This window comes from Phyllobates terribilis, unplaced genomic scaffold (assembly GCF_046119375.1).
Source record: "Phyllobates terribilis strain yellow unplaced genomic scaffold, ASM4611937v1 Scaffold_2__4_contigs__length_985480577, whole genome shotgun sequence".
Taxonomy (NCBI): Eukaryota; Metazoa; Chordata; class Amphibia; order Anura; family Dendrobatidae; genus Phyllobates; species Phyllobates terribilis.
Window position 1 is genome coordinate 170,837,763 of NW_027362762.1, and position 144,179 is coordinate 170,981,941.

General features: G+C 45.1%; 1 protein-coding gene across 1 annotated transcript; it reads right to left on the reverse strand.

The window, feature by feature from the left end:
* Nucleotides 1–9,999: 9,999 nt before the first annotated feature.
* LOC141200227 (glycoprotein-N-acetylgalactosamine 3-beta-galactosyltransferase 1-like) lies at nt 10,000–100,264 on the reverse strand. The gene is made up of 4 exons (XM_073663274.1): nt 99,972–100,264; nt 52,596–52,746; nt 35,243–35,898; nt 10,000–10,401 (listed from the first exon to the last, which is right to left on the reverse strand). The coding sequence occupies exons 2-4, from the start codon at nt 52,738–52,740 to the stop codon at nt 10,174–10,176; spliced, it is 1,029 nt and encodes a 342-aa protein (XP_073519375.1). The 5' UTR covers nt 52,741–52,746; nt 99,972–100,264; the 3' UTR covers nt 10,000–10,173.
* Between the last annotated feature and the right edge of the window lie 43,915 nt (nt 100,265–144,179).

The window sequence follows — 144,179 nt, forward strand, 5'->3', positions numbered from 1 at the left end:
GAGCATGGAGGACGCCGTGCGCTGAACAGGAAGGTGAGAGGGACGGCGTCTCTGCCTAGCAGGAGGCAGAGACGCCGATGCTACAATTCCTATGAGAAGTAGATGAAATATATTTCTGGGCATGTGTATTTGTGATATTTCACCCATAATCCCCATACAGACCAATAGTTATACCCAAATTCCTATCAGAAGTAGATGAAATATGTTCCTGGGCATGTGCATTTGTGATATTTCACCCATAATCCCCATACAGAACAATAGTTATACACATATTCCTATGAGAAGTCGATGAAGTATGTTCCTGGGTATGTGTATTTGTGATATTTCAACCATAATCACCATACAGAACAATAGTTATAGCCATATTCCTATGAGAAGTAGATGAAGTATGTTCCTGGGCATGTGCATTTGTGATATTTCAACCATAATCACCATACAGAACAATAGTTATACCCATATTCCTATTGAATGTAGATGAAATATGTTCCTGGGCATGTGTATTTGTGATATTTCAACCATAATCACCATACAGAACAATAGTTATACCCATATTCCTATTGAATGTAGATGAAATATGTTCCTGGGCATGTGTATTTGTGATATTTCACCCATAATCCCCATACAGAACAATAGTTATACCCATATTCCAATGAGAAGTAGATGAAGTATGTTCCTGGGCATGTGCATTTGTGATATTTTAGCCATAATCCCCATACAGAACAATAGTTATACCCATATTCCTATGAGAAGTAGATGAAATATGTTCCTGGGCATGTGTATTTGTGATATTTTAGCCATAATCCCCATACAGAACAATAGTTATAGACATATTCCTATGAAAAGTAGATGAAATATGTTCCTGGGCATGTGTATTTGTGATATTTTAGCCATAATCCCCATACAGAACAATAATTATACCTATATTCCTATGAGATGTTGATGAGATATATCACCAGGCGTGTGTAACCCCGATATTCTACACATAATCCCAAATAGTTACAATCTGTTTTTCCCTGGTTCTATTATTAAACTTTAATCCAGCCGTGTGGATGTTTTGATTCATTTTAGTATTTCCATTGAATTCCCTCAAATTTCTTTCTATATTACAGGTCAAGAGTTAAAAACTGCTGCTTCTTCTAATCCAGTATCAAGGCCAGAAGTCATTTCCTGGTCTGCATTTGAAAAATGTGCTGCCATCTAGTGGTCGAGTCTAGAATTGCAGTCCATAATCCCATCATCCCATCATCCCAATATGCAGTTCAGTACGTCCCCTTTCTGCAGCCCAAAAGGGAATGTGTACCTCTCATGCTGGTGGCTGGAGTAAAAATGGATGCCAGGAAGTGAAGTAGTACACAGAGCTGCAGGACACTCCCACCTTCTAGAAAAAATGTAAAGGGAGGAGCGAGGGAGTGACACAAAGCTACAGGTCAGCAGGTGGCAGCAGACAAGTATGAACAGGTAACAATGGAACAGTAGATTGAACTATCTGAAAAAGATATTAAGGGAACAGCATATATATATATATATATATATATATATATATATATATATACACACACATACATATATATATATATATATATACATACATATATATGCATATACATATATACTGTATGTATACAGTGAAGGAAATAAGTATTTGATCCTTTGCTGTTTTTGTAAGTTTGCCCACTGGCAAAGACATTAACAGTCTATAATTTTAAGGGTAGGTTAATTTTAACAATGACAGAATATCCCAAAAAAATCAAGAAAATCGCATTGTATAAATTAGATATTTGTTTTGCATTTTGCAGTGAGAAATAAGTATTTGATTCCTCTAGCAAACAACACTTAATACTTGGTGGCAAAACCCTTATTGGCAAGCACAGCAGTCAGACGTTTTTTGTAGTTGATGATGAGGGTTGAGCACATGTCAGGAGGAATTTTGATCCACTCTTTACAGATCATCTCTAAATCATTAAGATTTTGAGGCTGTCGCTTGGCAACTCGGAGCTTCAACTCCCTCCATAAGTTTTCTATGGGGTTAAGGTCTGGAGATTGGCTAGGCAACTCCATAACCTTACTGTGCTTCTTTTTGAGCCACTCCTTTGTTGCCTTGACTGTATGTTTTGGGTCATTGTCTTGCTGAAAGACCCAGCCATGACACATCTTCAATGCTCTTACTGAGGGAAGGAGGTTGTTGGCCAAAATCTTGCGATACATTACCCCATCAATCTTCCCTTCAGTACGGTGCAGTCGTCATGTCCCCTTTGCAGAAAAGCACCCCTAAAGTATAATGTTTCCCCCACCATGCTTCACGGTTGGGACAATGTTCTTAGGGTTGTACTTATCCTTCTTCTTCCTCCAAACATAGTGAGTTCAGTTAATGCCAGAGAGCTCAATTTTTGTCTCATCTGACCACAGCACCTTCTCCCAATAACTCACAGAGTCATCCAGGTGTTCATTGGCAAACTTCAGACAGGCCTGCACATGTGCCTTCTTGAGCAGGGGGATCTTACGGGCACTGCAGAATTTTAAACCTTTAAGGCGTAATGTGTTACCAATGGTTTTCATGGTGACTATGGTCCCAGCTGCCTTGAAATCATTAATAAGTTCTCCCCATGTAGTTTTAGGCTGATCTCTCACTTTCCTCAAGATCAAGGATACTCCACGAGGTGAGATTTTGCATGGTGCCCCAGATCGTTGTCGATTGATAGTCATTTTGTATTTCTTCCGTTTTCTTACTATTGCACCAACATCTTACTTATGGTTTTGTAGCCCATTCCAGCTTTGTGTTTTTCTATGATCTTGTCCCTGACATCCTTAGAAAGCTCTTTGGTCTTGCCCATGTTGTAGAGGATAGAGTCTGACTGATTAATTGAGTCTGTGGACAGGAGTCTTTTATACGGGTGACTATGGAAGCCAGCTGTCTTTAATGCTGGTAACGAGTTGATTAGGAGCGTCTAAATGGTCTGTAGGAGCCAGAACTAATAATGGTTTGTAGGGTATCAAATACTTGTTTCTCACTGCAAAATGCAAATAAATGTATCTAATTTATCCAATGTGATTTTCTTGATTTTTTGGGGGTATTTGTGGGCATAATTACAAAAACATCAAGGGATCAAATAATTATTTCCTTAACCCCTTAAAAGCCCATGATATACTAATACGTACCTGCGCCCTGGGACTTAAGAGCCAGGTACGGAATAGTACATCATGGCGATCGCGCCCTCACACAGGCTGTGCAGGCGCGAATGCCGCCGGGTGTCAGCTGATTGTCACAGCTGACACCCAGTGCTATGTGCAGGGAGCGGTCCCGCACCACTCCCAGCACATTAACCCCCGCAATGCTGCGATCAAAGTCGATTATAGCATTGCTGTGGCAAGGGGAGGTGATCGTGATACTCATCTCTCCTGCCGATGTCGTTATGACAACATCCGGGTCACCAGATAGCAGGAAGATACTTTTGTCATGCGCAGTGCATTACCAAAGTATCTATTGCATCTGCAGCGCTGACAGCCTGTATAGCACAGGGATGGTGCTCAATCCCTATGCTATACAGGCGATCAGAATAAAAAAAAGTAAAAGTCCCTTAGTGGGACAAAGCATAAAAGTAAAAAAAAGTGTTAAAAAATGAAAAAAAAAAATTGTAAAAATATATAAAAAAATAATAAAAAAAATCCACCAAAAATAAAAATATAATGTACCCATCAATAAATATTATGAAAAAAAAACAAAAAAAAACAATAAAAGTACAGATATTTGGTATCGCCGCGTCCAGAACGACATGACCTATAAAACTGTTCCACTAGTTAACCATTTTAGTGAACACGGTAAAAAAAAAAAACGAAGCAAAAAACAATGCTTTATGATCATACCGCCAGACAAAAAATGGAATAACACGCGATCAAAAAGACGAACATAAATAAAAATGGTACCGCTGAAAACGTCATCTTGTCCCGCAAAAAACAAGCTGCCATACAGCTCCATCAGCCAAAAAATAAAAAAGTTATAGTTCTCAGAATAAAGCGATGCAAAAAATATTTTTTTCTATAAAATAGCTTTTATTGTGTAAAAGCGCCAAAACATAGAAAAACGATATAAATGTAGTACCGCTGTAAACATACTGACCCGAAGAATAAAGCTACCTTATCAATTTTACCACACGCGGAACAGAATAAAAAAAAAACAAAAAAAAACAATTCCTGAATTATTGTTTTTTGTTTATTCTGCCTCCCAAAAATCGGAATAGAAAGCGATCAAAAAATGTCACGTGCCTGAAAATGGCTCCAGTAAAAACATCAACTCATCCCGCAAAAAACAAGCCATCACATGACCCTGTCGGCCAAAATATGGAAAAATTATAGCTCTCAACACTAGATTTTACAAAAAAAGCGTCTTTTGGTGTGTGACAGCTGTCAATCATAAAAACCCGATATGAATCTGGTATCGCAGTAATTACACCGACCCGAAGAATAAAGTCGTCTAATCACTTATACCGCACTAGGAATGGAGTAAAAAATAACCTCTAGGGTTAGGGTTGTGCTAGGGTTAGGGTTGGGGATAGGGTTGGGCTAGGGTTAGGGTTGGGGTTAGGATTAGGGTTGGGCTAGGGTTAGGATTAGAGTTGGGCTAGGGTTATGGTTTGGCTGGGTTGGGCTAGGGTTAGGGTTGGGGTTAGGGTTGGGCTATGGTTAGGGTGGGGCTAGGGTTAGGGTTGGGGTTAGGATTAGGGTTGGACTAGGGTTAGGGTTGGGATTAAGTTTAGGGTTGGGCTAGGATTTAGGTTTGGCTGGGTTGGGCTGGGGTTAGGGTTGGGATAGGGTTGGGGTTGGGGCTAGGATTAGGGTTGGGCTAGGGTTAGAGTTGGGGTTAAGGTTGGGCTAGGGTTAGGGCTGGGATTTTTTTCCAAAGTAAAAAAAACAACAAAAAAAATTACGATATGACGACTAGTGTTGAGTGCAAGAGCTCGCTACTTGAGTTTGCATCGGGTGCTCGGGTGACATGCTTGAGTCTCCGCCCCATATGCTTCGCGGCCAAAAAACCCTCGCGGGGATTGCCTGCCATGCACGAGCGATCCCCGCATGTTTTTTTTTGGATGTCTAATAACCGTGAAACATGCGGGCGGGGACTCGAGCATATCACTCCAGCACGTGCGATACATGATGCATACCTGAGTACCCGATGCAAACTCAAGTAGCGAGCACTTGCGCTACAGACTAATGACAACTTATTCAATATGATGACCTAATGTTATCAAATTCTGTGTCGTACCTCTGGTTCAAAATGTTCACCATACCCCTTCATAAAATCCTTGAGGGGTGTAGTTTACAAAATGGGGTCACTTGTGGGGGGTTTCCAGTATTTAGGCACATCAGGGGCTCTCCAAACCCGACATGGCGTCTGCTCTCAATTCCAGCCAATTTTGCGTTCAAAAAGTCACACAGTGCTCCTTCCCTTCTGAACTCTGCCGTGCGCTTATACACTGTGTTTTCCCCACATATGGGGTATTGGTGAACTCAGGAAAAATTGCACAAAAGTTTTTGGGGTCCATTTTCTCCTCTTACCCTTGTTAAATAAAAAAATTGGGGCTAAAACATAATTTTTGTGGAAAAAGTTTGATTTTTTTATTTTCACGGCTCCATGTTCTAAACTTCTGTGAAGCCCCTGGAGGTTCAAGGAGCTCACCACACATCTAGATAAGTTCCCTAAGGGGTCTAGTTTCCAAAATGGTGTCACTTGTGGGGGGGTTCCACTGTTTAGGCACATCAGGGGCTCTCCAAATGCAACATGGCGTCCGCTAATTATTCAAGCAAATTTTATATTCAAAAAGTCAAATGGCGCTCCTTCTCTTCCGAGCCCTGCCGTGCACCCAAACAGTGGTTTTCCCCCACATATGGGGTATCTGCTTACTCAGGAGAAATTGCAAAACAAACTGCATGGTGCAATTTCTCCTGTTACCCTTATGAAAATGCAAAATTGGGGGCTGAAAAACATTTTTGTGGGAAAAATGTGAAAATTTTATTTTTACGGCTCAATGTTATAAACTTCTGTGAAGCACCTGGGGGTTCAAGGTGCTCACCACACATCTAGATAAGTTCCCTGAGGGGTCTAGTTTCCAAAATGGTGTCACTTGTGGGGGGGTTTCCACTGTTTAGGCACATCAGGGGCTCCCCAAACGCAGCATGGCGTTCGCTAATTATTCAAGAAAATTTTACATTCAAAAATTCAAATGGCTCTCCTTCCCTTCCGAACCCTGCCGTGCGCCCAAACTAAGTTTTTTCCCCACATATAGGGTATCTGCGTGCTCAGGGGAAATTGCACAACAAATTTTGAGGTCCATTTTTTCCTGTTACCCCTGCGAAAATAAAAAAATTGGATCTAAAGTAACATTTTTGTGCTAAAAGTTAAATGTTAATTTTTTTCTTCACATTCCAAAAATTCCTGTGAAGCACCTGAAGGGTTAATAAAGTTCTTGAATGTGGTTTTGAGCACCTTGAGGGGTGCAGTTTTTAGAATTGTGTCACTTTTGGGTATTTTCTGTCATAAAGACCCCTCAAAGTGACTTCAAATGTGATGTGGTCCGTAAAAAAAATGGTTTTGTACATTTTGTTGGAAAAATGAGAAATCGCTGGTCAACTTTTAACCCTTATAGCTCCCTAATAAAAAAATGTTGGTTCCAAAATTGTGCTGATGTAAAGTAGACATGTGGGAAATGTTATTTTTAAGTATTTTGTGTGACATATCTCTCTGATTTAAGGGCATAAAAATTCAAATTTTGAAAATTGCAAAATTTTTAAAATTTTTGCCAAATTTACGTTTTTTTCACAAATAAACGCAAGTGATATAGAAGAAATTTTACCACAATCATGAAGTACAATATGTCACGAAAAAATAATCTCAGAATCAGGGGGGTCTGTTGAAGTGTTCCAGAGTAATTACCTCATAAAGTGACAGTGGTGAGAATTGTAAAAATTGGCCTGGTCATTAACGTGCAAACCACCTTGGGGGGTAAAGGGGTTAATGTATATATATATATAAATCTTAAGCTTAATGTTTTATAAAAATTGGTGTTTTTGCAACAGCTATTTCAGTTTGATATATGTAATAACTGTTGGACACAGTAATGATTCTGCCTTGAAATGAGGTTTATTGTACTAACAGAAAATGTGCAATCTGCATTCAAATAAAATTTGACAGGTGCATAAGTATGGGCACCTCACCAGAAAAGTGACATTAATAATTAGTAAATGCTCCTTTTGCAAAAATAACAGCCTCTAGTCGCTTCCTGTAGCTTTTAATGAGTTCCTGGATCCTGGATGAAGGTATTTTTGACCATTCCTCTTTACAAAACATTTCCAGTTCAGTTAAGTTTGATGGTCGCCGAGCATGGACAGCCCTCTTCAAATGATCCCACAGATGTTCAATGATATTCAGGTCTGGGGACTGGGATGGCCATTCCAGAACATTGTAATTGTTCCTCTGCATGAATGCCTGAGTAGATTTGGAGCGGTGTTTTGGATCATTGTCTTGCTGAAAGATCCATCCCCTGCGTAACTTCAACTTTATCACTGATTCTTGAACATTATTGTCAAGAATCTGCTGATACTGAGTGGAATCCATGCATCCCTCAACTTTAACAAGATTCCTGGTGCCGGCATTGGCCACACTGCCCCAAAGCATGATGGAACCTCCACCAAATGTTACTGTGGGTAGCAAGTGTTTTTCTTGGAATGCTGTGTTTTTTTGCCGCCATGCATGACGCCTTTTTGTATGACCAAACAACTCAATCTTGGTTTCATCAGTCCAGAGGACCTTCTTCCAAAAAGAAATTGGCTTCTCCAAATGTGCTTTTGCATACCTCAGCCGACTCTGTTTGTGGTGTGCTTGCAGAAACGGCTTCTTTCGCATCACTCTCCCATACAGCTTCTCCTTTTGCAAAGTGCGTTGTATAGTTGACCGATGCACAGTGACACCATCTGCAGCAAGTTGATGCTGCAGCTCTCTGGAGGTGATCTGAGGATTATCCTTGACTGATCTCACCATTCTTCTTCTCTGCCTTTCTGATGTTTTTCTTGGCCTGCCACTTCTGGCCTTAACAAGAACTGTCCCTGTGTTCTTCCATTTCCTTACTATGTTCCCCACAGTGGAAACTGACAGGTTAAATCTCTGAGACAGCTTTTTGTACCCTTCCCCTGAACAACTATGTTGAATAATCTTTGTTTTCAGATCATTTGACAGTTGTTTTGAGGAGCCCATGATGCCACTCTTCAGAGGAGATTCAAACAGGAGAACAACTTGCAAGTGGCCACTTTAAGTAGCTTTTCTCATGATTGCATACAACTGGCTATGAAGGTCAAAGCTCAATGAGGTTACAAAACCCCAAAAAATGCTTTAGTAAGTCAGTAAAAAGTAGGTAGGAGTATTTAAAACAAGAAAATGATAAGGGTGCCCATACTTATGCACCTGTCAAATTTTGTTTGAATGCAGATTGCACATTTTCTGTTAGTACAATAAACCTCATTTCAAGGCAGAAACATTACTGTGTCCAACAGTTATTACATATATCAAACTGAAATAGCTGTTGCAAAAACACCAATTTTTATAAAACATTAAGCTTAAGATTAATAGGGGTGCCCAAACTTTTTCATATAACTGTATACAAATACACACATTATGTTATCTATCCGCAATTTGAACTATCAACAGGAACAAATAATGCCACAAGATGTAACATCCTGGTTGCCTCCTCTGAACTGGTCAGATCCTCACAATGGTTATGTGAGTAAGCCCTATCAATAGTAAAACAGAACTAAAAACTTGGTTCAGAAGTCCAGGAAAGTGATGGTATGCATTATCAATTATTACATTGCAACCATGTTCTTTTGTACTGTCTTACACCTATATTTCCAAAGATATACGGTAAAAACGTTGTCCAAAAATGCAGAAGATTCTGAAGCCTCTAGGGTACACATGTCAAACTCTGGCTTGCGGGCCAAATCTGGCATTCAGGGTGATTATATTTGGCCCTCAACATCGGGACTGTGGGGCCATTATACTGTATGGAAGACTATGAGGGGCCCATTATAATGTATGGAGGACTATGTGGGGCCCATTATACTGTATGGAGGACTATTTGGGGCACATTATACTGTATAGAGGACTATGTGGGGCCCATTATACTGTATGGAGGACTATTTGGGGCCATTATACTGTATGGAGGACTATTTGGGGCCATTATACTGTATGGAGTACTATGTGGGGCCCATTATACTGCATAGATGAGTATGTGGGGCCATTATACTGTATGGAGAACTATGTGGGGCCCATTATTCTGTGTGGATGACTTTGTGGGGCCCATTAATTTATATGGAGGACTATGTGGTGCCATTACACTATATGGAGGACTATATGGGGCCATTATACTGTACGGAGGACTATGTGGGGCCCATTATTCTGTATGGAGGACTATGTGGAGCCTATTATACTGTATGGAGAACTATGTGGGGCCCATTATTCTGTATGGAGGACTATGTGAGGCCCATTATACTGTATCTCCATGGGGCCCATTATTCTATTTGGAGGACTATTCAATTTTTTTTATCCTTTGTTATTACATATTTAAAAGATTATTATTATTATTTAAATTAGGCCATTCGGCCATATGCTTTTTACTGCTTTTACATAATATATTATATTATTCCAGTATGACCTATTTGTGATTATGTGCTAATTTTATTCTAAGATCTATAAATCAAAATGTGCTTTGCAACCCTTTAAGTTTATTTTCATATGAAAAGTTTCAGCATTATATTTGTTGATAAGGAAAAACTTTCTCAATTGTAGACTTTTTTTTAAATAAATATTAAGGTTGGCCCACGACTTTGTCAAAGTTTTTAATTTTGGCCCTCTGTGTATTTGAGTTTGACATCACTGCTCTAGGGGATCAACACTCAGTGTAGAGGATGCATAAAAGTGGAGCAATATTCAATGAAGAGACTCTGAACTTCTGTAAATGATTTTTACAGCTGTTTATTCTGTAGGCAAACATTTTTCTTGAAAATGTCAATCTTTAAAAGATCATATCCAACTGGTGGGTTGATGGTTATTTTGAATGATCACTCCCCATAAAAACAAGAAAACATCATCCAGAGCTGAGTCTGTGACTTTTTACTATTTTTAAAGTTATGTCATACTTTATTGATGGTAGACGATGACAGGTTTCTGTTAGGTTCCCATTTTGTTTGTTGGCTGTTATTTTCAAATATCAGGTGCTTGGTGAGATTTGACAACTGTGGTTGATATCTATATTGGTATCCATATGCTCTCAGGTGATAAGTGAAATACTCCAATGTGTGCATGAGTTCTGCATTAACATAGTGGAAGGATATAGCCAGGTCTGAACAGCACTGAGGACCCTGATGAGCAAAAATACAAAATGATTAATGTCATCTCGAAACGTTAAGAAAATGCATTATATATATAGAATATCATTTTTCTCTCTTCACATTACTAGAATGCTCATATTATAGTTCTACTAATGGGTGAAAAGCAAAAAGTCATGATGGCCTCATCCCTAAAGTTATACTGCATATCACAGAAACAGTTGGCCACCACTGTCTAATAGGATTGAACCATTCATAGACATAAAAGTCTTATGATATATCGGAAGAGGACAATTCCACAATGAGGAATTTCCACAATGGAATATGCTAGCTACATCAGAAGTGGGACAATACGCACCAAATAGTTTGGAAGTGTGGCTAAGTTAATCCTGGGGATTTTCTCCCTAGTTTATATGAAAGACTTTGATGGAACTGCAATATATTATTAGAACATAAACTGAACTCAGCAGGTGATATATGTCAATGCAAAATATACCATTTTATACTAGGGGAAATAATCACAAAATAATTGGTTGACATATATCTGCCGTGAATATGGAATGGCAGACCATTCGGAAGGAATATGTGCCCAAAGAAGAAAACCCGAACTTATAATCATAGAAAGAGTCAGAAACAAAGAGATAACTTAAAAAAACTTTATTTTTACACCTAGTGGTTATGTGGTGGCACTGTACAGAAAAGGGTGCACACACACTGATAAAACAAACGTGAAATATATATATATCACTCAATACAAAGATACAAAAAATCGGTGATATTATTCCGGTCCAAATACAGTATTGTAATGAGACTGTATGTGTCACAAACCCGCACAAAGAATAATAATAGTAATCAAGTAGAAAATTCAAAGTCCATATAGTCCACAAAGACCATACATGTAGTAATGGATGTATTGGAAAGGTCATGTGAGCAAATCGCCATAGAAAGGGAAGTAAAATTCCTATTCATATTGTATAGCTAAATACTGACAACATCCACTAGATGGAGTAGTGGTTCAACAATAGTGAATAGTCATGTATTAGGTATTTTCCCAGAAGTTAAACAAATATATATAAAAATCACATACCACTTCAATATGGTTAGATATAAAACAACCGTGAAATAGCCATATAGGAAAGATAGAAATATATGGTGACATACAATATGGCCAATAGGTGGATAAGAGATAAAAAAGAATATCTATAGGAAGCCCATATGTGAAAATGCCGTTATCACAGCCATATAAGAAAGATGCAGACACATGGTAAGTAACACACAGTACTTACACATAGTTTATATATGGGAGGCTCATATGGGTACAATACCTGATGGTCCGGAGAGTTGTGTGTGGCGCCCACCCCTTCCCCTACTTCCCTTTATATGGTGATCTGATAACATGAGCTTTCCAATACAACCATTACTACATGAATGGTCTTTGTGGACTATATGGACTTTGAATTTTCTACGTGATTATTATTACCATCTATCTCAATTATCTTTGTGCAGGTTTGTGACACATACAGTCTCATTACAATACTCTATTTGGTCCGGAATAATATCACTGATTTTTTGTATCTTTGTAGTGAGTGATACACATATTTGGAGTGTTTGTTTTATCAGTGTGTGTGTGAACCTTTTCTGTACAGTGCCACCACATAACCAATGGTTGGCAAAGTAAAGTGTTTTTAATTTATCTCTTTGATACTGATTCTTTCTATGACCATAAGTTCTGGTTTTCTTCTTTGGGCACATGCTGCAATATATGCAGAATGTTCTGGAGGGAAAGTCCGCTGCTTATTTAAATTATTTGCAGTCGGGAAGCACAAGACAAGTGGCCAGACAAACACCCGCTCTTACCCATTAATAATGCCCACTGAGTGCCTCCTGAGTGACCTCTTAAAACAAAACATATTATGCCCTCTTTAGACATTATTATTGACATTTAAGTGCACCTTTAAAAAGTAATGATGCCCCATAGTGCCACTGCAAAAGTAATAATAGGGCAGCACGGTGGCTCAGTGGTTAGCACTGTAGCCTTGCTGCGCTGGGGTCCTGGGTTTAAATCCCACCAAGGACAACATCTGCAAGGAGTTTGTATGTTCTCCCCGTGTTTGCGTGGGTTTCCTCTAGGTTCTCTGGTTTCCTCCCACACTCCAAAGACATACTGATAGGGAATGTAGATTGTGAGCCCCAATGGGAACAGTGGCAATAATGTCTATAAATTGTCTGAATTGTAAAGCGCTGCGGAATATGTTGGCGCTATATAAATAAAAAGATTATTATTATTATTAATAATGCCATCCTTGTGCCAACTGCCACAAAAAATAATAAAGTATATACTCACTCATTACAAGTGACTAAGCCCAAGTCTTACCGGCACAGAGAGCCTGAAGGCACAGATGGCACAATGCAGTGATGTCATTGAGATGCCCTGCGTCGGGACACTGACAATTTCTAAATATAGACCTATAGTAGCCTGCAAACCACAGAATGGTGAGTGGTGGGGTGAGAAGCTAACCATTCCCTGAGCTAACTACCACAGGATACACCTGTATCAGCGTCAGTGGCACAGATACAGCTCAAGGTGGAGCTCATATGGAGATTTGCAGCACTCCATCAAAAGTTTGGGGCATGTTCTTGCCCTTGTTCTTCAGTGGTAGTGATGTCATTGTAATTTTCTTTTGTTTTACTTTTCAAAACTTTGTCCCTGCAAACTCGGCTCAGGACAACCGCTTCTGTGGCCCCTGCATGCTGTCCTACTGTTCATTTGGACAAATCCTTAACCAGTAACATCACTTTCAGTTGACATGTGTATGTGTGTACGTACACAAGGAAAAATAAAATATTCTAATATTAAAAATATTACATCAATTTGAAATTTCCATAATCATACTGACCCACAAAATAAAGTAAAAAAAAAATTGAATTTATACAACACGATGAATGCTATAAAGAATAAATCCCCCAAAACACCCTCAGAAAAAAAAATAATAAAAAATGTATAGTATACATTGTATAGTATACAAAATGTATAGTATACATTGTATGGCTTTTGGAATGCGGAGATGAAAAAATAGATACATCTTTAAAAGAGGGGTTCTCTGAAAATTTGTTTTGTCTAGGGAGGTAATCACCATAGTACACAAAAATGGCTAAGAATACACTGATAGATACCTGTCCTAGACTTTTACAACAGGCTTGTTGCCATTGAGCATGTGTAGTACTCCAAAGTAGGGTACAACAGAATGTTCACTGTTATCTTTCTCACAAATGTCTTTATATCTCCTTTTGTTGTAGTGACGCGTGTTTGCACTAAAATGCTCAGGATAATAACAATATGTTAAACTGTTAAAGTGAGATACTGTTTTATAGCAAATTTCTGGAAATTAACTATATATGAAAATCATATCAGCTCATTACATGTACACCACCTGCTCCCTTAACAGGGTGGAGTCAATGTTTGCGTGAAGTTTTCCTGTAAGGAGCACACAGAGATGTCGAAGGCAGTACTTCGGGGGAAAATTCTGGCATATACATTTTGCCATTAAAAAAAAGTTCTTAAAAAATATAGTGAACTCTCCATTGAACTAAAACAAGCCTACACCAAATTCTTTCTCGACTCGTCCCTCATGAATAAGGAACAAATGGTCACAAAAACAAACAGAATTTAATCTCTATGCAGATTTAAGGGAAAAATTCTATCTTTCTTAGTGTTGAGCGAGTACCGTAATATTCGTAATTGCTATACTCATAACGAGTACTTTGTAATAATCGCATATTCGTTCCGAATAGCGAGTACAATCTAAGTCAATGGGAAATGCAAGTAATTTTCTGCTGGACCCTACAAAGGGGTCTGGGGACCTGAGGAAAAGGCTGAAATTGATGGGAAAGTGATGAAACAGAATGGGAAGAGCATGGAGAATGTGCCTGCATGCATTTCTGACTCACATATGGTTTCTGGGAATAAGTTTGTCGCAGTGTTACGCCACTTTTACAGACACACAAGAACAACTACCAAACCTTACCGAAATTGCATTTAAAAGGCCAAAAAGGTTAAGAAACAGTTTTTCCTGCATAATCACTTGTATATAAGGCTAAATAAACCAGAGAAACCCAAAAAATATCCCTTTTAGCGTTTGTTCACACACTGTTGTACTGTTGTGGCTTTTTTACAATCGCCTTTTACAATTGGGAGGGCCCTGACTTATACATTTTGTAGGTCCCTCTGTCATACATCATTTTTAGTTCGCTATTCCCCAGCACTTTACAGGCACAGCTAGAACGCACCAGTAGATATGTTGATCTTTGACCTGAGAGGCCTCAGGTGGCTCTGTAACGTGTTTTGGAGGGACAGCTGTTACTTAGACATTTGATCGGTCCCTCCATCATTGACACTCAGATAGTGGAATACATATTCCATAGCAGTTTACAATGTGCCCATTGTAGCGTTGGGCTTAACCCTCCTCCTCCACCACCATATGATACTACGGCCTAAATTCGAATGTTCAGAGGGCCTGCAGTAGGCAGTAAAGCTGAGTTTTGTGAGAGCCCTTGTGTGGCCCTGTAACATACATTTTGAAGTGCCCTCCTCTAGAAATTTTGGAGGTGCCTCTTGTGTACATTTGAGAGTGCCCTCACTTATTCATATTGTAGGACCCTCACTATTATTTAACTCATTTAAGGGCAGAGACTACAGAGAAAATGGCCAAGAGATATGGAGTACTAGAACGTAGCAGTGAGTGCGGCCTACGAACCTCAGGTATGGCTGAACTCTGTGAACCGGAAAAATAAAGCTGCACTAGTCAACTGGATGATGAGCTCAAATATATCACTTGTGCAAGTCAATGGACAAATGATATATGGTTCCCCCCCTCCAGGATAGGTTGGAGAAGCTTCAAGATTTTGATTGTCAATATTCCCCAGATTATATAGCATGAGCAGACTTCTTGATACTGTACTACTTGGTCCAGTGCAGAATGTGCATTGTATTTCCAAAAATTACTCCTGGGGCTGGGGGCTGTGTCATAAGTGCAGGAAGATTGCATGACAAGGGCCTCTCTTGACAAACATTATCTACGATAGAGTACTGTAGTAGTTGTGGCCCTCAATTCAAGTTTTCAGAGGGCCATCAGTCGGTCATCAACAGTCAGTGTAAATTTCTATTGAATATGTATCCCCTATCTCAATCACAGTGTGGCACAACCTGTGACAAGGGCCTCCAATGACAAATATTAGTTTGGTAGGACTACTGTACATTCCAGAATTGTCCACTGCACAATGTGCATAGGGTTTGTGAAAATTATCCCTATGGGCTGAGTCATGGTTGACGCAGGAAGCCACCATCCCAAGGGCCTCCAATCACAAATAGTAGTTAGGCTGGAGTAGGAATACTGTCCAGGTTTGTCCACTGCATAATGTGCATAGGATTTGTAAAAATTAGCCCTATGGGCTGTGTCATGGTTGTCTCACTATTTTGGCTTTGCCTGTGACAGCTAGCTTGGCTTGTGCCATCAACATCTGAAAATCTGTCAACAAAACCCAAAATGCCAAAAAAGCCTGTTGTTAAGGGACGTGGACGTGGTGTTGTCAGTGGTGCGTGAGAAAGTACTCAGTCTGTGTCAGGTCAGAAGAAGCTTTATGCATCCACTATGTTCCTGGAAAAAGTTCCCAGTCTGGAACGTAAACGTGTGTGGAAGCCAGAAGAGTGCGAGCAGATTCTGTCTTGGATAGCAGACAAGGCCTCTACGCATTTGTCAAGCAGCAACAAATCTTCCACGACCACACAGTCTACTGTGGATACACAGAAGGCTGGCCCTTCCAATCCTGAAGCTGGTTCTCCTTCTTCCCGCCATTATCAGTCACAAGAGACATATGACCTCAAACTTGGCCACTCCGAGGATGTGTTTGGTACGTATCCTTTGGTTGGCTCTGGCCTATCACCGTGCAACACTGAAGAGGGACAAGAAGAGGTGGCTTGCGTTGATGCTCAAGTATTGGAGGACCTACGGCCAGAAGAAAGCCACTTGGAGGAACGTCATTTACTGTCTCCATTGGTGGAGACTGATGATGATGAGACACAGTTGCCATCAGGTCAGCCTACAATGTCAACTGGGAAGGAGGATGAGATAGAAGGTGAGGTGGTCGATGATGAGTCCACTGATCCGACCTGGACAGCTGGCACGCATAGCCATGACAACAACACAGAGGAAGAGTGAAAACTGGGTCAACTGTTCCCAAGAGCACCCCCGCTGTGCGCCAAGTCAGGGCTAGGGGGCGTTCAGCTGCTGTGTGGAATTTTTTTTTCTGAAAGTCCTTCAGAGGAAAACATTGTTGTCTGTAGTATCTGCCATACCAAGTTGAGCAGAGGCCAGGGGAAAGGCAACCTGAGCAGCACCAGTATGAGAAACCACATGTCAGCCAAGCACCCCAGTAGGTGGGCGGAACACCAGGGTACCAAATCTGCGTCTGCGGGTCAAACCAATAATAATAATAATAATAATAATACTCTTTATTTATATAGCGCCAACCTATTCCACAGCGCTTTACAATTCAGAGGTGCATATTCAACAGTCATAAGTAACATAGCTAAAATAATTAATAATTAATGATAATTAAAGCAAAAATAATGATGACCCTGCTCATAAGAGCTTACGATCTACAATGGGGGGGGGTGACACAAAGGACAGGGGCTTATTTACAGTGATGGTCCAGCCATCTTGAGGGGATGAGGGATAGATAAAGGCTGCATGAGCTCATCACCAGCCAGTATCCGTAGTGCTTTTGGGTTCGGTGGAGACTTATGCCATGTCACCTTGGCTATGTCCTTCAGAATCTGTTGTTCAAGAATCAGTCGCTCATACCTCCTGCCCACAAGCTGCGGTTGCTCACACACAACAAACATCAACCACATCTACTTCCTTGTGCCAGCAAAGCGTCTAATTGTTTGTGCCTGAGAGCTTGGAAAGAAAGCGTAAATACCCAGGCACGCACACACAGGCACAAATACTAAACTCGCACAAAGCCAAATTGCTAGCTGTGGAGATGTTGCCGTTTAGGCTTGTGGGAGCACAGTCTTCCGTGATCTCTTGGCTTTGGCTGCCCCATGATACAATGTTCCCAGCCGCCACTATTTTGCCCCGTGTGCCGTCCCTGCGTTACACAAGCACGTGTTAAACAATCTGAACCGTGCTCTCACCCACGCCGTAACCCAGAAGGTCCACCTAACAGCAGACATCTGGACAAATTGTTGTGTACAGGGACGATACATTTCTGTCATGGCACACTGGGGGAACCTGGTGGAGGGTGGAAGAAAAAGCGCAAACTGGAACATCACATATCCCACCCACGCTAAGAATAGCAGGCCCAACTTCTGTCAGGGTTTCCACCTCTTCATATTCCACTTCCTCTCTCCCCTTCTCCTGCTCCTCATCCTCTGCTGAATTACCCTCCCCATCACTGCCAACCTGGGACCTGTGCAGCAGCTCATCGGCAAAGTGGCAAGACGCTCTGCTGAAGCTGATCTGTTTAGGTCAGAAAGCACACACTGCAACAGAGCTGTAGCGAGCTTTAAAACAACAGACCAATCAGTGGCTATCCCCGCTGCACCTCCAACCCGGTCTGGTCATCTGCGATAATGGGCGTAACCTGGTGGCAGCTTTAAAGATCGGCAAGCTGGTACACGTGCCATGCATGGCTCACATGCTGAACCTAGTTGTTTGAAAATTTTTGAAAACTTTCCGTGACTTGCGGTACCTACTTGAGAAGGTGCGCCATATTAGTGCCCACCTCCACCATTCCTCTACAGCTTTTGCTGCTTTTACAGCGCTGCAAAAGCGCTTGAATTTGACTAGTCACCGACTCATTTGCGACCTGCCCACGCGGTGGAACGCCACCTATCATATGTTGGCGAGGATTAGTGAACAGCAGAGGGCAGTAGCTGAATACCAACTTCAGCATGCCGGTCAGACTGAGAGTCAGCCACCACACATAACAACTGTCGAGTGGGTGTGGATCGCTGACATTTGTGAGGTTCTTGAGAACTTTGAGTACTGCACCAACCTTGTGAGCGGTGATCAGGCTATTATCAGCGTAACCATCCCACTGCTGTGTCTCTTGAAACAATCACTGCATAATCTCAAAGAGGAAGCTTTGAGTGCCCAGCATGTTGGTATGGAGCCAGATTTCCCAATGGGTGATACTACCCAGCCTAGCCAATATTCTGAGGCAACATTGGATGATGAGGAGGAAGATGAGGAGGGAAAGGATTTGTTTTTCTGAGCTACTGAGGGGAATCGTAATGCTACAGAGGGGACACCTAACCCAAGCTTCATGTCTGTCCAGCTGGGATGGGCTGGAGAGGAGGAGGTGGAGGAGGAAGAGGTGAGTCAACGTGAGGAGAGGATGGGTACTGTTTCTACAGTACTGTTGGGGACACAGCACATATGCCTTTTTGCAGCTTGGCCCACATGGCACCGTTCATGTGTAAGTGTCTGTGGCAAGACCTTCGCGTGATACACATTTTATCCAACAGTAATAATAATAATATTTTTTTACTTATATAGTGCCAACATATTCCGCAGCACTTTACAATTAAGTGGAGACGTACAAACAATAAATTCAGTTTAAACAGTTATATTAGGAGTGAGGTCCCTGCTCGCAAGCTTACATTCAACAAGGCAATGGGTGGACACAATAGGTGAAAAGTTCATGTTATTTCAGGTCAGGCAATTATAATAAGTAGGGATTTCATATATGACTGCATGATCCGGTTATCAGCCAGTATGTTTAAGTGCAATAATCAAGTATCAAGTGTAGTTATCGTGTGCATGGAGGGTGTGGAGACAGATGAATAGTAGGGTGCAGATTCAGAATAATATTTAGAAGGAGGGAACAAGGGAAAGTTAGTTTACTGAGTAGTTGAGGTGGTAGGCTTGTTTAAAGAGATGGGCTTTTAAAGCATGCTTGAAGACGTGGTGGCTGGGCATCAGTTGGATCGTCCGGGATAGAGCTTTCCAGAGAACTGGTGCAGCATGAGAGAAGTCTTGGAGACGGAGGTGCGAGGTTCAGATTATGGGGGATGTTAGTCTTAGGTCATTTGTAGAATGGAGGGCACGTGTACGGCGATAGACAGAGATGAGAGAGGAGATATAAGGCAGTGCAGAACTGTGGAGAGCTTTGTGGGTGAGAGTAATGAGTTTATATTGGACGCTGTAGCAAATGGGCAACCAGTGTAATGACTGGCACAAGATGGAGGCATCGGTGAAGCGACTGGACAGAAATACGACCCTGGCTGCCGCATTCAGGACGGACTGAAGTGAAGAAAGTTTGGTAAGAGGGAGGCTGATCAGAAGAGAGTTGCAGTAGTCCAGATGAGAGTGAATAAGACTGACAGTAAGAGTTTTAGCAGTTTCAAAGGTGAGAAAAGGTCGGATTATGGAGATGTTTTTAAGGTGCAGGTGACAAGAGCAACCTATACTGGTTGGCCAACTTTATCCACGGTACAAGGAGAAATTTCCTTCTCTCCTTTTGGAGTCAACAAAGAGTTTTACAGTTGAATTGTTCAAGAGGGCCGTTGTAGATTAGTTGCTGAAAACATCACCCTCAGACAATGCTGGTCGCAGAGGTTCCGACTCTTTTCAACACCAAGGGATAATGGGGAGAGACAAGAACACCAGCTCCAACAGAGGTGGGGGGAAAATGTGCACAAATTGGGCAATTTGTAATAGACTAGCACAACAGTAAAGGCTCTCTGTGCCTGTAACAATGCCAAGGATGGATAAGTTGCAGAACATGGTCAAAGGGTACTTAAGTGACCATACGTGCGTCCTTTCTAACGCTTCAGTTCCCTTTAATTATTGGATGTCTAAGCTGAGAACTTGGCCCGACCTCTCCTTATATGCCTTGGAGGTGCTGGCCTGCCCGGCTGCTAGTGTGGTGTTTGAGCGTGATTTCAGTTCCGCTGGGGCAATCATCACTGATAGGCGCACCCGCCTCTTCATGGAAAATGCAGACAGACTTACTCTGATTAAATTCAACAAGGACTGGATATCTCCACAGTTTGTAGTCCCTCCAGATGAGAGCAAGCCAACCTAAATTCACCAAAAATGCAGATTCATGCTACTGCTGTTAACATCACCCCCTTCCCATAAGAACCCATTTCCTTCCTGCGTCAACCATGACTCAGCCCATAGGGCTAATTTTTAGAAACTCTATTCACATTGTGCAGTGGACAAACCAGGACAGTATTCCTACTCCAGCCTAACTACTATTTGTGATTGGAGGCCCTTGGGATGGTGGCTTCCTGCATCAACCATGACTCAGTCCATAGGGCTAAATTTTACAAACCCTACACAGATTGTGCAGTGGACAAACCAGGACAGAATTCCTAGTCCAGCCTAACTACTATTTGTGATTGGTGGATCTTGGGATGGTGGCTTCCAAAATAGAGGTTAAAATGTCCTGGTGCTTGCTTTGTAGCAGGCATTAGGAAATGTTTGGACTACTGCTTTGTGCAAGGCAATCAAAGATTTTTTACGTAGACTAATATGGACAGAAGGCAGGCTGACACCCCAAAATAGTGGTTAAAATGGCCTGTTGATTGTTTGTAGCAGGCAGTAGGAAATGTTTGGACTACTGTTTTGTGCAGGGCAATCAAAGATTTTTTACGTAGACTAATATGGACAGAAGGCAGGCTGACACCCCAAAACAGTGGTTAAAATGGCCTGGTGCTTTTTTGTAGCAGGCAGTAGGAAATGTTTGGACTACTGTTTTGTGCAGGGCAATCCAAGACCCCTAAAACAGCAGGGAAAATAGATCTGTGCTTAAAGAAAAAAAAAGGCAGCACACAATGCTAATTCTGTGTGTGCAGGAAAAATATTGCTTTCTGACAAGAGCTGTTTTAAGATGGACACTAGAAGAATACTTTATCCTCTTCCTAGCTAATTCACAAGCTCTCCCCTGTACTCAGACTTTGTTGTCTTCAGCTCTGAAAAGAGCTATTTTTTGGTGGTATTATGGAGCTAGTGAGCGGCTCCTTTAAACACAGAACTAGTACACACTGCAGGTAGCCCTTACAAAGACTTTTGTTTGATCAAGAGGCCTAAACACTCTCCCTAGCAGCTCAGCGATCTCTCCCTATGCTTATAGAACGCAGGCTCCAGACGCAATGTGCACAAAATGGTGGCGGCAGGGCTTAAATAGACCCTATGACGCTGGGCGGCCATCCAATCACAGTAATGCCACAATCAAGATATCTGCGGCATTATTGTGACTGGTTAAGAAGCCCAGCATGTTTAGTGGCTGCAAAGGAGGCGCCAAAACTGCAGGGTGGGACATCAGAATATAGCGAGGCGAGTACACAAATACTCGCCGAATAACAATTAACCCGAATACCTTACTATTCGTGCGAATAGCGAATAGTAACGAATACACTCGCTCATCACTAATCTTTTTAAATCCGAAACCTTCTTCTATAGATTTGGAAATAAGCCAGGACGGATGCTGGCTAATTTAGATAAAGGAATGAGAAAACCACAAGGAATATTCCAGCTAAGAAACTCAAAAGGAGAGATTCACACCAACCCGACAGAGCAGGGTGCAAGATCTTGGAACAGATGAAAGGGGACCTGACAGAACTCACCCCCAGGCAAGTGGGGCAGGTAGAAGACATACTTAGTTGATACCAAGTGGTGTTTGTTCAACGTGACAACGACTTCGGGTGCACTAAGGCCATCCAACATGAGATTCTTATGGCGGGTATGGCCCCTACGCAAGAACGATACCGACAGAACCCACCTCAATTGTACGAGGGAGTAAAAAATTTCCTGTCATATATGCTATGATATGGGAGAGCCAGAGCCCCTGGGCTGCCCTAATTGTACTGGTCCAGAAGAAGGATGGGACATTCAAATTCTGTGTGGATTATCGACGATTGAATGCCTGCACCGTACGAGACTCATACCCTCTGCCAAAGATAGAATACTCCCTGTCCATCTTGGGAAAAGCCAAATACTTCTCTTCTATCGACTTGGCCAGTGATTATTGGCAGGTCCCCGTGGCTGCGAAGGACCGATAGAAGACTGCCTTCATTCTTCCAATGGGATTATTCGAGTTCAATCAGATGCCGTTCAGGTTGACTACTGCACCTGATGGAAAGATGCTTGGGGGACCTAAATTTCAAAGCAACCTTAATATATCTTACTTACATCATCATCTATTCTGCCACCTTCGAGGAACATCTCTTCAGATAAGGGCAGGTGTTGAAATGGCTTCAGAGTCACAGACTGAAAATAAAACTCCGAAGTGTCACCTGTTTCAGAGGGAGATCAAGTATCTTGGGAATACAGTCTCCAGCGCAGGGGTCTACCCCACCACAGAGAAAGTAGCTGCTGTACAGAAATGGCATATGCCCACAACACTGAGGGAGGGAAGAGCATTCCTGGGACTGTCTGAGCACTTTCAGAGGTTTATCAAGGACTTTGTCAAGAGTGCAACACCAATACATGAGTATTGAGGCAGACAGCTGGAGGGACCAAGCAATGGTGAATCCAATGGGGTCCAAGACAAGAAGAGGCTTTCAGGGCACTAAAGCTGGCAATAACTGATGCTCCCATCCTGGCGTATGCTGATTTCTCCCAACCCTTTGTGTTGTACACTTATGGAAGTCTTTATAGTCTGAGGGCAGTGTTGTGTCAAGTTCAAGAAGGGCAAGAAAAGGTGATCACATACGCTAGTTAATCACTGAAGGACTCCAAGAAAACCCCGATAATTACAGTTCATTCAAGTTGGGGTTGCTGGCGCTGGTGTGGGCCATGACCAAAAAATTTGCGGAGTACCTGTTGGGGTCTGAGGTACAGTACATGTACAGAACGACAACAATCCCCTCGCCCACTTGGAGAATGCTAAACTGGGCTTGCTGGAGCAGAGGTGGGTTACGAGAATCTCCAAATACTGCTACAAGATCTCCTATCAATTGAAAGCTGAGAATAAGCATGCAGATGCATTGTCCAGAGTCACATCTCACCACCTGTGAACTTGACCCAATCCCATCCCACCTTATCCCAAACCTTACCGCAGTCTTCATCCCAACCCTAACCCACCTCTTCAACCTGTCACTAGCAACTGGTATCTTCATCTCATGCTTCAAACATGCCTTGATCACACCCATTCTCAAAAAGTCACCCCTTGACCCTTCCTCTCTGTCAGCTATCGCCCCATATCACTTCTTTCCTATGCCTAAAAACTACTGGAACAACACATCCATCTTGAGCTGTCCTCCCACCTCTCCTCCTGCTCCCTCTTTGACTGCCTCCAATCTGGCTTCTGACCGCACCATTCTACTGAAGCTGCCCTGACTAAAGTCACCAACGATTCACTGATTGAGGATCACAAGACTCCATATATTAGAGTCCACTAAATTGCATTTTATCACTGACTTAGGTGGACTCAAAATAATATTTAAAATATAACCTTTATTATTCTTATAATTAAAATAAAATTCATAAATTCCACCGTGCTTTTAGAGCAATCTTATCCAGTCTATTCATTAATTTAATTAGACCTGGATACTAGTCTTAAAATGAAAAAATGAACTATCACTTTGTTATAGCAGAAGATGAGGCCCCTCAAATTCAAAGACCCCATCTATGCTATATAAGTCTGAAAGTTACTTTAGGTTAAAATAACACCAGCAGTGAATGTTCCTTCTTGAATCAATAATGCGTCCTTGCTAGTCATCAGAATGTATCTGATTAAATGTGTCTAATCAAATGTGTCCGATTGAATGTTTCAACACAAGCACGAGAATAGAAAGCAGTCTTTGTGTGCTAAAATTGTATAATCAAACCATATATGGTAAATCCGTTTCCTGCCTTCAGGGTGGATATAAAACCCATGCTTTGTAATAAAGTTTAGAGTTTGTTTGACACACATCCTGTCCTGTGTCTCATCTCTCCGAGCTCGTAATCCAAAGGATAGAAGACTCAGAATGCAGTGACCACAGCTGGCGCCTCGAACAGGGACCTTGAGTTAATCTACCCAAGGGTGCTCGACCGGTCCGAGACGTGGGACGAGTGAAGCTCTCTGTTGGTGATATATACAGCGCTGAGGTAAGAATAACTGTTATATTCTACCTAATTATATCACTGCAGAGAAGAGACTCCCTCACCCCCAAGCGGTCGGCTCCCCAGGTAATTCACAGATTGTTGTCTGGCTCAGGTCCCTTTGAACCAGTAGAATTCCCTCAGATAAATTGTCAATCCTGGCTTCTATCCTTTGGAAAAACTTAAGAATGAAAGTATGGATCCGATGATTGTGTTGTGGGTGTGTATCGGGATTGGTGTTTTTGGTCTGTTTTTCTGGTTGGCGTATAAGTCCTGGAAGCCTAGTAGTGGAATGGTTCAGAAACCTTTGTGGCCCATTGTCTAAGTGACCATTGTCTAAGTGACTGAGGAGTCTACTCTAAATGAGGAGAACCGAAAAAATGGGGAACCAAAATGCCAAAGAAGGCATTATAGCCAAAGACTTAGTGGTACGCAGAGAAGGGAATCAGGCACTGATTGGAATTGACAAAATATTGTGTAAAGCGGGAATGAATGAGAATGGAGAGATGAATGGAGAGAAATCGAAATCCTTCTTTAACTGCTATCATGGATGGCTGAAAGATAAGGGTCTGTTGAAGACAGTGGATGTATGGATGAATGCATGTGCTCATTTTAAAGGAAAAATTGAAGAATTAGGAGACGGACGTTACAGACTGACAAAAACCGGAATGACAGATTTTTCTCTCTGTCCGCTCCCGACGTCACCCAGCTCACCCCCACCCCAGTACCAGAATTCTCAGGAACCCAATTGTTGGGTTTGCCCCAGGTGTGAACAGCAGAACCCCTTGACAGTAGACATCTGTGTTGCATGTGGAGGACCGAGACCCCACCCAGCTAGTCTATTCCCAATGAGGACAGTAGTTGTGCCAGGAGCACTGGGAGCAGCAGCAGCAGCGGGGGAAAACGCAGTTGTTCCAGGTCAGGAAGCTCGCACAATGTTAATGTATAGACCATGGAGTCCTTCAGAGCAGTTGGCGTTGATCTCCCAGCTGCCAGATCCGTCCCAGTCCCCTATGGGTTTCGCTAGAATGATCACCACCATACAGGATACCTACCATGCCACTAGAATAGATCTGCAAGGGGTAATTAAGGGGAAATTGGCAGATGAAGCTCGGTATGACAGACTGACGGACGAAACTTATAAACAATATGACAGTAGAACGGGCCCTGATGTAGCGGAGGCTAATGATGCAGCAGCCGGGGTTCTGTACGTAAAAGCGTTGGTAAAAGCATGTAAAGACAGGCAAGCAGAAAAGCAAGTTACACTAGAAGATAGAGTGCAGGGGAAGGAGGAAGATCCTAAGGATTATTTCTATGCATTAAAGAAAACCTGGTCAGAAATGGGGTTGAACCCCGGAAATAAGACTAGTGAGAGGGTATTAGCAAGCGCTTTCATGAATGGACTAAAGAAGGAGATTGCAGAGAAGGTAAAAGCAAGTAGACCGGAATGGAGATCAGTGAAGGCAGAAGATTTAGCTAGAATAGCTCAGGGGGCACAGCATGACATAGCGCAGGCAAAAAGAGCTGCCAAAATACACATAGTAGAGACGACCCCCAGAAACAACAGAGGCAGAGGGCGGACTGAAGGAGGAGGACAGAAACTGTGTTATGGATGTCAAAAGCCCGGACATTTTAGAAAGGACTGTAGGACCAACCCGTATCCAAATGCTCAGAGTACGAGTCCTCCAGCCGACCAAACAACGCCCCCATAGGATGAGGGTAGCTTGCACATGAACCCCCTCATCTCCTTACCCCCAACTCCCAGTTGTATAGTGCAGGTGAACCTACCAGGGGGACATGAAATCGATTTCCAAGTAGACACGGGGGCCGACAATTCAGTAATTATGCAAGATGATTGGCCGTACACTGACACTGATTTTTCACATCATGTCATTGCCACCCCCTTCAATTCCCCGTCTGTCCTGCTCCCTGTCACTAAGAGAATTCCCCTGCAAATTCAAGGAGCTACTGTACATAGCCAGCTCATGGTATCGCCCCGAGGCCAATGTAATCTATTGGGAAATGATGTGTTGTCCTAATTACAAGCACATATTAAGTATCATCCCGATGGCACTGTCATCATGACCCCAGGTTTAAAACCAAGTACCCTTTGCAAAATTATGTCACTAGATATTGCCAGCATAGAAGAGAAAAATGAGTTTCCCCCGATATTGGAGCATGCTGTACCACATGATTTTTGGGCCTCAGACAAAACAGATGTTGGTAGGTTAAGAGTTCAACCAGTAATGGTAAAATTAAAACCAGGAGCAATTTTGCCTCAACAGAAGCAGTATCCCCTTAGCTTGGCTCAGGAGAATGCCATAGCCCAGCAAGTCCAAAAATTACTACACAGGGGAGTCCTAGTCAAAACCCAGTCCCCTTGCAACACTCCCCTGTTCCCAGTAAAGAAAAAGAGCGTGCCAGGACAACCAGCCGCATATAAAATGGTCCATGACCTTCGGTTGGTTAACAAAGCCACAGAACTTCTAACACCAGTTGTGCCCAACCCGCATACTCTTCTGTCACAGATACCTTCTAACTCTCTTTGTTTTTCAGTGGTCGATTTGGCAAATGCATTTTTCAGTGTACCATTACATCCTGACTGCCAGTACTTGTTTGCTTTCACATTCCAGGGTAGTCAATATACATGGACAGTGTTGCCACAGGGTGCCCAGAATTCACCCACAATGTACACTGCAAGTCTGCAGGAAATACTGGAGGGATGGTCTGAACCACATATCGTTGTTTTGCAATATGTCGATGACCTGCTCATTTGTGCCCCTTCTAGGAAACAATGTCATAGTGCAACTATATCGCTTATCTTGTTTCTCTATCACGCTGGCTGCAAGGCATCGAAAGATAAGCTTCAGTTTTGTAAATCTTCAGTCACCTTTTTGGGACATTGCATTACACCAGGAGCTCGTCATTTAACAAATGCACGCAAACAAGCAGTACAGGCATTCACCGTCCCCATTAATGTTGCAGCCCTCAGAACTTTTCTTGGACTGGTCTCCTATTGCAGACAGTGGATTCATGCCGTCTCTATTTTGATGCAGCCCCTCTATGACTGTCTTACTCCAACACCTTTTGTACTAACACCAGAGGCAATAGACTGTTTTTATTCTCTCAAAAAACGTATTTTGGCTGCTCCAGCTTTGGGTACCCCTAATTATGAGCTCCCATTTACTCTGTATCTTCATGAACAAGCCGGACATGCAGCAGGAGTTTTAACTCAAACACACGGTGATAATCAGAGACCTGTTGCCTATTTTAGTGGCAGAATAGACGCGGTAGCCCGAGGTGCGCCATCCTGCGTACGTGCTCTGCATGCTGTTGGACTATTACTCCATAAATCCGCAGACATTGTTCTTGACCACCCGCTCACCGTTCTAACACCTCATGATGTCTGCACTATATTGAACCAAGTGCAACCCGCTCACCTCTCAGCAGCACGTCATCTCAGGTTACAATGTGCACTGTTAATGCCTCCCAATGTCTCTTTACAGAGGTGTACTACCCTGAATCCAGCAACTTTGTTACCTCTCTCGGATCTAAAGGAGGGGTCAGGTACTGTGCTTTTTAAGGAAGATCCAAGAAAGGAAGTTCCTCATGACTGTGTACAAATGATGGCACAAGAAACTGCAGGTTTACCTACTGTATTTGAACATGAATTACAAAATGCAGATTTTGAATTTTTTGTAGATGGATCCCGTCATCAGGACGATTCAGATACTTTCCATACTGGATATGCAGTTGTCTCCCTCAATGCAGTAATCAAGGCAGAACCAATGCTCCCACACTCAAAAAGCTGAACTTAGGGCCCTAACCGAGGCCTGTAAACTAACAGAAGGTAGTATTGTTAACATTTACACGGATTCTTCTAGGTACGCATTCGGTATAGCGCATGATTTTGGTCCAATATGGAAGTCAAGAGGTTTCCTGACGGCAGCAGGACACCCCATTAAGAATGCTGATGCGGTCCAGCAGTTAATTGATGCACTACAACTACCCAAAAAGGTAGCTGTCATAAAGGTAAGAGCACATACCAGACGCACCGACCAGGTGAGTAAAGGAAATGCGATGGCAGATGCAGCGGCAAAAACAGCAGCCTGTAAGCCGCAACAAGGGTCAACAGTACGTCAGTTAAGTGCCCCTAAAAACCCCTTTGTGTCGGAGGACATCTTATCCCAAATGCAGGCTCAGGCTCAAAAGGAGGAGGTTGATAAGTGGTTAAAGGAAGGTGCATGCCTGAATGAAGCAAATGGGGTATGGGGGAAAGGGACACGACGATGCCTTCCAAGGGCACTGTACCTAGAAGCTGCCCAGATGCTACATGGGCCGACACACCAATCTAAAACGGCTGTGATGAGTGTGATGCAGAAACATTGGGTGGCACCAGGATTCTCCACCTGTATAGAAAACCTGGTACAAGGGTGCATGATATGTGCTACACATAATCAGGGTAGAGTAGTTAAAACACCGCCCAAACACACACTCCGGCCCCTCTATCCATTCCAGAGACTGCAAATTGATTATATTCAGCTGCCAAAGTCAGGATCATGGGAATATGTGTTGGTCTGTATTGATTTGTTCTCAGGATGGCCAGAGGCTTTCCCGATTGCCAAAGCCACGGCTGCGGCAACCGCAAAGAAACTGCTTGCGGAGGTGGTCTGCAGGTATGGGGTACCAGAGGTAATTGAGAGTGACAGAGGTACACACTTCACAGGTGAAATAATGAATGAAGTCATGTCAGCTCTAGGAATTCAACAAGCATTCCACACCCCATATCACCCGCAAAGTAGTGGTAAAGTGGAAAGACTGAATGGGACATTGAAATTAAAAATTCAGAAAGCCATGGCTGAGACAGGAAAACCATGGCCGGACTGTTTACCGCTTGCTCTGTTTTCAGTAAGATATACGCCTAATAGAAAGACTGGACTCTCTCCATATGAGATATTGTTTGGCAACGTACCCAGCCTAGGGTGTTTCTATCCGCAAGCATTAGAAATGAATAACCATGTGCTAAGTTCCTACGTGAGGGCTTTACACAAAAAGATTAAGCAAGTACATGATAATGTCTTCAGTTCTCTTCCAGATCCAGATCAAGACTCTAGCAGCCATACGCTGCAACCTGGAGACTGGGTGGTTATAAAAAGACACGTGAGGAAAAGCCTAGATCCACGGTTTGACGGACCCTTTCAAGTTCTGCTGACCACAAGCACAGCCATTAAGCTAGAGGGAAAAGAGACCTGGATCCACGCGTCCCATTGCAAAAAGATACTAGGAGAACCAGCGGACAAAGAATGAAGACATTGTTTATACTTACCTGCATCCTTGCGACCACAGGTGCATGGACTAGGTTGAGCACCACAGATGGAGACGACAATAGATTCATTAAACACCATCTTGCTCTAATCGATGGACTAAAGGAGCAAAACCAGACCATTGCTAATTGTTGGATATGTACACATACCCCTGTGACATCCACTAGCATACCCTTTCTCGCTGTCCCAGTCTCATGGGAAGAGATAAACTTTTGGGTGAACTGTTCAGATACTTGGGCCAATAATGCCACACAGAAACTGTGGAATACCACTGTTGGGATTCCCGTAGTAGGATGGACAAAATTTCCCTGGTGGCAAGGGAACCTGACGGGTCAAATAATTCCCAGGTTGTATATAGCATTTAAAGGAGGGGAGTGGGTACCTCGTAACAAAACAAAAATTACTGATCTAAGGAAAATACCTGAACAAGGATTGAAAATAAGTTTTAATGCCACTTCAGGAAGCAGTGACGCCTTTAAACCTTCCCTGTTGGAAAGATATTTACACACTTCTAATTGGGTGAATAATGTTTATTTTAAAAACAGGACAAGTGATACCTGTGCCAAAATACCTGGTAATCTACAGTGTAATGAAAGCTCAAGTTATCAGAGAGGTGCACCTACGTGTGGCAATCCTGATGCTGGCTATTGTTCCCCTATAGGTCAAGTGCCTGGGTGGTGTATGATGTCAAATGTCTCTAAGTTTGTTGATTTAGTTCACCGTCTAATACTGCAACATTCAGCATTATGGAATCTCCCCTTATCCATGTATTGGGTATGTGGAGACAAGGCTTTCAAGTGGCTCCCAGTAGGAGTAACAGGAACTTGTACTTTAGCCAGATTGACATCCGCAACTTATATTGTTACTCCAGACCAGCTAGATCCTTTGTCTATCCCAAAACATACACTGCATAAGCGATCAGCAGACAATAAAGAAAGACCAAGTGGGAGACCCCATATAGTTCAAATGGGAGGGGTAAACAAATTTTTCAGTGCATTGTTTATATACCCTATGTTGACACAAATGTGGGATAAATTAGTAGAAGCTACGAACTATCTTGATGATCAGATTTGGGATATTTTAGAAGTAGTTAACGGATCTCTTGCAGTACAGAATCAATTGATTATTGTCACGAACCAACATACCCTTGTACTAGATTATTTAACAGCAGCACAAGGAGGGATGTGCCAGATAATAGGGCCCGCATGCTGTCATTATATAGACAATTCTAGTGTATTGACGCTGAAACATAAGTTAGAGGACGTTGTAAAACTAAGGAAGCTTTATGATGAGGCCAACCTCAAGAATCAGGATTCCTGGTGGGCAAACACCTTTTCCTTTCTAAATCCTGCTAATTGGTTTAAAGGTATCGGTGGGTGGTTGGCTGGTATAGTGCAAGCTATTTTACAGGTTTTGCTAATGTGTCTTGCGGTTTATTTGGTTTTTAAGCTTTTTCTAAAGTGTATTCAGCGGTGTACTAAAAGAAAATATAGAGAAACATATTGATAAATGAAGGAACAAAAGGATGGAATGTTATAGCAGAAGATGAGGCCCCTCAAATTCAAAGACCCCATCTATGCTATATAAGTCTGAAAGTTACTTTAGGTCACCAGCAGTGAATGTTCCTTCTTGAATCAATAATGCGTCCTTGCTAGTCATCAGAATGTATCTGATTAAATGTGTCTAATCAAATGTGTCCGATTGAATGTTTCAACACAAGCACGAGAATAGAAATCAGTCTTTGTGTGCTAAAATTGTATAATCAAACCATATATGGTAAATCCGTTTCCTGTCTTCAGGGTGGATATAAAACCCATGCTTTGTAATAAAGTTTAGAGCTTGTTTGACACACATCCTGTCATGTGTCTCATCTCTCCGAGCTCGTAATCCAAAGGATAGAAGACTCAGAATGCAGTGACCACAACTTTAATTGAATTTCCTAAATATGTCCATTTGATATCCTATAGCAGCATAATCATCTGCTGGATGCTATCTATTAAACAACCTCATCTATTTTGATGTAGTCATATACTATTGCACTGTGCCCTTTATTGCTCCAATTCATAGGTTACTTTGGGACATATCTAGGAGGAGGAGGATAAACATTTTCCTAAATCACTCACTCCTCACACATATAGTGCAGTCTTGTATTGTGATTATAAACTACTCGCTCCTATTACAGTCATTTAATCCATTGTTCCCAGGTATAATTCAGCGGATGATATTAGTGACTCATGTGGTGACTAATACATCGTAAGTGAAACTACTGTCACCCTACATAAGTTTCCATCATCACTTAATAGCACCGTGATTGTATATTCATAGCTCACTGCACTCTGTTAGCCACAGCAATCATGATGCAGATGAAGAACTGTAAGGTGATGAGACCCTGGACTTCTAGCAATTTACAATGGCAGTAATAGCCGCCCAGGGGAAGAACCCCAACCCACACAGATTCTGGGACGCCCAAGGGACGAGTGGGTACAGTTACAAAACTCTGACCCTGAACTAAAAAAATTTAGGAAGTGAGTCACCCTAAGTCAGAGACCTGACAGGGTGACCAGAGCAGCTTTATCTGCCAGTGCTTTACAGATCCTAGGGCAATGGAAGAGACTCTGCTCTGATGATTGGTTCATCCCATAATGGCTATGAATACTGCCTTGTAATGGCTGACCATGTCACTAAGTTCACAGTAGTAACTCCAACCAGGGATCAGACGGATGAGACTAGGGCTATATGCCGGGATTTTATTCGTATATACAGGTGCCCAAAGAGAATATACTCGGACCAGGGGTCTGTTTCCAGGGGAGAGAGATGGAAGAAATACATTGATTCTACATCATTGATAGGTCCAGAATGACACCGTACCATCCACAGAGGAATGGGGCCTGCAAATGCTTCAATAGAACGCTGCTGTAGATGTTGTGAACATTGGAAGGAGACCGGAAGACGAGGTGGCCAGAATTTGTTTTGGAGTTAGTGTGGGTGTACAATAACAAAGTCCACTCCACCACCGGGTACACACCATAAATGTTAGTCTTTGGTCGGAATGGTCTAGAAATCACTGAATTAAAACTGGATCCCCAGGATAGCTGCATGAGGAACAGTCCAAGCATCTGGGTCTGGGAGCATAGACATCAGCTCCAAATGATGAGACGGCTGGTGGAGCAAAAGTTTCAGGAACTAGATCATCCAGATATAACCCCAGTACAGGAAGAACTGCTCCAGCTGGGGGATTGGGTGTTGGTATGAGCCAAATGGCATTTAAACAAGTTAAGGTTCCACTGGGAGGCAGTACCCCACTGAGTAACAAACAGAGTCCACCCTGACAGCCCGGTGTCGAACGTTAAACCTAAGGGCAAACAAGAGGCCCCTGGCCGGGTGTTTCACCAAAACATGCTCCGCCCCTCTCTTAGAGACGGAAGAGATTAGAAGGACTTAGTTCCTGGAGGAACGACATCAGGCCGCAACAGGAAGGGTTGTCAGCGAAGAGGATGAATGGTTTGCCGTTCCTGAAGAACCGTAGGAAACAAGGACACCATTAGTGGAACCAGAAAGTGGGCTTGAGGACGAACCTCTGCAAGAAGTGCCCGATGCTCCAAGGGCTCCTGAAATACGCTTGCAGGAAGAGTTACATAGAACTGAATGCGCCAACACTGTTGTACCCTCCGTCAGATATGCACAGGATGATTTTATCTGGCTGCACATCAGACAGAAGATTCAAGAGTGCGCTCAGCTTTTGGCAGAAATAGGATCACCTCCTAGGAATGTTCGGACATCTAGAGGTCCTTCTCCCTGGAGACTGGTGAGCTAAAAGGAGAGAGGAATGTAAGGGGGTGGGAAGTTGAAGGTGTGATTTGTCAGAGCTCTAGGGCACTTGCGATCAAATGTCGCAATCAACAGAGCAAGCTGAGTAAGGTGGAGCCGGAAGACAGAGGAATTGTTTGTGAGGGGGTGAAGTTGAAGAGAACACCAGGTCGGGTAGTGGCGCAGTTACCAAATATAAAAGGGCAGAGCGGCAAGGTGGGAAGTCAATTGGCATGAGCGATAGAGCGCAGAGGCAGAGCGCCTGAGAGGGGCCTGGGGACCGAGACCAGCGGGACATTGTGAGTCAAGCAGCCAAGCCCAGGGTATGCTGGTCAAGACCCGAAGCCCTGACTGCACTGGTCAATACTGGGAGTCCAGACTACGCTGATCAAGACCCGATGTCCAGCCACCGCAGGTCAAGCACCAAAGGCGAAAATTCAGTTGTTGAAGGGGGCCAGACGGCTGCCGTTGTGGCCAGGAGGAACCCTGGCCGTTATTTCCTTTGTAGACGCATGATATAGGGGGTGGGACATAGCCATAAAGTGTATGGGACCTGGCCTAGTCAGGGTGAGGAGCACATATAAAGTGTTGCGTAACTGGCTACTAGAGACTTGCAGCCTAGCGGGAAAAACCGGTGACCCCAGTTAAGGCCAGTATAACAACTGAAACTAATTAAAAGACTTACTGTAGTTACGGTTCTATCACTGTTAGCATCGCACGTGGAAGTAGAAACAGAAGAACATTAAAGCAACGCAAACATTGAAAGAGGGTTAGACAGAATAAGGAATAAGATATTAAGATATTGCAACTGTTAAATTATTGAAATTTCCATTATTGCATTTGCTGATATCAGTTTGTAGGTTTTCCCCGTGTTTGCCTGGGTTTCCTCCAGGTTCTCCAGTTTCCTCCCACACTCCAAAGACATACTGATAGGGAATTTAGATTGTGAGCCCCAATGGGGACAGTGCCCATTATGTCTGTAAATCGCTATGGAATTAATGGCGCTATGTAAGTGAGTAAAATAAATAAATATCATGTGAATTGTTAACCTGTATCCGAATAAATTATTATTTTCGCAATAACACTTTCACTTCTGTACTAGAAAAATAAATAGCTTAGCTGGTTACCACCACTTTATCCCTATCTGCGTGTTGCACCCTAGTAACCTATTCACACTAGGATGGCTTTCTATCAACGTAACACGATCGCGGCCTTTTTCCTAAACCAAACAAATGTAATATGCTAATTAAAGGTATTTGGGAATGTATCCATAATGACATTGTCCTTCTTTTTTCCACTCCTGGAGAACCCCTCTAGTTGTTGTCCCATAAACAGAATTAATCACCTATTCACAGGTTAGGTAATAAAAGTGTACAGTATGATCGCTTGGGGTGTGGTTGCTGAGGCCTATGAGATAATTAGTATAGATTACCGAAGCCAGGCCAGGAATTGCCATTGGAACACTTACAATAAGATTCAGTCGTGTCAATGCAAACTGGAAATCCACAATAGATTTATAAATCATCTCATATAAAGATAAAATTGTACCTCCTGCCTTAAACATCTGATTATCTAAAATATTATAAGCGAAAAACAATGAGGGCTGTGACGTACATAATGCTTTTACATTATTCTATTTCTTACCTCCACAGCAGGATAGAAACAATAGTCCATATACAATGCAGAAAATGTACTTGTTAAATGGTACTCTGGGGAGTATAGATGAAAGGTCTCTCTTTTTTCATCATCTCGCGAGTCACCAGGCACAACCCCCATGGTTTCCATACAGTGTCCGAGCTCTAGGTCCTCCACGTCAGACCTGTGAATGCATTTACCAGAACGAAATCCTTCCACAAATCGCTGAAGGGCCTCTTTGCTCAGTACATACCCAGCTCCACCACTCATATATCCCTGCTTGACAAATAGCTTGAAGCGTTTGCCAAAATAGATAGGCTGGTCAGATGTATAGTTAGAAAGCATGAGACACAAATTCTCCAACACCAAATAGGTATCATCATCTGCTTTTAAAAACCAGTCGGCCTGATCCAAGTAGTGCTTGTGTATGTAATGAAAAGCTTTGATGGTCTTCCAGTAAAGTTGACTTCTTCCTTCTTTGGTGCCCAGTCCAGTAGTAGGAAACTTTTCATTAGTGACGGAGCTCATGAACAAAGTTACATTACAGTGACGAGTCCATGAGTATTTTACATGAAGTGCTTTCTTTTTCAAGTTTTTAGGTGCTGTCATGATCCAGCACAGTACTCGAACTTTACGTTTCAGCTCCTCGCTTATACTACTGTCATCTACAACAATGAAAATACATAGAAAATGAATTGCAATCAAGGGTTTACAGCTGAACAAAAGATAACTTTTTCCATCTCTTTCAGCAAAATCATTTATGCTGATCATCATTTTTTACACATTCAAATTATAATTTTTAAACTGTAGATAAAGTGTAGAAACAGAATATCTCTGTATAAACACCTACGCACGTTGAATAGGAAAGAGGGCCTTTGTAATAGATGTAATATAGGGTATCTAGGTAGCTGGAGGTGCAGATGCCATTATATACATACAATATGGGTGACTTTTAAATATAATAACAATTTTGTTTTGAAGCCTTAAAGGGAATGTGTCACAAGGATTTTGTAACCTAAGCTCAGACCAGCATAATGTACAGACAAAGACTCTAATTCCAGCAATATGCCACTTACTGGACTACTTGCTCTAGTTATGGTAAAATCACTGTTTTGTCTGAAGGAGATTATCACTTAGAAGACTAGTAAACCTGCTGCCATCTAGTTCTCTATACTCCTGAGCTTTGTTTAGCCCAACACCCACCATTGATTGGCAGCTTTCTGTCTATGCACAGTGTGCAAAAATAGCTGCCAATCAGTGGTGTGGTTTGGGCTATACAGGGCTCAGCATTCAGAGAACTAGTAGATCCACAGCAGAGAAAACAGTAATTTTATCAAAAATACAACACACAGCCCAATAAGTGGTAACACATCACTAGAACCAGGGTCTCTGCCTTTACAACATGTTGCTCTCAAGTGGAGTAGCAAAAATCTGGTGACAGGCTGACTTTAATAAATAGTGCTAAATAAACTTGGAAACATAAAAATAATAATAGCATGACAAAATTCCCTTTGTATTGTCCTCTAAGACAGTGATTGTCGACCTGTTTATACAATAATTTGGGGCCAGTTAAAGAGATCAATTCAGTTGACTCTCTTATTGCCATCGGAGCCACAGAAGAAACGGGTGCACAGCGTAACGCAGCGTACTAATGTGGCACCCCAGGGAACCGGACACCGGAGTCCGTGGTTGTGGGGCACTGAAGGCTTAGCAGCTAAATCCGGAGGGCAGGAGACTGCAGGTCTCCTGGCCCCACCAGACGCCCGGCGCCGCCATGTGGCAGTGACACTTGAAGATGGCCCAAGCTGCCTGCCATATGGGTGAGGAAAAAGACGTTTTACTCAGCAACGAGGGCCGCAGCACAGCTTCAAGCAGCAGGGCCAAAGAGAATAGCACAGAGAGAAGGCCTACAACTCCACCTGGTGAGGTGGATCCCCAACTTACTTCTAGGCGCCCGGACCTTCACTACCAGCTAGTACCCGTGCCCCGGTCTGCTCTGACAAACCGCAAGTAAAGCTAGAGTAAACCGCCATTAATGTGTTGTTTGTTCATTACCTGCGCCCTCAGCCCTGCATGACACTGTCCCAGCCGACAACATCTACTCTTCAAATCATCTACACTGCCCTGGAGCTTAGCTCTGCCTGTGGAGAGCTGAACCAACTCTGCTGCGTCACCATCAGCTCCAGTGGATCAGCACCGCAGAGGTGGTCCCACATAGCCGCATACCACAGGTGACGTCACGAGCATTATCTCTAAAAACTTTATTCCCCTTTTACTTTCCCTTTAATTCACCACCCTGAGTCACGGACTGGGTCACTGCCACCGTGACATCCCCCAGCATCGACTGGCCCAGCTACTGAGTACCTCACGGGCCAGGGGGCGCGTCAAATTGGCGTCATGGACAGGATCTAGGAAGCCCGATATAACCAGGTACTGAGTGCCATAGACTTTGTTGAACTGTATCATCATGTCATTTGCCGTCAGCCGAGGGGAAGCAGGAGGCCCTGATCCAGAAACGCCAGGTAAGCGATCCCTCTCGCCTGCAGAGCAGCATACTGGTACGTCAGCAGAAACCCAGGACCTGGCTGAGGTTCACTAGGGGGGAGGAAGATGCCTAACATCGGAGAGGATTCAGCCGCGGGTGCGGCCGCCGCCACTGTAATGCTGTTATCAATGCCGTATATACCCGGGGCAGCGTGGTTGCCTCAGTACTCAGGGGAGTCGCACACCCTGAGCGACTTTGAGGAGAGACTGTGCAGTTTGTTCCAAGTGTACCCCCTGTCTGAGGAGCAGAAAGTCAGTATCCTTATAGGCTAGCTAATTGGTGCAGCCCAGAGGGAGGTGAAATCCTGGCCGGGCAAGGACAGAAGCACTGTTAAAGAAATACTGGCCCTGTTGAAGGATACCTTTGACACGCGCACAGCAGCAGAGATTAAAATGAAGTTTTACGGGTGCAAACAAAGGGTGCAGGGCAGTGTACGGGACTATGCTTTAAACCTGCAGGAGGTGCTGCAGGCCATTAAACAGGTAGACCCTGACAGTGTGCGAGATCAGGACAGATTGCTAACCGAACAGTTTATTGAGGGGCTCCTGTCTAACACTCACCGGACACAGCTGCGCATTATGGCTCTGAAAAACCCTGATCTGGACATTGTGCAATTTAAAGACCGGGCCAACCGGGTGCAGCAAGAATCAACCCCAAGTGGCACTGCACCCCTCCGGCGCCCAGCTATCACATACCACCAGGAGGTGGCGTCCTTTTCCCCAACACCTGTGGAGGCTGACGCGCAGACCCTAGATAATGACCCATCTGCAGACCTACGTCTTCAGGTCCAGGAGCTGACCAAAAGTGTGGCTACACTAACCAAAACCGTGCAGGGCATGCAAGTGTCTCCAAAGGAAAGCATCCAGCTGGCTTACAGTCCAGATGACATCCTGTGGCGACGGCAGAGAAGGATTCCACCGACCAGAGGGAGAAACAGCGATTGCTATGACCAGAACGGACAACCCATCTGTCGCCGCTGTCAAAAGGTGGGGCACCTCGCAAGATTCTGCAATTTTAAACGAGCAACCCCTGGGACAGAGGGCCAACACCCAGGAGTAAGACGACCAGGCCCACAGAGCTGGCGAGACAAGTACGTGGGAGGACGACTGGTCCTACCTGTCGTGCTTGATGGCATCTCACTGAACGCGTTGCTGGACACTGGTTCCCAGGTGACAACAATGCCATATATCCTTTTTAAATGATACTGGGCTGATTCAGACATTACTCACAGTCCAGATGAACATCTTAACATCTATGCCAGCAATGGTCAGCCCTTGCCTCAGGTGGGGTATAAAGAGGTGACCGAGTAGAATTGCTATCACAAAGGATGATTATTGTTGATATTGATCGCTGAGAAAGCCATCCTATGATAACCTTAGGCACTAATGTGATAGAGAATTGTCTTGGGGAAATTATTGTTTTGTTGCAACAGGTCGCAGAAACTGCCAGTTCAAGTCAGCAGCGAGTTCTGCAGAAGGAGACCAAAAGTTTGGACACACCTTCTCATTTAAAGATTTTTCTGTATTTTCATGACTGTGAAAATTGTACATTCACACTGAAGGCATCAAAATTATGAATTAACACATGTGGAATTATATACTTAACAAAAAAGCATGAAACAACTGAAAATATGTCTTATATTCTAGGTTCTTCAAAGTAGCCACCTTTTGCTTTGATGACTGCTTTGCACACTCTTGGCATTCTCTTGATGAGCTTCAAGAGGTAGTCACCAGTAGTGTTGAGCCACCCCCGTAGTGTTCGAGTTCGGTTCGGTTCGTCGAACACCCGTGTGTTCGCCGAACTGTTCGTCGAACTGTTCGTCGAACACCTTCGAACACCGTTAAAACCAATGGCAGGCAAACAAAAACACATAGAAACACATAGAAAACACCTTCAAAGGTGTCCAAAAGCTGACAAACTGCTCTGAAGACACAACTAACACATGGAAAAGTGACAAGTACATATAGTCATGCGAAAAGAAAAGAGGTGGAGGAGTAAAAGGAGGGGGAGACACAGATATAGGCATGTCATGCCCTTCTAAAATCCAAAAAGTGAGAAGCCGACACGTTCAGTCCGCTCCTGCCCGTGCCACCTCCGTGTCGCCGGGTTTGTGCCAGAGCCGCGGTGAACCCTGACGGCCAGCCCCCCTCTCCCAATACTGGTGCCTGTCCGCTGGTGGGTCGAGCGAGCCCCCCTGTGGTGGAGGCAGCTCTAAGCTTTTTAATTTAAATTGTCTCTCTAATTTGAATGAATACACTTTAAATCCATTTACAAGGATCTATTGGAGGGCAAGTCTCATGCCAGCAGCCGCGTAATTCCAGCTTCAGTAGCGTCCACTAAAGCTGCTGCAGTTAAAAAGCTTTTATAAGGATCGAGCTCGGCTGTCCACCGCAAGGCATCCTACTGCCAGTCCCAGCCCCTATGCCTTGGGGTACCTCCTGATGCTCTTCACTGAGTATCCCGTGGTCCCGAAGCATTTCCTTTGAAAAAATTAAGTGTCAAAACTACAGGTGGTGTAGCTTGCTTAACAGCCGGGATAATCCGCTGACTAGCAGACACTGCTACTAGGCACAAAGTATTTCCTGGGCTAGATGCAGTTAAAAATTTGTAATTAGATACTCTCGTTGGATGCTGAGAAAGCATTCCATAGAGTCTCCTGGCACGCCATATATGATTCTCTTAAAAAGCTTGGGGTAGGGGTCTAGGGGACCCTTTTATAGCCAAAATCACGGCCCTGTATCGCAATACGTCACCTAGGCTGAAGATAAATGGAACTGTATTACCCTGAGGGCTCGGTTGCTACAGAGGTATTGCACCTCACCCAGAGGTGTGATATCTCACTCTCAGGTAAGGATGGAGTGTGGATCAGGACCCGACACCTGCATGCATTACACCACATTGCCGTGGGGCAGGGCGACCAATATGCCCCTGAGATGGGCATGACAGTCCCTGTCCCTGGCTGGAGTGGGGGGAGGGAACACTGAGGAAGGGGAACCCTGTAGTGCAGGAGCAGGGAGGAAGCAGTTCCTGGGTGCATTGAGAAGGGAGTATAAAAGGTGGGCACCATCTTAGTTCAGTGCAGAGAAGTCTGAGCAGAAGTGGCAGGGAGCAGGGGCTCTGCATGAGCTCTGCTCCGGAGGCGGGCCTAGTAACAGAGGCCCAGGCCTGGAAGAGGGAGAAGGAAGGAAGAGGAGCGGAGAAGGCTCCAGGAACGAGGAACGAAGGGATCCCAGGGGTGCGGACGGGCGAGTCGCCACCGCACGCCCGAATCCACCTGCGTGGAGGGGTCAGGCCAAAGGGGGAGACCGGTCCCCGAAACTAGTGGAGGCAGGAAACGACCCTCAGCTAGAAACAGGAGGCTGTGACATTTTATGTGGCGCAGCCCCTCGCTACACCCGCTAGGAAGGCACCACATAGGGTCAGGGAAACTGGCGCCAAGTTTACCAAGAGGAGGCCCGAGGCAGCCGGACAGAAGGGTTGGTAAGAAAGGCCAGACAAAGGACACACAAAGGGGGTCCTGTGAAGCGCTCCAAAGTTATCTGGGAGTTGTCTGAGCCCCTCACCTGGTGAGCACAGTACGACGTGGGCAGCCGTTACCTGCAGACGTGGTCTGGATAATAAGAACTGTGAGTAAAGGCCCTGGACTGCATCACTGACTCTGTGTCGTTACTGCTGCAGCCCTGCACCATCACCCCCATCCTCCGCATACACTGCCCTGAGGCTATACTCCTCCCGTGGGGAGTTATGCTATGCTCTGCTGCACCCACAACACCAGCCTCAGCGGTCTGCCCTGGAGCGGCGGTTCACTCTGACCGCAATCCACGGGTGGCGTAGTCGGACATTTAAACATCAAAACCACATAAATAGTTCCGCCACTGGTTTGACCGCCCTGAGCCACGGAACCGGGTCGCCGCCACGGAGACTACAACCACCAGCATCCACCAAAAAGGGTCCGGCTCCGGGTGTCCCAAGGCCCAGGGGGCGCGTCAGAACATTTTCATCACCTTTCACAATCACCAATGGGACAAGGCAGGGATGTTCTCTGTCCCCTCTCTTATACATCCTAGTGACGGAGCACCTGCTCTCATCAATTCGCCATAACCCCAATATTAGGTGGATTGAGGTGGGAGGCACCGAGTACAAGTGCTCTCTATTTGCTGATGATGTCCTAGTATATATCACTCAATCACATATATCCATCCATGCTGTTATGGCTGAAATAGATCACTTTGTTACATGGTCAAATTTTAAAATCAATGCAGCGAAGTCTGAGGCCCTCGATGTCTCCCTCCCCAAATCCATATAGGATTCCATCCAGTCCAACTTTCCCTTTGCCTGGCCCTCACAGAGTATCAAATACTTAGGAATTCCTATTCATAGAGACCTCTCCCATCTATGTTATCTTAATTTTGGGCCCTTTATTGAACAACTCCATACAGACCACGGTTGGCAAGTTAGAACTGTAAGATTCACTACGTGAACCACTGGTGTTTTGTGGAAAAGCACATGTACACTGTGTTCCAAATTATTATGCAAAAAGTGTTTAGGAGTGATAAGGGAAGAATTTGTTTGTTTGTCAGTTAAACTCATTGATGGTGATGTGTGTCAGGGCTCTTTATATCACTGTAAGCAATTGCAGACACCTGTGCTAATTAGTTTGGCAGGTGTGTCCAATGAAAGGCAAGACTACTTAAGAAGGCTGTCTCACATTATTAAGCAGCCTACATTTTCTGCCAAAATGGGAAAGAAAAAGGATGTGTCGGCTGCTGAGAAGCAACAAATTGTGGAGTGTTTAGGTCAAGGCATCACAACAATCAACATTGTGCGATGATCAGGATGAAGTGTCTTGGCAATCAAGAAGTATGTAGCTGATTCACAGTACACACGTGTGCGTGCTGATAAGGGCAAATTGAGGACTCTTTCCTACAGGCAATTACGTCAGGTTAAAAGAGCAGCGGCAAAAAAGCCTTGTCATAGCAGCAGACAAGTTTTTGAAGCTGCTGGTGCCTCCAACGTCCCCCGAACAACAAGATGCAGGGTCCTTCAGAGGTTTGCAGCTGTGCATACGCCATCCTGTCGACCTCCTCTATCCATTTCACACAAGCAGAAACGGCTCCAGTGGGCCAAACATTACATGAAGACTGATTTCAAAACTGTTTTGTTCACGGATGAGTGCCGTGCAGCGCTCGATGGTCCAGATGGATGGAGTGGAGGATGGCTGGTTGATGGACACCCCACGCAAACATGGCTACAGCGCCAACAAGGAGGAGGTGGAGTAATGTTTTGGGCTGGAATCATGGAGAGAGAGATTGTCGGCCCCTTTAGGATCCCTGAAGGCGCTAAAGATGAACTCCATAATGTATGTGGATTTTCTCCAACAGCACTTCCTGCCATGGTTCAAGAAGAAGAACCGTGTATTTCACAGCAAGATCATTTTTTTGCATGATAATGCACCATCTCATGCTGCACATAAAACATCTGCATCTCTGGCTGATATGGGCATAAAAGTGGACAAACTTATGGTGTGACCCCCATGCTCCCCTGACCTCTACCCCATTCAGAACCTCTGGAGCATCATCAAAAGGAGTGTCTATGATGGCGGGAGGCAGTTCACATCTAAGCAACAGCTCTGGGAGGGTATTCTGTCCTCATGCAAAACAATTGAAGCAGAAACCATCCAAAACCTGACAAATTCAATGGACGAGAGAGTTCAGAAGCTCCTTTCGAACAAGGGGTCCTATGTGAAAATGTAACATCACCTAGAATAAAGTTTTGAGTTGAAAACTGATTTCAGTTTCTAATAACCTGCTAATGCTTATAATTTCAAAAATGACCATTTTTTTGGTCTTTATTAAAATGAAAAGGTTGATCGAAAAGTTTGGGGGATCTAAGAGTGTGGCAACCCAGTAGTCATGATTACTTCGAATTCTGACAATATGAGGGTCATGTTGCAGGTAGTGCAGCAAGAAGGCACTTATGTGTCTTGCGCATCTCGGAGCCCCAAAATTATTTTCCAGCCAAGATACAGATAAACATGATTAGTAATTTTAAATCTGGTGGAGCTTATTATAGATGGCCTAATAGAATCAGTGCTGCACACTGCTACAAAGCCCAAATTATTTTCCAGCCAAGATACAGATAAACATGATTAGTAATTTGAAAGCTTAAAACGGTTGGTAGGGTGATTTTAACCAATCATCCATCTTTTACTCTCCCCAGGATGACACAGGGGTAGAAAAGTCGTTTCGGATCCATGATTTGCTCATCTTTATGAACGTGAGTCTGTCTACATTATCAGTGGAGAGCCGCGTGCGCTTATCTGTCAGCACACCACCAGCAGCGCTGAACATACGTTCAGACAGAACGCTGGCTGCGGGGCATGACAAGATCTCCAAGGCGTAAGTGGCTAGCTCCGGCCATTTATCCAGATTGGAAGCCCAAAAAGAGCAAGGGTCCAGTGACACAGTCATGGCTTCAATGTTTACTTGGAGATACTCCTGTACCATCGTCTCTAGGCGTTGACTATGTGTCAGACTTCTTGTCTCCTGTGGCCTTGCAAAGGATGGGCTAAAAAAGTGGTGAAATGATTGCGCAAAATTGATGTTACCAGCAGATACTGTGGTTCTGTTATGGTTTGAGTGCTGAACACTTGACGGTCCCACGGTTGGCAAGTTGGAACTGTGAGATTCACTACGTGCACCACTGGTGTTTTGTGGAAAAGCACATGTAAGATTCTGCAACAGTCTCTGCTGATACTCCTGCATGCGTGCATCCCTTTCTATGGCAGGAATAATTTCTGCAAATTTACTTTTGTACCGGGGATCTAACAGTGTGGCAACCCAGTAGTCAGGATTATTTCTAATTCTCACAATTCGAGGGTCATGTTGCAGGTAGTGCAGCAAGAAGGCACTCATGTGTGTTGCGCATCCAGGAGCACCAAGTCCCTGTTGTGTTGGTGGCGAGGTAACAATCATGCTTCCTTCCTCTGTCCTCTCCCCCCAACCTCGCACAACAGAAATGTGATCAAGGTCTCCCTCATCTGATGAGTCTTCCATCAGTTCGTCCTCCACTTCTTCCTGGGCTCCTGCACCTTCCTCACTAGTTTGGCTGCTACCATGCGCCCTGGTAAAACCATCTCCCCCACCCTCACATGCCTGCCGCCTTGGTGCTGCCGACCGTCTGGACCTTGCAGATGTTAGCACTTCCGCATACAACTCCTCCTCCTCTACTTCCTCCACCTCCTTTTGTGCCACCACCTGACTCCGAATTCTGTTTAACATGTGCTCCAGCATGTAAATCACCGGAATAGTCATGCTGATAATGGCATCGTCAGCACTAAACATCTTCGTCGCCATTTCAAAACTGTGAAGAAGGGTGCATAGGTCCCTGATCTGAGACCACTCCTCCAGCGTGATTTGCCCCACGTCTGGATCTCGTTGGCCCAGGCTATACGTCAGAACGTATTGCACCAGGGCTTGTCGGTGCTGCCACAGTCGCTGCAACATGTGCAGAGTTGAATTCCACCGGGTAGGCACATCGCATTTTAGCCGGTGAAGTGGCAGGCCCAACGACTTCTGTAGAGATGTAAGTCGCTGAGCTGCGGGATGCGAACGGCGGAAGTGAGCACACAGCGACCGTGCCCTCTGCAGAAGGCCATCTAGTCTGGGATAGTGGGCTAAAAATTGCTGGACAACCAGGTTCAACACGTGAGCCATACAAGGCACGTGTGTGACATTGCCCCGGCGAAGGGCCGCACCCAGGTTTGCAGCATTGTCGCACACGGCCTTCCCTGGTTTCAGGTCCAGTGGAGACAACCATTCATGAAATTGGTTCTCCAGAGCTGACCACAACTCCTCAGCTGTGTGACTCACATTTCCCAGACATTTCAAAGTAAAAACCGCCTGATGACGTTGAGCCCTACTGCCAGCATAGTAAGGAGGTGTGCAGGATCCCTTCTGCGCAGTTAGAAAGCTTGTGGCATGACCAGACAGGCTTTGGGTGCAGGTGGAAGACCGAGAGGAGGTTGAGGAGGCAGAAGCAGTGGAGGAACTTTGACATAAAGAGGATTGACGCACAACTCGTGGGGACGGCAAGACTTGGACAGCAGCCCCTTGTCCTGCTGTCACCATAGTTACCCAGTGCCCAGTCAGCGACATGTAACGCCCCTGTCCATGCCTACTCGTCCAAGTGTCTGTGGTGAAATGCACCCTGTCACACACAGAGTTTCTCAAAGAAGCGGTGATGTTGTGTGCGACATGCTGGTGGAGCGCAGGCACACCTTTCTTTGAGAAGTAGTGCCGACTGGGCATCTGGTACTGGGGCACTGCGACGGACATAAGGTCTCGAAAATCCTCTGTGTCCACCAGGCGGAAAGGCAGCATTTCTGTAGCCAAGAGCTTGCAGATGGTGAAATTCAACCTCTTAGCTTTCTCATGGCTAGGAGGAAATGGTCTTTTACTTGTCCACATCTGAGGGACCGAGGGCTGGCTATTGTGCTTAGACGGGGTTGATAAGGGTGTCCCCGGCAAACTGCCGGTATGTGAGGAAGATGCAGGCGGACATGTTAGGTTGCCTTGATCCAAAGGTGGTGCTATCGATGTCAGACAGCGCTCAACACCAGCTGGTGTTACCACCTCCAAAGAAAATGATGACCTGCCAATCACGCTGGCTGTTGCGGGTAAAGAGGTGGCAGGTCTGCGCCCCAAAACAGGTGTGACTGCTGTCCCCCCAGTCACAGAGGATGAAGAGGCCGCGGATGCACAAGATATGGCAGACGGTGGTTGGCCCGGCCGGCTAGGCCGCATTGTAGCACACTGAGCTTCCCACTGCAACTTATGCTTCATGTCCATGTGCTGGTTCATGCATGAAGTACTCAAACTATGTATTTTTTGGCCTCTACTTAGCTTTTGCTGACAAATGTTACAGATAACAAGAGTTGGGTCATCTTTATCGATCTGAAAAAATGCCCAGGCTATGCAAGGCTTAGCACCCATGCGACCTGAAGAGCCACCACGACTTGTGGTGAGAGGCAGAGTTGTGTTTGAGGATGCAGTTGTTGACGTGCTTCCAGTACTACGTCTCTGTCCAGGAAGGCGCAACCTGACCTCGTCGTCACTAGCATCTTCCTCCACCTCCTCTGCTGACCTCATCTCTTGGCTGACTGTGGGTTGACAGTAAGTGGGATCTCCAACCTCATCATCATCACCCTGTGCGTTATCACACCCGTCGTCCTCAGAGCCAACCTGTTCCTGCCCTGACAAAAAACTAAAGTTGTCGCTCCAATCAGGTATTTGAGTCTCATCATCGTCTTCCTCATTGTCTCCACCAACAGGAGTTACAGTTTGGGAATGAGGGTCTACATTATGGTCAGAACCTTCTGCGTCTGGTCCTGGATCCGACTCATAAAGATTCTGGGCATCAGTGCAGATCATTTCCTCGTCTGGATTCACAGAAGCGCTGGAGTCGACCTCTGATTCCCAGGCTATAGTATGAGTAAACAGCTCTGCAGACTCAACCATCTGTTCTACCTCATACTCAGACGGGCAGCTGGAGATTTGGGAGCTGTGAGGAAGCAAGTGCGATTGGGGTGACACCTTTGAGGACTGGAGTATTTGTGATGTTGAAGTTGATGTGGAGGAGAGCCCACTTAAAGGAGCACTTGATATCCGTTGAAGCACCTGCTGTTTTTGTGCCTCATCTGGAATTTGTAGCGATTGGCGTGGCCGTAAGAAAGGGATCTTATCACATTGTCCGCTAAAAGAAGTAGACATTTTAGTTTGGCTGGAAGATGGTCTTTCTTCTGCAGATGTTACTGTTGCTTTAACACCTACCCCACGGACACAACCTTTTTTCCTCTTCCCAACACGCCTATTCCCCTTTCCACCAGCAGCAGGCCTTTTTCCACTCATTTTGGTGGTTAACTAATTCACAACTCTGGAGTTGTTTGCACAAAAAAACAATGGATGGGAACCGAGCAGAGCTGAGTGGCCAAACTGTGGTATTAGGCCAAAACTAATATACTGTATATTGTTTGTTCTGGACTATGCCACACGCTATCCAGAAGCGATTCCCCTGAGAAACTCCTTTGCAAAGAGTACAGCCCGCAAATTGGTCCACGTTTTTTCCCGGACAGGTTTTACCAAAGGAGCTCCTGACCGACCAGGGAACACCTTTTATGAGTAAGTGGTGAAGGAGTTATGCAAGGTCCTGCAAAATCTCCCAACTGAAGACTTCAATGTACCATCCTCAGACAGTGGGCCTTGTGGAAAGGTTTAATATAACGCTGAAGAGTATGCTGAGGATGGCCATAGAAAAGGACAGTAGAGACTGGGACTGTCTCCTACCGTATCTGCTGCTCTCTCCTTGAGGTTCCACATTCCTCTTCGGGATTCTCGCCATTTGACCTCCTGTATGGCCGACATCCGCTGGGTCTTCTTGATATAGCAAAGGAAACCTAGGAAGCTGAAGTCACACCTCACAGAAGCATAATCGAGCATGTTGCACTTATGCAGCAGAGGATTGCAAAAGCGATGCCCATCGTAAAAGGACATCTCCTCCAGGTACAAGAAGCTCAGGCCAGGGTCTACAACCGGTCAGCCAGTGAGGCAATTCAATCCGGGATACCGAGTCCTCGTGCTAATTCCTACGGTGGAGAGTAAATTCTTGGCCAAATGGCAAGGGCCGTATGAGATGGAAAATTTTGTGAAGTGAACTACAAGGTTCATCAACCAGGATGACGTAAGCCATACCAGATATACCACGTCAACCTCCTCAAGCCGTGGCAAGAGAGAGAGGCTGTGGAAGCTCCATGCTTGCTGGTCAAACCAGAAGGCGAGGTTGGAGGAGTCGCAATAGCAAAGACGCTAACGCACTAATGAAGGCCAAAAACAGCAGTGGAGTTGCTGCAGGGATCTGTTCTCAGAATTGCCGAGCTGCACAAGGGTCATAGAACACAAGGTTCTGACGGGGCCACATGTGCGGATGAACTTGAAGCCCTATCGGATACCTGAGGCCCGAAGAGAGTTGATCTCCAAAGAGGTGGCTCGTATGCTGAAACTCGGTGCCATTGAAGAATCCAAGAGCGGTTCTTCGAGCCCGATTGTCTTGGTCCCAAAGCTCGATGGTGAGTGGAGATTCTTCAACGACTATTGGAAGTTGAATGATGTCTCCAAATTCTACACATATCCCATGCCACCTGTCAATGAGCTGATCGAGAGGCTTGGGCCAGCAAGGTACATAATCAACCTTGGATTTGAGGAAGGGATATTGGCAGATCCCCATGGCACAGGGAGCCAAGGAGAAGACTGAGTTTTCTATGCCCTACGGATGCTTCCATTATATCCGGATGCCGTTTGGAATGCAGGGGGCCCCTGCAACCTTCCAGAGAGCCATGAATCGAATTCTTGCATCTCATAAGAAATACCCCGCAGCATACCTGAGCGATATTGTTATCTTCACCCCAGACTGGGAGAGTCATCTGGAAAAGGTCCATGAGGTGTTTGATCCTCTAATGAAGGCGGGGTTTTCAATAAAGCCGAAGAAATGTGCCATGTGGAAAGAAGAAGCCAAATACCTGGGATATGTAGTGGGTAGAAGTGAGATCAAACCAAAAATCAGTAAAGTGGAGGCAATCCAAATCTGGCCGAGACCGCTGTCAAAAAAACAAGTTAGAGCCTTCCTGAGGATCATGGGATACTAAAGGAGGTTCATCCTAAACTTCGCTATGATGGCCGCACCCCTGACTGACCTCCTTAAGGGGATGAAATCAGCAATAGCTAAATGGTCTGAAGAGGCAGAAATGGCCTTTCAAAAAATGAAAGGGGCTCTGTGTAAACAACCGGGCCTGGTTGCCCCTGACTTTAAGAAAGAATTTGTACTCCAAACGGACGCCTCAGAAGTCGGTTTGGGAGCAGTCCTTTCCCAGGAGATTCAAGGAGAGGAGCACCCTGTTCTCTACCTGAGTAGGAAGCTGTCCTCATGTGAGAGGAATTATTCGGTCATAGAGAAGGAGTGCTTGGCCATAAAGTGGGCGGTGGACACGTTAAGGTTCTATCTGTTAGGACGTAAGTTTAGATTGGTATCCGACTGTGCTCCACTCAGATGGATGAGGGAAACAAAGGGTAAAAATGCTAGGATCACTCACTGGTTCTTAGCCCTACAGGATTTCAACTTCCATGTAGAACACAGAGAAGGGAAGCTACATAGTAATGCCGATGCCCTCTCAAGAATCCCCTGTCTAGTGGTAGGAGGTGCCCAGCCCCACGGCTTTAGGCAGAGGGGGAGGTATATAAGATGGATAATGGTCGCATAGTCGATGGGAGGTATGTGTCTCAGAGATGACTGTCCTCTGTGTTGTAACCCGGAGTGTTTCTCTAGTGCACGTAATCACTAAGAGGATCGTTTGGTGCACCTGGGACCGGGTTATGGGTACCTAGGAGAGTTGGGTGGGTCCAGATACCCACATACCTCACTTCTGGGTGTGTTTAACAGCCTTTAAAATGGATGCCGTCATTTGGCACATGGTCTGTTTATTTGGAGGGAGAATGTATGGTTGACTCCAGACCAAGCCAGGATACTGGACACTACCCTGCCTGTGTGCAACACAGGCTTGGCTGAGCAGAGACCTGCTAAGGACACTTTACTTTGTTTTGCCCAAACTAAAGCCTGTTTGCTTCTCCTTTTGGCTTCTTGGTTTATGAAGCAATAAACTGACATGAACTTTTAAAGGAACATGCTTCCTGTTTTCCTCTCGTCACACCCAAGTGAATAAAACCCTACAGTATGTAAACTTTTGACTTTGCTGTAAGTAATAAAAATGCCTTAAAACATTCTCTCTCTCTCATTATTCTGGCATTTGTCAAATATTAAAAATTATGGTAATCCTAATTGACCTAAAACGAGAAAGGTTTATTCTGATTTCATGTTAGATATTGAGAAAAACATGCATATGTGTCTTTTTATATAGTGTATGTAAACTTCTGGCTTCAACTGTATATATGACGATCCTCACTGATTTATCATTGGGTCTGTCCGGGTTTCATCAAACACGGACAGATCAATATGCATCATTTACTGAGTACTTAAAATAAAGTTTGTAAAGCTAATATTGTGTAGTAAAGCTAAATAGGATTCAGTGAGTGATGAGTGGCACATTTTGATTTCTAAGAGAAGGATTTATCATTGTTTCTGCACTTTTTTGTATAGTAAAAACGGTTCCAATAGTTACTTATATTTTTTTTATTTTTGCCATATTTTTAAGTTAACTTTACTTGGTTTCATTTGTTTTATTGGCTCGACATTATAGGCAAATTTATAGGCAAAATCCAGATGTAACATTTTAAAGCTTATTGAAAGGAACAGGCTAATTTTTACTCTCATTAAGCACAAAGAAGCAAGTGAGCTAAAACAATAAGCATCTTTGAATATGTCCCAATTCATCAAACTTTTTGTGCTCATTCTGATGAATTTGGCAAAAAAATCTGCAGGAGCGAAAAGAAAGATAAGACCAGACAAGAAAATCATTAAAAAAAACACAACTGATTAATCATGACTTACGGTAAATATTTGACTGTTGTGCTGATTTTGTGGTGAACACCACTAGACATCTGAGACAAGTCAAGTTATGTAAAAAAGAATGCAACCCCAAAACCAAAAACCAATTATCAGCATAAATTGAGATGTGCAAACATGCACGTCACTACCTTTCATGGGTTAACTGACAACAGAACTTAATACCCCAGATATACATTATAACTTTATAAGCAAAAATAAAAATCTCCTCATCTAGCATTTACTGCCCTTATAAGCCCTAAAGGGATAATAAACGAGGTCCATAAATTGATGAATATAACGCAAGACTCAGCTAATACCTGGTGCAAAGGTCAGTAACGAAACGGATACAGAGCTCAGATGTGAATAATTACTATATACAGTATTAGATGGATGTATTTGGACACATCTCAGGTAGGTAATGACACATTCCTTTAAGACCTGATCTTGCCCCTACCTAGACCGCGGAGGTTGGCACCCTAAAGTAGACACGCCCCCACTCAACATAGTCTACCCCTATCAGGTCATATATACTCCTAGGGTAAGATCAGGATTTGACATGTATGTGTTATCTGCTGGTTTTCTAATTATGTGTAAAGCGTTCCCGCATCATTACTGAATTGTGTGACCTTGCAGGACACCTGATCATCAGTCTGCTTCATAAATTGCCCTTATTTCTGGTGTTATTCGGGCTCCTCTATCACATCTTAGGCAATGTTTTTCTAATGTACTATTGAGTGTACTGATATCTTTTGGATAACTCTGGCATGCACCTGGAAGGTTGTCAATCTGTATCGATATACTAGGGTATCTATTTTGGCTCATCATATTGCTTATCCATGTAGGAGCATATAGGACCTTATAGATGATTGATCCTCTATTTTGCTATCTATTTTTGTTAGGCGACAAGTCAATTTATGTCCAGAAAAAAGTCCTTAGAGAGCAGGGTCAGTATTCGTTTTATCAGTCTGGATCATGTCAGGGATCCATTGTGTTATTGGGGTCTGTGTTTGTCATTTTGACAAAATAAACAATGTTGTATGTTGCGGCATTCTTATTGTTAGATCTGATGGAACTGCTGACAGAGGCTCTGACAGTAGTCTGAGTGTAGCCATAATTTGCTAACATTTCTAACTGATCACTTCCTTGGATGACCTCAGCTCTAAATTTTTATCACTAGGAGATAGTTGACTTGAAAAAGTTGAGAAACACTGATCCTTGAAAGTAAATTCCCTGAAGTCTGTTAAATTATGAACCGAAGATCTTTACCTGGTTTTGGCATTTGCTTCAAGTTTTTCTGCATCCTGTTTCGTTCCTTTTCAATTTGTGCCATATATCTAAAAAGGAAGAATATGGCAAGGAATCCAGTGAGGAACCCAAAAGTGAAATTTCTCCTTGCACAACTTAACGCCATAGTGAGCTGAAAGAAATCCAATGAAAAAAAATACTTTTACTTAGAAATGAAAAATCATATATACTGTACATCAAATTATTCAACCAATGTGACTAGCAATGAACTTTTCAATTTGTATTCTTTTTGTTTTCTGTGTGTCTTTTGGCTAGGGCACATAAAAGACCCAACTCATTCACAGTCATCTATCAAGCAAATAGTGGGCATGAATGGATTTGCCCACATGATTGAAATGGAGTGGAGCAACAAAAGAAATATAACGCTATTTTGTGCTTTAAATTATGTCTTCTCTCTATTATATGGACTTTATTGCTCTGCCTTTACTTAAAGGGGAAAGTTTAGGCTATGAACAAAGGAAACGAGGTTCGGCACATCCATCCAGGTATTATAAAATAAATCTTCATCTTTATGGATAATCTATTAAAACCATAGACGTGAGGGAAAGTTAAAAAAGCCCTTGCGCCCTTAATCATAGCATATCAAGTGAATCTTGGGAGTCTCATTTTAAATATGATGGAACCAATCACCTTCAACTGAAGCTATGACGCATAACAACAAACAAGGGAAACAACACCTCTCATGCTAATGACAACAGGTAAAGAGAAAAATATATAAACTATATGTATATGGATGAAAAGGACACGAAATCAACATATAAAAAAACTCATGAAGTGGAAATGATTTTTCTGAAAGTGTCATCTTCATTTACTACAGGTAAGTATTTGAGGATAATGCACTTTATCTAATTAAACTGCAAACTGAATGCAGTAGTGAAAGTAACAGGTGCATTAGAACAGTTCAATCTTTTTTCATCTCTGTTGTTATATAACAAGATATTTCTAGGATTCGATTTAATTTTCTCTAAGGCAGTATAAACTAGATGTCTATTATATCCTCTGTCACATAGTCTATTTTTAATCACCGTACTTTCTTTAAAGAAACGTATCATCATTCGAAAATATGCGTCTTGCACGTGTGAATTCGCCATGTTGGATGTCATTGATTGTGTGCTGTGGATTACAGCTAGTTGACAGAAGGATAATATTACCTTAAATGTCCTTCCTATAGAAGGAGGTTTGCACCTTGCCCTCAATTTGATTGCCAAAACAGCTAAATGTCTAAAAAAGTAATTTTTCTCCAGAGCAATTATAAGTGAAACGTAAATTGCAGCTGTTATTGTTCAGGTATGAGACAAGTTTAGGGATATCCGACATATTGGCAGACCATACAGTTAAGAGATCATCAGCATATTGTCCGTTCCATTGTAAATCATTGACATAAGGATTCTTGAAATTATACAAGAAATGTCTTTCCTCCAAGCTATAAATAAAATGGCAAGCAAAGCTGAAAATTTAGATCTCTTCGGTGCTCACTCGATTTATAAGAAGAATTCGGAGTTAACTCTTTCGCAACCTTGGGTTTTATTATTTTTGCTTTTTCGTTTTTTGCTCCCCTTGTTCCCAGAGCCATAGCGTTTTTATTTTTTTGACAATATGGCCGTGTGAGGGCTTATTTTTTGCGGGACAAGTTGTACTTTTCAACGCCATTACTAGTTTTACCATATCGTGTATGGGAAAACGGGAGAAAAATTCCAAGTGCGGTAAAATTGCAAAAAAAGTGCAATACCACAGTTGTTTTTTATTTTTATTTTTTACCACGTTCACTGAATGCTAAAACTGACCTGCCATTCTTATTCTCCAGGTCATTGCGAGTTCGTAGACACCAAACATGTATAGGTTATTTTATATTTAAGTGGTGAAAAAAAATTCCAAAATTTGGTATAAAAAAAAAATAAATAAATAGCGCCATTTTCCAAGACCTGTAGCGTCTCTATTTTTCGTGATCTGGGGCTGGGTGAGGGCTTATTTTTTGCGCGCCGGGCTGAAGTTTTTATTGATAACATTTTGGGGTAGATCCGATGTTTTGATTGCCCGTTATTGCATTTTATTGCCATTTTGCGGCGACCAAAAACGTAATTCTGGCGTTAAGAATTTTTTTCTCATTACACCGCTTACCGATCGGATTAATTCTTTTTTTATATTGATAGATGGGGCGATTCTGAACGCGGCGATACCAAATATGTCTATGTAGATTTTTTTTTTAATATTTTATTTTGAATGGGGCGAAAGGGGGGTGATTTAAACTTTTATATTTTTTTTATATTTTTAAAAACTTTTTTTTTTTCACTTACTGCATGCTTCAATAGTCTCCATAGGCGACTAGAAGCAACAGTTGTCTGATCGGCTCTGCTACATACAGGGGACCAGCAGATCCCCCGCATGCAGCAGAAATGGTCCTGTGCTATGAGCGCCGACCACTAGGTGGCGCTCATAGCGACCAGATCATGACAACCACAGGCGTCTGCTGCAGACCCTGGGTTGTCATGCCCACCCATCGGTGACCCGCGATCACATGACGGGGTCGCCGATGGGCGGGGCTTATGACGCGCAACCCGGAAGCGCGCGTTAAATGCCGCTGTCGGAGATTGACAGCGGCATTTAACATATTAACAGCCGTGGGTGGATCGCGATTCCACCCGCGGCTGTTGCGGGCACATGTCAGCTGTAAGAATCAGCTGACATGTGCTCGGTTCAGTGCGGGCTCCCCGCCGGAGCCCTCACTGAACGGGGGGTACGCAAATGTGCGTACTAATACGGCATGGGCTGTAAAGGGGTTAAACATAAAATTATTGTGTCTGAGTAAATAGCGTAAGCTGGTAAGTGTAAGTACGAATTGTTTCAGTTAATTTGTGTAAGAACTATATCGATCAAGATGGTATTGTATGACTGTGACAGTAAGATGATGAGGAATTATGGAATAGAAATTTATGATGTCAAACAAAAAACTAGGTTTCTAACAAAATTTGTCAAATATTTTTAAAACGGATGAGCTGTCTTTTATGTACATTAGTACTCTGACTACTAAATGGCTGAAGGTGTTCATCAAGCCATTCTGTGAGTCCGTCTGTCAAGGATAACACTGGGGAGACCACGCAGATCCCACTGCTGCCACCAGTTTGTCAGGGGAATGCAACTCTTCTGCCTACAATCTTCAGGACAATTATGCAATTGACTGACGAGTGATGGACAAGGCCACTGCTGCTTCCCCTACTAGGACGGTTATTTGGGAAACTCACAGTGAGCGTATGGTATATACACCTCCAATTCCAATGCATGAAATATACATGTATACCCCGGTACAGTCATTTCCAACTCCACAATAACATAAGGGACTACTAGCTGCCAACACCAATTGTTTATACAGGCCAATAAGATACCCATTACAGGTAGAATATGGCTTCAGGGGTGTGATTTACAGAGCAAGAGGAAGGAAGCTATTACATTTTATCCCCAACTTTCAGGATATCTTCACCCCTTGAGGTCCCAGGCGGTAGATATTGTCGTCATGTTTCCTATCACAATTTTACCTTTCTATGGAGATGAAACATTGCATGGATTGCAACATCCATTGTCCCGATATTAAGTTGGAGGGGTTAGAATGGTCTTACAGTAATGTGAGTGAATGCATTATGTTCATCCCCTCGCTACTATGCTGAAAATATCTCTCCCATAAATATCGGATTGATGCAAACTCCAATATTCATCACTGACCACTGGCTCCAGAACGTCTGTGATCAGTGCTTTGAACATAGGAGGCTCTTGCCTTGAAAGTGTACTTCTCCGCCTCTGAGTAAACTAATATAAGTTTTGGTGGCTTGTTCTCAAAGCAGATCTCTGCTGTAATTACCTGTTCACGACAGGAGGTCCCTACTTCAATCAAGATTGAAGTGTCAGCTCTCTCACTTCCCCGGGTATGATTAGTTTCTCACTTTCACAGTTCTAATTAATCCCATGTGCTCAATGTGAGGGTGATAAGTCACTCTCCAGAGTTGTCTTTATGAATTTTAATTTTTCTTTATGACATCTTCTTTTAATTAATTTATTTTTTATTTTACTCACTTGTATAGCACCATTAACTGCACAGCACTTTACAGATATTATCATTGCTGTCTCCATTGGGGCTCACAATCTAGATTGCCTATCAATATGTCTTTGGAATGTGGGAAGAAACCGGAGTACCCAGAGGAAACCCACACAAACATAGGGAGAACATACACACTGCATACTTCATACACTTGAGTATTATGGTTATGAAAAGGACGAGATAGTGTTCCAGCAGGACAATGACCTGAAGCATACGTCGAGATTGGTGAAGAAATGGTTCAATGACAATGAAGTAGAGGTGCAGGATTGGCCCCCACAGTCCCCAGACCTCAACCAAATTGAACACTTGTGGCTAGAGTTGAAAAAACTCTGTATACATACCCAAGTGAGTTGACCAGTATGTAACAGCTTTGGGAACGTGTAGAAGAGACCTGGGATCAGATTTCAGTCAAGACATGTTTGAATCTGATCGAGAGTATGTCCAGAAGCATTCAGGCAGTGTTAGAAACCAAATATGGATTTACAAATTACTAACAAAATAATAAAATTAAAATTTAGATTTATAGGAGCAAAACAGTAACAATGCAGTGACATGACAAGAACCTGAATAACTAATCATATGCTAAATAGTTGCAAGTCAAATTAATATATGAGATAGCCAAGATGATTGTCTATGAAATGATAGTAGTCTCACGTTCAAAGCAGTAGTGGATGGTGAGATATGGAGCCTGAAAGTCAAAAGTTCTAAACATTGTTACCCTTTTGCTTGTCAGTGTATATAGGGGGCTGAGTGTGGACTCATACTGTATGTAGGGGCTGTGTGTAGGCTCATACAGTATGAAAGGTGCCCTCTACATATTGTATGTAGGGGGCTATGTGAGGGCTCATACTGTATATAGGAGGATGTCAGCATACTTAATCTTGCTCAATAATAAGTGATACAATTAAAAAATAATTATAATTAATATTTTAATGTTAATATTGAGCAGAATTAACAGTCACGGTCTCTCATGTGGCCCCTTGGGAAAATGAATCCTCTACCCCTGCTCTATTTTCTATAGTGCTATGTTATGTATAGTGCTGTACATACGGGAAAAAAAATGTGGCGTGCTTAGTGCGCCACTATCTCTGTCATTTTCCATCTTCAGCTTTGCACAAGAGCACCTGTGTGTTACTCACATGATCTATCAAAGGGGATCATGTGACATGTTACGTGATACATCGGGTACCTGGGGAGAGCCCATGCCTTCTAAATTGCCCAGGGCCCTGGCTACTCTTAATTCGCCCGTGAGTCTGTCTGTCAGATGCGAATACAATTGTTGTGTGCACAGCATGGCACTGGAGCAGAGGAGCTCCAATCTCCCCTGCTCCACCAGAATCTCCAGCAAGAGGCAGACCACTTCCAGCCTGTGCCTTGTTGGCAACAGTGCACGTAGGGGACGTTGGATGGCGCGATAGAGGGACATCATCTCACCATCCAGTGTCCATTGCTGCACTTCATAGAAGAGGAGACAGTGGTCGGGAGCCGGGATTAGGTGAGTACAAGCATATTTTTTTTAAATTCTTATATTACTGTGCAGGGGGCATAAAAAAAGGGGTTGTGCAGAGAGGGGGGATACAATTAGGGGAGGGGCTGTGCTGAGGGGGGATAAAATGAGCTGTGAAGGTGGGGGAAATAAAATGAGGGGCTGTGCAGAGGGGGGAATAAAATGAGGGGTTGTGCAAATGGGGAATAAAATGAGGAGCTGTGCAAAGGGGGGGATAAAATGAGGGGCTTTGCAAATGGGGGGATAAACTGAGGGTCTGTGCAGAAAAGGGGAATAAAATGAGGGGGCTGTGCAAAGGGGGGAATAAAATGAAGGGAGGGTCTGTACTGATGGGGGGATAAAATGAGGAGAGGATAGAGGCTGATGGGGGAATAAAAGAGGGTCTGTGCAAGGGGGATAAAATAAGGGACTGTGATGATGAGGTAATAAAATTAGGGGCTGTGAAGATGGGGGAATAAACTGAGGGGATTTGTAGATGGAGGGATTAAACTGAGGGGCTGAACAGATGGGGGAATAAAATGAGGGCTGTGCAAAAGGGGGAATAAAATGAGAGGCTGTGCAAAGGGGGAATAAAATGAGAGGCTGTGCAGACAGGGGGAATAAAAAGAGGGGCTATGCAGATGGGGGAATAAAATGAGGGGCTGTGCAGATGGGGAATAAAGTGAGGTACTCTGCAGATAGGGGAACAAACTGAGGGGTTGTGCAAAGGGGGATAAAATGAGAGGCTGTGCAGATGGGTGAATTAAATGAGGGGCTGTGAAGAGGGTAGAATAAAATGAGGGGAGGGGCTGTGATGATGGTGAAATAAAATGAAGGGCTGTGCAGGTGGGCAAAATAAAATTAGGGGCTGTGCAGAGAGGGAAATAAACTGAGGTGCTGTGCAGATGGGGGAATAAAATGAGGTGCTGTGCAAAGGGGGAATAAAATGAGGGGCTGTGCAAAAGGGGATAAAATGAGGGGCTGTGCTAAGGGGAGAATTAAATGAGGGACTATGAAGATGAGGTAATAAAATGAAGGGCTGTGCAAATGGGGGAATAAAATGAGGTGCTGTGCAAAGGGGGAATAAAATGAGGGCTGTTCGGTGAGGGGGAATAAAATGAGGGGCTGTGTTAAGGGGGGAATAAAATGAGGGATTATAAAGATAAGGTAATAAAATGAAGGGCTGTGAAGATGGGGGAATAAACTGAGGGGGTTTGTAGATGGAGGGAATAAACTGGGGCTGTACAAAAGGGGATAAAATGAGGAACCATACAGATTGGGAATAAACTGAGGGGCTATGCAGAGGGGGATAAAATGAGGGGCTGTGCGGATGAGGAAAAAAACTGAGGGGTTGTGCAATGGGGGGATAAAAGGAGAGGCTGTGCAGATGAGTGAATTAAATGAGCTGTGAAGCGGGTACAATAAAATGAGGGGAGGGGCTGTGATGATGGGGGAAATAAAATGAAGGGCTGTGCAGGTGGGAGGAATAAAATGAGGGGCTGTGCGGATGGGGAATAAAGTGAGGCACTGTGCTGATGAGGAAAAAAACTGAGAGGTTGTGCAATGGGAGGATAAAAGGAGAGGCTGTGCAGATGAGTGAATTAAATGAGGAGCTGTGAAGCGGGTACAATAAAATGAGGGGAGGGGCTGTGATGATGGGGGAAATAAAATGAAGGGCTGTGCAGGTGGGGGGAATAAAATTAGGGGCTGTGCAGAGGGGGAAATAAACTGAGGGGCTGTGCAGATGGGGGAATAAAATGAGGTGCTATGCAAAAGGGGAATAAAATGAGGGGCCGTGCAAAGGAGGATAACATGAGGGACTGTGCATATGGGGGAATAAACCAAGGGGCTGTGCAGAGGGGGATAATATGAGGGACTGTGCAGATGGGGGAATAAACTGAGGGGCTATGCAGAAGAGGGGGATAAAATGAGGGGCTGCGCAGAGGGGGGAATAAAATGAAGGGAGGGGATGTGCTGAAAGGGGGATAAAATGATGGGATTGGAGGGGCTGATAGGGGGAATAAAAAGAGGGGATGTGCAGGAGGGTCTGGACAGATGGGTGAATAAAATGTGGGACGCAGATGGGGGAATAAAATGAGGGGCTGTGTAAAGGGGGGAATAAAATGACGGGCTGTGCATATGGAGGAATAAAATGATGGGCTATGCAGAATGTTATGCACACGCCCGGACTGACTGGCGTGTGCGTGATTAGTGATCCCACTGTACCATGAACCAAGGAGTGCCTGGAGGGGCGTAACTAAGTATCAACCCGATCCAACCAAGGTCACATGGCGGCTCAGTCGACTAGGTGCACCAGGGAGGAACCGAGCAGAGGGACCAGGTGCTACTCCAGGTCAGACCCCGGACACGGCTGTTGACCCACACCGGGGAATGCAGGAACAGGCAGGTTAAGCTGGCATACAGACAGGTGGGTATTGGCGGGCACGGCTGGTATGCAGACAGGTGGGTACTGGCAAGCACGGCTGGTATGCAGACAGGGGGGTACAGGCAAGCACGGCTGGAGTGCAGACAGGGAGGTACTGGCAGGCACAGCTGGCATGCAGACAGGGAGGTACTAGCAGGTTGGAGCGCGGGCTGGATAGGGTCCAGTACAGACTGGGATGCAGGAACAGAGCCGCAGATGCGGTAGACAAGCAGAGCAAAGAGGAACCGCTGGAGCGGTGAGCAAGCAGAGCAGGGCGAAACCGCAGGAGCGGTGGACAAGGCAGAGCAGAGCGAAACCACCGGAGTGGTGGACAAGTCAGAGCAGAGCGAAACCGCAGATGCGGTGGACAAGGCAGAGCAGAGAGGAACCACTGGAGCGGTGGACAAGGCAGAGCAGAGAGGTTGGAGGGGTGCAGAGACTCGGGGTTAACCACCGCCTTGATGGACGTATCGCCAGATTTATTAGAGATGGAGGGTCCTTGCTTTGGGACCATCTTCAGTCTGGTTTCTGAGATGACACGTCTGTGAGGCGGGATGGTACCTGAAGCCAGATCATTGGTACAATCGTCGAAACTGTGTGGGGACATTGCCTCCGTTTCTCTTCCTTCCTCCGATGTGGTGAAGAAGAAGAAACTGCTGACTGTCCTGAAGATATGGGGACTGGACACCCCTTGTACCTTAGCAGTCCCCCAGGATACACCATGCAGGATCTCCAGACCTGAGCGGGCACTAGATCTCTCGGCTCTGGACGACCTGTGGGTAAACCAGTCAGCACCTGGAATGTGAACTTCTTCATGTGTAATGCTCCAAGCTTAATTTGTACAGACATATTTTGACTGTTTCTGAGTAGGGCTCGTCTTTCCGCTGACAATGCCCAAACCGGCTTCTGGAGTTTTCGGACGGGAATCAAACACTGACTCTTCAAGGCTTTAAGCCCGAAACTTCCGGTTAATCCGAGGCTTTTACTTGCCACGGAGACAGTCATGGTCATCTGTGGAGGGGACACACTAACGCCAAGGGCAGCCTCTCCTACAGGCCTAATGTCTTGGGATTCTCCAACCTTCGCTGGACAAAGACCGTCAGGGGGTCCCAAACAACCGCAGCGGGACCGCAATCCGATTTTGTGACTGAGTTCCGGCCTCTGCTTTGCCTGATGAACATGGTCAACCTTCATGGATTCAGTGCAGATAGCTGCCTCTACAGGCTGGGGAACAGGAGGTCTTTGGGAGGACAGAACCTGGCGTGATGGTTTGCCTCTACGCCTTGCACATCTGGACTGCCTCTTGAAGTTGGGAAGAGAAGTATTCTGTGGAGCATAGTCATCCTGTGTGGATTCTGGGTGGGCAGCAGTCTCTTCAGGCTGGAGAACTGGTGAGGTACCCACACACATTACCCATTAGGGCTGCTCCGGGATATTGGGAAGGGAAGTTTTAGCAGAGGCTTCAGGATTAGGGTCATTGAAGACGATTAGAAAGGCCACCAGGAAGGCCTGCAGGTCAGAGACAATAGGATCCCATGCTTCCCATAGGAGGGTGATCCATTTCAAGGCATCACCCGCTAGGTAGGACATCATAAATCCCACTTTAACCCGATTGGTAGGGAAATAGTGAGCATAGAACTTGAAATGCAGCATGCATTGCACCACAAATGCACAGCTTTGTTTTGGATCCCCATAGTACCGTGGCGGATCCGCAGGAACGGGTGCTGATAGCTCCATTGGGGCTGGTGCGTAAATCGCCTGGACCTCAGCTTGAGAAAAAAATTTTTCTTGATGCACGTATTCGCCAGACAAGGATTCAAATGTCTCTGAGAGCGAAGGGCCGTGGGGCTCAATGGGAACCATGGCCTGAGCAAACTGTTATGCACACGCCCTGACTGATTGGCGTGTGCGTGATTAGTGATCCCACTGTACCATGAACCGAGGGGGGTACTGGCAAGCACGGCTGGAGTGCAGACAGGGAGCTACTAGCAGGTTGGAGCGCGGGCTGGATAGGGTCCAGTACAGACTGGGATACAGGAACGGAACCGCAGATGCGGTAGACAAGCAGAGCAGAGCGAAACCGCAGGAGCGGTGGCCAAGGCAGAGTAGAGCGAAACCGCCGGAGCGGTGGACAAGGCAGAACCGCTGGTGCGGTGAGCAAGCAGAGCGAAACCGCAGGTGCGGTGGACAAGGCAGAGCAGAGAGGAACCACCGGAGCGGTGGACAAGGCAGAGCAGAGAGGAACCGCTGGAGCGGTGAGCAAGCAGAGCAGGGAGAAACCGCAGGAGCGGTGGACAAGGCAGAGCAGAGCGAAACCGCCGGAGCGGTGGACAAGGCAGAGCAGAGCGAAACCGCAGATGCGGTGGACAAGGCAGAGCAGAGAGGAACCGCCAGAGCGGTGGACAAGGCAGAGCAGAGAGGAACCGCTGGAGCGGTGGGCAAGGCAGAGCAGAGAGGAACCGCTGGAGCGGTGAGCAACCAGAGCAGGGCGAAACCGCAGGTGCGGTGGACAAGGCAGAGCAGAGCGAAACCGCCGGAGCGGTGGACAAGGCAGAGCAGAGAGGAACCGCTGGAGCGGTGAGCAAGCAGAGCAGGGCAAAACCGCAGGTGCGGTGGACAAGGCAGAGAGGACAGGGCTCTGTTCACATTGAACAGACTGGAACATACAGGAAGATGGTTAGAACACAGGAGGTAGATACGGAGGAAGGGAAAAGGGACAAGCAGAACCAGATACACACAAGGTACTTACAATGAAGTAGCGAGTGGACTCTAAACTCACAAACAGAAGTACAGAGACAACGAGTTGGAGTTAGGTGCAGGTTCAGACACTGCAGGAAAAGGGAAGGTACGGACATAGAGACAAACAGGTAACAGGCTAGGAGGCAGTTCAGACAGGAACTGACACTGCAACGAGATATAGGAAAGAGCCTGGGTATACAGCCCCCAGAATGGCGGAAACAGACAAGAAGTCACAGATAACAGGTCTGGGTATACAGCCCCCAGAGATGGCAGAAACAGGCAAGAAGTCACAGATAGCAGGTCTGGGTATACAGCCCCCAGAATGGCGGAAACAGACAAGAAGCAGAACTGGACCTGGCAACTTCAGAGTCAAGGAGCACACTGAATGTTAGTGTTGCTCAGGCACCTCCTTCTGGGTGGAGGGGGTTTAAATATCCAGTGACTCACAGCAATAGGCTGGGGACGCATTAGGAGTGCGCCCACAGCAGCTATAAGAATCAGGAAGTAACCGGGCCGCCGCCCTAAGCAATCAGACCAGAGGCATGCACACAGCATGAACAGGAGCAAGGTTTGCAGACTGGACTGAAGGGTAAGATTGCGATCTTGCATAGTGGGAGGTGGTACACTATGCAAACATGCCGCCAGGGATGTTACACAGAAGATGGGAATAAAATGAGGGGCTGCGCAAAGGGGGAATAAAATGAAAGGTGGGGCTGTGCTGAATGAGGGGATTAAATGAGGGGATGGGAGGGGTTGATGGGGGAATAAAAAGAGGGACTGTGCAGGTGCGGGGAATAAAATAAGGGGCTGTGCAGATGGGGGAATAAGCTGAGGGGTTGTGCAGATGGGGGATAAACTGAGGGGCTTGGCAAATTGGGGAATAAAATGTGGGGCTGGGCAGATGGGAGAATAAAATGAAGGGTTGTGTAGAGGGGGAATAAAATGAGGGGCTGTGCAGATGGGATTTAAGGGGGACCATGCAGATGGGGGGCTGTGGTGATGACAATATTATATATTGGTGGCTTGTTATGGATATCATACCGTATGGACGTCTATGATGACCATCATACTGTGTAGGGGGGCAGTGTGAGGAGTGGTTACAGTTTGAAGAGGTGGGTAATATGAGGGCATAGTGTGAAGAAGGGGCACAGAATGGATATGGAGAGGGGACAGCATGAAATGGAGGCACAATATGGAGATGATATGATAACATGGTAGGGGGACAGTGTCGCGATATAGAAATTGTAATGACAAATTAGAGAGAGGACAGCCATGGTATAGGCTGTGGTTCATAAGGGCGGATGGTGTGGCAGTTGTAGCTGATAATGGCAGAGAGTGTGGAGGTCATCTACCATAGGAGGCTTATTTATGTCATAATTAGTGATGAACGAGCACTAAAATGCTCGGGTACTCGTTGCAAGAGTCAAGCAAATTGGACTGCTCGAGTGCTCGGTCTGAATAACGAGCCCAATGTAAGTCTATGGGAAACGTGAGCATTTTTCCGGCGGCTCCCCCCGGCGGTCTGCAGAGGGCCTAAAAATTGCCCAAATCGATGGGAACAGTGCTCAAATGACATGGGAACAGCATGGGGAAGACCCCTGGAAGCATTTCTGACTCCCAGGGGAGGAGTCCTGAGGAGATAATTTGCATATTCCCACTGCATTTTGGGGTAAGTGAAGAGTCTCCGCGAGCTCAAAGAACACTGGATTTTGGCTGTTGGAGCTGAAAAGAAGACATCGGTAAACCAGGGGAGGAGTCCTGAGGAGATAATTTGCATATTCCCACTGCATTTTGGGGTAAGTGAAGAGTCTCCGCGAGCTCAAAGAACACTGGATTTTGGCTGTTGGAGCTGAAAAGAGGACATCGGTAAACCAGGGGAGGAGTCCTGAGGAGATAATTTGCATATTCCCACTGCATTTTGGGGTAAGTGAAGAGTCTCCGCGAGCTCAAAGAACACTGGATTTTGGCTGTTGGAGCTGAAAAGAGGACATCGGTAAACCAGGGGAGGAGTCCTGAGGAGATAATTTGCATATTCCCACTGCATTTTGGGGTAAGTGAAGAGTCTCCGCGAGCTCAAAGAACACTGGATTTTGGCTGTTGGAGCTGAAAAGAGGACATCGGTAAACCAGGGGAGGAGTCCTGAGGAGATAATTTGCATATTCCCACTGCATTTTGGGGTAAGTGAAGAGTCTCCGCGAGCTCAAAGAACACTGGATTTTGGCTGTTGGAGCTGAAAAGAGGACATCGGTAAACCAGGGGAGGAGTCCTGAGGAGATAATTTGCATATTCCCACTGCATTTTGGGGTAAGTGAAGAGTCTCCGCGAGCTCAAAGAACACTGGATTTTGGCTGTTGGAGCTGAAAAGAGGACATCGGTAAACCGCGCGCCGATAGGCGCGCGCATTTTGAAGCTTTTTTTTTAAGCTTTTTTCACTGTTTTCAGAACATTAACAATAAGAACATGGAAGAGTCCAGGAGCCATTTGGTGAGCTGCATATCCTGCTACATGTTCACAGACTTGCCAGTGGAAAAGCCAGACTTCACATGCCAGAAATGCAAGCTTGTGTCCCTGTTGGAGGAAAAGTTGCGAAATCTAGAAGAGAGGTTAACTACCTTGAAAATCATTAAGGAAGGTGAAGAGTTCTTAGACAGAGCAGAATTATCTCTTCATGATTCAGAAAGAGAAGAAATTCAAACTGCACCTGACGAAACAGAGGAATGGAAGCATGTGACCCACAGAAGCAGGAGGATCGAGAGGCAGTCAGCACCCATGCTGCTCAGGAACCAGTACCAGGCTCTCACACAGGAGAACCATGAAGAAATACAGCAAGATAAGACTTTGCCAGCAATGAATAACCTTGTAAGCCCTCAGAATCCTCCTGGATGGAGAAAGAAGAATGTTGTGAAGAAAAAACGGAGAGTGGTGGTCATGGGGGATTCCCTGTTAAGAGGAACAGAGGCCGCTATCTGCAGACCAGACATAACCTCAAGGGAAATGTGCTGTCTTCCAGGAGCAAAAATTAAAGATGTGTCTGACAGGATATCAAGACTCTTCAGACCTACAGATCACTACCCATTCCTGCTAATACATGTGGGGACAAATGACACCGCAAGAAAGGACCTGGAAACCATCTGCAGTGACTTTCAAGACTTAGGCAAGAAAGTGAAAGAATTGGGAGCGCAGGTGGTCTTCTCATCCATCCTCCCAGTGGATGGCCATGGAACAATGAGGTGGAATAAGATTCTACAGGTGAACAACTGGCTACATCGATGGTGCCGTCAACAAGGATTTGGATTTCTGGATCACGGAATGAATTACCTATACGATGGACTACTTGCTAGAGATGGGGTGCACCTTACGAAGACTGGAAAACATGTATTTGGAAGTCGCCTTGCTACACTCATCAGAAGAGCTTTAAACTAGAACAATGTGGGAAGGGAAGCAAAAGGCCAGAAAAAGCCATACAGCTGACAAATACTATTGAGATCTCTGCTACTGGAAGTGGAAAAGAAGAACAAAGACCAAAAAATCTAAATAATAAAAATATGGGAGGAAGAGAAACCAATCACAAACTAAAATGTTTTTATACAAATGCACAAAGCATGGGCAACAAACAAGGAGAATTGGAACTACTAATGCAGGAAAAGGAATATGATGTCATTGGAATCACTGAAACTTGGTGGGACGATACACATGATTGGAATAAAAGGCTAAAAGGATACAACTTATTTGCAAGAAACAGACTTGATAAACGAGGAGGAGGTGTTGCATTGTATGTTAGAAAAGCGTATATCTGCACAGAGATTGAAGCTTCAGAGACTGGGAGTTCTGTGGAAACTGTTTGGGTAAGAATACAAGGAGAGAACAACGGAAAGGACACCATTGTAGGCATTTACTACAGGCCACCTGGGCAAGCTGAAGATATGGATGAACTCTTTATGTATCAAATGACCAAGTTCTCCAAAAAATATGACGTAGTGGTCATGGGAGATTTCAACTATCCAGACATTTGTTGGGAATCTCTCTCAAGTAAAACTAACAGGTCAAGCAAATTCTTATCCTCTCTTGCTGACAACTTTATCTTCCAAAAGGTAGGGGAGAAAACAAGGGGATCTGCTACTTTGGATCTAATCCTTATAAACAGGGAGGAAATGGTTGAGGAGGTAAAGGTGGCTGGGACCCTAGGAGGCAGCGATCATGCTATTATAGAATTTTGGATAACTAGAGGAGGAAGACATGTGAAGACTCAAACTTCAAGGTTAGATTTTAGAAAGGCAGATTTTAAGAGACTCAGAAAGAGAATAGGAGGGATCCAATGGCTGGATGTCCTTAAGGACAAAAATGTCCAGGAAGGATGGGAAATTTTTAAAAATGAGATTCTCAAAGCACAATCGTTAACAATCCCGAAAAGTAGGAAGAATGGGAAGCATTTAAGGAAACCAGGATGGATGAACACAGAACTTAAACACATGCTAAAAAGAAAGAAAGAAATGTTTATTAAATGGAAAGAGGGAGGCATATCTAAAGAAGATTATAATGCAGTCTGCAGATCCTGCAGGGCACGTATCAGGTTAGCTAAAGCTGACAATGAATTAAGGCTTGCAAGAGATGTCAAAAGCAATAAAAAAGGATTTTGGGGGTATGTCAAAAGTAAAAGAAAAGTCAAAGATGCTATAGGATTTTTACAGGATGAAAATGGAGAAATGGTAAGAGAGGATGTTGAGAAGGCCGAACTTTTTAATTCCTATTTTGCATCTGTTTTCTCTCAGAAAGAAAATGTAACATCAACTGATCTTCACTGTCCTTTTAAAGGAATAGAGGAATCCAAGTTATCAGTAAACAGAAAGATTGTGAGGGAATATTTAGCTAACATAAATGAGTTCAAGTCTCCAGGTCCAGATGAATTACACCCCAGAGTACTGAAGGAGATTGTAGAAGAAATTTTAGAACCACTCTCCATAATCTTTGAAAATTCTTGGAGAACAGGAGAAGTCCCAGAAGACTGGAGAAGAGCAAATGTTGTTCCTATCTTCAAAAAGGGGAAGAAGGTGGACCCAGGGAACTATAGGCCGGTGAGTCTGACTTCTATACCAGGAAAGATCTTTGAACAAATTATTAAACAACATGTATGTAAGTACATGGATAAGAATGAAGTGATTAACCAGAGTCAGCATGGGTTTGTAACTAACAAGTCATGTCAGACTAACTTAATTTCCTTCTATGACAGAATCACTGACTGGGTGGATCAGGGAAATGCTGTAGATATAGTATATCTTGACTTCAGCAAAGCATTTGACAAAGTATCTCACATCATCCTTATTGAAAAAATGACCAAGTATGCAATGGACCAGGCAACTGTTAGGTGGATTCATAACTGGCTTAGTGATCGGACTCAAAGGGTGGTTGTAAATGGCTTCACATCCAGCTGGATGAATGTCTCAAGTGGGGTACCACAGGGCTCCGTCCTGGGACCTGTATTGTTCAACATCTTTATCAATGATTTAGATGAAGGAATTGAGGGTAAACTGATTAAATTTGCTGATGACACAAAGCTAGGAGGGATAGCTAATACTAGAGAAGAGAGAGAGAGGATTCAAAAAGACCTAAATAAACTGGAGCAGTGGGCAGCAACCAACAGAATGGTTTTTAACAGGGAAAAATGCAAAGTACTACATCTGGGCAATAAAAATGAAAAAAGCATATACAGAATGGGAGGAATAGAGCTAAGCAACAGTACATGTGAAAAAGACTTAGGTATACTAATAGATCATAGACTGAACATGAGTCAACAGTGTGATGCAGCAGCAAAAAAGGCAAATACAATTCTGGGATGTATTAACAGAAGCATACAGTCTAGATCACGTGAAGTCATTATCGGTCTTTACTCCTCTTTGGTCAGACCTCATCTGGAATACTGTGTACAGTTTTGGGCACCACATTTTAAAAAAGACATAGACAAACTGGAGCAAGTTCAGAGAAGAGCGACCAGAATGGTGACTGGTCTGCAAACCATGTCCTATGAGGAACGGTTGCAGGATTTGGGAATGTTTAGCTTGCAAAAAAGAAGACTGAGAGGAGACTTAATAGCTGTCTACAAATATGTCAAGGGCTGTCACATTGTAGAAGGATCATCTTTATTCTCATTTGCACAAGGAAAGACTAGAAGCAATGGGATGAAACTAAATGGGAGGAGACACAGATTAGATATTAGAAAAAACTTTTTGACAGTTAGGGTGATTAATGAGTGGAACAGGCTGCCACGAGAGGTGGTGAGTTCCCCTTCAATGGACGTCTTCAAACAGAGGCTGGACAGACATCTGTCTGAGATGATCTAGTGAATCCTGCTTTGAGCAGGGGGTTGGACCAGATGACCCAGGAGGTCCCTTCCAACTCTACCATTCTATGATTCTATGATTCTATGATTCTATGCTGTCAACAATGTTGTCAGAGGTATTACGCCACTTTTACGGACTAGCAATAAAACAAGCAAAAATGAAACCAAAATGGATTTTCCTGGGAAATATGTTGAGGAACATCCTTTCCAGGGTACTGACTTGTATATAAGGCAAAATAAATAACCAAAAACAAAAATGCACCTCCACATCTTGGGCTATGTTCACTCGTAGCATTTTTTATGTGTTTTTGCACTTTTGCATTGCTTTCAACCGTGAAAAATGCATTCATCAGGAAATGTCATTTTAACATTTTACTACCTAATCTGGTCATGTGGTGTAACATGGGAACAGCATGGGGAAGACCCTTGGAAGCATCTCTGACTCCCAGGGTCCTGCCTAAAACTGTGGTCATCTCATCAGATGTGATCCTATATTACTGCGGTAATAATACAGACATTTTTGGCAACGTGACAAATCTTAAATTCCATGTAAAATGGGCAAGTTGAGTCTCAAGGGACGGGGAAGTGGATGTTATGGTGATGCTGATAGTACACGCAGAGGTCGTGGGCAAGATGAAACTGTGCCCGCTGAGGCAGCACAACAAATACCAATGTAATGTCGAACTACCCTCCTGTCCGAATTTCTAGGGGGCAGTGGAACACCACTATTGAAGCCAGAGCACCGTGAAAAGGTTGTTGGTTGGATAGCAGATAAAGTTTCCAGTCAGTTTACCACCACCACCCTGTGTTCCCCATGGTCCAGTCTCAGCAGATGTGAGTCTGGATCACATTATTATTATTACTTTATCGCCATTTATTCCATGGCGCTTTACACGTGAAAAAGGGGTATACATTGCAAAAACAATTACAATAATCTTGAACAAAAATGTGACAGCAACTGGTAAAGGAGAGGAGAGGAGAGGACCCTGCCTGCGAGGGCTCACAGTCTACAAGGCATGGGTGAGGATATAGTAGGTGAGGATAGAGTTGGTCTTGCAGCAGTATGGTGGAGCGAGGGTTACTGCAGGTTGTACGCATGTCGCAAGAGGTAGGTCTTCAGGTGCTTTTGAAGGTTTTAACAGTAGGTGAGAGTCAGAAATGTTGGGGTAGAAAGTTCCAGAGAAGGGCGGATGAACGAGTGAGATCTTGTATGCGATTGTGGGAAGAGGAGATAAGAGTGGAGTAGAGAAGGAGATCTTGTGATGATCGGAGGTTGTATGCAGGTAAGTACCGGGAGACTAGGTCACAGATGTATGGAGGAGACAGGTTGTGGATAGCTTTGCATTCCAAGGTTAGAGTTTTGAACTGGAGTCTCTGGCCAATGAGGAGCCAGTGAAGGGATTGACAGAGAGGAGAGGCCAGGGAATAGCAAAGGGAAAGGTGGATTAGTTGGGCAACAGAGTTTAGGATATATTGGAGGAATGCAAGAGTGTTAGAAGGGAGGGTACAGAGCAGGAGGTTGCAGTCGTCGAGCAGGAAGATGATGAGTGTGTGCGCTAGTGTTTTTGTAAATTCGTGGATGAGGAATGTGCGGATCCGGAAGATTTTTTTTACTTAATGTGGGCATCTTCCTCACCCTGATCCTCCTTCCTCCCACCATTCCGAGTGCCCTGAGACAACTGATCCCAAAATTGGACACTCCGAAGAGCTGTTTTTTCATCTTTCCATTTATAGATTCTGGCCTCTCGGTCTGTCCACTCGGAAGTGGAAAGAGGTTGGATATGTGGTCTGAACGAGAGATTAGAGTCCTGGGCTACCCCAAGAGCTGTTCACTTTTCCATCGATAGATTCGGGCCTCTCGACCGGCCAGCTTCGAGCAGGGCAGCAGAAGATCGCATGTACCAATTTGAGTAGCCATGGTCACCCGAAGGTGACTGTGGAAAAGTGCAATAGTGTCGAGAGAGGTGGATAATGATAAGACACCATGGATAGAAAGTCAGGAGGAGGACCAGGGTGTGGAAGTGGAAGACGAAGCTGTGGATGATGAAGTCACAGACCCAACCTGGAAAGGGGACATGCAGAGCAAGGACAGCAGCACATGGGGAGGGAGGCGTAGCACAATAACAGGCAGGAACAAGCAGTGTGGTGGCCACAGACACAAGGCAGGCAACTGCTCCCTGGAAAACCAACACGACAGAAGTTGCCAGTACAACTTTTAGGTCTTTCTGAGTCTAGTTCTTTTTTAAAGACTGTTCAGATAACCCCAAAAAGGCCATTTGCAACATCTGCCAGGCCAGCATCAGCAAGAGCACCAAAACTAGCAGCCTGACCACCACCAGCATGCTCAGGCACATGACAGCAAAGCACCTGACTAGCTGGGCTGAACACCAAGATCCAGAAACAGTGTCTGCGGGTGACACCACTGCCTCTTCCGCTGTTGTGCATGCATGCCAATCCCCTGTCCATGGCGCATGCGAAGATGCCTCCTGCCCTGCACCTGTCATTGCAGACTTGCAACCATCACCGTCTATGTCCTTGTCCCTTTTCAGCGTTCAGTTGTGCCTACCACAGTTCATGGAATGCAAGCCCAAGTATGCAACAAGCCACCCAGCCACAGGCCACAATACTAAACTGCCACATTTCTGGACTGCTTGCACTTGAAATGTTGCCTTTTAGGCTCGTGGAGGTGGAAGCTTACCAAAACCTCATGGTGGCGGCTGCTGGGTGTCCATACTGGGTCCCTAGCTGACACTATTTCTATCGTTTCCACCTTCAACAAGCGCGAGTCCCAGAACATTACCCATGCCCTCCCCAGTGCACTTAAGGGGGAAAGACCGGATAACCACAAACACGTGGACAAGTGAATGTGGCCATCTCACTGACGCACGTCACTGGGTTAATATAGTGCTCGGTGTCCTAGACACGACCAAATTATTCATGGTGGTTGGATCATCCATCTCCTTAGCTTTGTGTTACTTTGAATGCAAGCACAAGTATGCAGCCAACCACCCACCCACAGGCCGCAATACTAAACTGCCAAATTTCTGGACTGCTTGCTGGCACTTGAAATGTTGCCTTTTAGGCTCGTGGAGGCGGAAGATTTTCACAACCTCATGCTGGCGGCAGCCGGGTATCCATATGAATGAGGCCAGGGACGATACGGAGCTAGTCCACAGTAAAACAACAGCCATAGAGTGTCTGGGAACCTTCTCACACTTTTCTTAGCCAAGGCAGTTTCTCGGCAGGGTTGGATGGGCCCAACAGAGAACCGAAGACTCATCCGGTGGGCCCTGGCTTCTCCATCAGGAGAGTTCATGATAGCGCAAACTTTGCAGCTGCTATGGGGCTTTTGAGCAGGGGACAAAGGTGAGCCCTCAGAATCAAATCCTCTGGTGAGCCCAATGTTTTTCAGTCTGACACTGCTTCTCGGTGAGAGTTGTATTTCACCACAGCCATATTCTTTAGCTCAGTGAAATGACTGGCATAGAGGGAAACCATATCTACTCCGGCTGTCATTTCTCTGCCACCAGGTTCCGCCCATTATCACACACGACCATGCCTGGCTGTATGTTCAGCGGTGAGAGCCACAGATTAGGCTGCTGTGTTACAACTTTCAACAACTCTGCAGGGTGGGCGGTTTGTCACCTAAGCATTAAACAGATTATGTTCAGCACAGCCTGTTGCCGCTTGGCCAAGGCAGTGCTGCTTGTGACTGATGTAGTCATTTCGGAGATGGAGGCCGAATTGGAGGAGGAGGTGCAGGAGCTGAACAATGTGATTACATTGAGGTTACATTGGCGAGTCTGGTTTTTATACTAAAGAAAGATCCTACTGTGTTTTTATTTATTTATTTATTTTTACGTCTCTTTAAATGTGTATCGGAGTACATCCTAATTTTTGGCAGCCCTTGAAATTGTTGCATATACAATAACAGTATAGGAGACACACTCCTTAATAATGGAAAGAACAATTCAAATAGATTCTAGAATATTAACTGTCTTATCTGAAATTCTTTTACGGGTGAGGTATCGCAGTATGGATAGCGTATTACACCGATCCAGCCAGGTATTATTGCCTTATACTGCATGCTGCTAGTTCTGCCCAAAAAAATGTAAAATCTATTATATTCTCTATTGATAATGCGGTTAGATGCATTTACAATAGGAACAGGTGCTGCTGCTAGGTGGTATCATCACCAGCTAGAGATGAGTGTTCATTCTGGACACATAAATGTCTTCCACAGTCCATAACTTTATTTTTTTATATTTCTTTGGCCTTATATACAAGTCATTACCCTGGAAAGAATGTTTCTTAAATTTTTTTTCCATTTTAGCTTGTTTTTTGTATGTTTTTTTTTGTCAGTACGCAAAAGTGGCATAATACTCTGACAACATTGTTCACAGATATGTTATTTGTCAGCAGCCAACTGAGAATAGTTTTGAACCCACAACTGCAATACTTTAAATGGATTGTAATATTTGACACACCTACAATAATTGCTGGATTATTAGGGCAGTCATATGGGATAACATCTAATGGCCCCCCTTTCAGGCAGTCGCCTAATAGTATGGTATTTGTCAGCGACCAAGTGTCAATTGGTTCAACAAAACACAGGTGGCTGACTTTAAAAGGAGTGGAATATTTGTCACGCTCCACAAAATTTCTGTATTACTACGGCAGTCATATGGATCACGTGCGTGTAATCATTGTAAAAAGTTCCTCTGCTTCCACAATACAGTAATATGAATACAACTAAAAATATCTGGCTGTATTCTGCGAACAAGCAAATGGAACTGTAAAATGGTGTACACTGACACACTGCTACAATCTATAAATGGAGGACAGTATTTTCCACATTCACTACAAATGGCTGGATTTGAACTGCAGTTATATGTGATACATCTGACAGACAACCACGTTTTAAAATAGCAGGCCTGTAGTTTACTAATATTTTTCTTCAGAGACCTAGCGTGAATAGCTTGACTGAACCACTGCAATGAATGGAAGGCAGAAAAGGCTGATTTTGGAACACTGTTATATGTGATATGTCTGGCAGAGAACCATGGTTTTAAATAGCAGGCAAGTAATCTACTAATATTATTCTTCACAGAGATCTAATGTGAATAGCTTGACTGACACACTGCAATGAAATGGAAGGCAGAAATGGCTGATATTGGAACACTGTTATATGTGATATGTCTGACAGAGAACACGGTTTTAAATAGCAGGCCTGTGATTTACTAATATTATTCTACACAGAGACCTAGTGTGAATAGCTTGACCGACACACTGCAATGAAATGGAACAGCAGCATCTCTCCCTACTCTGCCTATTTCCGGGGTAGACAATGACAAGCATAGCGGAGCCAGGTCTTACATAGACCTGATGACGCTGTGTGGCCAGCGAATCACTGTAATTCCACAACCAACATGGCAACAGCATTACAGTGCATGGCAAGCAATCCCTGCATGTTCATTGGCTCTCTAAAGAGCGCCAAACATGCAGGGCGGGGACCCGAAATACTCACTGAGCGCCGAGCTTGTCGAGCACCGTGATGCTCCGGTGAGTACCGAGCAGTGGTGAGCACGTTCGCTCATCACGTCTGTGATGAACCTGTAGCCGCCATCTTGGTAATGATAAATCATATCCAGGGATGGCCACACTTCAGCAGCCCCCACCCTTGGGACCTTCTGTTAAAATGTCAACTAGATAGTTTCCCCCCATCCAGGCTCCTGTAAGATAAGAAGCCTACTTAACACTTGAATGCTAGGAGCTTCAAAGACTTCGAGAGGAAACACAGCCAGCAGGGGGGGGTGCTTCGTCTATCTGTACCTGACCATTTGTCCCATAGGACTAGTTTCTTTGTCTGTCACAAGCATGGAGGCATAAGATATAGAAACATGAATAGTACACGCATGTTGCGTGGGATGGGCCAATAAAAAAATATCACGGCGTCCCGGAGCCATTGCGCACACAAGCCTCCGCGGTAGACGTTTGTACGTGCTCTGGAAGCCAAGATATAGCGCGGAGCCATTCCTGAGGACCGTATGGTATCATAATTGATATCAAAAGGTCGGTTACGGCGGCCCGAATCCATGGGAACCCCTGGGGGTATCATGAGACCATCCCAGAAGAAGTTATTGGGTTCCTTAGAATTTGGGCTTCTGATCGAAGTTAGACCTGAGGGTGGAGACTGAGCCAGCTGACCTCACCAGCAGTGGGCGGGACAGGGCAGGTAAGATAGCAGGACAGACAAGAGACAAGTCAGTTTTTGACCCAAGAGTGGTGTGCTGAACATCTGAGCACCAGCTGAGGCCACCAAGGGGAGGAGCAGTTTGACCATGCGGTGGTAGGCCTCAGCCTGTAACAAAGAACCGTGCCTGCGACCGCAGAATCCTCTCCCTGCGTCACAAGAAAATCAAGAAACCGGTAACTGATATGCTGTGGTGATTCTGTGTGTTGTATTCCATTGTTGTATAGTTTAGCCTGACCTTATACCTGTGTATATTTAGTTGTATATCGTGTATCTAGTGTATTATTATAATCAATTACCTCAAGTAATTGTGGGCCTGCCTTTTATTCTGCATAACGAACGCACGTCCGTGTGAGCTCGGCTCAAGCCAAAACGCTACCCAGGGTTGGTTCCTGACCCGATATAGGCCCATTCACGGACTGGGCGTATATCTAAAATAGGGACTGGTGGCAGCATACCAACTGGGGATTGGGGAAGGCTGGTAGTGACGGTCGGAGGTTCAGATATATATATTCCTGGCGCGGCCAAGGAAGATATATATACCGCCCTCACTACAGAGGGCCCCGATACCCAGTAGGTTACAGGACAGTCTCCCTGGCGACCGCTTATCCTAGGTGCAGTTCCTTGACTGACCTGAGGCTAAGAGGGCGCTAGCGAGTTGTGCTGTGTAGTGACGTTACGGTTTAGTGACGTTGAAGGGATAACACACTACCGTGTTCCCTGCGCTGGTTGCAGCTACCTGGCACTACTTTCTCTAGGTGCAGTACCTTGACTGACCTGAGAGGTAAGGGGGCGCCAGAGAGCTGCACCCACCGGCCGGCTTTCATCACATTGGTGGCAGAGCGGTGGGATTGCAGAATAATAGTGTTGTGGGACCCCTACTCCCAGGCACTAAAGACTGCCAGTGGTAACTTCCACTGCTGGAGTCTTAAGGTCAGCCCAACGTTAGACGGTCAGGCTAAAAGTATAACAAGGTGTGTGCAAACTCAGGGTTGCAGCGGTGTCGGTTACCAAGATGGCAGACGGCACCAGGAGCAAGACCCTGCAAGAGGCTAATGCTACGGTCCGTGTGGCAGGAGGGGAGGACATTGTTACTCATGGCGAGGAGGAGTCCAGCCCGGGCACCTCAGGGAGCCAGTCCCCAGTATACGGTCCCGCAGTGGGCTGCCCACCACCTACCCAGCCCAGCCTGTCCAGATCACAAGCCCTTTTACAAGCGGCTATGGCAAGTCTCCAGTCTCATGGCGATGCCGTCTACAAAACCCTCCTGGCAGCATCAGAGAAGGCAGCGGAGGAGGAGCGTGCAGAGCGGGCTGCGGAGCGGGCTGCGGAGCGGGCTGCGGAGCGTGAAGCTGCAGAGCGCCGGGAGGTTGCGGAGCGTGCAGAGTGAGCTGCGGAGCGCCAGCACCAACTGGACCTGGCCCAGCGGGGGCTTCCGCTAGAGCAACCAACCCATCAGGAGACCAAGTCGTCCAAAGTCCGAGCTGAGGACTTCCCTCTACTGGAGAAGGATGGGGACCTGGACTCCTTTCTGGTGGCATTTGAACGGACCTGTCTTCAGCACCATCTGGCCCGGGATCAGTGGGCCAGATACCTGACCCCCCGTTTGAGGGGTAAGTCCCTGGATGCCTTGGGGGACTTACCTGCCGGGGAGGTACAGAACTACGACTGCATCAAGCGGGCCCTGATCCGGCAGTACAACCTCACTCCCGAGTCGTACCGCCAGAAGTTCCGGAGCCTGCTGCGTGGCCCCAAGGACACCTGGACCGATCATATGCGGGCGCTGTTGAGAGCCGCAGAGCACTGGACCTCGGGTCTAGCGCTTACTACCCGCCAGGAGGTCCAGGAACTGTTCGTCACGGAGCAGTTCTTGTGGAACTGCCCAGAGGACCTCCGACAGTTCCTCCGTGACCGAAAACCAACAGGGGCTTCTGCTACAGCCGCCCTGGCAGACGAGTATGCCAATAACAGGGCGCCTGAGCTGAAGAAGTCTGCCAGCAGCACCTGGAGAGGGGGTAAGCCCAGTCATGCCCCTGTTTCCCCGGCCCCTAGAACACAAGGGGTGTATCCCCCTGTTGCCCTCTCCAGGCAAGGACCAGACGTAAGACGTTGTCATCTATGCAACAAACCAGGACACTTTAGGGCTGAGTGTCCCCAGCGCCAAAAGACCCCATCCCATTCCCAGAGAGCGCCCAATGTTTTGTGTGTGGGAGGGGGTGGTGGTAGGTCCCTGGACAACATCCAACCCGTCACCATAGGCCGTTCTGCGGTCATGGGACTGCGGGACACGGGCGCTGAACGAACACTGGTACGGCCTGAGGTGGTGTCCCCCCAGGACTTGGTACCAGGAAAGACTCTTTCCGTCTCCGGGGTTGGAGGCGTGGAGCCGGCACTTCCCGTTGCCATGGTGTATTTGGACTGGGGTGCCGGAAGGGGGATGCGGGAGGTGGGAGTAACGCCAAATATTCCCGCAAATGTTTTATTAGGGACCGACTTGGGGCGTCTAGTATCGCAGTATGTACCCTCTGAACCCCCAAGTTCGGCCCCCCAAGAGTGTATTGATTTGTCTGCTGCTAATGCCAACCATGTTGTATGTAGTGTGTGTCCTGCTGAGGAGGAGGGAGTGAAACCTGAGGGTAACACCTGCACAGACACAACACAAACAGGGTTAGTGAAAGCAGGTGGGGAGTGTGGGGATGCCCGCAGAGGTGCTCAGCCGGCGTGCCGTGACCTCTTGTCCTCCGGTGAGGGAGGGGGCGGGCAGGATTCTGTAGAGGGAAGCTCAGGGATGGAGAGGGGGGCAGCTACCGGCAGTGTAGGGCTCCCAGGGGTATCCAGGCTGCTGAGTATAGGCCCACTGCAGGGGGAGGAACAGGCCATGGGAGGTGGGGGTGTCCCAAGAGAGGAGCCGCCAGGTAAGACCCCAGGGCAGGAGTTCCCCACATCCGAGATGTCCAAAGGCCTAGGAAGCCTGCCTGATCGGGCGGCTTGGTCAGAAACAGAGGGGAAGCAGGCACTACCCACGGTCACAGCGGTCATAGCCGCTGTCACCAGGAGTGGGAGCGCCGGAGCCCAAGGAGCCTTGCAGAGGTCCGACGGCTTCCCCACTTCTGACCAAGTGTCTGCCGGGTCAGACAGCGGCCAGGTGACATGCCCGGAGGGGCTGACGGAGGATGTGGCAGTTTCGTCGATTCTGGCCACATCAAGTCAGGAATTTCAGGCTGCGTTGGAAGCAGACGACAGCCTGAAAGCTCTCAAGGAACAGGCGGCACAGCCTCCCATGGAGTCAGACTGCGAGCGTGTGGTCTGGGACCAGGGACGGCTGTACCGGGTAACGGTCCAGCAGGGTTCACCGGAGGCGTGGCCCAGGGACCGACAGTTAGTGGTACCCTATCCGTTCAGGGCGGAATTGTTGCGGATCGCACACGAGATTCCGATGGCCGGACACCTAGGGATCGCTAAAACCAAGGCCAGGATAGCTCAGCATTTCTACTGGCCTGGGATGGGAGCCGCGGTGGGTGCCTACTGCCGTTCGTGTGACACCTGTCAGAGGGTGGGGAAGGCGGGGCCGCGCCCCAAAGCCCCACTGGTAACTCTGCCAATCATCGAAGAGCCTTTCTCGAGGGTTGCTGTGGATCTTATTGGACCTCTGTCCACTCCCAGCCACTCCGGGAAATGCTTCATACTCACGGTAGTGGACTATGCCACCCGGTACCCGGAAGCGGTAGCTTTGTCGTCCATTCGGGCCGACAAGGTGGCTACCGCCTTACTGGAGATCTTCTCCAGAGTGGGTTTCCCCCAAGAAATGCTCACCGACCGAGGGACCCAGTTCATGTCGCGGCTGATGGAGTCCCTCTGTAAGCAAATGCAGGTGCAACATCTGGTGGCCAGCCCGTATCACCCACAGACTAATGGCCTGTGTGAGCGGTTCAATGGCACCTTAAAGCAGATGCTTAAGATGTTGGTCGACTCCCACGGGAGAGACTGGGAGCGTTACCTCCCACACCTCCTATTTGCTTACTGGGAGGTTCCGCAGGCCTCAACGGGGTTCTCCCCCTTTGAGCTCCTGTACGGGCGACGGGTACGGGGCCCCCTGGCTCTGGTGAAGGAAGCATGGGAAGGGGATTTGGCCACCCCCGAGGTGTCGGTCATCGAGTATGTCGTGCGCCACCGGGACAGGATGATGGCCTTGGCAAAGCTGGTGCAGGACAATATGGCCCAGGCCCAGGCCGACCAGAAGCGGTGGTACGACCAGAATGCTTGTGAGAGGACCTACCAGGTGGGTCAAAAGGTGTGGGTACTGGTCCCCGTACCACAGAACAAGCTTCAGGCAGCCTGGGAAGGTCCCTACTTCGTGCACCAGAAACTCAATGCCGTCACCTATCTGGTCACCCTGGATCACGCCCGTGGAAGGAGGAAGGCCTTCCACGTGAACATGATGAAGGCTCATCATGAGCGGGAAGCGACTGCCCACCCAGTGTGCAACCTTCCCGAGGAAGGAGAGGTAGAAACCCTCCTGGATCTGCTCACCCAAGCCAAGGCGGGTGGGTCCATCGAGGATGTGGGGGTTGGCCACCAGCTCACGGAGGACCAACGGTCCCAGCTGGGGACCACCCTGCACCCCTTCCGGGGGCTGTTCAGCAGCCTGCCCGGAAGGACTGAGATGGCTGTCCACGACGTGGACACTGGCGATCACCCGCCGATCCGGCGTTCAGCATATCGGGTCTCTTTCGAGGTGCAGGGAAACATGCGCCAAGAGATAGACGAGATGCTGAAGCTGGGGGTGATCCAGGCATCCAGCAGCGCGTGGGCCTCGCCTGTAGTCCTCGTACCAAAGAAGGACCGAACTACACGGTTCTGCGTGGACTACCGGGGGCTCAACGCTGTAACGGCCACCGATGCGTTCCCCATACCACGCATCGATGACCTGCTCGATCGGATGGCCGGGGCTAAGTACCTGACCATCATGGATCTGAGCCGGGGGTACTGGCAGATTCCTCTGACCCCCGCGGCAAGGGAACGCTCTGCCTTTATCACCCCTTTTGGACTGTACGAGTCCACAGTGATGCCATTCGGCATGAAGAATGCCCCTGCCACTTTTCAGCGGATGGTCAATACGCTGCTTGAGGGACTTGAAGGGTACGCGGCTGCGTACTTGGACGATATTGCAGTCTTCAGTCCCACTTGGGAGGATCACCTAGAGCACCTGCGGCAGGTGCTCGGTCGGATCCACCGGGCAGGCTTGACCATCAAGCCGGAAAAGTGCCAGCTGGGCATGAGTGAGGTCCTCTACCTGGGTCACCGGGTAGGCGGGGGGGTTCTGAAGCCAGAACCGGGGAAAGTGGATGCCATCGCATCCTGGCCCACTCCTAGGACCAAAAAGCAGGTGATGTCCTTCTTGGGGACCGCCGGGTACTATAGGAGGTTCGTCCCACACTATAGCACCCTGGCCAAGCCCCTGACGGACCTCACCAAGAAGAAGCTGCCCGTCGCAGTCGACTGGACAGTCGCCTGCGAGACAGCTTTCGGGGCACTCAAGGCCGCCCTAAGTAGCTCCCCTGTACTGCAAGCTGCCGACTTCGACCGGCCGTTTGTGGTACAGACCGACGCCAGTGACTTTGGCCTCGGTGCTGTGCTAAGTCAGGTCAACACGACAGGCCAGGAACATCCTGTCTTGTACCTGAGCAGGAAGCTACTGCCCCGGGAGGTGGCTTACTCCACGGTGGAAAAAGAATGCCTGGCAATTGTATGGGCCCTGCAGCGTCTGCAGCCCTACTTGTACGGGAGCCATTTCACCGTGGAGACGGACCACAACCCCCTCAGCTGGTTACACACGGTCTCTGGGTCGAATGGCAGGTTGCTACGCTGGAGCCTCGCTCTCCAGCAGTACCACTTCTCCATTCGCCACAGAAGAGGCCGTGACCACGGTAACGCTGACGGGTTATCCCGGCAAGGGGAGGGTGCAGAAGGACGCACGGGGGAACACAGGAATGTGCTACCCCCTCGCGCCCTCGTATAGGGGGAGGTGTGATGAACCTGTAGCCGCCATCTTGGTAATGATAAATCATATCCAGGGATGGCCACACTTCAGCAGCCCCCACCCTTGGGACCTTCTGTTAAAATGTCAACTAGATAGTTTCCCCCCATCCAGGCTCCTGTAAGATAAGAAGCCTACTTAACACTTGAATGCTAGGAGCTTCAAAGACTTCGAGAGGAAACACAGCCAGCAGGGGGGGGTGCTTCGTCTATCTGTACCTGACCATTTGTCCCATAGGACTAGTTTCTTTGTCTGTCACAAGCATGGAGGCATAAGATATAGAAACATGAATAGTACACGCATGTTGCGTGGGATGGGCCAATAAAAAAATATCACGGCGTCCCGGAGCCATTGCGCACACAAGCCTCCGCGGTAGACGTTTGTACGTGCTCTGGAAGCCAAGATATAGCGCGGAGCCATTCCTGAGGACCGTATGGTATCATAATTGATATCAAAAGGTCGGTTACGGCGGCCCGAATCCATGGGAACCCCTGGGGGTATCATGAGACCATCCCAGAAGAAGTTATTGGGTTCCTTAGAATTTGGGCTTCTGATCGAAGTTAGACCTGAGGGTGGAGACTGAGCCAGCTGACCTCACCAGCAGTGGGCGGGACAGGGCAGGTAAGATAGCAGGACAGACAAGAGACAAGTCAGTTTTTGACCCAAGAGTGGTGTGCTGAACATCTGAGCACCAGCTGAGGCCACCAAGGGGAGGAGCAGTTTGACCATGCGGTGGTAGGCCTCAGCCTGTAACAAAGAACCGTGCCTGCGACCGCAGAATCCTCTCCCTGCGTCACAAGAAAATCAAGAAACCGGTAACTGATATGCTGTGGTGATTCTGTGTGTTGTATTCCATTGTTGTATAGTTTAGCCTGACCTTATACCTGTGTATATTTAGTTGTATATCGTGTATCTAGTGTATTATTATAATCAATTACCTCAAGTAATTGTGGGCCTGCCTTTTATTCTGCATAACGAACGCACGTCCGTGTGAGCTCGGCTCAAGCCAAAACGCTACCCAGGGTTGGTTCCTGACCCGATATAGGCCCATTCACGGACTGGGCGTATATCTAAAATAGGGACTGGTGGCAGCATACCAACTGGGGATTGGGGAAGGCTGGTAGTGACGGTCGGAGGTTCAGATATATATATTCCTGGCGCGGCCAAGGAAGATATATATACCGCCCTCACTACAGAGGGCCCCGATACCCAGTAGGTTACAGGACAGTCTCCCTGGCGACCGCTTATCCTAGGTGCAGTTCCTTGACTGACCTGAGGCTAAGAGGGCGCTAGCGAGTTGTGCTGTGTAGTGACGTTACGGTTTAGTGACGTTGAAGGGATAACACACTACCGTGTTCCCTGCGCTGGTTGCAGCTACCTGGCACTACTTTCTCTAGGTGCAGTACCTTGACTGACCTGAGAGGTAAGGGGGCGCCAGAGAGCTGCACCCACCGGCCGGCTTTCATCACAACGTCATAATATGAACAGATATTTTTATGCAGAGGGCATTTTAATAAGATTCTTATTTTTAAGCGGACTGTGCAGGGATGTGCTGCAAAAGACCAGGGAAGAGGGAGGTCTGCAGAGACCAGCTTTGGATGTGAAAAGTCATAATGTCATGTACACAATATGGAGATGAAAAGAAAGAGATGACTCCAAAGAAGATGTAATCTATAAGGTACCTGGATGTAAATGTTTATTTGTGATACTGACTAATTCTCATCAGTACTGTGGTTTCAGTATGGTCCGCACTCTGATGATGGCTGTTAATAACAACTCTCAGTAACCCCTTACCATTGCTAAGGACATACTGGGTGTTGTAGGGTTGACTTGATATTACAATTGATCATTGTACTAAGCCTGGTTCTTGTATTCAAGTACTCTTGGTTCTGGTCATTTATTCATGTACTTATGGTGGTTCTGGTGACGTATTAAAGTACTGATGGAGGTTCTGGTGATGTAGTCAAGTACTGATGGTGGGTCTGTATTCATGTACTTATGGTGGTTCTAGTGACGTATTCATTCACTGATGGTGGTTCTGGTGATGTATTTATTTACTGATGATGTTTCTGGTGCCATATTCATGTACTATTGATGGCTCTGGTGCTATAATTATGCACTGATGATGATTTTGGCTTTGTATTCATATACTAAGGATTGTCCTTGGGTTCTACATTTAAAATATAGGTCGTCAGGAATGAGTATCACTATTTTTCCCCTGTATTGTGTAAATGGTCAGCAAAAAATGATTGATTCTGTGTCTAAAAAAATCGGATTGTACTCGGTCCAATTTAATCCCATGATGGTGTGCTCAGTGGCTCATAATACATGCTGTGATTGCATACTGCATTCGGATCGCACGCACCCATATAAGACTATGGGTGCATGTGAAACATCGCACTGCACTCAGATATCATTCGAGTGCAGTGTGATTCCCGCTGATGTCAGCAATAGAGGAGATGGAGAAATTACTTTCTCCATCCCCTCCGCAGCTGTGCTGCGATTCTCTCTGTGCGAGAGGACCTCTGACATTTGGCTCCCGCTCGCAGCAGAGCAGGAGCCGGATGTCATTAGCATATCGCATCCAATGCTCTCGCATAGGATGTGATTTGCTAGTGGGACCCTGGCCTAACTTTGAAATTGCACTCCTTGTTAAGTCACATCCCTAAAGTACACTACTTTTTTTTACTTTTGATGATTTATTTTGCAAAAAAGGTAAAATTTCTAGTGGAAGTGGTCATCAGAGTTTGCTACCTAAGCCATCGGAGGAAAAGGGGGGAGGTGCATTAGGGGTCCTGTTAACCTTAGTCTCTGAGCCGTTCCTTTGGGGTGGGGGTGGGGCACGACATCGGCTTAATCTTCCTCGGGCACCAAAATACTTTGTCCCGGCCCTGAGGTTATGTGTCATTACATTTCTCACAGGAGAAAGTCCGGTCTGACCTTCTTTGGGGACATATTCCTTTTTGTCCACTGCATTACACCATCTGCTTGTGATTGGGCAACGTCATGCAGGGGAAAAAGTACATGTCCTAGTAAAGAGTTTCTACTAACACCCCTTTGGACTTAATGATAAATTAGAATCTAAACTTTACAAGCTAATAATGGAGATGAGAAATTCAAAAATAAAATCTATGTTTTATTGAGCTCTGTAACCACTATTCCATGATATGACCAGTTTAACATGCTAAAACTGGTGAAACGTCCTCTTGACATTATTTAGTACCTTATATGGTAAAATTAATGGTATTCAAAATTACAACTTGCCCTGCAAAAACGGGTATGTCAACGGAAAAATAAAAAAGTTGTGGCTCTTAGAGGAAGGGAAAAGGCAAAAGCAAAAAATGAAAAATCGTCTGGTCTGGAAGGGCTTTGAAAATGTGATCTGAGAATTGAGTATTGTGTTGTGTGACTTTTGAAATCCCATTTGCTACAAGGACATTGAATCCTGATGATGTTCGTTTTTCACTGACTAATGCTATGAGACTCTCAAGAAACCTCCATCAGTTTTTTTTCTCATATGAGAGAACCGGGTGACACACTGAAGTTAAAAATGAACACATAGACCAAAAACCTGCTTCTCTCATTGTTTTAATTTCAAATTGAAAGAAGCAGGAGGAGACGTCAGTTTTCATATTTCTACAAGTCTGCAAATCGCATATGAGCGATCAGGTGACGACCGCACAAATCGGCAAACATAGCAAAATCCTAACAGAGTGCATATCACACATCTTTAGGAATCAGAATGTCATTGTGCAGAATTACAAACACAGTGGACATCGGTCAGTCTAGGGGAGTGAACCAGGGAGAAGCCGCCAGAGACTGGCCTCTTAAGCTAGTCATCCTTGTCAAATTGTACTCGGCTCGGCCGGATATTAAATGTATGTTTTTTCTGAAATGCGGTATCTTCAAAGTAAACCATACGCGGCTGAAATATGGGTGGGCAGTACTAGGAATCAGCTGTCAGGTTCCTCATCTTCTGGATAAATAACATTGGAAGCCTCATATGTTACTTGGCGTCACTGCTCTCTTCCAATCACATGTAGATCTCCAAGGCGTAAGTGGCGAGCTCCGGCCATTTATCCAGATTGGAAGCCCAAAAAGAGCAAGGGTCCAGTGACACAGTCATGGCTTAGATGTTTACTTGGAGATACTCCTGTACCCTCGTCTCTAGGGGTTGACTATGTGTCAGACTTCTTGTCTCCTGTGGCCTTGCAAAGGATGGGCTAAAAAAGCTGTGAAATGATTCCGCAAAATTGCTGTTACCAGCAGATACTGTGTTTCTGTTACGGTTTGAGTGTTGAACACTCGACAGTCCCACGGTTGGCAAGTTAGAACTGTGAGATTCACTATGTGCACCACTGGTGTTTTGTGGAAAAGCACATGTAAGATTCTGCAACAGTCTCTGCTGATACTCCTGCATGCGTGAATCCCTTTCTATGGCAGGAATTATTTAGGCAAATTTACTTTTGTACCGGGGATCTAAGAGTGTGGCAACCCAGTAGTCAGGATTATTTTGAATTCTGACAATTCGAGGGCCATGTTGCAGGTAGTGCAGCAAGAAGGCACTCATGTGTCTTGCGCATCCAGGAGCACCAAGTCCTTGTTGTGTTGGTGGCGAGGTAGCAATCATGCTTCCTTCCTCTGCCCTCTCCCCCCAACCTCGCACAACAGAAATGTGATCAAGGTCTCCCTCATCTGATGAGTCTTCCATCAGTTCGTCCTCCACTCCTTCCTGGGCTCCTGCATCTTCCTCACTAGTTTGGCTGCTACCATGCGCCCTGGTAAATCCATCTCCCCCACCCTCAAATGCCTGCCGGCTTGGTGCTGCCGACCGTCTGGACCTTGCAGATGTTAGCCCTTCCGCATACAACTCCTCCTCCTCTACTTCCTCCACCTCCTCTTGTCGCACCACCTGACTCCGTATTCAGTTTAACATGTGCTCCAGCATGTAAATCACCGGAATAGTCATGCTGATAATGACATCATCAGCACTAAACATCTTCGTCGCCATTTCAAAACTGTGCAGAAGGGTGCATAGGTCCCTGATCTGAGACCACTCCTCCAGCATGATTTGCCAGACCTCTGGATCCCGTTGGCCCAGGCTATACGTCAGAACGTATTGCACCAGGGCTTGTCGGTGCTGCCACAGTCGCTGCAACATGTGCAGAGTTGAATTCCACCGGGTAGGCACATCGCATTTTAGCCGGTGAAGTGGCAGGCCCAACGACTTCTGTAGAGATGTAAGTCGCTGAGCTGCGGGATGCGAACGGCGGAAGTGAGCACACAGCAACCGTGTCCTCTGCAGAAGGCCATCTAGTCCGGGATAGTGGCCTAAAAATTGCTGGACAACCAGGTTCAACACGTGAGCCATACAAGGTACGTGTGTGACATTGCCCCGGCGAAGGGCCGCACCAAGGTTTGCAGCATTGTCGCACACGGCCTTCCCTGGTTTCAGGTCCAGTGGAGACAACCATTCATGAAACTGGTTCTCCAGAGCTGACCACAACTCCTCAGCTGTGTGACTCACATTTCCCAGACATTTGAAAGTAAAAACCACCTGATGCCGCTGAGCCCTGCTGCCAGCATGGTAAGGAGGTGTGCAGGATCCTTTCTGCGCAGTTAGCATGTGGCATGACCAGACAGGCTTTGGGTGCAGGTGGAGGACCGAGAGGAGGTTGAGGAGGCAGAAGCAGTGGAGGAACTTCGAGATAAAGAGGATTGACGCACAACTCGTGGGGACGGCAAGACTTGGACAGCAGCCCCTTGTCCTGCTGTCACCATAGTTACCCAGTGCCCAGTCAGCGACATGTAATGCCCCTGTCCATGCCTACTCATCCAAGTGTCTGTGGTGAAATGCACCCTGTCATACACAGAGTTTCTCAAAGAAGCGGTGATGTTGTGTGCGACATGCTGGTGGAGCGCAGGCACACTTTTCTTTGAGAAGTAGTGCCGACTGGGCATCTGGTACTGGGGCACTGCGACGGACATAAGGTCTCGAAAATCTTCTGTGTCCACCAGGCAGAAAGGCAGCATTTCTGTAGCCAAGAGCTTGCAGATGGTGAAATTCAACCTCTTAGCTTTCTCATAGCTAGGAGGAAATGGTCTTTTACTTGTCCACATCTGAGGGACTGAGGGCTGGCTGTTGTGCTTAGACGGGGTTGAGAATCGTGTCCCCGGCAAACTGCCGGTCTGTGAGGAAGATGTAGGGGGACATGTTAGGTAACCTTGATCCAAAGGTGGTGCTCTCGATGTCTGAGAGCGCTCAACACCAGCTGGTGTTTCCACCTCCAAAGAAAATGATGACCTGCCAATCACGCTGGCTGTTGCAGGTAAAGAGGTGGCAGGTCTGCGTCCCAAATCAGGTGTGACTGCAGTCCCCCCAGTCACAGAGGATGAAGAGGCCGCGGATGCACAAGATGGGGCAGACGGTGGTTGGCCCGGCCCGCTAGGCCGCATTGTAGCACAGTGAGCTTCCCACTGCAACTTATGCTTCATATCCATGTGATGGTTCATGCATGAAGTACTCAAACTATGTATTTTTTGGCCTCTACTTAGATTTTGGTGACAAATGTTACAGATAACACGAGTTGGGTCATCCTTATCGATCTGAAAAAATGCCCAGGCTATGCAAGGCTTAGCACCCATGCGACCTGAAGAGCCACCACGACTTGTGGTCAGAGGCAGAGTTATGTTTGAGGATGCAGTTGTTGACGTGCTTCCAGTACTACGTCTCTGTCCAGGAAGGCGCAACCTGACCTCGTTGTCACTAGCATCCTCCTCCACCTCCTCTGCTGACCTCATCGACTGGCTGACTGTGGGTTGATAGTAAATGGGATCTGCAACCTCGTCATCATCACCCTGTGTGTTCTCACACCCGTCGTCCTCAGAGCCAAGCTCTTCCTGCCCTGACAAAAAACTCAAGTTGTCGCTCCAATCAGGTATTTGAGTCTCATCATCGTCTTCCTCATTGTCTCCACCAACAGGAGTTACAGTTCGGGAACGACGGTCTACATTATGGTCAGAACCTTCTGCGTCTGGTCCTGGATCCGACTCATAAAGATTCTGGGCATCAGTGCAGATCATTTCCTCGTCTGGATTCACAGAAGCTCTGGAGCCGACCTCTGATTCCCAGGCTATAGTATGAGTAAACAGCTCTGCAGACTCAACCATCTGTTCTACCCCATACTCACACGGGCAGCTGGAGACTTGGGAGCTGTGAGGAAGCAAGTGCGATTGGGGTGACACCTCTGAGGACTGGAGTATATGTGATGTTGAAGTTGAGGTGGAGGAGAGCCCACTTAAAGGAGCACTTGATATCCGTTGAAGCACCTGCTGTTTTTGTGCCTCATCTGGAATTTGTAGCGATTGGCGTGGCCGTAAGAAAGGGATCGTATCACATTGTCCGCTAAAAGAAGTAGACATCTTAGTTTGGCTGGAAGATGGTCTTTCTTCTGCAGATGTTACTGTTGCTTTAACACCTACCCCACGGACACAACCTTTTTTTCCCTTCCCAACACGCCTATTCCCCTTTCCACCAGCAGCAGGCCTTTTTCCACTCATTTTGGTGGTTAACTAATGGACAACTCTGGAGTTGTTTGCACAAAAAAACAATGGATGGGAACCGAGCAGAGCTGAGTGGCCAAACTGTGGTATTAGCCCAAAAGGATTGGCTGGGTTAGATGCAGTAAAACAATTTTATTACATACACAGGTGGTGGAGCTTAGTATAGATGGACTAATAGAATGAGTCCCACACACTGCTACAAGCCCAAAATTATTTGCCGAGCTAGATGCAGCTAAAAATTATTTGTAATTTGCAAGCTGGTGGAGCTTAGCATAGATGGCCTAATAGAATGAGTACCACACACTGCTACTATGCCCAAAATTATTTTCCAGACAAGATGCAGGTAAAAATTATTTGTAATTTGCAAGCTGGTGGAGCTTAGTATAGATGGCCTAATAGAATGAGTGCCACACACTGCTACTATGCCCAAAATTATTTTCCAGACAAGATGCAGCTAAAAATTATTTGTAATTTGCAAGCTGGTGGAGCTTAGTATAGATGGCCTAATAGAATGAGTACCACACACTGCTACTATGCCCAAAATTATTTTCCAGACAAGATGCAGCTAAAAATTATTTGTAATTTGCAAGCTGGTGGATCTTAGTATAGATGGCCTAATAGAATGAGTACCACACACTGCTACTATGTCCAAAATTATTTTCCAGACAAGATGCAGCTAAAAATTATTTGCAATTTGCAAGCTGGTGGAGCTTAGTATAGATGGACTAATAGAATAAGTCCCACACACTGCTACAAGCCCAAAATTATTTTCCGAGCTAGATGCAGATAAAAATTATTAGTAATTTGCAAGCTGCTGGAGCTTAGTATAGATGGCCTAATAGAATGATGCTATGCCCAAAAGTTTTTACTTGGCTAGGTGCAGTAAAAAAAATTGTATTCTATACACAGGTGGTGTAGCTTGCAACACAGATACGCTACTCCACTGACTAACACACACTGCAAGAGGCCAAAAAGGATTTGCTTAGCTAGATTTAGCCAAATGCTGTGAAAAACACTTGCACAGCACTGGCACAGACCTGCCTGGCAAAAAGTCCTAGGAAATGCTGTAACCTAGTCCTCAAAAGGACTGCAATTACAACTAGTCCCTACTCCCAAGCTGTCTATTTAAGAGCACAGACCTGCCTGCTAAAAGTCGTAGGAAATGCTGTAACCTAGTCCTCAAAAGGACGGCAATTACAAGTAGACCCTACTCCCAACCTATCTATTTAAGAGCCCAGACCTGCCTGCTAAAAGTCGTAGGAAATGCTGTACCCTAGTCCTCAAAAGGACTGCAATCACAACTATTCCCTACTCCCAACCTATCTGTATATTTCTGATAAAATTGGCTTGAAATTAACACTGAAAGTATAGCGCACACAGCAACAGCGGTGCCATCTAACACGCAGCTGCAGCAGTGAGAAAATGGTGGCGACGGGGAAAATGGCTGGGTCTTATAGGGCAAGGACATGTGACATACACAGCCAATGACACATGCCCTTGCTTGTGTGAAAAAAATCAGTTCGCTTCGTGTGTGCGCTGCTGATAGGCTGACAGATTGCACCTCCCCACTGTAAATGCAGGAAAGAGAAAAAAAAATGAAGATCTTCATTTATTATGCAGAGATCCATCCCCTGCCCCTCCCCCCGCCCCGCTGTACACTCAAACTGTGTATTAACATTGATTATCAGCATTACTGTGAAAAAATCCAGTTATGATTTTGGTGCACGAACAGTTATCGAACATAACCTCGAACAGCCGGATTTTTTTAAAATCGTTCGTGTTCGCCGAACGGCTCGAACACCGCTCAAAACAGCTCGAATTTGAGATTGGCGAACAGTTCGAGTCGAACACCGCTCATCTCTAAATATGTCTAAGTTCCGGACTGTTGTTGCACAGGTGGGTGCTATGGGAGGGCAGATTACAACGATCGAGGGGGGCTCATGGTTCCAGGCAAAATGTTAGTGAAAGTGCCGGAACCAAGGAAAAAATGTACGTGGACGAGGATGTAGAAGTGATGGGCATGCAACAGTTAGGAGATAAAGAGGATAATGATCCCCTCTCTGTTGTCGGTGGTTGGCGGGAGAGGACAGAAGAAGCAAGCTTGAGTGTTACCCTGCCACCAACACACCATGGACTTGGAGCTCATGGAAGATCCCAACACATGAGCGCCTTCTTGCTGCACTATCTGCATTAGGATTCAAAATAGTGCTGACTACTGGGTTGCCACTCTGTTAGATCCACGGTACAAGAGTAAATTTTGCCAGATACTTCTCCACTTGGAAAGGGGCGTGCACATGCTTGAGTATCGAAACACGCTTGTAGACAATCTTAACAGTGGTTTTCCCCAAGACCGCAGTGAGGGACATGGTGTGCATCACAGTTATAGACTTCCAACCCTGTGAATGTCGAGTCGTTAATGTAAAACCATTACCAGCTGCAGAAGTGTAAGTGGCAGAAGCAATTTCTGTGAGTCGTTTCACACATTTTTTAGACCAGCCTGTGCAACAGTAGAGCAAAGTGCAAGTCTGACACATAGTGAAAAACTGGAGAGGATGGTGCAGAAGAATCTCGAGCTCAATGTCAATGCCATCAGGGGGTAATTGGACTCTTGCATTTTGGTCTTCAAAAATGGAAGAGTTGTCTGAGCTCACCTGTCATGCCTTGGAAGTTTTGCCATGCTCTCTCAAAACGTGTCTCCAGTGCTGCTGGTGGTGTCCTGACAGATACGTGCATCCAGCTTTCCCCTCAAAGTGTAGACCACCTAACTTTCATCAAGATGAACAAGTCATGGATCTCCAATGATTTTTGCACCCCAGTCACAGACTGGGCAGACTAAGCGATGGTGTAGTTTTTAGTGAGCTGCATTGATCTCGCGTTATTGCAGTCTGTGACACCATTGTCGTGGCTTCTGTGCCTGCTGTGGCTGCTGCTGCTGATGTTGCTAACAAGTTTTTGAAATGTGGAGTCTCCAAGTTGGGTCTCCATCTCCATCTCCTTGGTAGCCTGTAGTGGAAGGGGTGTCAAAGCCCCATTATGCTATTTCTACTCTGGGGAAATTGATGCCACTTTGGTGGTGTTTGCCGCTAATTTTTGAAATGTTTGGACTCCAAGTTGGGTCTCCTTCATGTGTGTTGCCTGGCTCCCAGACTGGCAGGCCTGCACTTACTTTCAGTCAACCACCTGTGATTCGGCGAGGAATTGTTTTACAGGTTTCTCACAAATATCTTTGCAGCATTGCTAACTGGTGTGAATCCATACTTATTAATAAAGGGATTATTCAGGTTTAACATGGCTGTTTTTAATCCATAAACAGCACCTCCTGTCCTCATGTTGTGCATGTGGTGCAGTACCTTAGCCCTGTTTAGGTCAATGGAGCCCAAAGACCGCACAAGGTATAGCCCATGGACACTTTATTATGCAGGAAAGCAGATACTTTTTTCTAATTTTGTACAATTCCCTTTAACATTTGCATGTTGGGCGGCCTTTTTGGCCCTAAGTACATGAAGAGTAGAGACGCCAGCTGCATCGTGAGTCATCTGGTATTCTCATCCTGTACATTTATGGCATATCCACAGGATTTGAGAGAAATGTATTGTAGATGCTGATCTTACCACTGGGGCCATGAGATTCCCATTCATGTGTATATGAATTTATACCATCTCTCTATAAAGTCAGCAGGGCCTCATTATCGAGATGCATGTGGGTCCTATTGGTGAGTTCTGTATATCCTATACATTATGTAATCCCCACGGATACGGTATGAATGTATAAGATCTAAATACACTTTCAAGCATAAGTTCAGACTTGATAGAGTTGATCTAGATTTGAGGTGCAGATTCCACACCATATTCAGAGGACATTACATTATAATACATGTGGGGGAGAGAGGGGAAGTGTCATTTTATGTCAGGAAAAAACTGTGAAGAAATCCGACATCAAATTTCTCAGGATATAAAAAAATGGGCTTCTGCCCTCGTTCATGTTTTTGGAACCTGGGTAAAAAAAAATTGGATGGGGGAAGAATGGGAAGCATTTAAGGAAACCAGGATGGATGAACACAGAACTTAAACACATGCTAAAAGGAAAGAAAGAAATGTTTATCAAATGGAAAGAGGGAGGCATATCTACACTGTGTTCAGAATTATTAGGCAAGTTGTATTTTAGAGGATTATTTTTATTATTGATCAACAACTATGTTCTCAATCAACCCAAAAGACTCATAAATATCCAAGCTTAATATTTTTGGAAGTTGGAGTGGTTTTTTTTTTTTAGATTTGGCTATCTTAGGAGGATATCTGTTTGTGCAGGTAACTATTACTGTGCTGAATTATTAGGCAACTTAATAAAAAACAAATACAATCCCATCTCACTTGTTTATTTTCACCAGGTAAACCAATATCAGTGCACAAAATTTAGAAATAAACATTTCTGACATGCAAAAACAAAAAACAAAAAAATTAGTGATCAATATAGCCACCTTTCTTTATGATGACACTCAACAGCCTTCCATCCATAGATTCTGTCAGTTGCTTGATCTGTTTTCGAACAACATTGCGTGCAGCAGCCACCACAGCCTCCCAGACACTGTTCCGAGAGGTGTACTGTTTTCCCTCCCTGTGGATCTCACATTTTATGATGGACCACAGGTTCTCTATGGGGTTCAGATCAGGTGAACAAGGGCGCCATGTCATTATTTTTTCTTCTTTTAGACCTTTACTGGCCAGCCACGCTGTGGAGTAGTTAGATGCATGTGATGGAGCATTGTCCTGCATGAAAATCATGTTTTTCTTGAACGATACCGACTTCTTCCTGTACCACTGCTTGAAGAAGTTGTCTTCCAGAAACTGGCAGTAGGTCTGGGAGTTGAGCTTCACTCCATCCTCAACCCGAAAAGGTCCCACAAGTTAATCTTTGATGATACCAGCCCATACCAGTACCCCACCTCCACCTTGCTGGCGTCTGAGTCGGAGTGGAGTTCTCTGCCCTTTACTGATCCAGCCTCTGGCCCATCCATCTGGCCGATCAAGAGTCACTCTCATTTCATCAGTCCATAAAACCTTTGAAAAATCAGTCTTAAGATATTTCTTGGCCCATTCTTGACGTTTTATCTTATGTTTCTTGTTCAAAGGTGGTCGTTTTTCAGCCTTCCTTACCTTGGCCATGTCCCTGAGTATCGCACACCTTGTGCTTTTTGATACTCCAGTAATGTTGCAGCTCTGAAATATGGCAAAACTGGTGGTGAATGGCATCTTGGCAGCTTCACACTTGATTTTCCTCAATTCATGGGCAGTTATTTTGTGCCTTTTTTGGCCAACATGCTTCTTGCGACCCTGTTGGCTATTTGCCATGAAACGCTTGATTGTTCGGTGATCACGCTTCAAAAGTTTGGAAATTTCAAGACTGCTGCATCCCTCTGCAAGACATCTCACAATTTTGGACTTTTCAGAGCCCGTCAAATCTCTCTTCTGACCCATTTTTCCAATGGAAAGGAAGTTGCCTAATAATTAAGCACACCTTATATAGGGTGTTGATGTCATTAGTCAACACCCCTCCTCATTACAGAGATGACATCACCAGATTTTCTTAATTGGTAGTTGGCTCTCAAGCCTATGCAGCTTGGAGTAGGACAACATGTATATAAAGTATCATGTGATCAAAATACTCATTTGCCTAATAATTCGGCACACAGTGTAAAGAAGATTATAAAGCAGTCTGCAGATCCTGCAGGGCACGTATCAGGTTAGCTAAAGCTGACAATGAATTAAGGCTTGCAAGAGATGTCAAAAGCAATAAAAAAGGATTTTGGGGGTATGTCAAAAGTAAAAGAAAAGTCAAAGATGCTATTGTGGCGCCCTGCTGTGCATTGGTGCCACAGATCCCAGAGGGGTGCATGGATGTACTTCTCCACAAGAGGCCCTCACACATACACACACCTCCACCCTACCACCTCAGACCAGCAGAGGGAGCCCGTCAGGGACAGATATATACTGGAGGGTGGAGTTAGGCAGTCAGTTCGCTCCAGAGTGAGTTCAGTCAGTGTCAGAGCTGAGTTGAAGACACAGACTCAGTTAGCTCCAGAGAATAGCTGCAGAGCTGAGAGTTCAGAGCTGAGAGTTCAGCTGAGAGCGTGCCGATGCTCAGAGAGCGGTGAAGAGCAGCACGCAGCTGCGGTGCTTAGGCAAGTCAGAGCCTACAGCACGTGTGAAGCCTAGTGAGGGCCCTGAGTGTGGCTGAAGGCAGGGAGAGAAGGAGAAACACATAGGGGGCAGAGGAGCATACCAGGCTCACCCCAAATCGTACACCGGACACCGGGTCCGTGCCTACAGGGACTCTTTACACAAAGTAGGAACCACCGGAACCCCTGGAGGACTACAGGTCCCAGGTTCACCATACGCTGACTATTGTACCAGGGCCAGGAGTCACGGAGGCCCCCGTGACCAGGGAGAGTGATCTCCAGGAGAAGGCCCTACCACCAAGTCAGCAGGTGCAAGTGAGAGACAGAGACCAAGTTAGGCCTAGCTCCAGGCAGGTCAGAAGCTTAACGAGGAAAGACACAGATCAGGAGGCAATGCACCCGCTCACTGGGGAGAGTCCAGAAATGCACCCTTCGCCCTGAGTACCCTGGACCTTACCTGCATCACCACCAGTAAAGGTATTGAAGTTTACCCCTGTGTGTGTGCCCGTACTTCCTCCGGGTCCGTCCTGCCGTCTCTCTCCTGCTTCCACCATCCATTTCCACATCTAAACTGCCCTGAGGCCTGCTCCACCTGCGGGGAGCCATCCCATCGAAGCTGCCCCTAACATCTGCCTCAGCGGACTGTCGCAACGCTGGTAACCCATTACCAGATACCGCAGGTGGCGTCACGAACATTTGCAAACCTATTATCCCAATATTAATTCCCCATTATTTTTGCACTGACCACCCTGGGTCACGGCTCTGGGCTGCAGCCACTGTGACATCCCCCACCAGCAACTACCAGGCCCAACTGCCGAGTGCCCCACGGCCCAGGGAGCGCGTCACTATAGGATTTTTACAGGATGAAAATGGGGAAATGGTAAGAAAGGATGTAGAGAAGGCCGAACTTTTTAATTCCTATTTTGCATCTGTTTTCTCTCAGAAAGAAAATGTAACATCAACTGATCTTCACTGTCTTATTAAAGGAATAGAAGAATCCAGGTTATCTGTAAACAGAAAGATTGTGAGGGAATATTTAGCTAACATAGATGAGTTCAAGTCACCAGGTCCAGATGAATTACACCCCAGAGTACTGAAGGAGATCATAGAAGAAATTTTAGAACCACTCTCCATAATCTTTGAAAATTCTTGGAGAACAGGAGAAGTCCCAGAAGACTGGAGAAGAGCAAATGTTGTTCCTATCTTCAAAAAGGGGAAGAAGGTGGACCCAGGGAACTATAGGCCGGTGAGTCTGACTTCTATACCAGGAAAGATCTTTGAACAAATTATTAAACAACATGTATGTAAGTACCTGGATAAGAATGAAGCGATTAAACGGAGTCAGCATGGGTTTGTAACTAACAAGTCATGTCAGACTAACTTAATTTCCTTCTATGACAGAATCACTGACTGGGTGGATCAGGGAAATGCTGTAGATATAGTATATCTTGAATTCGACAAAGTATCTCACACCATCCTTATTGAAAAAATGACCAAGTATGGAATGGACAAGGCAACTGTTTGGTGGATTCATAACTGGCTTAGTGATCGGACTCAAAGGGTGGTCGTAAATGGTTTCACATCCAGCTGGATGAATGTCTCAAGTGGGGTACCACAGGGCTCTGTCCTGGGACCTGTATTGTTCAACATCTTTATCAATGATTTAGATGAAGGAATTGAGGGTAAACTGATTAAATTTGCTGATGACACAAAGCTAGGAGGGATAGCTAATACCAGAGAAGAGAGAGAGGATTCAAAAAGATCTAAATAAACTGGAGCAGTGGGCAGCAACTAACAGAATGGTTTTTAACAGGGAAAAATGCAAAGTACTACATCTGGGCAATAAAAATGAAAAAAGCATATACAAAATGGGAGGAATAGAGCTAAGCAACAGTACATGTGAAAAAAACTTAGGTATACTAATAGATCATAGACTGAACATGAGTCAACAGTGTGATGCAGCAGCAAAAAGGCAAATACAATTCTGGGATGTATTAACAGAAGCATACAGTCTAGATCACATGAAGTCATTATCGGACTTTACTCCTCTTTGGTCAGACCTCATCTGGAATACTGTGTCCAGTTTTGGGCACCACATTTTAAAAAAGACATCGACAAACTGGAGCAAGCTCAGAGAAGAGCGACCAAAATGGTGACCGGTCTGCAAACCATGTCCCATGAGGAACGGTTGCAGGATTTGGGAATGTTTAGCTTGCAAAAAAGGAGACTGAGAGGAGACTTAATAGCTGTCTACAAATATCTAAAGGGCTGTCACATTGTAGAAGGATCATCTTTATTCTCATTTGCACAAGGAAAGACAAGAAGCAATGGTATGAAACTGAACGGGAAGAGACACAGATTAGATATTAGAAAAAACTTTTTGACAGTTAGGGTGATCAATGAGTGGAACAGGCTGCCACGAGAGGTGGTGAGTTCCCCTTCAATGGACGTCTTCAAACAGAGGCTGGACAGATATCTGTTTGAGATGATTTAGTGAATTCTGCTTTGAGCAGGGGGTTGGACCAGATGACCCAGGAGGTCCCCTCCAACTCTACCATTCTATGATTCTATGAAGGGGCTTACATAGAAAACATGGAGTCCTATAACAGAAGTTCTAATTTGTGGCCCCTCGCCCCCCCCCCAAAAAAAAATATTCGGCGGGGTCACAGAAGATCATAACTCACAACTTGATGACCCTACTGTACTGTATTCCCCCTCCTCCCCATGTCAAAGTTTGTTAACCCAACCACAGTATGATGCCCCCAACTGTGACCCCTATAGAGATGACTACAGCATTACTGTATAATGGTGCACAAGTAGGATCCAATCCCCTTCAATGATACGTAAGAAAACTTGGCACTCAGAATAAATTGAATTAAATGAATGATTTAATATGCAATTCAACAATAAAGGTTCACAAACGTTTCGGTCTACTGTACATTAGACCTTCCTCACTGTGCCTATTGTCCAATTGAAAAGGTATCAGATTGCATTATATCCCCTGGGTCAGCTACGACGCGCTGAACGTGGTGAACCCTTATTGTTGGATTGCATATTAAATCATTCATTTAATTTCTTCTATTCTGAGTGCCAAGTTTTCTTACGTACCAACTGTGACCCCAAGACAGCCCCTCACACAGTATGACGGACCCCACACAAACATCCACACTGTGTAATTGCTCTCATACAGTATAATGGCCCCCACATAACCCTCCAAACACTATATTGGTACCCACTAGCCCTTCAAAGAGTATAATGCCCCACCACATAGCCATTCAAACAGTAAAATTTTCCCCACTAGCCCTCCAAAGTTTATAATAGCCCTCATATAGCCCTCCAAACAGTATTGTGTCCCCCCAGATAGCCTTCCAAACAGTATAATGAACCCCACATAGCCCTCCAACCAGTATAATGGCCCGCCATGTAGCCTTCCACACAGTATAATGTTCCAAACATAGTCCTCCAAAAGGTATAATAGCCCCCACATAGCCCTCTAAACAGTATAATGCCCCTTCCACATAGCCCTCAAAAACAGTATAATGGCCACCACATGGCCCTCCAAAACAGTATAATCCCCCATATATAGCCCTCAAAACAGTATAATGGCCCCCAACATAGCCCTCTAAACAGTATAATGGCCCCCAACATATCCATCCATGCAGTATAAAGTCCCCCACATAGCCCTGCAAACAGTATAATGGCCCTCATATAGCCCTTCAAACAGTATAATGGCCCACCACATAGTCCTGCAAAATGTATAATGATCCCTCACAAAGCCCTCAAAACAGTATAATAGCCCCCACATAGCCCTGCAAACAGTATAATGGCCCCTCATATAGACCTCAAACACAGTATAATGACGCCCATGTAGTATAATGGCCCCCACATAGCCTTCAGCATTGTATAATGATCCACCTTCTCCCCCCATAGTTGTCCAAACAGTATAATGTACTCATTGATTAAAAAAAAAAAAAGACCTCTCTTCTTTCCCCCATTGCTTAGGTCTCTGCAGCATGTGGTCTGCACTGCTGTGCAGAATGGGCATGATGTAGTGATGTCATTGTGCCCAATGCACTGAGATGTCAGAGCTCAAATGCAGATGGAGAATGATGGAGGAGGGAGCTGACTGCCTCTGGCACCGTGATGTCTGCCACTATTGGCAGTATACCACAGGGTAGGGCCAACAAAGGGCTAAAACCGGCCCTGATCATTTATATATTCATCATTTTCATACTTACGGTTACGTGACAACCAGGTTTTCTTCTTGCTTCTTTCAGTGAAGAAGGGACTGCAGTATTTCACTGAAAATTGAGAGAATTAGGAAAAGCAGCTCGTCGGGATGTGACTGCAAGTGAACAAATCACATATGAGCAGTCAAATGGTGATTACTCATACCCGCTGAGCGGAGGGGGTTGTGCCAAACTGAATTCTTGCCTGGGGAGCCAAAAGACCTATATTTCACTTAGCATCTGATAAAATTTTAAGCAGGCATTTACTTGATGTGCATTTATCCAGGTGCACATGTTTATTTTGTGCGTGTAGACCTTGTACAACAGGTTAGACAGGGATTAGAACTTGTGTCTAGAGATGAGCCCGAACGATTTGCAAAAAATTTGTCTGTTCGAGGTTATGTTCGATAACTGTTCGTACACCAAAATCGTAACTGGATTTTTTCACAGTAATACTGTTAATCAATGTTAATAGACAGTTTCAGTGTAGAGTGGGCGGGGGGAGGGGCAGGGGATGGATCTCTGCAGAAATAATGCCGATCTCCATTTTTTTTTCTTTCCCGCATTTGCAGTGGGGAGGTGCAGTCTGTCAGCCTATCAGCAGCGCACACACGCAGCGAAGTGCTTTTTTTCACACAAGCAAGGGCATGTGTCATTGGCTGTGTATGTCACATGTCCTTGCCCTATCAGACCCAGCCATTTTCCCCGTCGCCACCATTTTCTTACTGCTACAGCTGAGTGTTAGATGGCACCGCTGCTGCTGTGGGCGCTATACTTTCTAACTGTGTGAATTGCAAGCGAATTTGCTGTTAAACAGACAGATAGGTTTAGGGAGTAGGGACTAGTTGTAATTGCAGCCCTTTTGAGGGCTAGGTTACAGCAGTTCCTAGTACTTTTGCCAGGCAGGTCTGTGCCAGAGCTGTGCAAGTGTTTTTCACAGCATTTGGCTAAATGTAGCTGAGCCAATCCTTTTGGGCCTCTAGCAGTGTGTGTTAGTCAGTGGAGTAGCCTATCTGTGTTGCAAGCTACACCACCTGTGTATCTAATACAAATTTTTTACTGCATCTAGCCCAGTAAATCCTTTTGGGCATAGTAGCAGTGTCTGGTAGTCAGTGGAGTAGCCCATCTGAACCAAGCTACACCACCTATGTATCTAATAACATTTTTTTACTGCATCTAACCCAGCCAATCCTTTTGGGCATAGTAGCAGTGTCTGGTAGTCAGTGGAGTAGCCCATCTGAACCAAGCTACACCACCTGTGTATCTAATAACATTTTTTTACTGCATCTAGCCAAGTAAAACCTTTTGGGCATAGTAGCAGTGTCTGGTAGTCAGTAGAGTAGCCCATCTGAACCAAGGTACACCACTGTATATCAAATAACAATTTTTCACTGCATATAGCCCAGTAAATCCTTTTGGGTATAGTAGCAGTGTCTGTTACTCATTGTAGTAGCCCATCTGAACCAAGCTACAGCACCTGTGTATTTAATAACAATTTTTTACTGAATCTAGCCCAGTAAATCCTTTTGGGCCTGTAGCAGTGTCTGTTACTCATTGTAGTAGCCCATCTGAACCAAGCTACACCACCTGTGTATTTAATAACAATTTGTTACTGCATCTAGCCCAGTAAATCCTTTTGGGCATAGTAGCAGTGTCTGGTAGTGAGTGGAGTAGCCCATCTGAACCAAGCTACACCACCTGTGTATTTAATAACAATTTTTTACTGCATCTAGCCCAGTAAATCCTTTTGGGCCTGTAGCAGTGTCTGTTACTCATTGAAGTAGCTCATCTGAACCAAGCTACAAAACCTGTGTATTTAATAACAATTTTTTACTGCATCAAGCCCAGTAAATCATTTTGGGCCTCTAGCAGTGTCTGTTACTCATTGTAGTAGCCCATCTGAATCAAGCTACACCACCTGTGTATTTAATAACATTTTTTTACTGCATCTAGCCCAGTAAATCCTTTTGGGCCTGTAGCAGTGTCTGTTACTCATTGAAGTAGCTCATCTGAACCAAGCTACAAAACCTGTGTATTTAATAACAATTTTTTACTGCATCTAGCCCAGTAAATCATTTTGGGCCTGTAGCAGTGTCTGTTACTCATTGTAGTAGCCCGACTGAACCAAGCTACACCAACTGTGTATTTAATAACAATTTTTTACTGCATCTAGCCCAGTAAATCCTTTTGGGCCTGTAGCAGTGTCTGTTACTCATTGTAGCAGCCCATCTGAACCCAGCTACACCACCTGTGTATTTAATAACAATTTTTTACTGCTTCTAGCCCAGTAAATCCTTTTGGGCCTGTAGTAGTGTCTGTTACTCATTGTAGTAGCCCATCTGAACCAAGCTACACCACCTGTGTATTTAATAACTATTTTTTACTGCATCTAGCCCAGTAAATCCTTTTGGGCATAGTAGCAGTGTCTGGTAGTCAGTGGAGTAGACCATCTGAACCAAGCTACACAACCTGTGTATTTAATAACACATTTTACTGCATCTAGCCCAGTAAATCCTTTTGGGCCTGTAGCAGTGTCTGTTACTCATTGTAGTAGCCCATCTGAACCAAGCTACACCAACTGTGTATTTAATAACAATTTTTTACTGCATCTAGCCCATTAAATCCTTTTGAGCCTGTAGCAGTGTCTGTTACACCTTGTAGCAGACCATCTGAACCAAGCTACACCACCTGTGTATTTAATAACAATTTTTTTACTGCATCTAGCCCATTAAATCCTTTTGGGCCTGTAGCAGTGTCTGTTACTCATTGTAGTAGCCCATCTGAACCAAGCTACACCACCTGTGTATTTAATAACAATTTTTTACTGCATCTAGCCCAGTAAATCCTTTTGGGCCTGTAGCAGTGTCTGTTACTCACTGTAGTAGCCCATCTGAACCAAGCTATACCACCTGTGAATTTAATAACAATTTTTTACTGCATCTAGCCCAGTAAATCCTTTTGAGCCTGTAGCAGTGTCTGTTAGTCATTGTACTAGCCAATCTGAATCAAGCTACACCACCTGTGTATCTAATAACAAATTTTTACTGCATCTAGCCCAGTAAATCCTTTTGGACATAGTAGCAGTGTCTCGTAGTCAGCGGAGTAGCCCACCTGTGAAGCAAGCTACACCGCCTGTGTATCTAATAAAATTGTTTTACTGCATCTAACCCAGCCAATCCTTTTCGGCTAGTACCACAGTTTGGCCACTCAGCTCTGCTCGGTTTCCATCCATCGCTTTTTGTGCAAACAACTACAGAGTTGTCAATTAGTTAACCACCAAAATGAGTGGCAAAAGGCCTGCTGCTGGTGGAAAGGGGAATAGGCATGTTGGAAAGGGAAAAAAAGGTTGTGTCTATGGGGTAGGTGTTAAAGCAACAGTAACATCTGCAGAATAAAGACCATCTTCCAGCCAAACTAAGATGTCTACTTCTTTTCGTGGACAATGTGATACGATCCCTTTCTTACGGACACGCCCATCGCTACAAATTCCAGATGAGGCACAAAAACAGCAGGTGTTTCAACGGATATCAAGTGCTCCTTCAAGTGGGCTTTCCTCCACCTCAACTTCAACATCACAAATACTCCATTCCTCAGAGGTGTCACCCCAATCACACTTGCTTCCTCACAGCTCCCAAGTCTCCAGCTGCCCGTCTGAGTATGGGGTAACACAGATGGTTGAGTCTGCAGAGCTGTTTACTCATACTATAGCCTGGGAATCGGAGGTCTGCTCCAGAGCTTCTGTGAATCCAGATGAGGAAATGATCTGCACTGATGCCCAGAAGGTTTATGAGTCGGATCCAGGACCAGATGAAGAAGGTTCTGAGCATAATGTAGACCCTCGTTTCCAAACTGTAACTCATGTTGGTGGAGACAATGAGGAAGACGATGATGAGACTCAGATACCTGATTGGAGTGAACTTGACTTTTCGATCAGGGCAGGAAGAGGTTGGCTCTGAGGATGGGTGATGATGATGACGAGATTGGAGATCCCACTTACTGTCAACCCACAGTCAGCCAGTCGATGAGGTCAGCAGAGGAGGTGGAGGAGGATGCTATTGATGACGAGGTTAGGTTGCGCCTTCCTGGACAGAGATGGAGTACTGGGAGCACGTCAACAAATGCATCCTCAACCACAAATCTGCCTCTGACCACAAGTCGTGGTGGCTCTTCAGGTCGCATGGGCTCTAAGCCTTGCATAGCCTGGGCATTTTTTCAGATCGATAAGGATGACCCAATTCATGATATCTGTAACATTTGTCACCAAAAGCAAAGTAGAGGCCAAAAAAACAATAGTTTGAGTACGTTATGCTTGAACCGTCACATGGATATGAAGCATAAGTTGCAGTGCGAAGCTCACTGTGCTACAATGCGGCCTAGCGGGACGGGCCAACCACCGTCTGCCCCATCTTGTGCATCCGCGGCCTCTTCATCCTCTGTGACTGGGGGGACAGCAGTCACACATGTTTTTGGATGCAGACCTGCCACCTCTTTACCCGCAACAGCCAGTGTGATTGGCAGGTCATCATTTCATTTGGAAGTGGAAACACCAGCTGGTGTTGAGCGCCCCCCAACATCGAGAGCACCACCTTTGGATCAAGGCTACCTAACATGTCCGCCTGCATCTTCCTCACAGACCGGCAGTTTGTGAGGGACACCCTACTCAACCAAGTCTAAGCACAACAGCCAGCCCTCGGTCCCTCAGATGTGGACAAGTAAAAGACCATTTCCTCCTAGCCATGACAAAGCTAAGAGGTTGAATTTCACCATCTGCAAGCTCTTGGCTACAGAAATGCTGCCTTTCCGCCTGGTGGACACAGAGGATTTTCGAGACCTTATGTCCCTCGCAGTGCCCCAGTACCAGATGCCCAGTCGCCACTACTTCTCAAAGAAAGGTGTGCCTGCACTACACCAGCATGTCGCACACAACATCACCGCTTCTTTGAGAAACTCTGTGTGTGACAGGGTGCATTTCACCACAGACACTTGGACGAGTAGGCATGGACAGGGACGTTACATGTCGCTGACTGGGCACTGGGTAACTATGGTGACAGCAGGACAAGGGGCTGCTGTCCAAGTCTTGCCGTCCCCACGAGTTGTGCGTCAATCCTCTTTATCTAGAAGTTCCTCCACTGCTTCGGCCTCCTCAACCTCCTCTCGGTACTCCACCTGCACCCAAAGCCTGTCTGGCAATGCCACCCGCGTTCTAACTGCGCAGAAGGAATCCTGCACACCTCCTTACTATGCTGGCAGCAGGGCTCAACGGCATCAGGCGGTGTTTACTTTGAAATGTCTGGGAAATGTGAGTCACACAGCTGAGGAGTTGTGGTCAGCTCTGGAGACCCAGTTTCATGAATAGTTGTCTCCACTGGACCTGCAACCAGGGAAGGCCGTGTGCGACAAGGCTACAAACCTGGGTGCGGCCCTTCGCCGGGGCAATGTCACACACGTGCCTTGTATGGCTCACGTGTTGAACCTGGTTGTCCAGCAATTTTTAGCCCACTATGACGGACTAGATGGCCTTCTGCAGAGGGCACTGTCGCTGTGTGCTCATTTCCGCCGTTCGCATCCCGCAGCTCAACGACTTACATCTCTACAGAAGTCGTTGGGCCTGCCAGTTCACAGGCTGAAATGCGATGTGCCGACATGATGGAATTCTACTCTGCACATGTTGCAGCGACTGTGGCAGCACCGACAAACCCTGGTGCAATATGTTCTGACGTATAGCCTGGGCCAACAAGATCCAGAGGTTGGTCAAATCACGCTGCAGGAGTGGTCTCAGATCAGGGACCTTTGCACCCTTCTTCACAGTTTTGAAATGGCCACGAAGATGTTTAGTGCTGACGATGCCATTATCAGCATGACTATTCCGGTGATTTACATGCTGTAGCACACGTTAAACAGAATTCGGAGTCAGGTGGTGGGACAAGAGGAGGTGGAGGAAGTAGAGGAGGAGTCGTATGCGGAAGGGATAACATCTCCAAGGTCCAGACGGTGGGCAGCACCAAGGCGGCAGGCATGGGAGGGTGGGGGAGAGGGATTAATGAGGGCGAATTGTAGCAGCCAAACTGTTGAGGAAGGTGCAGGAGGCGAGGAGGAAGTGGAGGACGAACTGGCGATGGGTATGGAAGACTCATCAGATGAGGGAGACCTTGATCACATTTCTGTTGTGCGAGGTTGGGGGGAGAGGGCAGAGGAAGGAACCATGATTCTTACCTCGCCACCAACACAACAAGGACTTGGTCCTCCTGGATGCGCAAGACACATGAGTGCCTTCTTGCTGCACTACCTGCAACATGACCCTCGGATTGTCAGAATTCGAAGTAATCCCAACTACTGGGTTGCCACACTCTTAGATCCCCGGTACAAAAGTAAATTTGCCGAAATAATTCCTGTCATAGAAAGGGATTCACGCAAGCAGGAGTATCAGCAGAGGCTGTTGCAGAATCTTACATGTGCTTTTCCACAAAACACCAGTGGTGTACGTAGTGAATCTCACAGTTCTAACTTGCCAACCGTGGGACTGTCGAGTCTTCATCACTCAAACCGTAACAGTAACACTGTATCTGCTGGTAACAGCAATTTTGTGGAATCATTTCACCAATTTTTTAGACCATCCTTTGCAAGGCCACAGGAGACAAGAAGTCTGACACATAGTCAACACCTAGAGAGGATGGTACAGGAGTATCTCCAAGTGAACATCGAAGCCATTACTGTGTCACTGGACCCTTGCTCATTTTGGCCTTCCAATCTGGAAAAATGGCCAGAGCTCGCCACTCACGCCTTGGAGATCTTGTCATGCCCCGCAGCCAGCGTTCTCTCTGAACGTGTGTTCAGCGCTGCTGGTGGTGTGCTGACAGATAAGCGCACGTGGCTGTCCACTGACAATGTAGACAGACTCACGTTCATAAACATGAACAAATCATGGATCCGCAAGGACTTTTCTACCCCTGTGTCATCCTGGGGAGACTAAAAGCTTGAGGATTTGGTAAAATCACCTCACCAACCGTTTTAAGCAACTCTGGGGTAATTGATGGCACTTAAGTGGTGTCTGTGCCACAATTTTTGGAAAAAATGGAGACTCTTTTTGGAGTCCCCTTGCTGTGTTTTACATGACGTTGGCATCCTCAATTCCAGGTGGGTCGGGTCTCCCCCCTCTTTTAACCGTAAGAAACTACATACACTATGGCTTGGGGTAACACAGATGGTTGAGTCTGAAGAGCTGTTTACTCATACTATAGCCTGGGAATCAGAGGTCTGCTCCAAAGCTTCAGTGTCTGCTAGTCAGCGGAGTATCCACGGCCTGTAGATCTAATTACAAATTTTTAACTGCATCTAGCCCAGGCAATACTTTGGGCCTAGTAGCAGTGTCTGCTAGTCAGCGGAGTAGCCCAGCTGTTAAGGAAGCTACACCACCTGTGGTTTGGACACTTAATTTTTTCAAAAGAAACGCTTCGGGCCCACGGGACACTCAGTGAAGAGCATCGGGGAGGCGTCCCAAGGCAAAGGGGCTGGGACTGGCGGTAGCACGCCTTGCGGTGGACCGCCAAGCTCGATCCTTATAAAAGCTTTTTAACTGCAGCAGCTTTAGTGGACGCTACTGGAGCTGGAATTACCGCGGCTGCTGGCATCAGACTTGCCCTCCAATAGATCCTTGTAAAAGGATTTAAAGTGTACTCATTCAAATTACAGAGCCAATTTAAATTACAGAGCTTAGACCTGCCTCCACCGCGGGGGGTCTCGACCCACCAGCGGACAGGCACCAGTATTGGGAGAGGGGGCCTGGCCATCAGGGTCCACCGCGGCTCTGGCACAAACCCGGCGACACGGAGGTCGCACGGGCAGGAACGGACTGGCCGTGTCGGCTTCGCACTCCAGCGTAGTCCCTCTGCCTGCTCGCGCCCGTAACCTCAAAGTGATGCGCAAGTGGCTTTTCTTCCAAGGGCTGTTCCCCGTCCAGCAGGAACGTGGGGGAGCTCAGGTCGGCCTTCCACCATACTCCCTTACCTCCCTCGCCCTCTTTCCTTCTTCCATTCTCCATCTAACCCCTCGGCTCTGTTGTGTCCGCTCTCCCTCCAGCTCTCTCCTTCTCACAGGTAGACTACCGCGTGTATTCACACTGTGGCGAATCTTTTGGGCCCAGGCATAAGAAGTTGCCGAGGTAATGGATAATATGTGCCCCCTTAGAAACGTCCATGACAACCCATTCGAGGAAGCAACTAAACGCCTCAAATAGTGAGCAGGATCTGGAGCACCCCATGGGCAAACAGCGATCTATATAGTATGCTGCTTCACAGAAGCAGCCCAATAGGCGGACACTATTCGGAGGCACAGGTAGTAAGTAACCGGAACGCCCCTCAATGTCTGTTTTGGCCATTAGGGTGCCCCTTCCCAACTTCTTGACCCGCCTGATTGCCTCAAAGGAGGTACAGTATATACTACTATACTTGGTTCCCCGTCGATGTTGTCATTTACTGACCTGCCCCTTGGATATGACAAATGGTGGATTAGTCCGAATGTATTAGGTTCCGTTTTTGGCACGACTCCCAACGGGGATACCACTACGTCTTGTAAGGAAAGTGTTCTGAATGGAACCGCCATTCTACCTAAAGATATTTATTTTTTTATTTTTCTTCTCACGACGTCTGGGTGTTGGTAGGCTGATTTTAGATTTTTACTCCAGCCTTTCTTGATTTTAGAAGGGCATGACATGCCTATATCTGTGTCTCCCCCTCCTTTTACTCCTCCACCTCTTTTCTTTTCGCATGACTATATGTACTTGTCAGTTTTCCATGTGTTAGTTGTATCTTCTGAGCAGTTTGTCAGCTTTTGAACACCTTTGAAGGTGTTTTCTATGTGTTTCTATGTGTTTTTGTTTGCCTGCCATTGGTTTTAACGGTGTTCGATGAACAGTTCGACGAACAGTTCGGCGAACATACCGGTGTTCGACGAACCGAACCGAACCCGATCACTACGGGGGTGGCTCAACTCTACTTGTGTCTTGTTTAGTAAAAATTTTTTATATTTGACACATTTGTTATGAATTATATTTGAGACGTTTGTTATGAATTATATTTGAGACATTTTATATAATATTTTGAAGTCATTATGTAATGCAATATCTACATATCAGCAGAGGTTGCCATACAAAAATATATGGATAAATCAATCCTTGTATGGAAGCTGACAAACAACAGGAGTGAAATCACAAGTCAGTTTTTTTTCATCATTTGCAAAAAATTGGCCCAATTTTCAACCATGTGCTGGATCCGATTTGCATCTGTTTTTGGTCCATAGGATCTATTTTCATTCATTTTCATTACCCGTGTCATCCATTTTTTTCCTATGCAAAAAAAAATATGAAGCCAGGTTCACATGATTTGGATCTCAATTACAGGCCCGAACTAACTACATCGGTGTGCTGTCAGCAAACCAGACCAAACTTGGATATGTCCCCAATAGTGCACAAAAAACACAGATGTGAAAAAGCCAATAGACGAAAATGGTTACACGTTCTATCCAGAAAAAAAACAACAGATATCACAAATATGTGAAATTTTGACCTGTGAATGAGGACCAATTGAAGATGTATAGAGGTTATCCACCTCTGGGGACAATTTTGCTTTTTACTTGCATGTATTTCGGGCTAGAAATCATTTTTATATTCGTGTTTCATTTAAAAAAATTGCACCATTTTGCTTTTACAGGATTTCTCTTTTCCTGCACCTTCAACTTTGATCTTTATTATACATAAGCTGAGAAGAGATCAGAAAAAGACATATAAAAGACCTACAAATTCCCCGTCAGACCATATTCTCAATTATGGTAATTATTTCTGCAGTCAGCAATAGGCAAACAGCAAAATTTTTAATGAGACCGAATTGCAAAAAATTTTTTTTAAGACCAAAATACATTAATTTAACACCTTAACACATTATCACATATACACTAGGGTGACAATGAGTTCTATAGAAAAAAATGAAAAGTATTCACCCCCTAAAATTGTTACACATAATGATCTGTAATATCCTTCAAAAAAAACGTTTCTTTTGGTTGTGTTTAAAAGGTGACTCAATGTCCTCAATGTCAGCCCTTGAACACGTAATAATAGCCGTGAAAAGAGGATTTGGGTAGTTTTCAAATAAAGCAGCAATAAGGGCCCCACCGCGATCGGACTGAAAACAAATCGCAGCATGCTGCGATTGCATGCTGGATTCGGATCGCACACACCCATATAAGTCTATGGGTGCGTGTGAAACATCGCACTGCACTCGGATATCACCTAAGTGCAGTGCGATTCCCGCCAACGCCAGCAACAGAGGAAATGGAGAAATTACTTTCTCTATCTCCTCCATCTTTCTCTGTGTGAGATCAGAGCACAGAGCACTGACACTCGGCTCATGCTCGCAGCAGAGCATGAGCCGAGTGTCATTAGCATATCGCATTGGATGCCATACGCTAGTGGGACCCTGGCCTTTGAGAGATTTTTGGCTGCCTGGAATCAACTGGATAAAACCATGTTTTTGGAAAGAATGTAAGATGACATAGTTTCAACTGAGCAAGGTCCACCTAAGGAGTATCTAGTTGTATTTTGCACCAACCAGCTTGCTTGCCGGAAAACCCAGATGTACACATCAACACTCCAGTTGCCTACCATGGGGCCCAATGGATGGCCACCTTGATATACGCTCTGAAGATCTTCATGTTTTGTCACCAATTTCGTTTAACTTTGACAGAGTTAAAAAATCTCCGTCAATTTTGCACTTTTAGGCTGCGCGCGCACGATGCCATTTCCGCCACAAAAACGCATTAAAACGCTTGTTAAGTTGTCTGCCATGTTTCCCAATGATAATCCGCATGTGCTGTGGATTATCATTGTGGAAAAATCTGCACAACCATTAATTTTGCGGAATCGCGGCAAAATCGCCAACATTGACTTGCATTGGACCGCATAACATCCACATGACTACACGTACACATGCGGATATTATGCGATTCAATGCGTGGATGGTACCCGGGTCTGGAGAAGAGGAGACTGGCCTTCAGACCCTGGTACCATAGTACCTGTAGTTAAAAAAGAATTAAAATAAAAAAAATCCCATATACTTACCTTCTGATGGCCCCCTGTCTGCTCCCGGCGGCGCTGCTGGTTCTTTGGCTGCTCGCGGTGGTGTAAAAGGACCTTCCATGACGTCATTTAGTCATGTGACAGGTCACGCGACCGCTGACGTCAGCGGTCGCGTCACCTGTCACATGACTAAATGACGTCATGAAAGGTCCCTTTTAGAGCACCGCGAACCACCGAAGACACCGGACGCACCGTACAGGAGACCGGGGGCCATCGGAAGGTGAGTATAATGTTTTTTTTCAACATTTTTATTCTTTTTTTTACTATTGATGCTGCATTTGCAGCATCGTAACTTGGTCACACAACATAAATCCATGCCGGTTGCATGGATTTATATAGTGTGACCAAGTTATCAAGCACTTTTCCAAGTGATGCTAAAATCGCTTGGAAAAGCGCTTGACAACCCGCAGCATTTTTGCATCGTGGACACTTAGCCTTACTGTCCGCTTATACAGTACAAACAATCCCTCACTACCTTCAAGTCCACACTCACTGCAGCAAAACAAACATACTTCACATCCCTCATATCCTCCCTGTCTCACAACCCCAAACAACTATTCAACACCTTCAATTCTCTCCTCCGTCCCCCAGTGCCTCCTCCCTCTCCTCTTATTTCAGCTGAAGACTTTGCCTCATTCTTCAAGCAGAAGATTGACACGATCAGACAAAGCTTTTGCCTAAAGCCCCCACAGCCCCTCCCCACACCTACTCAACCCTCCTCCAAAACCACCTTCTCCACCATTATGGAAGATCAACTTTCCTCTTTATTCTCCAAATCACACCTCACCACCTGTGAACTTGACCCAATCCCGTCCCACCTCATCCCAAACCTTACCACTATCTTCATTCCAACCCTAGCCCACCTCTTTAACCTGTCACTAACAACTGGTGTCTTCCCCTCATGCTTCAAACATGCCTCAATCACACCCATCCTCAAAAAGCCCTCCCTTGACCCATCCTCCCTGACTAGCTATCGCCCCATATCACTTCTCCCCTATGCCTCAAAACTACTGGAACAACATGTCCATTCTGAACTGTCCTCCCACCTCTCCTCCTGCTCCCTCTTTGACCGCCTACAATCTGGTTTCCGACCACACCATTCTACTGAAACTGCACTGACTAAAGTCACCAACGACAAACTAACCGCCAAATCTAAGCGACACTACTCCGTCCTCCTCCTCCTAGACCTGTCATCTGCCTTCGACACAGTGGACCATTCCCTCTTACTGCAAACTCTCTCATCTCTCGGCATCACAGACTTAGCCCTATCCTGGATCTCCTCATACCTTACAGACAGGACATTCAGTGTCTCCCACTCACACACCACCTCCTCATCTCGCCCCCTATCTGTCAGTGTCCCAAAAGGTTCAGTTCTAGGACCCCTGCTCTTTTCCATCTACACCTTAGGCCTGGGACAGCTCATAGAGTCTCATGGCTTTCATTATCACCTCTATGCTGATGACACACAGATCTACCTCTGTGGACCCGATATCTCCTCCCTACTAACCAAAATCCCACAATGTCTGTCCGCTATTTCATCCTTCTTCTCTGCTAGATTTCTAAAACTTAACATGGACAAAACAGAATTCATCATCTTTCCGCCATCCCATTCACCCCCCCAACTGACCTATCTATCAATGTAAATGGCTGTCCACTCTCCCCAGTCCCTCAAGCTCGCTGCCTTGGAGTAACTCTGGACTCTGATCTCTCCTTCAAACCACATATCCAAGCCCTTTCCACTTCCTGCCGACTCCAACTCAAAAATATCTCCCGGATCCGCACATTCCTCAACCATGAATCTGCAAAAACACTAGTGCACACCCTCATCATCTCCAGCCTCGACTACTGCAACCTCCTGCTCTGTGGCCTCCCTTATACCACTCTTGCACCCCTCCAATCTATCCTAAACTCTGCTGCCTGACTAATCCACCTGTCTCCCGCTATTCCACGGCCTCTCCTCTCTGTCAATCTCTTCACTGACTCCCCATTGCTCAGAGAATCCAGTTCAAAACCCTAACCATGGCATACAAAGCCATTCACAACCTGTATCCTCCTTATATCTCTGACCTAGTCTCCCGTTACATACTCGCACGCAACCTCCGATCCTCACAAGATCTCCTTCTCTACTCCCCTCTTATCTCCTCCTCCCACAATCGCATACAAGATTTCTCCCGTGCTTCCCCCCTACTCTGGAACTCTCTACCCCAACACATCAGACTCTCGTCGACCGTGGAAACCTTCAAAAGGAGCCTGAAGACTCACCTCTTCCGACAAGCCTACAACCTGCAGTAACCACCGCTGCATGACCAGCTATACCCTCACCTAATGTATCCTCACCCATCCCTTGTAAATTGTGAGCCCTCGCGGGCAGGGTCCTCGCTCCTCCTGTACCAGTCGCTGTCACATTGTGTTCAAGATTATTGTACTTATTTTTGCTATGTATACCCCTTTTCACATGTAAAGCACCATGGAATAAATGGCGCTATAATAATAAATAATAATAATAATAATACTTGAAGGCTAGGTACCTCTGTCAGATTGCAGCCACATCGCCATGAAATGACTTGACATTACTGCAAGAACTTGTAGCATACAAAGGAATCAATGTGCCTGTTGCTGAGGCAGCAATAAAAACTTTTACCAGACACCTGTGGTACCTCAGTGAGATTATGGTGGGTCTTTTTTTTTGACAGTGATGTTCCAACTGCAGAAAATGTTGAGATGTTACTGGCTCTGCAGAAGGAAGGCAACGATGTCTGCTCAACTTGCATGCAGCTTGCCGAAGACCTTTTGTCACACAAGAAGCTTCATCACTTCGTATCGTCCAACACAAAAAACTGTTTGTTGCACTGGAAATAAGCCAAGATTTTGTTCATCAAGATCCTTGTCTGTGGCACTAATGCAAGTTACATTGATGCATCCTCAAAAGTCGCTGGATTGAAAATCGTGAATGATACAGCCGAACGCTCCATGGCACTCATGAGTACATTCAATTCATCACTGTGCACTCAAGAAGACCAGAAACAGTTTATTCTCCAGTGCATGGAGAAGTTTCGACATGACTATCCTGAACCAAATAAAGCGTGTTTCATTAAAAAAAAAGTGAAACCGTGAAATGACAGTAAAATTGTACCTTTACTTTATTACAAATAATTGTTAGTTTTGTGATGATTGAGCCACCAGTAAACAATGTTACAAAATTGTGTATATGTTACAATCACACCAAAGGGAATAATGAGACCTAAAAATATGCACAAAATATTTTTGACTGTCGTACTAATATACACATTATCATGTACTGTGGTATTGCAGTATACAGTATCGGACAATCACAGGTTCACGTTTTTTCAGAGGACTAAAAAATAAACTAAAATATAAAAAAAAGGTTTAAAAATCTAAAAAAATAAAAAATATATAAAAGTTCAAATAAATTAGTTTTACCCCATTTAAAAGAAATAATAAATAAAAAAATAAAAATATTTGGTTTAGCCACATTCATAAAAGTCCAATCTATCAAAATTAACCTGATCAGTGTCACTATAAGAAAAAAATCTAAACGCTAGTAATTTTTTTTTTGGTCACTACTGCACCCTGAAAAAATGCAATAAAACAGATGAAAACATTGTATATAGCCAAAAATGGTATCAATGAAACCTTCACCTCATAATACAAAAAACAAAGGATCACAAAGCTCAATCGATGAAAAAACAAAAATGTTACAGGTTTGAGAATTTTATAGCAATTATTTTTACAAATTTGTTATTTTTTTAACCACTTAAATAAAAAAGATCTATACATGTCTGCCATCACCGTAATTGTTTTGACCTGGAGAATCACGACTCAGAGTAACTTTTATCACAGAATGGACACCGTAAAAACAAAACACAAAAAAAATTGCATTTTTTTTTTCCAGTTTCACCACACAATTTTTTTTCCTGCTTTTCAGTACATTGATTGATAAAATAAATGACATCATTCAAAACTACAACTTGTCCTGCAGAAAAAAGCCATCATACAGCTATGTGGATGGAAATGTAAAAAGTTCTTGGAAGAAATGGCAACATAGGGAAGGGTTTAAAGAGTAACCGTTGTTTTTTTTTTTTTAATTCATAGTACATGCAAAAAATAAAACTTTGTAATATTCCTTAACAGAGAAATCTGCTTTTTTCTCTCTGCCACGGCTGATCATGGGATTGCAATTGCTAGCCCTAACCAATGAAATAAAGACAAATAAAACCATACAGAATTTGACAGTAAAAGGCTGCGATGTTTATTTTGATTAACAAATAATTTCATTAAATAAAAAATAAAAATCTAAAAAAATTGTCCTTACGTAATAGCTCCTATTAGATCCCAACAGAATCTGTAATGAAAACCGAAACAAAACAAAACATCTCACAATATTAAAGTCATGTAGAGTAATATGTCCACACAGAACTGCAGACTCGGAGATAATATAAAGTAATTAATAAATTACATTTTCATCTGAGATAATATCACAGACATGTTCAAATGTCCTAAGTCATTACCTCCCAGATGAATAATTATGACGCGGGACACAAACCAGCTTGTTTAAGAATTAGACCCTCAAGCTGGTTCCATCTCAAACCTGTAACCCCTAACCAAAGTAAAACAAACTGATCCTTATTGAACGATAAATAGTCATCATAAGGTATGGTGGAAGCTCTCCTATGCGTCCAGAAAACAAAAGAATGGCCAACTATCCAAACTACAGTTATATGAAAAAGTTTGGGCACCCCTATTAATCTTAAGCTTAATGTTTTATAAAAATTGGTGTTTTTGCAACAGCTATTTCAGTTTGATATATGTAATAACTGTTGGACACAGTAATGTTTCTGCCTTGAAATGAGGTTTATTGTACTAACAGAAAATTTGCAATCTGCATTCAAACAAAATTTGACAGGTGCATAAGTATGGGCACCCTTATCATTTTCTTGTTTTAAATACTCCTACCTACTTTTTACTGACTTACTAAAGCACTTTTTTTGGTTTTGTAACCTCATTGAGCTTTGAACTTCATAGCCAGGTATATGCAATCATGAGAAAAGCTACTTCAAGTGGCCACTTGCAAGTTGTTCTCCTGTTTGAATCTCCTCTGTAGAGTGGCATCATGGGCTCCTCAAAACAACTGTCAAATGATCTGAAAACAAAGATTATTCAACATAGTTGTTCAGGGGAAGGATACAAAAAGCTGTCTCAGAGATTTAACCTGTCAGTTTCCACTGAGAGGAACATAGTAAGGAAATGGAAGAACACAGGGACAGTTCTTGTTAAGGCCAGAAGTGGCAGGCCAAGAAAAACATCAGAAAGGCAGAGAAGAAGAATGGTGAAATCAGTCAAGGACAATCCTCAGACCACCTCCAGAGAGCTGCAGCATCAACTTGCTGCAGATGGTGTCACTGTGCATCGGTCAACTATACAACGCACTTTGCACAAGGAGAAGCTGTATGGGAGAGTGATGCGAAAGAAGCCGTTTCTGCAAGCACGCCACAAACAGAGTCGGCTGAGGTATGCAAAAGCACATTTGGGGAAGCCAATTTCTTTTTGGAAGAAGGTCCTGTGGACTGATGAAACCAATATTGAGTTGTTTGGTCATACAAAAAGGTGTTATGCATGGCGGCAAAAAAACACAGCATTCCAAGAAAAACACTTGCTACCCACAGTAAAATTTGGTGGAGGTTCCATCATGCTTTGGGGCTGTGTGGCCAATGCCGGCACCGGGAATCTTGTTAAAGTTGAGGGACGCATGGATTCCACTCAGTATCAGCAGATTCTTGACAATAATGTTCAAGAATCAGTGATAAAGTTGAAGTTACGCAGGGGATGGATCTTTCAGCAAGACAATGATCCAAAACACCGCTCCAAATCTACTCAGGCATTCATGCAGAGGAACAATTACAATGTTCTGGAATGGCCATCCCAGTCCCCAGACCTGAATATCATTGAACATCTGTGGGATCATTTGAAGAAGGCTGTCCATGCTCGGCAACCATCAAACTTAACTGAACTGGAATTGTTTTGTAAAGAGGAATGGTCAAAAATACCTTCATCCAGGATCCAGGAACTCATTAAAAGCTACAGGAAGCGACTAGAGGCTGTTATTTTTGCAAAAGGAGGATCTACTAAATATTAATGTCACTTTTCTGGTGAGGTGCCCATACTTATGCACCTGTCAAATTTTGTTTGAATGCAGATTGCACATTTTCTGTTAGTACAATAATATCCTCATTTCAAGGCAGAAACATTACTGTGTCCAACAGTTATTACATATATCAAACTGAAATAGCTGTTGCAAAAACACCAATTTTTATAAAACATTAAGCTTAAAATTAATAGGGGTGCCCAAACTCTTTCATATAACTGTACCATCTTCCGAACACCTGAAAAACATAAATTAGCAAACAGTTAAATCAGGCCTTATATAAATTTTGTATCCATCCGATGACCATCTACACAAATTATTTATAAGTGATTCATCCAACCCCGAATGGACTAGCAGCCTCTCTAGCTGCCCCAATACGAGAAGAATGAGCAGAGATGTCAACATTCTCCAGCCCAAAAGATTCAAACACCTAAATAATAGTGATGAGCAAGCACTAAAATGCTCGGGTACTCGTTGCTCGGGTCAATGTAAATCTGGGAAACTCGAGCATTTTTCTGGCGGTTCCCCTGCAGACGGCCTAAAAATTGCCCAAATTGATGGGAACAGTGCTCAAATGACATGGAAATAGCAAGGGGAAGACCCCGTGAAGCACCTTTGACTCCCAGGTCACTGCTGTCAACAATGTTGTCAGAGGTATTACACCACTTTTACAGACTCACAATAAAACATACAAAAACGAAACCAAAATGGATTTTCCTGGGAAAAATGTTAAGGAATATCCTTTCCAGGATAATGACTTGTATATAAGGCAAAATAAATAACCAAAAACAAAAATGCTCCTCCACACCTTGGGCTATGTTCACACGTAGCATTTTGGATGCGATTTTGCACTTTTGCATTGCTTTCGATGATGAAAAATAAATTCACCGGTAAATGTCATTTTAACATTTTACTACCTTATCTTGCCATGTAGTGTGTGAGACATGATCAGACTCATCCTGTTTCATTTATGAATGAGGGACTCTGAAAGTCACAAAGACTAATTGAGAGTGTGCAACGACACGTGCAGGGAGGGAGGCATCTTCGCATGCGCCATGGACAGTGGATTGGTGTGCACGCACAAAAGCAGAAGAAGCAGTGGTGTCCTGCAGACACTGTTTTTGGACCCTGGGGTTCGACCCACTTAGTCGGGTGCTTTGCTGCCATGTGCCTGATCATGCTGGTAGTGGTCAGGCTCCTAGTTTTGCTATCCCTGATGATGCTGGCCTGGCAGGTGGTGCAAATGGCCTTTTTGGGTTATCTGCAGAGTCTTTAAAAAACAACCAGACATGGGAAGACCTAACAGTTGTACTAGCAACTTCCGTCATGCTGGCGTTACAGGAAACGCTTTCCCGCCTTGTGTCTGCAGCCACCAAAATGCTTCTTCCTGCCTGTTGTGGTGCTCTGCCTCCCTCCCCATGTGTGCTGCTGTACTCGATCTGCATGTCACCCTGCCAGGTTGGGTCAGTTACTATATCATCCACCACCTCGTCTTCCACTTCCGCACCCTGGTCCTTCTCCTGACTTTCTGCCAATTGTGTCCCATCATCATCATCCACCTCTTGCAACAGTAATTGCACTTTCCCACCATTGCCTTCGTGTGACCGTGGCTGCTCCAATATTTGGGCATCGCTACACGCATTCTCCTCTCGACTCGCTTGAAGCTGGCCAGGCGAGAGGCCTGAATCTACAAATGGAAAAGTGAACAGCTCTTCTGAGTGTGGGATCAGTTGTCTCCTAGCATGGTGGGAGGAAGGAGGATAAGGGTGAGGAATTTGCGGTGCAGACTCACGGCTACTGAGACTTGACCGTGTGGAAGACAGGGTGGTGGTGGTGGTGGCAAAGTGACTCGAAGCATTATCTGCTATCCAACCAACAACCTTTTGACACTACTCTTTGTTCAATAGTGGTGTTGTGCGGTCTCCTAGTAATTGGGACAGGAAGGTCAAGCGACAAGATCGGGTGTTTGTTGTGGCACAATTTCAACTTGCTCACGGCCTCGGCCTCTGCATGCATCATCACCATCACGTTCCTTGCCACGCACTTTGCCCATTTTAAATGGAGGACAAAAATTTTCCACGTTCACTAGAAATTGCTGATTTTGGAACGCAGTTAAATGTGACACATCTGACAGAACCACGATTTTAAATAGCAGGCCTGTAGTTTACTAATACTATTCTTCACAGAGACATAGTGTGAATAGCTTGACCGACACACTGCAATAAAATGAAAATGGATGCCCAAAATGGCTGATTTTGGAATGCAGTTATATGTGATACGTCTGACAGAGAACCACGATTTTAAATAGCAGGCCTGAAGTTTACTAATACTATTCTTCACAGAGACATAGTGTGAATAGCTTGACAGACACACTGCAATAAAATGAAAATGGAAGCCAGAAATGTCTGATTTTGGAACACAGTTATATGTGATACATCTGACAGAGAACCACGGTTTTAAATAGCAGGCCTGTAGTTTACTAATACTATTCTTCACAGAGACCCCGTGTGAATAACTTGACCGAAACACTGCAGCAAAATGAAAATGGATGCTATAAATGGCTGATTTTGGAACAGTTATATGTGATATGTCTGACAGAGAACCATGGTTTTAAATAACAGGCCTGTAGTTTACTAATACTATTCTTCAAAATGACCTAGTGTGAATAGCTTGACCAACACACTGCAGCAAAATGAAAATGGATGCTAAAAATGGCTGATTTTGGAATGCAGTTATATGCGATATGTCTGACAGATAACCATGGTTTTAAATTGCAGGCCTGTAGTTTACTAATACTATTCTTCACAGAAACCTCGTGTGAATAGCTTAACTGACATACTGCAACAAAATAAAAATGGATGCCCGAAATGGCTGATTTTGGAATGCAATTATATGTGATATGTCTGACAGAGAACCACAGTTTTAAATAGCAGGCCTGAAGTTTAATAATACTATTCTTCACAGAGACCTCATGTGAATAGCTTGACTGACACACTGCAACAAAATGAAAATGGAAGCCATAAATGGTGATTTTGGAACTCAGTTATATGTGATACGTCTGACAGAGAATCACGGTTTTAAATAGCAGGCCTGTAGTTTACTAATGCTATTCTTCACAGAGACCTCGTGTGAATAGCTTGACCGACACACTGCAATAAAATGAAAATGGAAGCCAGAAATGTCTGATTTTGGAACGCAGATACATGTGATACGTCTCACAGAGAACCACGGTTTTAAATAGCAGGCCTGTAGTTTACTAATACTATTCTTCACAGAGACCCCGTGTGAATAACTTGACCGAAACACTGCAGCAAAATGAAAATGGAAGTTAAAAATGGCTGATTTTGGAACAGCTATATGTGATATGTCTGACAAAGAACCACGGTTTTAAATAGCAGGCCTGTAGTTTACTAATACTATTCTTCAAAATGACCTATTGTGAATAGCTTGACCAACACACTGCAACAAAATGAAAATGGATGCCAGAAATGGCTGATTTTGGAATGCAGTTATATGTGATATGTCTGACAGTTAACCACGGTTTTAAATTGCAGGCCTGTAGTTTACTAATACTATTCTTCACAGAAACCTCATGTGAATAGCTTAACTGACACACTGCAACAAAATAAAAATGGATGCCCGAAATGGCTGATTTTGGAATGCAATTATATGTGATATGTCTGACAGAGAACCACGGTTTTAAATAGCAGGCCTGAAGTTTACTAATACTATTCTTCACAGAGACCTCGTGTGAATAGCTTGACCAACACACTGCAACAAAATGAAAATGGAAGCCAGAAATGGCTGATTTTGGAACGCAGTTATATGTGATATGTCTGACAGAGAACCCCGGTTTTAAATAGCAGGACTGTACTTTACTAATACTATTCTTCACAGAGACCTTGTGTGAATAGTTTGACCAACACACTGCAACAAAATGAAAATGAATGCCAGAAATGACTGATTTTGGACCGCAGTTATATGTGATACGTCTGACAGAGAACCAAGGTTTTAAATAGCAGGCCTGTAGTTTACTAATACTGTTCTTCACAGAGACCATGTGTGAATAGCTTGACCGACACACTGCAACAAAATGGAAATGGAGGCCAATATTTTCCACGGTCACTACAAATTTCTGGATTTTTATCACTGTAAGATGGTAAAGATCTGGCTGTATTCTGCAGTGATAACAAGCAAATGGAGCAGAAATATGGTGTACTCTGGATTGCTTTTTAAGCAAATAATTAGGATTAAGATTAAAAAAAAATTAGCCATGGCCCCTGATATGTGGGGCTATGTCTACAAATATTTTTCCCAGCAGGATCAGTCAGAAGTTGAACGTGCAATGGACCCTCTGGTGCTTTATCATGCACTGCAGTCTGTCACATACCCTGCCTGCCTGCCTCCTGATATCACCTTCAGCACTGAAAATATACAGCTGGATTAGTCCTCAGAAGGACTGTTAGTTCAAATGGATATATATATATGTTGTGGAATACCTATACTAACTATAAACAAGCAAATCTCTCCCTGACTCAGCAGCAGCTCTCCCTACTCTGCTTGTTTCCGTGGTAAACTGTGACGAGCTTAGCAGTGCCAGTTCTTATATAGACCTGATGACGCTGTGCGGCCAGCCAATCACTGTAATGCACACAACCAACATGGCTACAACATTACAGTGCGTGGTAAGCAATCACTGCATGTTCATTGGCTCTGTAAAGAGCGCCAAACATGCAGGGCAGGGACCCGAGTTCCCGCCCGAGCACCCCGGAAATACTCGCTGAGCTTGTCGAGCACCGTGATGCTCGGGCGAGTACCGAGTAGTGGCGAGCATGTTCGCTCATCACTAATAAATAATCAGAAGCTGTCGGCCTAAGAACTATAAAATCCCTCAACAAAACTACTGGACAAAACTTACTATCCTGTAAGCTGTTAACTCTGACATGTGAATCTCTTGTGAACTGATCCGTCTAAGATCTCTTAATATTAAAGAAAACTGAATCCTCACGAAACACATCCGAAAACTCCAAAACAGCAATAGATGACTTATTATTTGCTGCAAACTCACCAACTCTAAGAGCTGCAAAAAAGGCTATGGAAAACACTGCCTTAAAAAGTCAGACTTCATAAGGAGATGAACAAACAGACGAGCAAGACTCAATTAATCTTCAACAACTTAAAACTGACCGGCCTTCTCCCTCCTGAAACCCTTCAGAGCTTGCTTCACCTGAAACCAACTAAGAATTGGTCTCACATTACACCATTTCTGGAAAAAAGAAATACCAGCCAACAACTTTGAGATATAACTTAACGAAAGATTTCTTTTAGATAGACTACCCAAGAAAGATAACGAAATATTCAAATCGCTACCACCACACAAAATATTACCATCGTTGCAAAAACGACTCTAATAATTCAAAGTGCTACAATAGCCTTCCCACATCTTGGTCGATGCTGATTGTCGAAGATAGTGGGACGCTAGCTCCATTTTAGATTCCATAGATGCTTGGGGCAATCTATCCCCTCCTCGTCTGACTTGGGGACCAACTACCGAAACTTCTCCATCTGACAACGTGAAAGAGATTCAGCGATTAAGTTATTAGAACCAGGTAAATGTCTTGCTTTCAACCAAATGTTCGCTTTAAAGCAAAATAAAACCAAAATCTTCAAAAGATTTACAACTATATCACTTTTGGACAGCAAAAATTCACTGCATAAACAATACTCTCATTATCTGTGTTTAAAATAATTCTCCTGTCCTTAAAGGAATCACCCCAGATCACTAGAGCAACCACAACTCGAAACAATTCTAGCAACACTTAAGTCATCATTAGTTCAGCATCTATCCAAGATTGATCCCCACACCAGTGGCTGTACCAAAAAGCTCCAAAGCCTTTACCACCAGCTGCATCAGTAAAAAGACCTAAAGCTTCTGCTTCCATAAAATCTGATTGCCAGAGAGAATGCTCGTTAAAATTTGCAAGTCCCTTCATATTTTCAAGTCCTCCTTCAACGGCTTAGTAAGAGGGATGTGAGAATATGGTGAAACTAAACCTTTTGTTGCAAAATAATGTCTCCGAGCAAAATTTCTGCCCATGTAAATTATATGGGCTTCAAAAACCAACATGCCCAAAAGCGATTAAAGGTCTTTTAATAAAACCTTCCTTACTGACAGAAATGTATCTATTAAGCCAATTATCCTCAACAGCTTTTCAGTGGGCAAACAAAATTCCATAGCGATTACATCGATTGTGATACCCAAAAAATCCAACTGGTTGCATGGGAAAACAGTCTTCTCCTCAGCCAGAGGAACTTCAAAATACGCCATCAAATTTGAAACAAATTAAGATATTCGTCTATAGAGAACTGTAACTGTCACTTGCAACAGAATGGTCAGACCTGGACCATTAGTAGGGGAATACATGGCATTACCATGCACTTGTATTCCTCTGCTAAAGGGTTAAATGGCGGGAAAAGGGTTTCCCGCCAAGTTTTTTTGCTATTGTGCAGTGGGATAGGGATACTCAGATTGGTTGTAGCTAGAGATGAGCGAATGTTTAAATATTCGATTCGGATTACGATCGCCGAATTTGCAATATTTGCCGATTAATTTGTCAAATGTTCGTTGAATGTTACCGAATGTCATAGGATTCAATAGGGGGCTAAAAAAAATGCATGCACAACACCTTCAAATGGGCCCAAAAGCTGCCAAAACACATCAAATTAGGGGTAGACACCTGGAAAGTGCCATCAATTGACCCAGAGTACAAGTACTATAATTATTATTACTATTACAGCGACATTTAGACATTTATTCTGTGGCGCGTTACATGTAAAAAAGGGGTCACTGACTGGTACAAGAGGAGAGAGGACCCTTTCCGCGAGGGCGCATAAACAATCTACAAGGGATGGGTGAGGATACAGTAGGTCAGGGTACAGCTAGTCGTGCAGCGTTATGCTGGAGCGAGGGTTACCGCAGATTGTACGCTTGCCACAAGAAGTGGGTCTTCAGCTTCCTTTTCAAGGTTTGCACGGTAGGCGAGAGTCTGATGTGTTGAGGTACAGAGTTACACAGTAGCAGAGATGCACGGGACAAATCTTGTGTGCGATCGTGACAAGAAGAGATAAGAGGGAAGTAGAGAAGGAGATCTTGGAAGGATGGGAGGTTGCATGCAGGTAACTAGTACAGGGAGACTAGGTCACACATGTATGGAGGAGACAGGTATTCGACGGTTTGGCATGCCAAAGTTAGGCTTTTCAACTGGAGCCTCTGGGCAACAGTGAGCCAGTGCAGGGATTGACAGAGGGGAGAAGCCTGGGAATAGCGGGGTGACAGGTGGATTAATCAGCCAGCACAGTTTAGGATAGATTGGAGGGGTGCGAGAGTGGTAGAAGGGAGGCCACAAAGCAGAAGCTTGTAGCAGTCGAGGCAGGAGATGATGAGGGCATGCACTGATGTTTTTCTAGATTCATGGTTGAGGAATGTGCGGATCCCCGAGATACTTTGGAGTTGGAGTCAGCAGCAAGTGGAAAGGGCTTGGATCTGACGTTTGAAGGACAGATCAGAGTCAAGCTTGTGGGACTGGGGAGAGTGGGCAGCCATTCACTTTGATGGGTAAGTCAGTGGGGGGGGATGAGATGGTGGAAAGATGATGCATTCTGTTTTATCCATGTTAATTTTTACAAATCTAGCAGAGAAGAAAGATGAAATATAGGACACACATTGTGGGATTCTGGTTAGTAAGGAGGTGATGTGAGGTCCAGAGAGGTAGATCCGTGTGTAATCAGCATAGAGGTGATACTGAAAGCCGTGAGACCATGAGCTGTCGCAGGCTCAAGGTGTAGATGGAGAAAAGCCTGGGTCCTACAACTGAACCTTCAGGGACACTGACACATAGGGGGTGAGATGAGGAGGTGGTGTGTTAGTGGGAGACACTGAATGTCTTATTGTTTAGGTATGAAAAGATCCAAGACAGGGCCAAGTCTGTGATGTCGAGAGATGAGAGTCTGTAGTAAGATGGTATGGTCTACCATATTGAAGGCAGATGACAGGTCTAGGAGGAGGAGGACAGAGTAGTCTGGCTTGGATATGGCAGTTAGTAGGTCGCTGGTGACTTCAGTCAGGGCAGTTTCAGTGGAATGGTGAGGTCGGAAGCGTGATTGCCCTATGTTGTCAATCTTCTGTTTGAAGAATGAGGCTAAGTCTTCAGCTGAGATGAGAGGAGAGGAGTGGGAGGGGGCGCTGGTGGACAGAGGAGGGACTTGAAAGTAGTGAATAGCTGTTTAGGGTTGTGAGACACGTATGATATAAGAGATGAGAAGTAGTGTCAGGACTGCAAATATTTTTAATTACATTTTGGCTCTTTTTGCCCTCTTTCAAGATGGTGTCTTTTGTCTCATGTGCCCCTTGTCTTCCTGCTTTATAACTCCACCCCAGCCTCTAATCAGTGCTAGAGTATTCTGCCTGTGATCTGCTCCAGGTGGTTTCCTAGTTTCCTGCTCTGCCCTGCAGACTTGTTTGGATCTTCTGTTACCTGCTCTCTGAGACTCTGCTGTATTCAGTTGTTACCAGTATTCCTCCTTCTCCTGGCTGCTCCTGCTGCTACCTCTGAGCCTCAGTCTTCACCTGCATTCTGCTAACAAGTAAGCTGGTTTCTGCTCTGACTCACCTGCTTTAGATAGCTGCAGAGCACGGGGCTGTGCTGCACTATCAGGGACTTCCTACCCAGGCCTCCCTGGATTATCTAAATACTGTATGGACTTCCTTGCATGGACTTGATAAGGACTTCCTTGTTTTCTAGTATCCTCTAGTGTGAATTGTGCTTTACAGATTGCTTTGCTGATTACATTTAGAGCACGAGACTGTGCTGCATTATCTGGGACTTCCTACCCAGGCCTCCCTGGATTATATAATATATATTGTTTGGACTTGATAAAGACTTCCTTGTTTTCTAGCATCCTCTAGTGTGAACAGTGCTTTACAAACTGCTCTGCTAATTGCATTTTCCCCTGAGTGTTTATGGACTTTGTGTTTTCGTCTGCACTTTTTTAAAACACCGTGTGTTTATAATATACACTTTGACACCTATAAGTTGTGTTCTGTTGTATCTTTGTTCCACGCAAAAAGACTCCTGTGGTATCCATTATAATTATTACAGGATACTCTAGCCAAAAAATAAGGAGTCTGCTGGAACAATGTCTTCAGAAAGCAAATTAGAGCAGGTGTATTCCGTAATTAGATCTCTTCAGAAGGAGGTGGAAGGTCTGCAAAAGAAACTTGGAGGCATTGAACGTAATGAACAAGCATTTGGACAAACCTTACAGGACTTAAATACCCGAATGGTGGCCCAGGAAAACAAACTTGCGGGCTTGGACTCCCAGTACGGACGGGCTTTCCAGGACATTAGTACTCAAATGGCAGCACAAGTGACTTTACCTTCTAGGATACCGCCACCAGCTAGCCCACCTAAGTTGCCTCCATTCAGATTTAATGGTGAACGTGACAAATTTTGTGGCTTTGTGAATCAGTGTATGCTATATTTTGATGTACATGCTGACCACTTCCTTACTGATAGATCTAAGGTATTGTGTGTAATTATGCTGCTGACCTCACGAGCACTCGCCTGGGCGAATCCGATGATTGAGTCTCGTGACCCACAGTTAAATAATTTAGATGATTTCTTAGCCACAATGGCATTAATGTTTGATGACCCCTACCGCTGAGTCTGCTTTACTATCTTTACGCCAGGGTAAACGTTCTGTTATTGAATATGCTACTTAATTTAGGAGATTAGCGGTAGATACCAACTGGGACCGTTATGCACAATTACCTATTTTTAAGAGAGGTCTGTCTAGCATTGTAAAAGATGAATTGGCCCGCTCTGAGTCACCACAAGAGCTAGAAATGTTTATACAGCATTGTGTACGCATAGACATACGCCTTACTGAACGTAGGCAGGAGAAATTGGCTGTATTCAATCGTATGAGGAACCAGGAAGATCCAGCTGAACAAATCTTCTAAAATCCATATTTTATTGGGTCATGCAAAAAATATTAAAATCATTGCAATGATTAAGAACTTATAGTTCGAAACGCGTTTGCTGTTCCTCTCCAATGTGGACTTTTAATATTTTTTGCATGACCCAATAAAATATGGATTTTAGAAGATTTGTTCAGCTGGATCTTCCTGGTTCCTCATTGTTCGTCTGGTAGCACTCCTTGCTCCGTGCTGTTGATCTTCTACGTGGGTGAGCTGATTTTTCCCTTTCTTTTTCTGCCGTATTCAATCGTATGTCTAACTTTTCCCTTCCTCTCAAAGAGCCTGCAGGTAAAACATCTCGGGAGGTAGAAGAAGCGCCCATGCAAATTGATTCTGTGCAGAGGCGTGAGAGTAATGAGCGCCGGGAGCACCGCCTGCGAGAGAGGCTATGTTTCTACTGCGGCCAATCTGACCACTTTCTAATCAACTGTCCCAAGCGGCCTAACAAGGTGTTAGCAGCGGTAGGAGAGTATGATAACACTGATGATGAATCTGACATCTCTGAACGAGCTGCGTGTGTCCGGAGCGTAAGTGCGAACGAAAGTAAGTGTATGACTTGTTTTTCAGTGACTTTGGATTCAGGGAGTTTGGAAGGGAGGACTTAGGACTGAATTGCTGACTGTATTTCATTCTTTCTTTACTTTACTTTTTACTTAATTAATCCACCTGACCTACTTAGCTGATTCCCCCGTCCATACTTGATACTTAATTGATCCCTCGTCCATACTTAACTGATCCCCCGCCGATATCTAATTGATACACTTGCACATCCCTAATTGATCCCCATCCATACACCTATATATAAATAATTGTGTTTTGTACTTGTATATATATACTGACTGTATCCCCATATTTAGAATGACGTCCATGTTGGTCGGAGCCGTGCAGTGTACATCTTGCGCAATGTATGCATTCCGTGAGCAACCGCTCGAGGATCCATACTGCTGCGAGAGATGTGAGCATATCGTGCACTTGGAAGCCCAAATTCTGGATCTAAGTGCTCAGATAGCGATACTGAGGAGCATCGACAACATGGAACAGGGTTTGCTGCTCACCGAGCAGACACTCAATGGGTCAATACTGGGGGTGGAGCATAGAGGGGAAGTGCAGGCTGAACAGGCAGGGAGCTGGATAACAGTTAGGAGGGATAGAGGGAAGAAGTATAGGAAGGCTGGTTCAGAACCGGCATTATTGGAGCACGACAGATCCTCTGACCGCCGGGGGAGTGTATGCTCCAGTAATGAGGGGGAGGGGGGAAGTGTAGGGCAGGCAAGACAGGTTCTGGTAGTGGGTAACTCTATTATTAGGGGGACAGACAGGGCAATCTGTCACAAAGACCGGGATCGCCGAACGGTGTGCTGCCTCCCTGGCGCTCGAGTCCGGCACATCGCGGATCGGGTTGACAGGTTACTGGGTGGGGCTGGCGAAGACCCAGCGGTCATGGTCCACATCGGCACCAATGACAAAGTGAGTGGTAGATGGAGGGTCCTTAAAAATGATTTCAGGGACCTAGGTAGGAAGCTTAGGGCAAGGACCTCCAAGGTAGTTTTCTCAGAAATACTACCAATCCCGCGAGCCACACAGGAGCGCCAACGGGAAGTTAGGGAAGTGAATAAGTGGCTAAAGAGTTGGTGCAAGGCAGAAGGGTTTGGGTTCATGGAGAACTGGGCCGACTTCGCGGTCGGCTACAGGCTCTACCGTAGGGACGGGCTGCACCTCAAAGGGGAGGGTGCAGCGGTGCTGGGGAAGAAGATGGCTAATAGGTTGGAGGAGTTTTTAAACTAGAGACGGGGGGGGGAACCAAGGAAATAGGTGGGATGTGAGGCAAGCAAGGGGGAAGGGGAGAAGTGAATATAATGAGGGTGGAGAGGGGGGTGGGGATAGTACAGTTAGATCATTAGAGAAGAATAGGATGCTAAATAACCCCAAAGTTTTATCTTGCATGCTGACCAACGCAAGAAGCCTGACCAATAAGGCGGATGAGCTGCGGGCGCTTATATCGGAGGAGAGGTATGACATCGCAGGTATAACAGAGACTTGGCTAGACGACAGCTATGACTGGGCGGTAAATTTATTAGATTATAGTTTATTTAGAAGGGACCGGAAACAGAGGAAAGGCGGAGGAGTCTGCTTATATGTAAAGTCATGTCTAAAACCCAGACTAAGGGAAGATATAGGAGAGGGAGAAGAGGGGGTCGAGTCCATGTGGGTAGAGATAGAGGGGGCAAAAAATAATAATAAAATATTACTGGGGGTCTGCTATAAGCCACCAAATATAACAGAGGAGAATGAGAATCTGCTATTAGGACAAATAGACAAAGTAGCAAAACATAATGAAGTGATTGTAATGGGGGATTTCAACTACCCGGATATTGACTGGGAAACAGAAACCTGTAGATCTCAGAAAGAAAAAAGGTTCTTGACAAATATTAAGGATAATTATCTCTCCCAACTAGTGCAGGAACCAACGAGAGGGAAGGCAGTGTTGGACTTAATATTGACTAATAGGCCTGATAGAATAACTGAGGTACAGATAGGGGGGCACCTAGGTAATAGTGATCATAATATTATCAATTTCAAAATGCCCTTCAGTAGGGTTATCAATAAGGGAACAACAAAAACATTAAACTTTAGGAGGGCGAAGTTTGATCAGCTGATAGAAAACCTTCAACTTATTGACTGGGACAAAGTTCTTAATCAAAGGAATACGAATAGTAAATGGGAAACCTTCAAAAGAATTCTGAATACTCAGTGCGAGAGATATATACCGTATGGGAATAAAAGGGCCAGAAATAAGAGGAAACCAATATGGTTGAGCAAGAAAGTAAAAGGGGCGTTAAATAGCAAAAAAGAGGCATTCAAGAGATTAAAACAGGAAAACAGTATAAGGAGGCACTAATGTGTTACAAGGAAAAAACGAGAACCTGTAAAAAACAAATAAAAATAGCGATGGAGGAAACAGAGAAACGTATTGCTAGGGAAAGTAGATCAAATCCCAAACTGTTCTTTACGTATATAAATAGTAAAAGGATTAAATCGGATAATATTGGACCGATAAAAAGTGAGGAAGGCAAAATCATAGAGAAAGATGAGGATAAAGCTAATCTATTAAATAATTTTTTTTCGACAACTTTCACAAAGGAAATAGAACTAACAGGAGAAATGAGAAGTGACAAGCTTAATCCTCCACTAAGTATGACAAATCTAACCCAAGTTGAGGTACAGAAACGCCTCAGTAACATTAAAATAAACAAATCACCAGGACCTGATGGCATACACCCACGGGTACTAAGGGAACTAAGTAATGTGATAGACAGACCGTTATATCTTATATTTAAGGACTCTGTTGAGACTGGGTCTGTGCCACTTGATTGGCGACAGGCGAATGTAGTGTCAATATTCAAAAAGGGAGCGAAAAATGACGCCGGAAACTATCGGCCGGTGAGTCTGACGTCCGTTGTGGGCAAAATTTTTGAAAGCTTCATTAAAGAGGCAATTACGGAGCATCTTGATGCTAATAATCTTTTAATCCTGAACCAACATGGATTCATGAGGAATCGTTCCTGCCAAACAAACCTGATTGACTTCTACGAGGAGGTTAGCTCTCGAGTAGATCAGGGGGAACCAGTGGATGTCGTGTATCTCGACTTCTCAAAAGCGTTCGATAGCGTGCCACATAATAGGTTGGTATACAAAATGAGAATGATGGGGCTGGGGGAAAATGTCTGCAAGTGGGTAGCTAACTGGCTAAAGGATAGAAGGCAGAGGGTGGTTATAAATGGAATATACTCAGATTGGGTAAGCGTCACTAGTGGGGTACCACAGGGGTCTGTACTAGGCCCAATGTTATTTAATATCTTTATTAACGACATAGTCAACGGGATAAATAGTAAAATATCAATATTTGCAGATGACACAAAGTTATGTAAAACAATTAATACAAAAGAGGACAGTGCAGACCTACAGAGGGATTTGGATAAGCTGGGTAGGTGGAGCATTAAATGGCAAATGAAGTTTAACAAGGAGAAATGTAAGGTCATACATATGGGAAGGAAAAATGGAAGTCACCAGTACTCACTGAATGGGAAATCATTGGGGAATTCAGAGATGGAGAAGGACTTGGGCATCTTGATTGATAGCAAACTAAATTGGGAGTGCCCAAAGTCAGGCCGCTGCTGTAAGGGCAAACAGGGTAATGGGATGTATCAGAAGAGGTATAGCTGCAAAGGATGAGAACATTGTTCTTCCACTGTACAAAGCACTGGTCAGACCACACTTGGAATACTGTGCTCAGTTATGGGCCCCAATATATAGAAAGGATATAAATGAGCTTGAAAAGGTACAAAGGAGGGCAACAAAATTAATAAAGGGAATGGAGGGACTGCAATACCCAGAGAGGTTGGCAAAACTAGGACTATTCAGCCTGGAAAAGAGAAGGTTGAGGGGGGACATAATAAATGTGTACAAATATGTTAGGGGACAGTATAGAGATCTTGCCCGGGATTTGTTCAAAAGGAGGGATATTACGGTAACAAGAGGGCATTCACTAAGACTGGAAGAGAAAAGGTTTCAGCACCAGAATAGGAAGGGGTTCTTTACGGTAAGAGCAGTGAGAATATGGAATTCACTGAGTGAGGAGACGGTAATGTCAGATTCACTACACCAGTTCAAGCGGGGACTGGATGCATTTCTAGATACCAGGCAGATTTCAGCATATACTTAAAAATAAAATAAAATAGTAGGTTGATACAGGGATTTATTCTGACTGCTGGTTTCAGAGTCGGGAGGGAATTTTTCCTCAGGTGAAGATTGGCTAAATCATTTGGGGTTTTTGCCCTCCTCTAGATCAACTTTAGCAATTACAGAACTAACAGGTCGAACTTGATGGACGCAAGTCTTTATTCGGCTTTACAAACTATGTTACTATGTTACTATGTAGCCTGCCATTAAATGCTGTATTCCATTCTCTCTCTATGACTACACCTCCCAAGCAGTTGAAGGAAAAGAACTCTCACTGTTCACTCCCTATTAAGATCTTGTGTTCAGGGCAGTGGATTTCCAGTGCAGCTATGATTGACTCTGGTGCAGGGGGCAACTTTATGGACATTACATTTGCCCAAAAACATGGTATTGAGATACAGCGAAGAGCCTCTCCAATTACCATGGAAACAGTGGATGGGTCACCTTTAATCTCCGGGCCTGTGGATCAGGAGACTGTACCTCTTAAGATTTTGTGGGAGCCTAATCATCAGGAGCAACTTTCTTTCTTGTTAAATTCTTCTCCTCATTTCCCTGTGATTTTAGGCATCCCTTGGTTGCGTTCTCAGAACCCGACTATCAAATGGGAGACCAAGGAGATTATTTTTCCGACTAGGAGCAACCCAGCGATAACTGAAGCTGTCCCTGAGTCCACGGATACAAAATCTACTGTACAGGTATTCACTTTACCTTCAGCGTATAAAGCATTCTCTGACATCTGTGACAAGAAGAAAGCAGATCAGCTTCCTCCACATAGGCATTATGACTGTCCCATTGAGCTGCTTCCTGGGGCGGCTATTCCTTTTAGCAACGTATATCCTTTAGCAGCACCTGAACTTCAAGCCTTGAAGGAGTATATTGATGAAAATCTGGCCAAAGGCTTTATACGTCCTTCTTCCTCACCAGCAGGGGCGCCTATATTTTTTGTAAAAAAGAAGGATGGGACCCTAAGACCCTGTATTGACTATTGGGAACACAATAAGGTAACCATACGGAATCGTTATCCTTTGCCTTTGATTCCAGAATTATTGGAAAGAGTCTGCCATGCCAAGGTGTTCTCTAAACTAGATCTTCATGGGGCTTATAATTTGGTGCGTATTCGTTCCGGTGATGAATGGAAGACAGCATTCAGATGCCGGTATGGACACTTTGAATATATGGTGATGCCCTTCGGGCTTTGTAACGCCCCTGCGACTTTTCAACATCTGGCTAATGACATTTTTAGAGATTTATTGGATCAGTTTGTGGTGATTTATTTGGACGATATTTTAATTTTTTCTGACTCTCTACAGGAACATGAAGAACATGTCAAAACTGTTTTGAAACGTCTGAAAGAGAACCATCTGTATATTAAGCCCGAGAAGTGTGAGTTCCATCGTTCTGAGATACAGTTTTTAGGTTATGTCATCTCTCCTCAGGGGCTGAACATGGAATCTGGTAAGATTCAGGCAATCCTTGACTGGCCAGTACCCAGGAACGTTAAAGAGGTCCAACGTTTCATTGGTTTTGCAAATTTCTATAGACGTTTTATTAGAAATTTTTCTGACATTGTCCGTCCCATTACTTCCTTGACAAAGAAGGATAAGCCCTTTAAATGGTCATCACAGGCTCAAGAGGCTTTTGATCGACTTAAGGTTTGTTTCACCTCAGCACCGCTGTTGATCCACCCCGACCCAGCACTTCCTTTCATTGTGGAGGTGGACGCTTCTGATAATGCTTTAGGGGCCATTCTCTCCCAAAGAACTGGAGAGAAGTCTCTGCTACACCCTTGTGCTTTCTTTTCCCGTAGACTTACTTCAGCTGAGAAAAACTACGATGTGGGAGACAAGGAACTGCTAGCTATTATTGTAGCTTTCAAAGAATGGAGGCATCATCTGCAAGGAGCCACACAACAGATCGTAGTGCTGACTGACCATCGCAATTTGGAGTTTCTCAGATCCGCTAGATGTCTTTCTCCTTGTCAGGCTCGTTGGAACCTATTTTTAAATCAATTTAATTTTGTTATTTCGTACCGTCCAGGTTCTCGTAATGGGAAGGCTGATGCTTTATCCCGAATCCATGCTGCGGATTCCGTACCTGGAGTCCCGTCCAAGACCATTCTATCCGATGCCAAATTCATCGGAGTTATCCACGATCAGGACTTGTGGAAGGAGTTCAAGGAGGCCTATGATGGTGATGTATTTCTGGCCAATCCACCTGTTGATATTAATCTTGTCCTTAAGGGTGGCATGTGGTTCAGGGATCGACGTATCTACGTCCCTGAGGCCGTTTGTCTGCAGATCCTCAAGTTGGTCCATGACTCCAAGGTGGCTGGTCACAGGGGGGTACAGAAGACACAAGAGATCCTAAGCCGATTTTTCTGGTGGACGACTTGCATAAAGGATACTAAGGACTATGTTCTCTCTTGCGAGGTATGTGCTCGTTATAAGACTCCTCGTATGTCACCTACGGGTCTTCTTCAACCATTACCTGTTCCATCCCACCCATGGGGGTCTATCTCAATGGACTTCATTGTGGAGCTGCCTACATCAGGTGGCATGAATACGATCCTGGTGGTAGTGGATCGCCTGACTAAAGCTGCTCATTTTGTTCCTTGCCCCGGTCTTCCCTCAGCTAAGGATACAGTGAACTTGGTTATACAGAATGTTTTTCGGCTGCATGGGGTCCCGGATGAAATCATCTCTGACCGTGGAGTGCAGTTTACCTCAAGATTCTGGAAGGAGTTTTGCTCTGCACTCAATATTAATGTCTGTCTTTCTTCCGCTTATCACCCCCAGACGAACGGTCAAACCGAGCGTACCAACCAGACCTTGGAACAATATCTACGATGCTATGTCAGCCATCTTCAGGATTATTGGTTGGAGTTACTTCCATTAGCTGAATTCTCATATAACAATTCTCAGAGTGCCTCCACTAAGTTCACACCTTTCTTTGCCAATCTGGGTTACCATCCGAGTATCTTACCTAGGTCTCCGATGAATGCTCCGGTTCCAGCTGTAGAGGAGAGGCTGACTGCGATGAGGCAAAATCTGGAGGTTCTGAAGGAATCTTTGACCTTAGCTCAGGAACGTTACAAGAAATCGGCTGATAGATTTTGTAAACAGGCACCCATGTTCAAGGTAGGAGATTCCGTGTGGTTATCCACTAAAAATCTGAAGTTGAACGTTCCTTCACAGAAACTTGGACAGAAATTCATCGGCCCTTTCAAGATCAACGGTATTGTGAGCTCTGTGGCCTGCCGTCTGAAGTTGCCTAGGACTATGAAGGTACACCCAGTTTTCCATGTTTCTTTACTAAAGTCTGTATCTCCTAATACCTTCCAGGGACGTGTTGTGCCACCTCCGCAGCCTGTGGTGATTGATGGGCAGGAACAATTTGTGGTGGAAGAGATTATTGATTCTAGGTTTTGCAGGAATCGGCTCCAATATCTGATAAGATGGCAAGGGTTATCCCCCTGAAGAAGACTCTTGGGAACCTGTGGAAAACATCAATGCCTAACAGAAGATTTCTCGTTTCCATCAGAGATTTCCTGAGAAACCGGGTCCAGGATCGTCCTGAGGCCGCTTCTAAGGAGGGAGTAATGTCAGGACTGCAAATATTTTTAATTACATTTTGGCCCTTTTTGCCCTCTTTCAAGATGGTGTCTTTTGTCTCATGTGCCCCTTGTCTTCCTGCTTTATAACTCCACCCCAGCCTCTAATCAGTGCTAGAGTATTCTGCCTGTGATCTGCTCCAGGTGGTTTCCTAGTTTCCTGCTCTGCCCTGCAGACTTGTTTGGATCTTCTGTTACCTGCTCTCTGAGACTCTGCTGCATTCAGTTGTTACCAGTATTCCTCCTTCTCTTGGCTGCTCCTGCTGCTATCTCTGAGCCTCAGTCTTCACCTGCATTCTGCTAACAAGTAAGCTGGTTTCTGCTCTGACTCACCTGCTTTAGATAGCTGCAGAGCACGGGACTGTGCTGCACTATCGGGGACTTCCTACCCAGGCCTCCCAGGATTATCTAAATATTGTATGGACTTCCTTGCATGGACTTGATAAGGACTTCCTTGTTTTCTAGTATCCTCTAGTGTGAATTGTGCTTTACAGATTGCTTTGCTGATTACATTTAGAGCATGAGACTGTGCTGCATTATCTGGGACTTCCTACCCAGGCCTCCCTGGATTATATAATATATATTGTTTGGACTTGATAAAGACTTCCTTGTTTTCTAGCATCCTCTAGTGTGAACAGTGCTTTACAAACTGCTCTGCTAATTGCATTTTCCCCTGAGTGTTTATGGACTTTGTGTTTTCGTCTGCACTTGTTTAAAACACCATGTGTTTATAATATACACTTTGACACCTATAAGTTGTGTTCTGTTGTATCTTTGTTCCACGCAAAAAGACTCCTGTGGTATCCATTATAATTATTACAAGTAGGTTTTTTTGCTGCAGTGAGCTATTGTGCAGAATTTTGAAAACTTCTGTTACTGGACTATACTCCCTTTCTTTGGCAGTCGCACAGCAGTATGCCTTGTAGATGAGGGGTAGGAAGAACATGTGCTCATTGTAGCTGACAAGCGCTGCATCAAGTGGCCGCTGCTCCTCTTCCTCCACCTTAACATCACGCACAGTACAGTCCTCAGAGGTGGAACCCCAATTACCCTTGTTTTCACCCACGTCACAACCCTCCAACCGGCCAACTGATTATGGAGAAGCACAGACGGGCAAGTCTGCAGAGCTGTTCATACACCGAAGTCTGATCCAAAGCTTCACAGACTCAAGAGGGAGAAAGCATGTGTAGCGATGCTCAAAATTTATTTCAGTTAATCCAGGCCCGGATGAAGTAGGGTCCGAGAAGAATCCAAACCCTCTTCACCAGACGGTAAGCCCTGGGGGTAGGCATGGATGGGTTGGAGAAAGAAATAAATACACACCAGAATATGGAGAACTAAACTAATATACAACAGGGCTTGGAGAACTAAACTACTAAACAGCTAAGGTTGGAGAATGAAACAAATACACACCAGAACATGGAGAATTAAACTAATAGAAAACAGGGGTTGGAGAACTAAACTACTAAACAGCTAAGGTTGGAGAGTGAAAAAAATATACACTAGAACATGCAGAACTAAAGTAATAGAAAACAGGGACTGGAGAACTAAACTAATAAGACAACAGGGGTTGGAAAACTAACCTATTAAACAGCTAGGGTTGGAGAACTAAACCACAACACACCAGGGGATGGAGAACTAAACCACTAGACACCAAGGTGCCACTAGACAGCAAGTGTTGGAATCCCCAAGGCTTGCGGGACAAACCTCTGTATCTAACACTTCCTCCAGTGCTTCTGCATCCTCCACCTCCTCTAGGGCCTCCACCTGCGCCCTCAACCTCTGCCTTACTGAGACACATGTTCCAAAAGTGCAGAGAGTATCCCCCCCACCTCCGTACTACGCAGCCAGGTCTCACCGCAATCAGGCAATGTTAAAATTAATATGCCTTGGAGATCGCAGTCATATAGCTGAAGAGTTGTGGACAGCTCTCCAGGCCGAGTTTGAGCAATGGCTGTCTCCACTGAACCTGGAGCAAGGGAAGGCCGTGTGCGATAACGGTGCAAACCCGGTGGCGGCCCTACGCCGGGGCAACCTCAGACACCTACCTTGCATGGCTCGCATTCTGAACCTGATAGTACAGCAATTTCTCAGCCACTATCCTGGCCTGGATGTGCTGCTGCAGAAACCACGGTCTCTGCATGCTCACTTAAAACTATAAAAATGAGCAGGATCTTTAGTAAAAAAGCCAGACTACTAGACAACGAGCAAACTCCTTCATGATGATAGAGGCCACCATCTTCTTAGCTTGCTGGTACTTTTCTGTGGGAATGAGCTTGTCTCTAACCAGCCAGGAATATCCAGTGAATGGCACGCCACGGTTTGGTATTACCACCCAGTACCAGAAGCAAAGCCATCCACAATTTCCATACCTCAGGAATTTTATTTTTGTAGACTGGCTGAGCAAACACTAGTTTCTTACAAAAAAGCTGAAGACACTGAGTGGCAGTAGGTGCAAGTTTCTCCAGCATGACCTTTTTGTTATTGTTAGATATCAGAGGGAGAACATAACTGGGCTTTGCCAAAGTGCCATATTGCATCTTAAGTCTTATAGACCCAGCACTTGCGGCTTATATTCTACAGGATGGTGGGAAAGGAGACAGTAGGTTGTGGAGTTGCATTAGCTCCGGTGGAGTTGAGGTGAAGTGACAGCAAGGCAATGGCAGGCTGTAGGCGGTCTTGAAGAGATGGGCTTTCAGGTTGTGTCTGAAGGATCCGAATGTGGTGGCTAATCGGACGTGTTGAGGCACAGAATTCCAGAGGATGGGGGATATTTGGTAGAAGTATTGGAGGTGATTGGGTGAGGAACAAATAAGTGTGGAAAGAAGGAGATCTTGGGAGGACCGGATATTAAGTAAGGGAATATATCGGGAGATTAGTTCAGAGATGTACAGAGAAGAAAGGTTATGGATGGCTTTGAAGGTCAGTGTTAGTAGTTTGAACTGAATATGCTGGGCAATTGGGAGCCAGTGAAGGGATCTTATACACTGTGTGCCGAATTATTAGGCAAATGCATATTTTGATCACTTCGATACTTTTCATACATGTTGTCCTACTTCAAGCTGCATAGGCTTGAGAGCCAACTCCCAATTAAGTAAATCTGGTGATGTGCATCTCTGTAATGAGGAGGAGTGTTGACTAATGACATCAACACCCTATATAAGGTGTGCTTAATTATTAGGCAACTTCCTTTCCTTTGGCAAAATGGGTCAGAAGAGAGATTTGACTGGCTCTGAAAAGTCCAAAATTCTGAGACATCTTGCAGAGGGATGCAGCAATCTTGAAATTTCCAAACTTTTGAAGCGTGATCACCGAACAATCAAGCGTTTCATGGCAAATAGCCAACAGGGTCGTAAGAAGTGTGTTGGCCAAAAAAGGCGCAAAATAACTGCCCATGAATTGAGGAAAATCAAGCGTGAAGCTGCCAAGAAGCCATTCGCCACCAGTTTTACCATATTTCAAAGCTGCAACGTTACTGGAGTATCAAAAAGCACAAGGTGTGCGATACTCAGGGACATGGCCAAGGTAAGGAAGGCTGAAAAATGACCACCTTTGAACAAGAAACATAAGATAAAACGTCAAGAATGGGCCAAGAAATATCTTAAGACTGATTTTTCAAAGGTTTTATGGACTGATGAAATGAGAGGGACTCTTGATGGGCCAGATGGATGGGCCAGAGGCTGGATCAGTAAAGGGCAGAGAGCTCCACTCCAAATCAGACACCAGCATGGTGGAGGTGGGGTACTGGTATGGGCTGGTATCATCAAAGATGAACTTGTGGGACCTTTTCGGGTTGAGGATGGAGTGAAGCTCAACTCCCAGACCTACTGCCAGTTTCTGGAAGACAACTTCTTCAAGCAGTGGTACAGGAAAAAGTCGGTATCGTTCAAGAAAAACATGATTTTCATGCAGGACAATGCTCCATCACATACATCCAACTACTCCACAGCATGGCTGGCCAGTAAAGGTCTAAAAGAAGAAAAAATAATGACATGGCGCCCTTGTTCACCTGATCTAAACCCCATAGAGAACCTGTGGTCCATCATAAAATGTGAGATCTACAGGGAGGGAAAACAGTACACCTCTCGGAACAGTGTCTGGGAGGCTGTGGTGGCTGCTGCACGCAATGTTGTTCGAAAACAGATCAAGCAACTGACAGAATCTATGGATGGAAGGCTGTTGAGTGTCATCATAAAGAAAGGTGGCTATACTGATCACTAATTTTTTTGGCTTTGGTTTTTGCATGTCAGAAATGTTTATTTCTAAATTTTGTGCACTGATATTGGTTTACCTGGTGAAAATAAACAAGTGAGATGGGATAATATTTGGTTTTTATTAAGTTTCCTAATAATTAGGCACAGTAATAGTTATCTGCACAAACAGATATCCTCCTAAGATTGCCAAATCTAAAAAAAAACCACTCCAACTTCCAAAAATATTAAGCTTGGATATTTATGAGTCTTTTGGGTTGATTGAGAACATAGTTGTTGATCAATAATAAAAATAATCCTCTAAAATACAACTTGCCTAATAATTCTGCACACAGTGTAGATTGTAATCCTATGGATTGCTGGTGCTAGTCCACAGCAAAAAAGCAGCCATAGAGTGTCCGGGAACCTTTCCACACACTTTTCTTAGCTAAGGCTGCTTCTCGGCAGCGTTGGACCAGCCCACCAGAAAACTGGCGAATCCTCCGGTGGGCCCTGGCTTCTCCATCAGGAGAGTTCATAGTACAAACCTTGCAGGTTGTGATGATGATGAGGCCACCCATCTTCTTAATTTCCTGTTACTTGAAATGCAAGAGCAAGTATGCAGCCAGCCACCCACCCACAGGCGGAAGCTTTTCACAACCTCATGGCGGCGGCCGGGTCTCCTGACTCGGTCCCCAGCTGCCACTGTTTCTCCCGGTGTCGTCCCCGCTTTCCACAAGCACGCATCCTAGAACATTACCCGTGCCCTCCCCAGTGCACTTACTGAGAAGGACCGCCTAACCACAAACAAGTGGACAAGTCAATGTGGCCAGGGCGGTACAGAGCCAGTGCACAGTAAAAAAAACAGCCAAAGAGTGTTCAGAAACCTTCCTACACACTTTTCTTAGCCAGGGATGCTTCTCGGCAGGGTTGGAGGGGCCTACCAGAGAACCAGAGAATCCTCCAGTGGGCCCTGGCTTCTCCTTCAGGAGAGTTCATAGCGCAAACCTTGCAGCTGCTATGGTGCTCTTTAGCGGGGGAGAAAGGTGGTCCCTCAGAATCAAATCCTCTGGTGGGCCCAATGTTCTTCAGTCTGACACTGCTTCTCGGTGAGATTTGTATTTCACCACAGCCATATTCTTTAGCTCGGTAAAATGACTGGCATAGAATGAAACCGTATCTACTCCGGCTGTCATTTCTCCCAGGAAGTCCTCTAATGCAGCTTGTTCCATAAGTAATGGCAGCCCGTCCAACATCAGCTCACACTTCTCGGTGGTACTCAGTCACAGACAAAGATCTTTCTTTATGCCTTGAATTTAATCACTACTGTGAGGCAGTGACGGGAATCATATGCGAGGGATGGTATGTTCCTCCTAGAATGTGCATAGAGGCATATTAAACCCGCTGGAGTGCATTGCAGTCACAGAGATAGCTGTGATTGCAGTGCAGAATAAAAGTAAGTTTGGACTTGGTCAAACTAGTTGTCCAAGGCAGATTGGTAAAACCCGGCATGGGCTTTTATTCTTGGTGTGGACTACAGGAATGGCAGTGGGGTGGTCCACTCCCTACAGCCCGGGTCTTACAGGTGGCTCATGGCCACAGATTCCTGTTTAAAACCTGCAGCAAATGTTTGGGTGTGTCAGTTTCTGGTTTGCAAGTAGCAGAGCAAGAGGCTCTGCTCTGTACAGGCTTGTGTGAGGCTGAACACAGGCCTGTGAAGACGCACCCTGAGTGACATCCTGCCGTCATCTCCCACGGCAGCAGGGTCTGACGAACTGTGTGGACATCCCGGCTGCGATCCGGAGGACAGCTTTTGTTTTGAACTGTGAGTTTTGCTGAATAAAGCCGTTTAAGTTGGACTTTTCTTGGGTCACTGCCTCCATTCTGCACAGTGTGAACACCGCCACACTACAGTATGGTGGAGAATATGGGCAGTGTGAACTGAGGCATACCCCAACGCCAGCTGCATGTCTGTTATTAGGCCTGCCACCGTGTAGCGCAGGCCCGCAGACAAAATGGAGGAGCTACTAAAGCAGTTGGTACTCATACAGCGACAACAGCAGGAGCGGGATCAGCAGCACAATCAGCAGCAGCAGCTACTGTACCAGCAGCAGCAATAGACTAATGAACTGATTCTGCAACAGATTGCTGCCCTGCGAGAAACGGCCCCAACGCCAATCCCAATCTGATGTGAGGCCCGGGACAAAGCAAGGGCAGCATTGAGGAAGACATGGAAGCCTTCCTCACAGTTTTTGAACGCACAGCGGTGTGAGAGTGCCTGCCAGCCGATCAGTGGGCTGAAGTGGTGGCTCCATTTCTAATGGGCGACGCTCAGAAGGCCTACTTTGACCTCAGTCGGGAGGATGCCCAGGTCTACGAGAAACTGAAAGGTGAGATCCTTGCCCGACCGGGGGTTAATACTTATGTGCGAGCCCAATGTGTGTACCAGTGGTCCTTTGCGGAATCCCGACCTGCTAGGTCTCAGGCATATGACTTGTTACAGTTGGTCAAAAAGTGGCTCCAGCCTGAGACCTTGAGCCCAGCCCAAATGGTAGAGAGGGTGGTGGTGGACCGGCTGTTGCGAACTCTGCCAGTCCTATAGAGCGTTGGGTGGGGCAAGGGGACCCGGTTAACCTGGACCAGGTGGTTAGCCTGATAGTGCAGTATACAGCCACTCAGGACTTTGTACCGGACTCTGCCCCAGTGTGAATGGCACGCCGGCCCCTGCAAGCCCCGGAGCCTGGGAAAGGGTCACGTTCCTCTGCTGAGGACAGTAAGAACCAAGCCCACACTAAGGTGGTACCCCGGGGTGAGGGTGGCAGGAGACCAGTTTCCCCTAACTCTGTCTCGAGGACTGGCGGTGCCACCGCTATTAGGTGCTGGCAATGCCAAGGGCCAGGACATGTGGCTGCCAACTGCCCCGACTGCTGAACCCATGGACTGCGGGTTTAACCGCAGGTCGTCTATGTACAGTCATGGCCAAAAGTATTGAGCCAATGTCTTCTGCAATAAAAGTAAAATAATAAAGCAACCTCATCCTTACCTTTCCATGGTTCCCAGGACGGCTCCAGCTCCGCTACATTGACATGACAGGCTGGATCGCAGCCGAAAGCTGCCATCCAGCTTGCCATGCCGCAGACACTGAGAAGCGCAGGCATGCTTGCGCTCTGCAGTGTCCGGCTGTGACGGCATCCAGATGAGCCGAGGTCATGTCCAATGAACTCAGCTCACCTCATGCACATCACTGACAGCGTGGGAGAATTCTCCTGCGCTCACCACTTCAGCAGGAGAATTCTCCCACGCACTGAGCATGACCAAAATATCTTCCTGCTGTCTGGTGACCTGGATATTGTCATGACGACATCGGGTTATCATGGCAACATCCGGGAAGCCGCAGCAGACAGCGCTGGAGGCCGGGAGAGGAGGTGAGTATTGCGATCACCTCCCCTTGCCCCCGCAATGCTGCGATCGACTTCGATCGCAGCATTGCGGGGGCTAATGTACAGGGAGCGGTGCGGGACCGCTTCCAGCACATAGCACAGAGTGTCAACTGTGACAATCAGCTGACACCCAGCGGCAATCGTGCCCGCACAGCCTGTGTGCGGGCACGATCGCAAAGACGTACTAATACGTATCAGGCTCTTGAAGCCCAGGGATCAGATATGTATTAGTACGTCTTGGGCTTTAAAGAGGTTAAATGTGTGCTATTTAAGGTTATATTTTATGTGAATCTTTCCAAGCTATACAATATAATTCAGAAAGATAAGAGCCTGTAGGAATTAACAGGTGATATACAGTAGCTATATTATTTACGGTTATATATGTATTAAAGATTTTTAATAAAGGCCGTGGCCATTAACTTTTCCACTAAGTCAGAAAGTTCTATCTGTTTTTATTAATTAGTTTAATTAAGGATATACGCAGGGTTTATTAGTTATATGCTGTGTAATGCCATGCCTGTGTCTGCCTCTAGGTCCTCCTCCCTCCCATCTACATAGAATCTTAGAAGCAGCAGCTGCCATCTCCTATCTCAGTAATGGGAAAATCTGTTTTGACTGAATACTGATTTTACCTGTGAATTGACAGTGAAAGTTCAGCCAAGAAAAAGAAAGAAGCAAATTTCTCTGATAACATGTGTTACAAAGTTTGAATGAAAACAACGGCTACTATTTGAGTACAAAAAATAATGTCCCCAAAGGTGGACAATTCAATTAATTAGTTACACAATTGGTATTTAAGAGAAGGATAGAAATAATAGTTACAAGTAGAAATTTTCCTAGGTAGATAAAAGGACGGCATAACACAGGATTTGCTGTTTCCTAGTTGAGAGCGGCAGTGTAGAAGTGAGGA

Coding starts and splice junctions, on each gene's coding strand:
- LOC141200227 (XM_073663274.1), bottom strand. CDS start 52,740: ATGGCGTTAAGTTGTGCAAGGAGAAATTTCACTTTTGGGTTCCTCACT. Junction 35,899..52,595: donor GAAGCAAATGCCAAAACCAG/GTAAAGATCTTC, acceptor TCATTGTTGTAG/ATGACAGTAGTATAAGCGAG. Junction 10,402..35,242: donor GTTTCTATCCTGCTGTGGAG/GTAAGAAATAGA, acceptor TTTGCTCATCAG/GGTCCTCAGTGCTGTTCAGA.